Source organism: Macaca nemestrina, chromosome X (assembly GCF_043159975.1).
Source record: "Macaca nemestrina isolate mMacNem1 chromosome X, mMacNem.hap1, whole genome shotgun sequence".
Lineage (NCBI taxonomy): Eukaryota > Metazoa > Chordata > Mammalia > Primates > Cercopithecidae > Macaca > Macaca nemestrina.
In genome coordinates this window covers 53299786-53443964 of record NC_092145.1, presented here as the reverse complement: position 1 = coordinate 53443964, position 144179 = coordinate 53299786, and the positions used below count along the sequence as shown (strand labels likewise).

The following is a 144179-nucleotide window of genomic DNA, read 5'->3' as shown; positions in this document are numbered from 1 at the left end:
ATCCCTTGTCAGATGGGTAACTTGCACATATTTTCTCCCATTCTGTGGGTTGTTTCTTCACTTTGCTGATTGTTGCTGTGCAGAAGCTTTTTAACTTGATGTGATCCCATTTGTCCATTTTGCTTTAGTTGCCTGTGCTTGTAGGGTATTGCTCAAGAAAGTTTTGCCCAGAACAATGTCCTGAAGACTTTCCCCATTTTTTGTAGTAGTTTGATAGTTTGACTAAAGACTTAGATTTAAGTTTTTAATCCATTTTGATTTGTTTTTTTATATATGGCAAGAGAGAAAGGTCTAGTTTCATTTTTCTGCATATGGATATCCAGTTTTCCCAGCACTATTTATTGAAGAGATGTTCTTTTCCCCAGTGTAAGTTCTTGGCACTTTGTGTCGAAAATGAATTCACTGTAGGTGTATGGGTTTGTTTCTGGGTTCTCTCTTCTGGTTCCTTGGTCTATCTGTCTGTTTTTATGCCAGTACTATGCTGTTTGGTTACTATAGCTCTGTAGTATAATTTGAAGTTAGGTAATGTGATTCCCCCAGATTTGTTCTTTTTGCTTAGGATAGTTTTGGCTATTCTGTTTTTTTTTTTTTGTTCTATATAGATTTTAGGATTTTTTTTTTTCAGTTTCTGAGAAGAATGTCATTGGTATTTTGATAGAGATTGCATTGAATCTGTAGGTTGCTTTGAGTAGTGACATGGTTTGAATCTTTATCCCCATCCAAATATCATGTTAAATTGTGATCGCTAATGTTGGAGGTGGTGCCTGGTGGGAGGTGATCGGATCATAGGGTGGTGTCTCATGAATGGTTTAGCACTATCCTCTTGGTACTGTTCTCCTGATGTTCTCATGAGATCTGGTCATTTAAAAGTGTTTGGCACCTCCCTATTCTCTCTCTTTCTCCTTCTTTGGCCAAGTGAAGTGCCTGCTCCCACTTCACCTTCTGCAATAATCGTACATTTCCTGAGGCCTCACTAGAAGTTGAGCAGATGCCAGCATCATGCTTCCTGTACAGCCCGTGGATCCATGAACCAATTAAGACTCTTTTCTTTATAAATTACCCTGTCTCAGGTATTTCTTTACAGTAAGGTGAGAACTGACTAATGCAGGTAGTATGGGCATTTTAACCATATGAATTCTTTCAGTCCATAAATGTGAAATATATTCCCATTTTGGGGGATCCTTTTCAGTTTCTTTCATTAGTGTTTTAGAGTTCATTGTAGAGATCTTTCACTTCTTTGTTTAATTCCTAGTTATTTAATTTTATGGGTGGCTACTGTAGGTAGGATTACTTTTAAAATTTCTTTTTCAGATTTGTCACTGTTGGTATATAGGAATGCTAGTGATTTTTGTATGTTGATTTTGTATCCTGCAACTTTAGTGAGTTTGTTTATCAGTTTTAATAGTTTTCTTGTGTAATCTTTAGGTTTTACCAAATATAATATCATTTCAGCAAACAAGCATAATTTGTTTTCTTCCTTTCCAGTTTGGATGCCCTTTATATCTTTCACTTGTCTGATTGCTCTAGGTAGGACTTCCAGCACTATGTTGAATAACAGTGGTGTCAGTGGGCATCCTTGTCATGTTCCAGATCTTAGAGGAAAGGCTGTCATATTTTCCCCATTCGGTATGATACCAGCAGTAAGTCTGTCACATATGGTTTTTATTATGTTGAGGTATGTTCCTTCTATCCCCAATTTTTGAGTTTTTTTTTCTATTATGAAGGGATGATGAATTTTGTCAAATGCTTTTTCAGCATCAATTGAAATGATCATATGGCTTTTATCCTTCATTCTCTTAATAGGATGTCTCACATTGATTGATTTGTGTATCTTGAACCATCCCTGCATCCCAGGGATAAATGATACTTGGTCGTGATGAATGATCTTTCTAATGTATTATTGAATTCGGTTTGCTAGTATTTTGTTGAGCATTTTTCCACCCATATCCATCAGAGTTATTGGCCTGTAGTTTTCTTTTTTTGTGTGTCTTTGTCCGGCTTTGGTATCATAGAATGAATTTCAAAGCATTCCTTCCTCCTCTATTTCTCGGAATAGTTTGAGTCAGATTGGTATTAGTTGTTCTTTAAATGTTTGTAAAAATTCAGCAGTGAAGCCATCAGATTCCACATTTTTCTTCACTGGGAGACTTTTTATTACAGCTTTGATCTTGTTACTTGCTATTGGTATGTTCAGGGTTTGGATTTCTTCCTGTTTCAATTTTGGTAGATTGTATACATCCAGGAATTGGTTCATTTCTTCTAGATTTTCCAATTTATTGGTATATTGTTGCTCATAGTAGCCACTAATGATCCTTTAAATTTCTGTGGTATCACTTGTAATGTCTCCTTTTTCATCTCTGATTTTATTATGTGGATCTTCTCTCTTTTTTGTTAGTTAATCTGGCTAATGGTTTGTCAATTTTAACTTTTCAAATAACCGACTTTTTGTTTCATTGATGTTTTGTGTGTTTTTTTTTTCATTTCAAATTCATTTATTTTTGCTCTGATCTTTATTATTTCTTTTTTCTACTAATTTTGGGTTTGGTTTGCTCTTGCTCTTTTATTTGTTTAAGATGCATCATAAGATTGTTTATTTGAAGTTTTTTTTCTCTTTTTTGATGTAGGCACTTATAGCTATAAATTTCCATCTTAGTACTGCTTTTGCTCTATCCATAGGATATGGTATGTTGTATTTCCATTATCATTTGTTTCAAGAAGTTTTTCAATTTCCTTCTTTATTTCTTCCCTGACCCAATTACTGTCATTCAGGAGAATATTGTTTAATTTCCATGTATTTGTATAGTTTTCCAAATTCCTTGTTATGAATTTCTAGTTTTATTCTATTGTGGTCAGAGAAGATGCTTCCAGGTTTTTGGAATGTTTTAAGACTTGTGTTGTGACTCAACATATGGTCTGTCCTTGAGAATGATCCATGTGCTGAGTAAAAGAATGTGTATTCTGTAGCCATTGGATGAAATGTTCTGTAAATATCTATTACATCTATTGGTCCATAGTGCAGATTAAGTCTGATGTTTCTTTGTTGATTTTCTGTCTGGAAGATCTGTCCAATGCTGAAAGTGGGGCATTGAAGACTCCAGCTATTATTGTATCAGGGCCTTTCTCTCTCTTTAGCTCTAATAATATTTGCTTTATATATCTGGGTGCCCAGTGTTGGGTGCATATACATTTAAAATTGTTATATCCTCTTGCTGAATTGAACATTTTTATCATTATATAGTGACCTTCTTTGTCTCTTCTTATAGTTATTTTTCTGGAAATCTATTTTGTCTGATGTAAGTATAGTGACTCCTGCTCTTTTTTTCTTTCCATTGGCATAGAATATATTTTTCCATCTCTTTATTTTCAGTCTATGTGTGTCTTTGTAAGTGAAGTGTGTTTCTTATATGCAACAGATCAATGAATCTTGCATTTTCACCCTTTCAGCCAGACTATGTCTTTTGATTGGAGAGTTTAGGCCATTTACATTCAATGTTATTATTGATAAGTAAGGACTTACTCCTGCCATTTTGTTACTGGTTTTCTGGCTTATTATGATCTTCTCTTCCTACTTTCTTTCCTTCATGTCTTCCTCTAGTGAAGGTAATTTTCTCTGGTGATGTGATTTTGTTTCTTGCTTTTTATTTTTTTGTGTATTCATTGTGTGATTTTTGATTTGAGGTTCCCATGAGGCTTGCAATTACTTTCTTATAGCCCATTGTTTTAACCTGGTAACAACTTAACACTATTTGCATAAACAAACAAGCAAAAAGAAAACTAATAAAAATCCCACACTTTAACTTTCTCCCCCTGCTTTTAATCTTTTTGTTGTATCTATTTATATCTTATTTTACTGACTATGTATTGAAAAGTTATTGTAGTCATTATTTTTGATTGGTTCATCATTTACTCTTTCTTCTTAGGATAAAAGTAGTTTACACACCATAGTTACAGTATTATAATATTCTGTGTTTTTCTGTGTACTTACTATTACCAGTGAGTTTTGTACCTTCAGGTGGTTATTACTCATTAATGTCTTTTTCTTTCTGATTGAAGTACTCTCTTTAGTATTTCTTGTAGGACAAGTCTGGTGTTAATGAAATTCTTCAGCTTTAGTTTGCCTGGAGAAGTCTTTATTTCTCTTTCATGTTTAAAGGATATTTTTGTTGGACTATTCTAGATACCATTCTAGAGTAAAAGTTTTTTTTCCTTCAGCACTATAAATACATCATGCCACTCTCTTGTCCTGTAAGGTTTCCACTGAAAAGTCTGTTGCTACATGTATTGGAGCTCCATTGTATGTTATTTGTTTCTTTTCTCTTGTTGCTTTTAGGATCCTTTCCTTATCATTGACCTTTGGGAGTTTGATTATTAAATGCCTTGAGGTAGTCTTCTTTGGGTTAAATCTGCTTGGTGTTCTACAACCTTCTTGTACTTGAATGTTGATATTTTTATCTAGGTTTGTGAAGTGCTCTGCTATTACTCCTTTTGAATAAATTTTCTACCTCTATCTCTTTCTCTGCCTCCTCTTTAAGACCACTAACTCTGATATTTACCCTTTTGGGTATATTTTCTAAATCGTGTAGGTGTGCTTTATTGTTTTTTATTCTTTTCTTTTTTGTCTCCTCTGACTTTGTATTTTCAAATAGATTGCCTTCGAGCTCGCTAGTTCTTACTTCTGTTTGATCCATTCTGCTATTAAAGGATTCTGATGCATTCTTCAGTATGCCAATTGCATTTTTCAGCTTCAGAATTTCTGTTTGATTCCTTTTAATTATTTCAATCTCTTTGTTAAATTTATCTGATAGAATTTTGATTCATTCTCTGTGTTATCTTGAATTTCTTTAAGTTTCTTCAACATAGCTATTTTGAATTTTCTGAAAGGTCACATATCTGTGTTTCTCCAGGTTTGGTTCCTGGGCCTCATTTAGTTTACTTGATGAGGTCATGTTTTCCTGGATGGTGCTGATGCTAGTAGATGTTCTTCAGTGTCTAGGCATTGAGGAGTTAGGCATTCATTGTAGTCTACACTGTCTGGGCTTATTCGTAGCTGTCTTTCTTGGGAAATATTTCCAGATATTTGAAAAGACTTGAGTGTTGTTACCTAAGCTGTATCTGCTTTAGGGGGCACCCCAAACCCAGTAACGCAGTGTTCTTGCAGACTCTTCATGGTACCACTGTGATGGTCTTGGACAAGATCCAGGAGAATTCTCTGGATTACCAGGCAGAGAGTCTTGTTTTCTTCCCTTATTTTTCTCAAACCTATAAAGTCGCTCTTTCTCTCTCTCTCTCTCTATTTTGAGCCACCTAAAGCTGGGAGTGGAGTGACACAAACACCCCTGCGGCCACCACTGCTATGACTGTGCTCAGTCAGACCTGAAACCAGCATACTGCTGGATTTCACCCAATGCCTACTGTAACCCCTCCCTGACTACCGCTTATGCTCACTCAAGGCCCTGGGGCTCCACAATTAGCAGGTGGCAAGGCCAGCCAAGCCAATGTTCTTCCCTTCAGGGTAGCAAAGGCCCCCAGGCCCTGGGTGTGTCTGCAGGTGCCATCAGGGAGTCAGAGACTAGGGTGAAAAACTTTGGAAGTCTATCTGGTGTTCTATTTTATTGTGGCTGAGCTGGCACTCAAACCACAAGATGCAGTCCTTGTCACTCTTCTCTTCCTTTTCCAAAGGCAGAGAAACCTCACCGCATAGCCGCCGTCTCTTCTGGCCATGAGGAGTACTGCCAGACTACCAGTGATATTCCCTTAAGACCCCAAAGATCTTAAGTCCGCTTGTGGAGAATGCTGCCTGGCCTGGAACTCACCCTTCAGGGCAGTGGGTTCCCCTCTCTCCCCGGAAAGGTCCAAAATACCTTCCCAGAGTAAATTCTTAGAACTGGGTACACCAAGAGCCCTCTTGGTGCTTCACTCTCCTATGGCCATGCTGGTACCTAAGGTACAAGACAAGGCTCCCTTTACTTTTCCCCCTGCTTTTCTCAAGCAGAAAGAGTTTGCCCCACAGCCACCACAGCTGGTAATGTGCCAAGTCTCACCTGAAGCCAGCTAGTCTCAGAAGCTCACCCAAGGTCCTCAATTTAGTACCTGGGTATCACTGCTGGTTCTTCAGGGCCCAAGGGCTCTTCAGTTAGCAGGTGATGAATGCTGCGAGGACTTGGTCCTTTCCTTCAAGGAAGTGTGTTCTCTTCTGGCCCAGTGTGTGTCTAGAAATGACATCCAGCACCTAGGGCTTGGAATGGGGGCCTCTTAACCCTGAGCGGTGCCCTATCCTGCTGTGACTGAGCTGGTATCTTAGATGAAAGACAGAGTCCTCACCACTCTTCCCTCTCCTCTCCTCAAGCAGAAGGAAGGAGTCTCTTTTGAAGCCATGAACTGTGAAGTCTGGGGTTGGGGGAGAGGCGATACCAGCACTCCCTTGGCTGACCCAGCTGGTTTCTCAGTTGGTTGCATGCCCCCGCCCCCCTCCTCGCCCCCCGAGTCCACTGTCTCTGGGCCTAGTTCAGCACTAGGACCTAGGTCTAAGAGTTGCAGTCATAACCTAGACTGACTTTCAAGTTTACTTGGAGACAGCGCTGTAGCCCTCAGTGGTGAGGGCTCTCCAATTCAGACTGCTGCGATGGTCGATTCTCACTCTAGCTAGTGTTGATTTAAATGCTCTCTCTGTCAGCTAAGTTTGTCCTGGTTTTCGTTTCTGCTCTAATAAGACAGCACTGAGTTGAATGCCTCATAATTGCACATAACTGTGTTCTCCCTCCCCCAGTGCCAAGAGATGCTCTCTGCACCACACCACTACTGACCAGGGTTGAGGAAGGGTGGAGTTGGTGATTTTCTATGTCTTCAGTGCCTCTTTCAGTAATATAAATTTAAAACTGCATATTACGAGTGCTCATCTGATTTTTGGTTCTTATGAAGGTGTTTTTCTGTGTAGATTTTAACTTGATTCCTTGCTCTTGGAATGGTCAATGGAGCCTTGTATTCTGCCATCTTGTTCTGTCTCCTTTCTGTTCAGTTTTTGAATTGTTGTTGCAGAATAATAGATCCATTAGATCAAGCTTGTTAATTTTGTTTTCAAGTTTTCCATATCTTTACTTACTTTTTTTTGCCTGCTTGATCTATCAATTACTGAGAGAGGAATGTTAAGAACTCTCACAAATAGTAGATATGTCAATTTCTCTTTGTAATTCGTTGATTTTTTCTCTGTAGGTTTGAAGCTATATTAATAGGAGGCATAAAAGCATATAACTGTGATACTTTCCTGGAGAATTATACCTTTCATCATTCTGTACTGACCTTCGTTACCCTTAATAATACTTTTTGCCTTAAAGACTGTTTTTTTCCTGATAATATAGCTACGCTAAGTTTCTTTTGTTCAGTATTTTGCTGATACGTCTTTTGCTGTCCCTTTACTTTCAAAATTTCTATGCTGTCATATTTTAGCTATAAATCTTGTTAACTCAGCGTATCTAGAATTGTTTTCTCCTTCTGTGTCATTTCATTTTAGCTGTGTCTCTTGTAAATTGCATATAACTGGACTTAAAAAAATCAATCAGATATTGTGTTTTTAAAAACTGGCTGAGTTAGTTTATACTTGATATGATTTCCTATACGTTTGGATTTACTTTTATCATTTTATTTTGTGCTTTCTATTTTTCTGCCTTTTCTATGCCCTACTTTTTTCTGTTTTTCTGGCAGTTTTCAAATTCTTTCAGGCTTTTTTCTCCTCTCAAATCCTTGGTTTAATTCTACTCTTCAGTAAATTATACATTAAGTTACTATTCTTTTAGTCATTATCATTAAGATTTTTTTTTCAATATACTTATTTTATTTTAAAACTAGAAAGTTTGCACAGAGGAGAAGGGAAATAACCAAATGTGAACAGTTGCTGTCTCAGCTATTTTTAAGTGTTTCCTGTTGTTTCTGACAAGTATTCTTCTCTCAGTGTTTCACCAGCCTCTTCAACTCAGAACTGGTCTTAAATGTGGTCAATTTCTGCCCCCCTGCCAACTTGGGTTACTGGGATATACTTTACCTACTGTCAGTCTGACTGTTTTTAGGTGTTCAGTTCTATAACTCTGAAAAATGAATACAATTGGCAACCATCACCATCACAGAGGCATAAACATTTCTATCACTGGTAGAGCCCAGTTGTACTCTTGTAGTCAATCCTCTTCTCCCTCCCTCCAGTCTCTGGCAACCTCTAATCTGATTTTTTATCTCTATAGTTTTATATTTTCCACAATGTTATAAAAGTGGAATTATATAGTAAATTCCTTTGTTTTTGTCTGGTTTCTTTCACTTAGCATAATGTTTTTTAGGTTCATCTGCATTATATCATACATCAGTCACTTAATTCCTTCTTAAGGCTGAATAACATTAATATTTCATTGTATGGATTACAGTACCATATATTTATCCATTCATCAATTGATAGACATTTGGGCTTTTTCTACTTTTGTCTATTATGAATAATGATACTATGAACATTCTTGTACATATTTTTGTGCAAACTTACAATGTCTTCAAATCTCTTGGGTAAAATACCTAGGAGTGGGATTGTGGGTTAAGTGCTATCTTTATGTTAAGTTTGTAAAAACTGCCAAATTGTTTTCCAAGGTCTTTTTACCATTTGAATTCCTGCCAGGGCAATGTACGACAGTTAAGTTGCTCTGAGTCTTTGTCAGCCTTTGTATTGTCTTAAAAAAAAATGAATTTAGTCTGTTTCCAAATGCACCTTCCATCAAAACAAAACTGGACAAAAATTTATTCTGTCCCATAATTTTCACTTCAGGGAATTTATCTTATCACTTATTTTTTTCAGCTATATTTCCTTTATTAAAAGAACTAGATGAAACAATAGACTTTGAGAAATTATTTTTTCATCTCAATTTTACAAATACTATATCACAAATGTTTTACAATACAAATTTAAATACAGCACCTTTCCACTTTCTTAAAGGATTCTTCACCTCCTAAATAGAAATAGAAGGGAAGCAATGCTATTAAGTATTGTATATGCTAGTAGTGGCAGCAGAATAATCTATCAACATTCTGATAGCACTAGTCTAGTGACGATATTATTATTGTGAGAATTTAATAAGAATAGAAGGAAGGGGCCTAGAAGAGAGTATACACTGATTAAAATATCACTAATTGGTCGGGCGCGGTGGCTCACACCTGTAATCCCAGGACTTTGAGATGCCGAGGCAGGTGGATCACCTGAGGTCACGAGTTCGAGACCAGCCTGGCCAACATGATAAAACCGCGTCTCTATTAAAAATACAAAAATTAACTGGGCGTGGTGGCAGGCGCCTGTAATCCCAGCTACTCAGGAGGCTGAGACAGGAGAATTGCTTGAACCCAGGAGGCAGAGGTTGCAGTGAGCTTGTTATTTGCATTTTCCCCTACATTTATGAATGTGGTTTCTCTTTTGTTTAAATTGAGGGTGAATTTCTGTTACATTCAGAAACAAAGCCCATAAAAGTATATACCATAATCAAGATGTTCTTCAGTGTCTGGGCATTGAAGAGTTAAGTATTCATTGTAGTCTTCACTATCTGGGCTTTTCTGACTTATATTACTCATCTGACCTATGTCCCAGGCATCCCACTCAAAAGTGGAAGAAGCAAATCATTGGGCCAATCATTAGATAAGACATTTGAAAGCTCCAGAGTCATCAGTCCATTGTGTGAAGCCACAGCCATGAGAAATTTTGAGTGCACACTCATTGGACCCTTTTCAAACGAAAAAGGGTATCTGGAAATGGTGAAGCTGGTGGAGTTACCAGGTAGGTAAAGTTAATAAACCGTTAGGATGTTTTGGGGAAGCTTCCCACAGGAAGTGATGTTTAAACTGAGACTCGAGAGGCAAAGAGGCGTTATTCAGGGAAAGAGTAGAAGGAGGAGATAATCTGACATTCTAGCCAGATATAAGAGATGGGAAATGCTTTATAACGTGGTTCATCCCTGGAGAAATCCATTGTGGAAATCCACTATTCAGCAGTTGGGCATGTCCAGAAAACTGTGTGAAACTTAATGAAACAATTATAGAAAGTAGCTGAACCCATTCTCCTCTCTTTGCTCTGACCCCAGACCTCACAGCAGAGTGTTACCACTATTGCTACATGCTGTATGGGACTGAGGGATATTGTCAGGAGAGTGTGTGAAATGGTGGATTTTAGAATCAAGTTTGGAAAGTAAAGATATTTGTGAGAGTGGTAAGAAGAAGAAATATTTATATTTGTGGAACCATAGAAAGGAAAACTAAGTAAAGGGATTTGATCATTATTTTGACTTACACATTCTTGCACCACTCACAAGGCAAAATGACTTTTAATAGATTATTGTTTCATTTTCCCAAATTATTATTGATTTTCATTGGAAAAATCAGAAATTAGAGATCAGTACCATCTAGTGACCAGTTCCAAAATGACTACTTGTACATCATTCAGCAGGAAGCCTGGGAAGGAGAGGCCCCATCAGAAGGAACTTTCTAGAACTTTAAGTGACAAATAAAGTGGCCTAGACAGAGCCTACTGTAATTAAATTATATTAAATCATGTGCCAGGAAGTTTTCTTCAGCCTCCATGATAAAAAGAAAGCTCTCTGTGTATGTGTGTTTGTGTGTGTGTGAGACAGATGATGTTTTTATGTATACACACACACACACACACACACACACACACACACACACACACACATAAATGCCTGCATACAGGTGTATATTGCAAAATGTTTTGTAACTTATTTTTAAAAATTATCTGCATTTGTGTATGTATATTTGATATATATGTTTTTTCATGTACAGAACTACATTTTGACAGAATTATTTTTGTGATCAAATTTCTAATGAGAAATATATAATATTATAAAATTTTATCTCATTTTAATTTTTGCTGACTTCAAAATTAATGTATTTGTTCCAAAAATAAATGCAGTGGAGAAATAAGTATTCACTAGAGAAAATTTTTTAATCTTTTGTCCTGTTATGTAACAAGATGTCTATCCTTGGTAATGTAGTTACTATTCCCCAGATATATTTCTATGTTCATAGTACTATATAGGTAGGTTCAGATGACATTATATATTGTTTTAGAAAATTTTAATCACTATATGTATAGTATGGTTAATAAATTCTGTTGTTTAATATGTATTTTTGTTTACATATATTATAATTTTGTTCTTCCTTAGTCTTTATATGTTTGTGATGCAGAATTATTATTTGAATTATTTCACAGCAGACTTGGAACAAAACATTTTATGTACTCAGACTTATTTATATATTAAGAATACTAAATATCTGCCTGTAAAATATGCTGGAATTATTTCCCATAATTTATATTTCTTTAACATTATTTTTCTGGTTTTGGATAGGCAAAATCTTTTTTTAACTTTCCCTTACTTTTTATAATTAAATTAGTAATATGATTCACTGTAAAGAATTTGGAACCAGTTAATGTGTATTTATGACTTTATGATCATTGTTAAAAAGAAAGTTTGTGACCCTACTGATACTGTATGAGATTTGGGGATATTGTCTGGAGAGTGTGTGAAATGGTGAATTTTAGAATCAAGTTTGGAAAGTAAAAATGTTTGTGAGAGTGGTAAGGAGAAGAAAGAAGTTAATGTGAGAAAAAGCATTTCGTAGTAAGAATGAAATGTTAAAAACTTCTGAAGGGCCAAGTCCAATGACTCATGCCTGTAATCCCAACACTTTGGGAGGCTGAGGAGGGAGGATCGCTTGAGTCCAGCAGTTCGAGACTTGCTTGGGCAAAATAATGAAACTCTGTCTCCACACACACACAAAAAAAAAAAAAAAAAAAATTTATCTGGTATAGTGGCATGCACCTGCCTAGTTACAGCTACTTGGGAGGCTGAGGTGGGAAGATCGCTTGAGTCAGGGAGGTTGAGGCTGCAGTGAGCCATGATTGCACCACTGCACTCCAGTCTGGGTGACAGAGCAAGATCCTGTCCCCCCTCCAAAACAATCCCAAACAAAACAAAACAAAACAAAAACAAAACCTAGAGGAACAGAATTTATCATTGAAACCTTTTTATTCTCTGTGTTTTAATGTCTTTGTCATTTCACCTTTTAGTTGAATGTTAAAGAAGCAATTTTCCATTAAGTCTGAGAAAGAAATGACATTCATAAGTTCACTGGAGAACCAGTATCTGATACCTAGGCCTCAGATACCAGGTCCATCGCGGATCATAGGACTTTCAGTGAGTCACTTCCCCTGTGCTGGCCTCTGCTGTAACACACAATAATCCTTTATATAGAAATAGGTCTTTGCTCAAGTGTCATTTCCATCAGTGAGAACTTCAGTGATTATACTGCTTTTAAAAGTTCACACCCCTTCTGCACTCCCCATCTCCTTTCCCTGCATTAATTGTTCCACAATAAAAATGACAGCATAAACTTTGGTAGTTCTCTCTTAGCCATGCACTGTTTTCAGTGCTTCATATGTACTAACACATTTATTTCTCACATCAAGTTTAATAGGGAGATACTATTATTATTAGCCCTAAGGTCACACAGTTTTTAAGTGGGCAGACCTGTGACTGAAATCCACCATCATGGCTCCTAACTCCCTTCTCTTAACTGTCAATCATGTTGTGCCTGTCCAAATTAGCTAGGCCATATCACATACTCCGTATTTTACTTATTTGTTTATTATCTTTTACCAACCCCACTAAAACATTAACTTTGAAAAGGCAAGAACTTTGTTCGTTTTGTTCATGGTTATATCCTGAGGCAGACGCATAAAATGTCCTGTAGCCACCAAGTACAAAATCTGATATTAATATCACCACTATAGCTTTCTTATGCTTACTCTTGGTGTGGTACATCTTTTTCTTTCCCTTTACTTTCAGCTTATTTTTCTGTTATAGTTAAACTGCATTTCCTTTAGACAACATATATTTAGATCTTGTTTTTGTACATAGTCTCATAATCTTTGCCTTTTACTTGGGGGTGTTTAGTCTATTAGCATTTAAAGTACTATCAATAAAATTTGATTTAATTATAATATTTTGCTATTTTAGTGCATCTTCTTTAAAAACTTCCTCTATCCTTTGTTTGCTTTCTTTTTTGCCCCTTCCAACTTTGGGTTCAGAGGGTACATATATATGCCAGTTTGTTACATGGATAAATTACATGTCGCTGGGGTTTGTTGTACAAATTATTTCATCAACCAGATAGTGTATTAATCAGGGTTCTCTAGAGGGGCAAAACTAATAGGATATATATATAGATATGAAAAGGAGTTTATTAAGGAGAATTGACTCACATGATCACAAGATGAAGTCCCACGATAGGCCATCTGCAAGTTGAGGAGCAAGGAAGCCAGTAGTGGCTAAGTCCAAGTCCCAAAACCTCAAAAGTAGCGAAGCCAACAGTGCAGCCTTCAGTCTGTGGCTGAAAGTCCAAGAGCCCATGGAAAACCACTGGTGTAAGTCCAAGAGTCCAAAAGCTGAAGAACTTGGAGTCTGATGTTCGGGAGCAGGAAGCATCCAGCATGGGAGAAAGATGAAGACTGAAAGGCTCAGCAAGTCAGCTTCTTCCCCCTTCTTCTGTCTGCTTTTTCTAGCCAGATTGGAAGCTGATTGGATGGCGCCCACCCAGATTGCAAGTGGGTTTTCCTCCGGGAGGGTCTTCTTCTCCCAGTCCACTGACTCCAATGTTAATCTCTTCTGGAAACACCCAGAAATACCCAGATATGATACACCCAGAAACAATATTTTGTATCCTTTGATCCAATCAAGTTAACACTTAATATTAATCATCACAAGTCCACCCCTTGTCAACTTGAACCCATACACATTTCCTGAAATGATACTTAATCTCCAAGTAAAGATAATCATAAGATCATAATTAAGCCTAACATAATATAGCTATCCTTCGTTCAATTGGAAGTGCCCTAATCCTTAACCGTACTACCTGACAGGTAGATTTTTCAATCCTAATCCTTCTTCCTTGTTCTCCCCTCAAGTAGGCCCCAGTGTCCATTGTTCCCGTCTTTGTGTCCATGTGTACTCAATGTTTAGCTCCCACTTATAAGTGAGAACATGCAGTATTTGGTTTTCTGATTTTGCATTATTTTGCATAAGATAATTGCCTCCAGCTGCATCCATGTTGTGCAAAGGACATGATTTCATTTTTTTTCTATGGTGGCATAGTATTCCATGGTGTATACATACGACTTTTTTTTATCCAATCCACCTTGATGAGCACCTAGGTTGATTCCATGTCTTTGCTATCATGAATAGTGCTGTGATAAACATACGGGTTGGCACCCATTTAAAAGTGGGAAGTTGAGTGAGGGGCTGACTCCTTCTTAATGGCATCCCAGCAACCCCAGGACTTCTGAGTTTATGACTTTTTTTTTTCCACAAAAAGAGTTATCCTCAGCACACTCTAGGATACTCATCTTTCTTTCCATATAAGCCCTCTACTCCTTCGCAATCACCCCCTCTGATTTCCAATTGGGACCGAATAAGAATTACATTTCTGGGAAATTTTTGCTCAAAGTCAACAACCCATTATCTGTGAGTGTATAACCTCCTGACTTTTAAATCCACTGTGCAGATCTCTGTTAATCAGTTTATGTATCCAAAAAATAGGAATAATAGTTCATGCTCTGCATACATTTTAGGATTAGTTTGTTAAAAAACCAGTGAAATTGCATTTTAAACTGTAAGGCATCATTTAATGTAAGTTGCTATAGGGTAGTGGATGTATTTCAGGATTGTAGGTATTTGGGGTGACTAAAAAGTGTGAACTAAGGAATCTTGCTGTCTCTTGGCACAAAAAGGTGAGAGGAAAGCAAAGCAATGTATATATCTAATTTGAGCCCATTTTTCTAAATAAAGGAAAGATTGATTTCACCATTAGCATCTCTGAAGCTCTCTGACTCTGAGAATGATAAAGCGCCTCCCATATCACCGTTTTTTGAACTAAACTCTAAGTCCCTTGAAAGCAGGGGTTATTGTATGTTAGGTTTTTCTTGGTCATCTTTTACTTTCTTAACAAGCGTCAGTTGCTTGGCCTGGTGTACCCCCTGCATTTGAGAAGGGTAACAATCTATCTATTCAGTGGCAATTATCACTGCATCTGCTGGCTTTACCATATCTGAATAATGAAAATAAAAACCTACATTTTATTTTACTTTTTATTTTACAATTTCAACTTTTATTTTAGGTTCAGGGGGTACATGTGCAGGTTTCTTTTTTTTAATTATTTTTTATTATTATACTTTAAGTTCTAGGGTACATGTGCATAACATGCAGGTTTGTTACATATGTATACTTGTGCCATGTTGGTGTGCTGCACCCATTAACTCGTCAGCACCCATCAACTCGTCATTTACATCAGGTATAACTCCCAATGCAATCCCTCCCCCCTCCCCCCTCCCCCCTCCCCATGATAGGCCCCGGTGTGTGATGTTCCCCTTCCAGAGTCCAAGTGATCTCATTGTTCAGTTCCCACCTATGAGTGAGAACATGCGGTGTTTGGTTTTCTGTTCTTGTGATAGTTTGCTAAGAATGATGGTTTCCAGCTGCATCCATGTCCCTACAAAGGACACAAACTCATCCTTTTTGATGGCTGCATAGTATTCCATGGTGTATATGTGCCACATTTTCTTAATCCAGTCTGTCACTGATGGACATTTGGGTTGATTCCAAGTCTTTGCTATTGTGAATAGTGCTGCAATAAACATACGTGTGCATGTGTCTTTATAGCAGCATGATTTATAATCCTTTGGGTATATACCCAGTAATGGGATGGCTGGGTCATATGGTACATCTAGTTCTAGATCCTTGAGGAATCGCCATACTGTTTTCCATAATGGTTGAACTAGTTTACAATCCCACCAACAGTGTAAAAGTGTTCCTATTTCCCCACATCCTCTCCAGCACCTGTTGTTTCCTGACTTTTTAATGATCGCCATTCTAACTGGTGTGAGATGGTATCTCATTGTGGTTTTGATTTGCATTTCTCTGATGGCCAGTGATGATGAGCATTTTTTCATGTGTCTGTTGGCTGTATGAATGTCTTCTTTTGAGAAATGTCTGTTGATATCCTTTGCCCACTTTTTGATGGGGTTGTTTGTTTTTTTCTTGTAAATTTGATTGAGTTCTTTGTAGGTTCTGGATATTAGCCCTTTGATGTAAAGGACCTCTTCAAGGAGAACTACAAACCACTGCTCAGTGAAATAAAAGAGGACACAAACAAATGGAAGAACATACCATGCTCATGGATAGGGAGAATCAATATCGTGAAAATGGCCATACTGCCCAAGGTTATTTATAGATTCAATGCCATCCCCATCAAGCTACCAACGAGTTTCTTCACAGAATTGGAAAAAACTGCTTTAAAGTTCATATGGAACCAAAAAAGAGCCCGCATCTCCAAGACAATCCTAAGTCAAAAGAACAAAGCTGGAGGCATCACGCTACCTGACTTCAAACTATACTACAAGGCTACAGTAACCAAAACAGCATGGTACTGGTACCAAAACAGAGATATAGACCAATGGAACAGAACAGAGCCCTCAGAAATCATACCACAGATCTACAGCCATCTGATCTTTGACAAATCTGAGAGAAACAAGAAATGGGGAAAGGATTCCCTATTTAATAAATGGTGCTGGGAAAATTGGCTAGCCATAAGTAGAAAGCTGAAACTGGATCCTTTCCTTACTCCTTATACGAAAATTAATTCAAGATGGATTAGAGACTTAAATATTAGACCTAATACCATAAAAACCCTAGAGGAAAACCTATGTGCAGGTTTCTTACATGGATGTATTATGTGATGCTGAGGTTTGGGGTACGATTGATCCCATCACCCAGAAAGTGAGCATAGTATGTAATAGTTTTTCATCCCTTCCCTCCCAACTACCCTTCCCCCTAGTTGTCCCTGATGTCTGTTGTTGCAATTGTTATGTTCATGTGTACTCAGTGTTTAGCTACCACTTATAAGGGAGAACATGAGGTATTTGGTTTTCTGTGACTGTGCTAGTTTGCTAGGGATAGTGGCCTCCAGCTCCATCCACACCCCTGCAAAAGACATAATCTCATTCTTTTATATGACTGCATAATATTCCATGGTATGTATGTAACACATTTTCTCTATTCAATCCATCATTGATGGGCATCTAGGTTGACTCCATGACTTTCCTATTGTGAATAGTGCTGTAGAGAAAATACATGTGCATGTGTCTTTATGGGAGAACGATTTACATTCCTTTGGTTATGTACCCAGTAATGGGATTGCTGGGTATAATAGTAGTTCTGTTTTAGTTCTTTAAGAAATTGCCAAACTGCTTTTCTATTTCTTTTTTTTAAAATTTTTTTTATTATTATACTTTAAGTTCTAGGGTACATGTGCACAACGTGCAGGTTTGTTACATATGTATACTTGTGCCATGTTGGTGTGCTGCACCCATTAACTCGTCAGCACCCATCAACTCGTCATTTACATCAGCTATAACCCCCAATACCACCCCTACCCACTCCCCCCTCCCCATAATAGGCCCCGGTGTGTGATGTTCCCCTTCCTGAGTCCAAGTGATCTCATTGTTCAATTCCCACCTATGAGTGAGAACATGCAGTGATTTGTTTTCTGTTCTTGTGATAGTTTGCTGAGAATGAAGGTTTCCAGCTGCATCCATGTCCCTACAAAGGACACAAACTCATCCTTTTTTATGGCTGCACGGTATTCCATGGTGTATTTGTGCCACATTTTCTTAATCCAGTCTGTCACTGATGGACATTTGGGTTGATTCCAAGTCTTTGCTATTGTGAATAGTGCTGCAATAAACATATGTGTGCATGTGTCTTTATAGCAGCATGATTTATAATCCTTTGGGTATATACCCAGTAATGGGATGGCTGGGTCATATGGTATTTCTAGTTCTAGATCCTTGAGGAATTGCCACACTGTTTTCCACAATGGTTGAACCAGTTTACAATCCCACCAACAGAGTAAAAGTGTTCCTATTTCTCCCCATCCTCTCCAGCACCTGTTGTTTCCTGACTTTTTAATGATTGCCATTCTAACTGGTGTGAGATGGTATTTCATTGTGATTTTGATTTGCATTTCTCTGATGGCCAGTGATGATGAGCATTATTTCATGTGTCTGTTGGCTGCATGCATGTCTTCTTTTGAGAAAGTCTATTCATATCCTTTGCCCACTTTTTGATGGGGTTGTTTGTTTTTTTCTCATAAATTTGTTTGAGTTCTTTGTAGGTTCTGGATATTAGCCCTTTGTCAGATGAGCAGATTGCAAAAATTTTCTCCCATTCTGTAGGTTGCCTGTTCACTCTGATGGTAGTTTCTTTTGCTGTGCAGAAGCTCTTTAGTTTAATTAGATCCCATTTGTCAATTTTGGCTTTTGTTGCCGTTGCTTTTGGTGTTTTAGACATGAAGTCCTTGCCCATGCCTATGTCCTGAATGGTATTACCTAGGTTTTCTTCTAGGGTTTTTATGGTATTAGGTCTAACATTTAAGTCTCTAATCCATCTTGAATTAATTTTTGTATAAGGAGTAAGGAAAGGATCCAGTTTCAGCTTTCTACTTATGGCTAGCCAATTTTCCCAGCACCATTTATTAAATAGGGAATCCTTTCCCCATTTCTTGTTTCTCTCAGGTTTGTCAAAGATCAGATGGCTGTAGATCTGTGGTATGATTTCTGAGGGCTCTGTTCTGTTCCATTGGTCTATATCTCTGTTTTGGTACCAGTACCATGCTGTTTTGGTTACTGTAGCCTTGTAGTATAGTTTGAAGTCAGGTAGCGTGATGCCTCCAGCTTTGTTCTTTTGACTTAGGATTGTCTTGGCAATGTGGGCTCTTTTTTGGTTCCATATGAACTTTAAAGCAGTTTTTTCCAATTCTGTGAAGAAAGTCATTGATAGCTTGATGGGGATGGCATTGAATCTATAGATTACCTTGGGCAGTATGGCCATTTTCACGATATTGATTCTTCCTATCCATGAGCATGAAATGTTCTTCCATTTGTTTGTGTTCTCTTTTATTTCACTGAGCAGTGGTTTGTAGTTCTCCTTGAAGAGGTCCTTCATATCCCTTGTCAGTTGGATTCCTAGGTATTTTATTCTCTTTGAAGCAATTGTGAATGGAAGTTCTGTTTGTTACTGGTGAATAAGAATGCTTGTGATTTTTGCACATTGATTTTGTATCGTGAGACTTTGCTGAAGTTGCTCATCAGCTTAAGGAGATTTTGGGCTGAGACAATAGGGTTTTCTAAATATACAATCATGTCATCTGCAAACAGGGACAATTTGTCTTCTTTTCCTAACTGAATACCCTTGATTTCTTTCTCTTGCCTGATTGCCCTAGCCAGAACTTCCAACACTATGTTGAATAGGAGTGGTGAGAGAGGCCATCCCTGTCTTGTGCCAGTTTTCAAAGGGAATTTTTCCAGTTTTTGCCCATTCAGTATGATATTGGCTGTGGGTTTGTCATAAATAGCTCTTATTATTTTGAGATATGTTCCATCAATACCAAATTTATTGAGAGCTTTTAGCATGAAGGGCTGTTGAATTTTGTCAAGGGCCTTTTCTGCATCTATTGAGATAAGCATGTGGTTTTTGTCTTTGGTTCTGTTTATATGCTGGATTACGTTTATTGATTTGTGAATGTTGAACCAGCCTTGCATCCCAGGGATGAAGCCCACTTGATCATGGTGGATAAGCTTTTTGATGTGCTGCTGGATTCGGTTTGCCAGTATTTTATTGAGGATTTTTGCATTGATGTTCATCAGGGATATTGGTCTAAAATTCTCTTTTTTTGTTGTGTCTCTGCCAGGCTTTGGTATCAGGATGATGTTGGCCTCATAAAATGAGTTAGGGAGGATTCCCTCTTTTTCTATTGATTGGAATAGTTTCAGAAGGAATGGTACCAGCTCCCCCTTGTACCTCTGGTAGAATTCGGCTGTGAATCCATCTGGTCCTGGACTTTTTTTGGTTGGTAGGCTATGAATTATTGCCTCAATTTCAGAGCCTGCTATTGGTCTATTCAGGGATTCAACTTCTTCCTGGTTTAGTCTTGGGAGAGTGTAAGTGTCCAGGAAATTATCCATTTCTTCTAGGTTTTCTAGTTTATTTGCGTAGAGGTGTTTATAGTATTCTCTGGTGGTAGTTTGTATTTCTGTGTGGTCGGTGGTGATATCCATCAAATAGATCAAATAGATCCCAATCAAATCTATTTGATTCTTCTCTCTTTTCTTCTTTATTAGTCTTGCTAGCAGTCTATCAATTTTGTTGATCTTTTCAAAAACCCAGCTCCTGGATTCATTGATTTTTTGGAGGTTTTTTTGTGTCTCTATCTCCTTCAGTTCTGCTCTGATCTTAGTTATTTCTTACCTTCTGCTAGCTTCTGAATGTGTTTGCTCTTGCTTCTGTAGTTCTTTTAATTGTGATGTTAGGGTATCAATTTTAGATCTTTCCGGCTTTCTCTTGTGAGCATTTAGTGCTATAAATTTCCCTCTACACAGTGCTTTAAATTTGTCCCAGAGATTCTGGTATGTTATATCTTTTTTCTCATTGGTTTCAAAGAACATCTTTATTTCTGCCTTCATTTTGCCAAACTGCTTTTCATAGTGGCTGGACTAATTTACATTACCACTAGCAGTGTATGTAACTTACATTCCCACTAGCAGTGTATTGTTAACTTTTCTCCACAACCTTGCCAGCATCTGTTATTTTTTCTTTTTAGTTATAGCCATTCTGACTGGTGTGAGATGCTATCTCATTGTAGTTTTGATTTGCATTTCTCTAATGATTGGTGATGTTGGGCATTCTTTCATATGCCTGTTGGCTGCATGTATGTATTTTTTTGAAAACTGTTCTTGTCCTTTGCCCATTTTTTAATCAGGCTGTTTGTTTTTGCTTGTTGATTTATTTAAGTTTATTATAGATTCTGGATGTTAGACTTTTGTCAGATGCATAGTTTACAAATATTTTCTCCCTTTCTGTAGGTTGTCTGTTTATTCTGTTGATAGTTTATTTTGCTGTGCAGAAGCTTTTTAGTTTAATTAGGTCCTACTTGTCAATTTTTGTTTTTGCTGCAATTGCTTTTGGAGTCTTCATCATAAAATCTTTGTCAGAGCCTGTGTCCATAATGATATTTCCTAGATTTTCTACTAGCGTTTTTATAGTTTTAGGTTTTACATTTACGTCTTTAATCAATCTGGAGTTGATTTTTGTATACAGTGAAAGGAAGGGATCCAATCACAATCTTATGCATATGTGTTTGCCTTCTTTTAGGTTAAATAAATATGTTTTAGAATTTCATTCTGCTTTCTCTATTTACTTTATAGCTATACCTTATTGTATTTTAAAGTGATTGCTTTAGGGATTACAATGTAAACCACTAATCTTTCTGTGTTCTCAGAGTTCATATTGTACCACTTCACATAAAATGAAAGAACATTGGTGTTACGCATTTCCTCTTACCACTGCTCTCTTTTATACTATAGCTGCCATATGTATTATACCCACATACATTAACTCTCATAATACATTATAATTTTTGCTTTAAAGCAACTTTTATTTAAAAGAAATTAAAAGGAAAATAAAAGATAGTGGTTTATATTTACCCACATATTGGCCATTTTTTAATGCTTTTCATTCCTCTATTTAGATTTCATTTTACATCTGGTATCATTTCTCTTCAGCCTGAAAAACTTCCTTTAGCATATCTTGTATTGCAGATATACTAACATTGTACTTTCTTAGTTTTTGTTTATGTAATGCTGTCTTTGTTTATATAACACTATCTTTGTGAATGATACCTTGTACGTTCCAAATTTTGTTCCTCTACAGCAGGGGTCTCTAACCCCCAGGTCACGGACCAGTACTGGTCCCTGGCCTGTTAGGAACCAGGCCGCACAGCAAGAGGTGAGCCGTGGGCCAGCAAGCATTACCACCTGAGCTCTGCTTCCTGTCAGATCAGTGGCGTCATTAGATTCTCATAGGAGCGTGAACCCTATTGTGAACTGCACATACGAGGGATCTAGGTTGCATGCTCCTTATGAGAATTTAATGCCTGATGATCTGAGGTAGAACAGTTTCATCCTGAAATCTACCCCAACACCCCATCGGTGGAAAAATTGCCTTCCTGAAAACCGGTCTTGGTCCCCTGGTGCCAAAAAGGTTGGGGACAACTGCTGTACAGAGTATTAACTTGTTTGTTGGTTGAAGCAACAAATTGATTTAATCTCTGTATCTTCTGCAGTTAGCATCAGATGAAATATTTTAGCTAAGGCTAAAATAACTGAAGCTTACTGTTTTTCCCACCATGTATAGTTCAGGGGTCAGCCAGATGTTTGAGCCAAAGTTATATACAGAATTTGTGGCACTCTCTTTGTGACTTTCACCTTTCAGTGTATTATTTACTTGTTTTTCTGCTGCTGTGATTGCCCCAAAATGTGGCCATTGATTCCTAAACTGGTAACACTACAGATTCATCTGAGTTTTAGCCACTCCACATGTAACCAGACAAAAAGCCATAATAGCCACTCCACACATAACTGGGCAAAAAGCCATAAAAGCAGGCATCCAGAAACATTTCCTCTTCCAAATTCTACTTCTCTCCAATCTCTGCTTGCTCTCAGTCTTACTCAAGTGCTTTAAAATAATGAACAATAAATGTTAATTTTTCTGTGACACAGTTACAGAATATAAGCACTACTAAATCTTAGCATGAAGCAACAAGAATGCAGAAATGTCGTTATTAAGATACTGAAATGTATACATCATACAGTCCTCTAAGAAAAGAAAAACATGATATGAAAATATGTACTGTGATAATCTCATAAATATTCTAAGGAGACAAATAGGTACTAAAGGGAAAGTTTTTAAAAAATGTTTTATTGACACATAATGATTATATACATTTATGGGGTACATGTGATATTTTGGTACTTACATAAAATTTGTAATGATCTAATTAGGGTATTTAAAATATCCATTGCCTTGAAAATTTATAATTTATTTGTGTTGGGAATATTTCAAATATTCTCTTCTAGCTATTTTGAAATATACAATAAATAGTTAACTATAGTCAGCCTACTATGCTATCAAAATGGAGTGGAGGTTTCTCAAAAAGCAAAACATAGAACTGCCATATGATACAGCAATCACACTACTGGGCATTTATCCAAAGGAAAGGAAATTGGTATATCAAAAGGATACCTGCAGTCATATATTTATCTCCGTGCTATTAACAATAGCCAAGATAAGGAAACAAGTGCCCATCAACGGATGAACGGATAAAGAAAATGTGGTATATATACACAATGGAATACCATTCAGCCATACAAAATAACAAAATCTTGTCATTTTCAGCAACATGGATGGAACTGGAAGTCATATTAAGTGAAATAAGACAGACACAGAAAGATGAATACCACATGTTCTCACTTATTTGTGGGAGTTATAAACTTTGATCTCATGGAGGTAGACAGTAGAATGGTAGTTAGCCAAGGCTGGGGAGAGTTGGGGGAATGAAGAGAGATGGTTAATGGGTGCAAACATATGGTTAGATAGAAGGAATAAGTTCTAGTGTCCTCAAGTGCTTTTATATAGTTATTTAAGTTGTTTCTCACAGTTTATAACTGCTAGCTATAGGAGGTTTGGTTCAATGTGACTTATTTTGCCATTACTGGAAGTAAAACATGTACTCTGCCTTTAATTATGAAAAGAATGAGCCATTGACTTTCTTGCCTGAAGAGGTTGAATGCAATTTAATTGTGAAAGAGAGCGCTGTCTATTTCAGTTGACATAGAGAATACAAATAGGGATGAATTCTTTAGTTACCACAGGCAAAAAAGGTTTCATATGTAGATCTATGTATTTAGAAAAGTGAAACATTAATTTAAATAAATCATATTCTTACCAGAATGCCTTGATTCGAAATATGTGAGCTCTTATAACAAATTATTGGAATTGACTTTCCTCCATAGCATACAGTGTCTTAAACCATAGCATGTTCCCTTCAGCTACACTCTCAGTTGAAGTAACTTTGCGTGTGTGTGTATACACACATCCATATGTGTGAGGTATGAACATATAATAAATATATAGAGATATATATTCAAAGGAAAACGTAATCTTATCATAACATCTCTTTGCAACATGCCTTTTTCATATAACAGCATATTTTCCAAGTAATATAACACATTTCTAACATGTGATTATTTTCTCTTTTTGCTTCACAAACAGGCTTATCCTGTGTTTTCAAAAATATTATTTTGTTTACTTTCCCTGATTGTAAAATTAACGTAAATTTTTTGCTAAAAACAAGTAACTGTTTTGTATTTTCCTTTTCCTCTATGTTATGGTATTAATTCAGTTATATAAATTATAAATCAACATATACTTCTTCTTGTGTGTGTGTATGTGTGTGTGTGTGTGTGTATAAGGAAAGAAAATGTTTCTAAATTTTAACTTTGTTTATCAGTAGATGTCATCAACCCTAAACAACAGCTAATCTCCTTTCTTTCTTTATGGCTATGCTTATTCTGGACATGTCATATAAATGGAATCATACAGTATGTGACTTTTTGCATCTGACTTATTTCAGTTAGCATAATGTTTTTAAGGTTTATCCATGTTGTAGCATCTGCCAGTACTTTTTTATGGCTGAATAATATTCCATTGTATAGACGTACTGCATTTCACTTGTACATTTACTAGTTGATGGGCATTGGACTCTTTCCATCTTTTGGCTACTATTAATAATGTTGCTATAAACATTAATGTACAAGTTTTTGCTTGAACACCTGTTTTTAATTCTCTTATGTATATACCTAGGAGTGGAACTGGAGGCCATGTGTTCATTTTTAAATAAAGCTGATATTACCTGTGCAAAATGGATCAAAACAAATAGACAAATAAACCTGTTTTTATGGTATTACCAAATGGCTGCATATGAGCAAGGACCATCAGAGAATATGGACAAATGAAATACTTGAACCTTTCAGAGAGGGTATTTACCGGTTAATGGTTTTCTATGGTTACAAATAAATATTGCAAATGCAGAAAGCAGCAGGTGTTGCTTCTGTTGCCAGAAATCCAAATCCATTAAATTCATTCTCTAGGCTTTTAGGCACTTAGAGTTATGTTGACTATTTGTGATACAACTCTTATAAAGGCATAAAGCATACCATTCTGAAAATAAGCAAAGACTGTTCAGACAATTATCTACGTCTAATGTGAAACGGTTCAATTGAAATGCTGTCCCCACATCACTTATTGGTCAGAGGAAAATATCATGGCCAGAGATAACTTGGCACAGAACTGAATTTATCCAAGATGTATTATCTTTGAATACCCATTGCGACCTGCCAGCTGGAGGTCACTTAAGAAAATATGACAGCACTAAATATGGCAAACAGAAGTTCATTATGTCCCATCAAACATTTTTCTAATGTGGTATTTAAAAGTTTCTTCAAATATGCATTTCCTTTATTTGTCCAAAAATGGGAAAATGTGCATATTTATCATATTCACCTCAGAAAGGCTATGTGGAACATCAGTGATGTGACGTGGAAAACTTTTAATTCCAGGAAAGCCAAATTCATAGGCCTATGGGGTCAAGTTGATGATGTAGATAATATAAGCAGGAGTAAATAAAAATAACAAGAAATTTTGCTACCACAAGTTAATACTCTCCACTTTTACTGAAATGAACAGCATTCTTAGTTTCTTTTTTCCACCCACATTTCACAATTTTTATTTTTTAGCGGGGCATGATGGCATGCGCCTGTAGTCCCATCTTACTTCAGGAGGCTGAAGTGGGAGAATTCTTTGAGCTCAGGAGTTTGAGACTACCCTAGGCAACATAGTGAGACCCTGTCTCTAAAACAATAAATACATAAAATTTTATGTTTAATAGAGAAGTAATAATTGCATTATTTATAAGGTACAGTGTGATATTTTGATATATATGTATGTGTATATATATGTGTATGTATATATGTACCTACACACAGATTGTGGAATGATGAAGTCAAGTGAATTAACATATCCATCACCTCACCTACTTATCATTTATTTGTGGTTAGAATGTTTAAAATCTCTTTTAACAAGAAATATTTCACTTTTCTCTTTACTGTAAGAAAAGTACCAGCAATAGTAGTACAATAAAAACTAACATTCTGTGTATGTGTGGGGATAGGAAGTGACAGGAACCACAGTGACTGGGGATAAAAAAACTGCTACTCATCTCTAGCCAGTTATTTCCTTAAGGTCATGTAGGAATGTAGGCCCTGTGTGGCAGAAACTTCTCATTTTTCAAGATAAGCCAAGAAGCTTTATTTATATGTAAAATCTTCCAATTTTTAGATGTCGGCAACTGTTTAAAAATGAAATGTTATGTGGATGACATTGTGTTCCCCAAATCATCAATTTTTACCCTCTGTTGTAAATTAATGTTTTTTTTGCAGTTGCAAGATTTGATAGCGTGAAAGTAAATTAATATTAATTGAAGGAATATGACATCTAAAACCAGATAAGCTAAAATCAAAAGATTAAAGACAGACATGATTAATATTTTACAATTATCTTTATATAAACAAAAAGTCCAATTAAAGAATTAAAAAAAGAAAGGGAATAAAATTAGGAGCAGATACACAAAGAAGCTTACATCACGTGCTTTGTCCAGATATAAGGAGTTGAGAAGAGTTTTCTTTATTGCCGGGGTTATTATGGAGGTTAATGAAAATGTTTACCCAAAAGTTGGAACTATCAAGGATGAATATAATATTCATAAGAAAAACGAGGACACTATGATCAGTTCCCAAGAGCTTTTCTAAAATAGAACAGCTCTCATTTTTGGCCTGCCATTCCAATATCACTGCCTTGTTTTCACAGGGATTTTCGGTTTATATGGACTCTTGCTTGGATGGCCACACTCCCCCTTTTAGCAGAGTAATGATCTGCATTTCATAGATCAGGAAATCAAGGGCATAAAACATGTTGCTGAGAAAAGACTAGGAATAAATAACCTTTTATTCATGCAAATCTCAGTTGCAAGTTCACATAGTGGAGGCGGAAATGTCAACCGGATGTCTAGAATACAGAAAGAACTAGTCTTTGCGGAGCCTTGAATACTATTTTTAAAATCCTATTAATGTGAAAGACTGAGGACTCCTTGTAACCTCATTTAAAAAGTTTTATTTGCTAATACATAGACAGTGTTTACAGACAGAAACGTATTTGTCATTTGACTCTAAAAAATTCACCTATGCAAAAATCTCATTTCAAAAGTAGGCAGATAGCATAAAGAAAACACAATTTTCCACTGAATAATTTTTCTTGAAATTAAACATTTTTATTTGAATGCGATCATCAACATGACTGAATGACAATATATTTGCTTATGAGTAATATAAAGTGAAACCATACAAATTGAGAACAAAATTAAGTTGTCTTGATAACTATTCAAAAAGTGTTTGACCAAAACAAACCCCTGTCCCAGTATAAATATTCTCTGTTAAATTCTCAAAATAAATATGGCTGAATACAAAGAAATCCTTATGCTATTGAGATGACCCATTTTCATGCTCTGGGAAAAGAAATGATTTGGCAGAAGACATGAGAATGGTGTGTTATTTTAAAGTGAAGATGTGAATGTCTGTATGGAAAGGCAAGATGAACTTAAACATTGAACAGTAAACTGAGAATTCTGATATGGTTCCCTTTTAGCACAGTGCTGCCGAAGCACTGCCAAGTGTACCAGGCACTCAGGTGTGCAAATGTTTCTCTGTATAACTGGTCTGATCATCCTCATGGCTCCATATACACCTGCACTTTCTGTCTGTCCTTTTGAGAATATGCACAATCTCTCAGGTTGGCCTTGCCCTATGCCCAGCCATTTTCCATCATTAGGTTTTGGGCACACGGGTGGTTGTGGAATGGGGAGGCAAGGGGTAGTGGTAGCTTGCTTGTCCTTGTGGCACTAAGTTGTTCCCTGCACTGGTGACTGTTAAGATGTGATGAAACTTGGCCATGACCTTTTTGCTTTGTTCTCAGCCCTTTCATTAGCACTGTGTTTTTATAGTCAATAAATTAGTCTTTATTATCATATATGCATGTATATTATCATACATACAAATAGATGGAAAATAATAAAGAAATAGATTATTGTGAAGTAGAAAAAATCATGCCTAACAGGATTTTTAAAAGGAGACTATTAGATGAACTGTAGACAATGTCTGGTGATACTGCCATAGTATCTGCCCAAAAGCTCCTTGATCTGATATACAACTTCAGCAAAGTTTCAGGATACAAAATCAATGCAAAAATCAGTAGCATTTCTATATACTAATAACATCCAAGCTGAGAGCCAAATCAAGGACACAATCCCATTCAGAATAGCCAAAAAAAAAAAAAAAAAAAAGAAAAGGAAAAAAGAAAAAAAAAGAATAAAATACGTAGGGATACAGCTAACCAGGGAGGTGAAAGATCTCTACAATGAGAGATTACAAAACACTGCTCAAAGAATTCACAGATGACACAAACAAATGGAAAAACATTCCATGCTCATGGCTAGGAAGATTCAATATTGTTAAAATGTCCATACTGCCCAAAGCAATTTACAGATTCAATGCTATTCCTTTCAAACTACTAATGACATCCATCACAGAATTAGAAAAACCTATTTTAAAATTCATATGGAATCATAAAAGAAGCCAAATAGCCAAGCAATCATAAGCAAAAAGAATAAAGCTGGAGACATCACATTACCTGACTTCAAACTATACTACGAGGCTACTGTAACCAAAACAGCATGGTGCACATACAAAAATAAGCACATAGACCAAGAGAACAGAATCTAGAGCCCAGAAATAATGCCACACACTTACAGCCATCTGATCTTCAACAAAATCAACAAAAACAAGCAATGGGGAAAGAACTCCCTATTGAATAAATGGTGCTAAGATAACTAGCTAGCCATACACAGAAGACTGAAACTGGACCCCCTTCTTACACCATATAGAAAAATCAACTCAAAATGCATTAAAGACTTAAATGTAAAACTTAAAATTGTAAAGACCCTGAAAGATTGCCTAGGAAATACCATTGTGGACATAGGTCCTGGAAAATATTTCATGATGAAGATGCTAAAGCAATTTCAATGAAAACAAAAATTGACAAATGGGATCTGATTAAAGAGCTACTGCACAGCAAAAAAAAAAAAAAAAAAAAAAAAAAAAAAAAAAAAAAAAAAAAACTATCAACAGAATAAACAGACAGCTCACAGAATATGAGAAAATATTTGCAAACTATGCATCTCATAAAGATCTAATGTCCAGAATCTGTAAAGAACTTAAAACAATAAGCAAAAAACAAATAACCCCATTAGAAAATGGGCAAAGGACATACAGTAAAATGAACAAACACTTTTCCAAAGAAGACATACACACAGCCAACAAGTATATGCAAAAAAGCTCAACATCATGAATCATTAGAAAAATGCAAATCAAAACCACAATGAGATACCATTTCACACCAGTCAGAATGGCTATTATTAAAAAGTCAAAAAATAAAAGGTGCTGGCAAAGTTGTAGAGAAAAATGAACTTACACACTTCTAGTGGTAATGTAAATTAATTCAGCCACTGTAGACATCTTGTAGATTTCTCAGAGAACTTAAAGCAGAATTAGCATTTGACCCAGCAATTCCATTATTGGGTATATACCCAAAGGAATATAAATCGTTTTACCATAAAGACACATTCACAATAGCAAAGCACTATTCAAAGGAGCAAAGACATTGAATCAACTTAAATGCCCATCAATGGTAGATTGGATAAAGAAAATGTGGTACATATACACCATGGAATACTACACAATCATAAAGAAGAATGAAATCATGTCCTTTGCAGCAACATGGGTGGAGCTGGAGGTCATTATCCTAAGCAAACTAATGCAGGAACAGAAAACTGGATACCACACATGTTCTCACTTGTAAGTGGGAGCTATACATGGAGTACATATGGTTATAAAGAAGGGAACAACAGACACCAGGGCCTACTGGAGGGTGGAGGGTGTGAAGAGAGTGAGGATAAAAAAACTACCTGTCAGTTATGATATGGTTTGGCTTTGTGTCCCCAACCAAATCTCATCTTGAATTGTAATCCCCAGGTGTTGAGGGAGGAACTGGTCAGAGGTGATTGGATCATGGGGGTGGTTTCTCCCATGCTGTTCTCATGGTAATGAGTGAGTTCTTACAAGATCTGATGGTTTTGTAAGTGTTTGGAAGTTTCTCCTTCACATACTCTCTCTCTTTTCCTGCCGCCTGGTGAAGGTACTTGCGTCTCCTTCAACTTCCACCATGACTGTAAGTTTCCTGAGGCCCCCATCGCCAGCCATGTGTAACTGTGAGTCAATTAAACTTCGTTCCTTTGTAAATTACAGTCTCAGGGAAGTTCTTTATAGCAGTGTGAAAACGGACTAATATAGGGTACTGTGTTTATTACTTGGATGATGAAATAATCTGTACACCAAACCACAGCAACATGCATGCAATTTTCCTATATAAGAAGCCGAAACATGTACCCCTGAACTGAAAATAAAAGGTAAAAACAATAAAAAGAAAGCATCTGGAACATACCACTTCTTTAAGTGATATTAGAAATGTTAGCTCCAGAATTCTTCATTCCATCAATGGGGGGATTTTGATGTAAAATGAATGGAATAACTATATTAAGAATTATTTGAAAATATACACACAAAGCATGCAATGTACACGTATTTATGTAACTTGTGAGCTTTGGTGTTATTTTTTATAGCGTATGCTTTCCTTTGGAGTTTGGAAGAGGAAAAGACATTTGCGCCATTTCTTTTTATTATTTAATGAGTTATCTTGCCTATTGTTTACGCTTCAGTTTAACATTAGAGAAACACACACTCACTCCACACATGTAGAAACAAATTGTAGTCGTCTTTCTCCAAATGAGTATGTCCTGCAGACAGTTGAAAATGAGAGTCTGGGCTTCAGAGAAGAGTGGGATGAACAAATGGACTCGAGTTGGCAGTGCGCCCCCAAATATGCACTGAATGAAAGAATAATTGTGAGAGACCCAGCTTTGGAAGTCATTATCAAAAACTAAAACAGCAATACACATTCAATTTTTTTCTCTCCACATGAATTTTTCAAATATATTTAGTATTATTCATTTCATACTGTCTTTGTCTCTCTTTGCAAAAATTGTTCCATCGCAGCAGATGTGGAATCTTGAGATAATTGCCACCTGCTGGTCAAAGCCAGAACTACATCTTTGAATGTCTGGGAGGAGGCTCTGTAAGGATCTGGAGAGGGAGGGGCCTCTGACCTGACCCGCCAAACAGGGCTTGCTGGAGGCTTGAATGGCACAGGCAGCCCTTCCTGCTTAATCTATTGCTGCCTGGCTCTCTGAGCTCCTGGCAGGCAGTTCCACCCCTGTCTCAAATAAAGAGAAAGCCACCAGTGTGAGTGTCTCTGATAAACTATATCAGCGCATGTGTGTGCATGTGTCGACATTTTGTATTTTGCGTTATATCCTTTTAAATACATTTGATTTATAACATGTACTTTATAGATACGGGAGTATTATCAACAATAAGGGGGGACCAATCATATTGTAAATACAATGTGTAATTTGCTCTTTTAAAAAATCTCAACATTGACTATGAATTCCTTTTTAAATAATTTCATTGTAAATTGTAAGGTGTACAACAGGATGTTATAAGATACATACATATAGTAAAATGGTTACTATAGGGGAACAGATGAACATATCCATCATCTCACGCAGTTTCCTATTTTCCTCCTTTTGGCAAGAACAACTGCAATCTACTCATTTAGCAAAAATCCGAATGCAATACACTATTATTTACTATATTCCTCTTATTGGACTTTAGATCTTTTGATTTGTTCGTCCTACATGTTTGCTGCTTTGTATCTATGACCTACATCTCCCCATTTCCTTCTCCCACCCTAACTCTTGTAACCACTATTTTCTTGTCTCTCTCTATATTTGACCTTTAAAAAACATTTGACACATAAGTGGGACTGTGCAATATTTGTCTTTCTGTGTCTGGCTTATTTCATTTAGTATAATGACCTCCAGGTCCATCCATGTTGTAGCAAATGGCAGGATCTCCTTGGTTTTTATACTACATTATTTATGTTACTAAGTGCAAATTGCTTTCCAGGTCAGTAGACATACAAAATAAATTACTGAGATTAGATTATAACAAGTTTTTATTTTTTTCCACAAACTTTTAACAATTACTTTCCTAAATCACAAAACTAATATATGTTTGTAATGGAAAGAAACTGAGCAAAAGACATGCTTATGTGGAAAATGAAATGATCCTGTATCTACCTCCTTCACTCTGCTGAGGTATCCTTTGTTAATGGTGTGGAGCATATTCAACAGATGATTTTTTTTTTCTACGTAGAAATAAAATGTTCATGAGAATATATATGGAAATATATATGTGCAAAATACATAAAGATGTACAATGTGTATGAACATGTGTTATGAGATGAATGTTTTTATCTTCCCAAATTTACACATTGAAGCCCTGGCTTCCAAGGTGATAGTATTTGGAGGTGGGGCGTTTGTGGTATAATTAAGTTTAGATTAGACCATGAGAGTGGGACCCTCATGATGGGATTGATGCACGTATAAGCAGAGGAAGAGAGAGAGAGAGAGAGATCTCTTTCTTTCTTCACGAGTATGCACCAAGGGTTATGTGAGCAAACAATAAGAAAGTGGCTGTCTACAAGCCATGAAGAGAGCCGTCACCAGACGCTGAATCTACTGACACTTGGTCTTGGACTTCCCAGCCTCTAGAACTATCAGAAATAAATGTCTGTCATTTAAGTCACCCAGACTGTAGCATTTTGTTATAGCAGCCTGAACAGACAGCAAGTATATACACATATTCTTCATGAAAATGGGATGACTGCAAACTATCTTGCAATTTACCTGTCTTAGCTGAGAATAAAGATACCTGGACTTTTATTTGTGTGTTCATTGCTGTTGGATATCTTCTCATAAGTTTAATTGCATTCCTCCAATTTTCTATGAGATTTTAATTTTTCATTTGTTTCTCTTCTGGTTAAAGAGAGTTCCTGGCATGTAAAGTGGATAATTTCTCCTCCAATTTTTAATGCAACTTTAAATGTTAAAATCTCATTGATTATAATGATGAAGAAATCAATACAGTTTATTGTAAAAGTTTTTAAGAATCACAGGAGTGTAAAGATTACCACTTTATGAGACGATTTTAGATAGAAATCATTCAAAGCCCAGGAAGACATCATAGTGAGAAAGGCTTTGGTTTTAGAGCCCCTGGCCTGTGTTTTACAGACTTGGCACTAAGGGTAACTTGCTTAGCCTCTAGAGTCTTGGGTTTTCTCATTTCTTGTAAGAGATCCTTATTACCTACCTTGAATTTATTATCATATTTAGAAGAGATACAATATAAAATTCCTTAGACATAACCCAAGCTTTGATAAACAAGAATTTCCTTCCTCCATGTCACTTTCCCAATGTCGAAAACCTGTACTTTCATCTGATTTATTCATCACTTCAGGAACTGCCAATCAACATGCCTCCTAGCCTAGGACAGGATTTCCTCTCCACAAACATCATCACTAAGGGGAGTTGTCTAGTATTTTTCCATGTGGGCATGACAAAGTTCAGGCACAATACCAGAAAAGTTTACAACTATCATTTCTTAAGCCACATTGTATTGTAGAAGCCCACATCTACAATAGAAGCTGCTGGGTATCCTCTGGTCAGGTCCGGTGGCTGAATTTCATTGTTGCCATTTACCTGGATATGTGATTTATCTTTGGCAAGCCTGGAACTGATCATCAGTAAAATGAAAATAATGATGCTTTCTTCTCAGAGTTGTTTTAGGGAAATGAGAGGCTTTAGTGCTTACTATCTTAGCCTCACCCTGCCTTCTCTGCAGAATAGGTGTCTGTGATAGAAACTAAATGCATAACTCTAAGAGAGAACAGTTGGGACCCTAAGTGTATGGAGGGAAATGTGTGCGGACTTTCTTGATGTATTAGCCATGGTGCCTGTCCAGTATTGTAGGATGAGTTACCTAAGGGGCTTTGGAAGGGAACAGAAAAATCCTCATGCCATTTCCTACCATTATATGTGCTTTCCTGTCCTTAGTACTTTGTCTTTTATGTTGTAAAGGAACAAAGACTCTAAGAGGTGCAAGATGAAGAGATTTCCTATGAGTCTTGGAACGAAGAGACAGTGCAGAGGAACCAATCCTAATAACAGATGTGCCGTACAGAAGGCTGCAGTCAAAGGAACTGTGTCCTGACAGCAATCCTGTCACTTCCCCAGAAACAGAAATCTCTTCTCCAGAAATGCTAATATCTGTCTTTGTGGGCATATATTAGAGAAAAAAATACTATAACAAAATACACTAAGATGTTAATTGTGCTTACCACGAAGGGGCAGGAGTGCTGGATATATTTTCTTGTCTGTATTTGACACTATTTTCCACATGGTCCAAAATGAGTGTGGATTACCTTCATAATAATAAGCAGAGCCTAAAAAATGTACTTTATTTTTAACTAATAAAGAGCACCAGGTTTGGAGATGCAGTGGAAGGAACAGGGCGTGGCTAGGTGAGATCTGGGCAGTTACTTTAGATCCCTGAGCCTCCGGGAGCCTGGAGCTTGATTCTTCACCCACAGTGCTCCCCGGGGTGGAAGATGTGATGAAATCACCACATTCTCCACATACGGGCTCTATGCTGTTGTATTGATTAGTGACTGGTCCCTTCATGCTTTAGAGAGAGTGACATTGTGGCATCCACTGCGTGAGTCTGTGGTCCCACTGCACACTATGACCCCATTTCCTTGATGCCAGTATTCTCAGCATGGTGTGATTCTCCAGGTATTATATAAAGGATAAGGCACTGCTTTGTTTTGTTTGTGTTTGTTTTTATGATCTGCATTGGTGGTTCTCAATGTTTGGTCCTCAGACCAGCAGTGTCAGTATCACCTGGGAACTTGCTAGAAAGTGCTAATTCATAGGCTCCATCCTAGACCTACTGAATCAGAAACTCTTGGGGTTGGTTCTAGCAATCTTTTCTTTCTTTGTTGTTTGTACAAATTTATGGGGTACCTGTACTCCCCAGTTTGTGACACGGTCCCAAGTGATTCTGATGCAAGCTGAGGTTTGAGAACCATATTCTACAAAATTTAAAGTAGTAAATGAAATGTGTTAATTGCTGAGTTAAGGAATGAATCTTGATTTTATTTCCATACTTTTTCATAATCTCCATTCAAAGTACAATTTGTTCATTTTGTGAAATGAGTATTTTTTCATTGAAAAATAAAACTGAAATTGAAGGTCAGTCAGTGCCATCTGTTGACCCAATCTAGAACTGCAGCTTGGATATCATATCACTCTAGCAAGAGATCTACGAAGGAGGGAAGGAGGGAAAGGAGGGCTGTGTAAGCCCACCAGAATAAACTTTCTGGAAGTTATATGGCAGAGAAAGCACTAAGCAGAGATGGAGACAGAGCCCACGGGTATTAATTCATGTGACAGGATGTTTCCTTTGACCCCTCTCTCAAATTAAACACAGTTGAGTGAATGGGTATGTGTCATTATAAAGATAATGTGGTATATAACCTCCTTTTTATGTTATCTGATATTTAATATCTTTTAATGTCCAGAACTATATATTTTTTCAGCATTAGTTTTGTAAATCAAACTACAACTAGGTTTATTCTATGCTGTCATAATTGTATCTTGGTTATTCTGCAAATTAAAAATCAGTGAGCTGTATGTGTTCCCCCCCCTCTTGAAAACACTGGATAAATATACAATTATAAGAGGCATTATCTTATGTTTCCCCTATTACTATGACCTTTCTCAAGATAATAGTTCAATCAATTTGTAATTTTTCTCTAGATTTGTTTCTGTGGGCTCATTTATATTTTAAAATATGACATATGTGGAAGGGCGCGGTGGCTCACGCCTGAAATCCCAGCACTTTGGGAGGACAAGGCAGGAAGAACAACTGAGGTCAGGAGTTCGAGACCAGCTTGACCAACATGGAGAAGCCCCTTCTCTACTAAAAATACAAAATTAGACGGATGTGGTGGCGTGCACCTGTAATCCCAGCTACTCGGGAGGCTGAGGCAGAATTGTTTGAACCTGGGAGACAGAGGTTGCAGTGAGCCGAGATTGCACCATTGCACTCCAGCCTGGGCAAAAAGAGCTAAACTTTGTCTCAAAATAAAAAAAAAAAAAGAAATATATATATCCTTATGGAAATATATACCCTTCAAAAATCATGTCGTGTTGTATGTTATGTTCTGTATCTTGCTTATATATTTATGTATCTCAGTGCTTTTTATTAGATTTCTTTAATTTTTGGTGTGTTTAAGCAATTTTACATATGTTGATTGCCATTGCCTTCATTTTTTTCTTTAAATTACCTGTTGGTAGACATGTACATAACTCTTTTAGATAGTTATTTTTCCTTATATGTCAGGTGTGTTAATTATGTCTGTAAATTATAGTGCAAATGTGTCCAATGCAGAGCCCTCCCTCTGGTGTCCTAATAATGAGCAGACACTTTATGGATGCTCTCCTGGGAAGGGGAGGTCTGGCATCCATGTTGGACTTATCACTGCCAAACTGAATGGTCTCTTCTGCCTTCAGGGAGGTGACAATACTGGCACCCACGGTTTATTTGTGAAGTCCTGGTTCACTGCCCTAGGAGCATTACATCTGTGCACATTGTGACCTCTTTTCTCTGACCCTAGGCAGTTTTGTCCATCAGCTCTCTCAGCACAAAGTTTAGCCACTTAAATAGAGTAATTCTTAATATGAATTATATATTTTTAAAATAAGAAAGAAGTAAATGGCTATTTCAAGATAAGAGTAATTATTATTTATTGAAAAGAAGGTTTCATAACCAGCATTGAAAGTAGCATTTTGAGGTTTATTCATTTTGCCAAATTAATACATCGGTAAATTAACTGTCCAGTCTGCACTCCCACCCCAACTAGAAGATATTCATTATTAATAATTTGATGTATATTCTGTTGATTTTTGTATGTGTCTTAATAAAATGCACAGATATTTATCCAAATGTAAAAGTATACTCTTTAATAAACTTGTGATTGTTCTCTACATACTGTGTTGATATTTATCTGTTTCATATAGTATGAGGGCTTGTTTCACATTTCGTCACTTATATCGTTGGGAATATTTCAAATGTTCACTGGGTATTTATGTTACTTTCATGTACATTCTCTATTGTAATCTTCGGCCCATTTCTCTGTTGGTTAATGTATCAAGGATGTTAACCGCATATCTGCAATACAGATTGCAACTATTTTCTTCCAGCTTTTTATATACTTTGTACTCTTAAATTTTGCAATACAGATGGTGTTTAAATATATACAATCGTGTCACTTAACAATGGTGATACCTTCTGAGAAAGGCATGGTTAGGTGATTTTTGTTGTTGTATTGATGGCAGCGGCATGTTGTCTGGAGTGGCCGCTGCCATCATGCTGGTTGCATCCTCCAAGGAGCCAGTGGGAGCGAGGACAAGTGGAAGCCCAGCCCCTTCAAAGTTGAGATGGGAACTCCCTGTGTGCCCCAGCAGCCACCCAAGCCATGACTGTGGACCTAGATGTCCCTGTGCTCTTAGGCATGGGAGCAGGCGGGAGCCCAGCCCTCCAGGGCACAGCTGCAGCCACCCAAACCACAGCTGCAGACCTGGGCCTCCCACTCCAGGGAGCAGGCAAGATCCCCACCCACCCCCCAAGCAGCTGTGGACCCAGGCATCTGCACTCTTGGGGGCCCAGGAAGGTCTTCCATGCCATTGCAGGTTCGGAAGTGCCTGCTCCCTCTGCCTGGCTTCTCCCTGCTGTTGGAACCCACTCCAATCTCAGAGCAAGTTGGGGCCAAGCCCAGGCACTGTTGCAGCCTGGCCGGGTGTGCATGTGCTTGGTGCAGTGCTGACATGAAAGCCCTTTGCCACCCTGGTCCTTTCCATTCTTTGGGCACTGACAGGAAGCTGAGGGGAGGCTGAGGGCAGCTGAGGCTGGCCTGCAGGCTCCCCTTGGCACCTACAGCCTGGGCACTATGAACGGCAGCAGGAGGCAGACAGGTTCCTGGGCAGAAGAGGGTAGGTCCCTGGTGAGGCTTCACCTTCAGGCCAGGGAGGGCCTGAAGGCTGGGGGTTGAGCTGCCAGCCCTGTGGACCAGAGTGGGAACTTGTGGTGCCTTTTCTGGGCTGCTCATGGCTGCCCATGGACCAATCAGCTCACACTTCCTCCCCTCTGAGTCCCATAAAAGCCTCGGGCTCAGCCAGAGCTGAGCAGTCATCAGGACAATGAGCTGCAGAGAGAAGCACCCCATTCTAAGTCCTCCTCTCTGTTGAGAGCTGCAGAGACAATGGGATGACCTGTCTGCAGAGATGAGTCACCTACTCTAGGGCCTCCTGTCTGCTGAAAGCTGCACAGACAATGGGACAACCAGCTGCAGAGAGGAGCTACACTCTCTGTTGATAGCTAAACACTTGTCAGGACAGCTTGCCTGGCAGAGAGGAGCTAGCCTCTATGCTAGGAGATGAACACTCATTGGAACACCCTGGCTGTGGAAAGGAGCTGTCCCCTGTAGATTTCATCTGAGATGTTCTATTGCTCAATAAAGCTCCACTTTGTCTTGTTTACCCTCCATTTGTCTGCATACCTCATTCTTCCTGGGCTCAGGACAGGAAGTCAGGACCTGCTGAATGAGGTTAAAAGAGCTGTAACACAAACGTGGCTCAGACATGCTCTGTATTAGTCCGTTTTCATGCTGCTGATAAAGACGTGCCCGAGACTGGGAAGAAAAAGAGGTTTTACAATTCCAGATGGCTGGGGAGGCCTCACAATCATGGCAGAAGGCAAGGGGGAGCAAGTCATGTCTTACATGGGTGGTGGCACACAGAGAGCTTGTGTAGGGAAACTCCCATTTTGTAAAACCATCAGATCTTGTGATACTTATTCAGTATCACGAGAACAACATGGGATAGACTTGCCCCCATGATTTAATTACCGCACACCAGGTCCCTCCGGCAACATATGGGAATTGATGATGAGATTTGGATGGGGACACAGCCAAACCATGTCATTCCTCCCCTGGCGCCTACTAAATTTCATGTCGGCATATTACAAAACCAATCATGCCTTCCTAGCAGTCCCCCAAAGTCTTAACTCATTTCAGCACTAACTCAAAAGTCCATAGTCCAAAGTCTCATCTGAGACAACGCAAATCCCTTCTGCCTAAGAGCTTGTAAAATCAAAAGCAAGTTAGTTACTTCCTAGATACAATGGGGGTACAGGCATTGGGGAAATACAGCCATTCCAAATGGGAGAAATTGGCCAAAACAAAGGGACTACAGGCCCAATGCAAGTCCAAGATCCAGCAGAGCAGTAAAATCTTAAAGCTCCAGAATGAACTTATTTGACTCCATGTCTCACATCCAGGTCAGGCTGATGCAAGAGGTGGGCTCCCACAGCCTTGGGCAGCTCTGTCCCTTTGGCTTTGCAGGGTATAGCCCCTCTCCTGGCTGCTTTCATGGGCTGGCATTGAGTGTCTGCGGCTTTTCCAGGTGCATGGTGCGAGCTGTAGGTGGATCTACCATTCTGAGGTCTGGAGGACAGTGGCCCTCTTCTCATGGCTCCACTAGGTGGTGTCCCAGTAGGGACTCTGTGGGGGTGCTCCACTCCCACATTTCCCTTCCACACTGCCTTAGCAGAGGTTCTCCATGAGGGCCTTGACCCTGCAGCAAACTTCTGCCTGGGCATCCAGGTGTTTTCATACCTCCTCTGAAATCTAGGCAGAGGTTCCCAAACCTCAGTTCTTGACTTCTGTGCACCTGCAGGCTCAACACCACATGCAAGCTGCCAAGGCGTGGGGATTCCACCCTCTGAAGCAATGGCCCGAGCTGTAACTTGGCCCCTTTAGCAATGACTGGAGTGGCTGGAATGCAATGTACCAAGTCTCTAGGTTACACAGAGTAGGGGACCTGTGGGCCTCCCCCACAAAATCATCTTTTCCTCCTAGACCTCCAGGCCTGTGATGGGAGGGGCTGCCATGAAGACCTCTGACATGACCTGGAGGCATTTTTCCCATTGTTTTGGGGATGATCATTCAACTCCTTGTTACTTATGCAAATTTCTGCAGCTGGCTTGAATTTCTCCTCAGAAAATGGGATTTTCTTTTCTACTGCATCATCAGGCTGCAAATTTTCTGAACTTTTATGGTCTGTTTCCCTTTTAAAACTGAATGCTTTTTAACAGCACCCAAGTCCCCTATTAAATGCTTTGCTGCTTAGAAATTTCTTCCACCAGGTACCCTAAATCATCTCTCTCAAGTTCAAAGTTCCACAGATCTCTAGGGCACAGGCAAAATGCCACCAGTTTCTTCACTAAAACATAACAAGAGTCACCTTTATTCCAGTTCCCAACAAGTTTCTCATCTCCATCTGAGACCACCTCAGCCTGGACCTTATTGTTCATATGATTATCAGCATTTTTGTCAAAGCCATTCTACAAGTCCCTAGGAAGTTCCAAATGTTCCCACATGTTTCTGTCTTCTTCTGAGCTCTCCAAACAGTTCCAATCTCTGCTTGTTACCCAGTTCTAAAGTTGCTTCCACATTTCTGGGTATCTTTTCAGCAATGCCACACTCTACTGGTACCAATTTACTGTGTTAGTCCATTTTCATGCTGCTGATAAAGACATATCCAAGACTGGGAAGAAAAAGGAGTTTAATGGACTTACAGTCCCACATGACTGGGGAGGCCTCACAATCATGGCAGAAGGCAAGGAGGAGCAAGTCACATCTTACATGGATGGCAGCAAGCAAAGAGAGTTTGTTCAGGGAAACTCTCATTTTTTAAAAAAAATTTACTTTAAGTTCTGGGATACATGTACAGAACCTGCAGGCTTTTTACATAGGTACACAGGAGTACATGTGCCATGGTAGTTTGCTGCATCTATCAACTCGTCATCTAGGTTCAAAGCCCAACGTGCATTAGCTATTTGTCCTAATGCTCTCCCTCCGCTTGTCCCCAATCCCCCAACAGGCCCCAGTATATAATGTTCCCCTCCCTGTGTCCATGTATTCTCATTGTTCAACTCCCACTTATGAGTGAGAACATGCAGTGTTTGCTTTTCTGTTCCTGTGTTAGTTTGCTGAAAATGATGGCTTCCAGATTCATCCATGTCCCTGCAAAGGACATGAACTCATTTTTTAAATGGCTGCATAGTATTCCATGGTGCCTATCTGCCACATTTTCTTTATCTAGTCTATCATTGATAGGCATTCAGGTTGGTTCCAAGTCTTTGCTATTGTGAACAGTGCTGCAATAAACATACGTGTGCACGTGTCTTTATAGTAGAATGATTTATAATCCTTTGGGTATATACCCAGTAATGGGATTGCTGAGTCAAATAGTATTTCTGGTTCTAGATCCTTGAGGAATTGCCACACTGTCTTCCACAATGGTTGAACTAGTTTACAGTCCCACCAACAGTGTAAAAGTGTTCCTATTTCTCCACATCCTCTCCAGCACCTGTTGTTTCCTGACTTTTTAATGATTGCCATTCTAACTGGCGTGAGATGGTATCTCATTGCGGTTTTGATTTGCATTTCTCCAATGACCAGTGATGGTAAGCTTTTTCATGTTTATTGGCTGCATAAATGTCTTCTTTTGAGAAGTGTCTGTTCATATCCCTCACCCGCTTTTTGAAGGGGTTGTTGTTTTCTTGTAAATTTGTTTAAGTTCCTTGTAGATTCTGGATATTAGACCTTTGTCAGATGGGAAGATTGCAAAAATTTTCTCCCATTCTTTTGGTTGCCTGTTCACTCTGATGATAGTTTCATTTTTTGTGCAGAAGCTCTTTAGTTTGATTAGATCCCATTTGTCAATTTTGGCTTTTATTGCAATTGCTTTTGGTGTTGTAGTCATGAAGTCTTTGCTCATGCCTGTGTCCTGAATGGTACTGCCTAGGTTTTCTTCTAGGATTTTTATTGTTTTGGGGCTTTACATTTAAGTATTTAATCCATCTTGAGTTAACTTTTGTATAAGGTGTAAAGAAGGGTTCCACTTTCTGTTTTCTGCATATGGCTAGTCAGGTTTCCTGGCACCATTTATTATATAGGGAATTCTTTCCCTGTTGCTTGTTTTTGTCAGGGTTGTTGAAGATAAGATGATTGTAGATGTGTGGTGTTATTTCTCAAGTCTCTGTTCTGTTGCTTTGGTCTATATATCGGTTTTGCTACCTGTACCAAGCTGTTTTGGTTACTGTGGCATTGTAGTATAGTTTGAAGTCAGGTGGTGTGATGTCTCCAGGTTTTTTTTTTTTTTTTTGGCTTAGGATTGTCTTGGCTATACGGGCTCATTTTTGGTTCCATATGAAGTTTAATGTGTTTTTTTTTCTAATTCTGCAAAGTCACTGGTAGCTTGATAGGAACAGCATAGAATCTATAAATTACTTTTGGCAGTATGGCCATTTTCACAATATTGATTCTTCCTATCCATGAGCACGGAATGTTCTTCCATTTGTTTGTGTCCTGTTTTATTTCCTTGAGCAGTGGTTTTTAGTTCTCCTTGAAGAGGTCCTTCACGTCCCTTGCAAGTTGTATTCCTAGGTATTTTATTCTCTTTGTAGCAATTGTGAATGGGAGTTCACTCATGATTTGGTTCCCTGCTTGTCTATTGTAGGTGTATAGGAATGGTTGTGATTTTTGCACATTGATTTTGCATCTAAAGACTTTGTTGAAGTTGCTTATCAGCTTAAGGAGTATTTGGACTGAGACAATGGGGTTTTCTAAATATACAATCAAGTCGTACACAAACAGAGACAATTTGATTTTCTCTCCTGCTATTTGAATACCCTTTATTTCTTTTTTTAAATTATACTTTATGTTCTAGGGTACATGTGCACAACGTGCAGGTTTGTTACATACGTATACATGTGCCATATTGGTGTGCTGTACCTATTAACTTGTCATTTACATTAGGTATATCTCCTAATGCTATCCCTCCACACTTCCCCCACCCCATGACAGGCCCCGGTGTGTGATGTTCCCTTTCCTGTGTCCAAGTGTTCTCATTGTTCAATTCCCACCTATGAGTGAGAACATGTGGTGTTTGGTTTTCGGTTCTTGTGATAGTTTGCTGAGAATGATGGTTTCCAGCTGCATCCATGTCCCTACAAAGGACACAAACTCATCCTTTTTGATGGCTGCATAGTATTCCATGGTGTATATGTGCCACATTTTCTTAATCCGGTCTGTCATTGATGGACATTTGGGTTGGTTCCAAGTCTTTGCTGTTGTGAGTAGTGCCACAATAAACATACCTGTGCACGTGTCTTTATAGCAGCATGATTTATAATCCTTTCAGTATATGCTCAGTAATGGGATGGCTGGGTCAAATGGTATTTCTAGTTCTAGATCCTTGAGGAATCACCACATTGTCTACCACAATGGCTGAACTAGTTTACAGTCCCACCAACAGTGTAAAAGTGTTCCTATTTCTCCACATCCTTTCCAGCCCTGTTGTTTCCTGACTTTTTAATGATCACCATTCTAACTGGTGTGAGATGGTATCTCATTGTGGTTTTGATTTGCATTTCTCTGATGGCTAGTGATGATGAGCACTTTTTCGTGTGTCTGTTGGCTGCATAAAGGTCTTCTTTTGAGAAGTGTCTGTTCATATCTTTTGCCCAATTTTTGATGGGGTTGTTTGGTTTTTGTCTTGTAAATTTGTTTGAGTTCTTTGTAGGTTCTGGATATTAGCCCTTTGTCAGATGGGTAGATTGCAAAAATGTTCTCCCATTCTGTAGGTTGCCTGTTCACTCTGCTGGTAGTTTCTTTTGTTGTGCAGAAGCTTTTTAGTTTAGTTAGATCTCATTTGTCAACTTTGGCTTTTGTTGTCATTGCTTTTGGTGTTTTAGACATGAAGTCCTTGCCCATGCCTATGTCCTGAATGGTATTGCCTAGGTTTTCTTCTAGGGTTTTTATGGTTTTAGGTCTAACATTTAAGTCTCTAATCCATCTTGAATTAATTTTTGTATAAGGTGTAAGGAAGGGATTCAGTTTCAGCTTTCTACTTATGGCTAGCCAGTTTTCCCAGCACCACTTATTAAATAGGGAATCCTTTCCCCATTTTTTTTGTTTTTGCCAGGTTTGTCAAAGATAAGATGGTTGTAGATGTGTGGTATTATTTCTGAGGGCTCTGTTCTTTTCCATTGGTCTATATCTCTGTTTTGGTACCAGTACCATGTTGTTTTGGTTACTGTGGCCTTATAGTATAATTTGAAGTCAGGTAGCATGATGCCTCCAGCTTTGTTCTTTTGGCTTAGGATTGTCTTGGCAATGCAGGTTCTTTTTTGGTTCCATATGAACTTTAAAGTAGTTTTTTCCAATTCTGTGAGGAAAGTCATTGGTAGCTTAATGGGGATGGCATTGAATCTATAAATTACTTTTGGCAGTATGGCCATTTTCATGATATTGATTCTTCCTATCCATGAGCATGGTATGTTCTTCCATTTGTTTGTGTCCTCTTTTATTTCATTGAGCAGTGGTTTGTAGTTCTCCTTAAGGAGGTCCTTCACAACCCTTGTAAGTTGCATTCCTAGGTATTTTATTCTCTTTGAAGCAATTGTGAATGGGAGTTCATTCATGATTTGGCTCTCTGTCTGTTATTGGTGTATAAGAATGTTTGTGATTTTCGCACATTGATTTTGTATCATGAGACTTTGCTGAAGTTGCTTATCAGATTAAGGAGATTTTGGGCTGAGATGATGGGGTTTTCTAAATATACAATCATGTCATCTGCAAACAGGGACAATTTGACTTCCTCTATTCCTAATTGAATACCCTTTATTTCTTTCTCTTGCCTGATTGCCCTAGCCAGAACTTCCAACAGTATGTTGAATAGGAGTGGTGAGAGAGGGCATCCCTGTCTTGTGCCAGTTTTCAAGGGGAATGCTTCTAGTTTTTGCCCATTCAGTATGATATTGGCTGTGGGTTTGTCATAAATAGCTCTTATTATTTTGAGATATGTTCCATCAATACCGAATTTATTGAGAGTTTTTAGCATGAAGGGCTGTTGAATTTTGTCAAAGGTCTTTTCTGCAACTATTGAGATAATCATGTGGCGTTTGTCTTTGGCTCTGTTTATATGCTGGATTAGATTTATTGATTTGTGTATATATCAACCAGTCTTGCATCTCAGGGATGAAGCCCACTTGATTATGGTGGATAAGTTTTGGATGTGCTGCTGGATTTCGTTTGCCAGTATTTTATTGAGGATTTTTGCATCGATGTTCATCAGGGATATTGGTCTAAAATTCTCTTTTTTTGTTGTGTCTCTGCCAGGCTTTGGTATCAGGATGATGTTGGCCTCATAAAATGAGTTAGGGAGGACTCTCTCTTTTTCTATTGATTGGAATAGTTTCAGAAGGAATGGTACCAGCTCCTCCTTGTACCTCTGGTAGAATTCGGCTGTGAATCCTTCTGGTCCTGGACTTTTTTCTGTTGGTAGGCTATGAATTATTGCCTCAATTTCAGAGCCTGCTATTGGTCTATTCAGGGATTCAACTTCTTCCTGGTTTAGTCTTGGGAGAGTGTATGTGTCCAGGAATTTATCAATATCTTCTAGGTTTTCTAGTTTATTTGCGTAGAGGTGTTTGTAGTATTCTCTGATGGTAGTTTGTATTTCTCTGGGGTCGGTGGTAGTATCCCATTTATCATTTTTTATTGCATCTATTTGATTCTTCTCTCTTTTCTTCTTCACTAGTTTTTCTAGTGGTCTACCAATTTTGTTGATCTTTTCAAAAAACGAGCTCCTGGATTCACTGATTTTTTGAAGGTTTTTTGTGTCTGTATCTCCTTCAGTTCTGCTCTGATCTTAGTTATTTCTTGCCTTTTGCTAGCTTTTGAATGTGTTTGTTGTTGCTTCTGTAGTTCTTTTAATTGTGATGTTAGGGTGTCAATTTTAGATCTTTCTTGCTTTCTCTTGTGGGCATTTAGTGGTATACATTTCCCTCTACACACTGCTTTAAATGTGTCCCAGAGATTTTTGTATGTTGTGGCTTTGTTCTCATTGGTTTCAAAGAACATCTTTATTTCTACCTTCATTTCATTATCTACCCAGTAGTCATTCAGGAGCAGGTTGTTCAGTTTCCATGTAGTTGAGTGGTTTTGAATGAGTTTCTTAATCCTGAGTTCTAGTTTGATTGCACTGTGGTCTGAGAGACAGTTTGCTGTAAGTTCTGTTCTTTTACATTTGCTGAGGAGTGCTTTACTTCCAACTATGTGGTCAATTTTGGAATAAGTGCGATGTGGTGCTGAGAAGAATGTATATTCTGTTGACTTGGGGTGGAGAGTTCTGTAGATGTCTATTAGGTCTGCTTGGTGCAGAGTTGAGTTCAATTCCTGGATTTCCTTGTTAATTTTCGGTCTCATTGATCTGTCTAATGTTGACAGTGGGGTGTTACAGTCTCCCATTATTACTGTGTGGGAGTCTAAGTCTCTTTGTAAGTCTCTAAGGACTTGCTTTATGAATCTGGGTCCTCCTGTATTGGGTGCATATATATTTAGGATAGTTAGCTCTTGTTGAATTGATCCCTTTACCATATGTAAGGGCCTTCTTTGTCTCTTTTGATCTTCGATGGTTTAAAGTTTGTTTTATCAGAGACTAGGATTGCAACCCCTGCCTTTTTTTGTTTTCCATTTGCTTGGTAGATCTTCCTCCATCCCTTTATTTTGAGCCTATGTGTGTCTCTGCACATGAGATGGGTCTCCTGAATACAGCAAACTGATGGGTCTTGACTCTTTATCCAATTTGCCAGTTTGTGTCTTTTAATTGGAGCATTTAGCCCATTTACATTTAAGGTTAATATTGTTATGTGTGAACTTGGTCCTGTCATTATGATGTTAGCTGGTTATTTTGTTCGTTAGCTGATGCAGTTTCTTCCTAGCATCGATGGTCTTTACATTTTGGCATGTTTTTGCAGTGGCTGGTACTGGTTGTTCCTTTCCGTGTTTAGTGCTTCCTTCGGGAGCTCCTGTAGGGCAGGCCTGGTGGTGACAGAATTTCTCAGCATTTGCTTGTCTGTAAAGGATTTTATTTCTCCTTCACTTATGAAACTTAGTTTGGGTGGATATGAAATTCTGGGTTGAAAATCCTTTTCTTTGAGAAGTTGAATATTGGCCCCCACTCTTTTCTGGCTTGTAGAGATTCTGCTGAGAGATCTGCTGTTAGTCTGATAGGCTTCCCTTTGTGGGTAACCCGACCTTTCTCTCTGGCTGCCCTTAACAGTTTTTCCTTCATTTCAACTTTGGTGAATCTGACAATTATATGTCTTGGAGTTGCTCTTTTCGAGGAGTATCTTTGTGGCATTCTCTGTATTTCCTGAATTTGAATGTTGGCCTGCCTTCCTGGGTTGGGGAAGTTCTCCTGGATGATATCCTGCAGAGTGTTTTCCAACTTGATTCAATTCTCCCCATCACTTTCAGGTACATCAATCAGATGTAGATTTGGTCTTTTCACATAGTCCCATACTTCTTGAAGGCTTTGTTCATTTCTTTTTCCTCTTTTTTCTTTAGACTTCTCTTCTCGCTTCATTTCATTCATTTGATCCTCAATCGCTGATACTCTTTCTTCCAGTTGATCGAGTCGGTTACTGAAGCTTGTGCATTTGTCACATATTTCTCGTGTCATGGTTTTTATCTCTGTCAGTTCATTTATGGCCTTCTGTGCATTGATTATTCTAGTTATCCATTCTTCCATTCTTTTTCCAAGATTTTTAGTTTCTTTGCACTAGGTACGTTGTTCCTCCTTTAGCTCTGAGAAGTTTGATGGACTGAAGCCATCTTCTCTCAACTCGTCAAAGTCATTCTCCATCCAACTTTGGTCCGTTGCTGGGGATGAGCTGCATTTCTTTGGAGGGGGAGATCTGCTCTTATTTTTTGAATTTCCAGCTTTTCTGCCCTGCTTTTCCCCCAACTTTGTGGTTTTATCTGCCTTTGGTCTTTGATGATGGTGATGTACTGATGGGGTTTTGTTGTGGGTGTCCTTTCTGTTTGTTAGTTTTCCTTCTAACAGTCAGGACCCTCAGCTGTAAGTCTGTTGGAGATTGCTCGAGGTCCACTCCAGACCCTGTTTGCCTGGGTATCAGCAGCGGAGGCTGCAGAAGATAGAATATTGCTGAACAGCGAGTGTTCCTGTCTGATTCTTGCTCTGGAAGCTTCGTCTCAGGGGTGTACCCTGCTGTGTGAGGTGTGAGATGTCATTCTGCACCTAGTGGGGGATGTCTCCCAGTTAGGCTACTCAGCAGTCAGGGACCCACTTGAGCAGGCAGTCTGTCCGTTCTCAGATCTCAACCTCCATGCTGGGAGATCCACTGCTCTCTTCAAAGCTGTCACACGGGGACATTTTCCTCTGCCGAGGTTTCTGCTGCTTTTTGTTTAGCTATGCCCTGTCCCCAGAGGTGGAGTCTATGGAGACAGGCAGGCCTCCTTGAGCTGCTGGGGGCTCCACCCAGTTCGAGCTTCCTAGCAACTTTGTTTACCTACTTAAGCCTCAGCAATCGTGGGCGCCCCTCCCCCAGCCTCGCTGCTGCCTTGCAATTAGATCTCAGACTGCTGTGCTAGCAATGAGGGAGGTTCCGTGGGCGTGGGACCCTCCCAGCCTGGTGTGGGATATAATCTCCTGATGTGCCCTTTGCTAAGACCCTTGGTAAAGCACAGTATTAGGGTGGGAGTTACCCAATTTTCCAGGTGTTGTGTGTCTCAGTTCCCCTGGCTAGGAAAAGGGGTTCCCTTCCCCCTTGTGCTTCCCAGGTGAGGCAATGCCTCGCCCTGCTTCAGCTCTCGCTGGTTGGGCTGCACCAGCTGACCAGCACTGATTGTCTGGCACTCCCCAGTGAGGTGAACCCAGTACCTCAGTTGAAAATCCAGAAATCACCCATCTTCTGTGTTGCTCATGCTGGGAGCTAGAGACTGGAGCTCCTCCTATTCGGCCATCTTGCTCCGGGGACAAAATAATTTTTAAGACAAAAAGTACAAGGAGAGATGAAGAAGGTTACTATATAATGATAAAGGGGTCAATTCGGTAAGAAGACATAACAATTTTAAATATATATGCACCCAACACTAGAGCACCCAGATATATAAAGTAAATATTAGAGCTAAAGAAAAAGATAAGCTTCAATACAATAATAACTAAAGACTTCAACATTCCACTTTCAGCATTGGATAGATCTTCCAGACAGAGAGTCAACAAAGAAAGAGCAGACTTAATATGCATTAGAGATAAAATGGACCTAAGAGATATTTACTGAACTTTTTATCCAATGGCTGCAGAATACACAATGTTTTCCTCAGCACATGGATCATTCTTAAGGATAAACCATATGTTAGGTCACAAAAAAACTCTTAAAACTGAGAAAAATGAAATAATATCAAGAATCTTCTCTGACCACAATGGAATAAAACTAGAAATCAATAACAAGAGGAATTTTGGAAAGTATACAAATACATGGAAATTAAATAATATGCTCCTGAATAACCCGTAGTTCAATGAAGAAATTAAGAAGGATATTGAAAAATTTCTCAAAACAAATGATAATGCAAACATAACATGCCAAAGCCTATGGAATACAGCAAAAGCAGTATTCAAGGGAAGTATATAGCTTCATCAAAAAAAGAGGAAATACTTCAAAAAAGAGGAAAAACCTCAAATAAACAATCTAGTGATACATCTTAAAGAGCTAGAAAAGAAAGAGCAAAGCAAACCCCAAATTAGTAGAACAAAAGAAAAATAAATATTAGAGAAGAAATAAATAAAATTGAAATAAAAAATAAAAATAAATGAGACAAAAGTTGGTGTTTTGAAAAGTTAAACCAAAATGACACACCTTTAGCAAGACTAACAGAAAAAAGAGAGAATATCCAAATATATAAAATCAGGAATAAAAAAAGGAGACATTACAACTGATACTGCAGAAATTCAAAGGATCAGTAGTGGCTACTATGGGCAACTATATGCTAATAAATTGGAAAATCTAGAAGAAACTGACAAACTTCTAGACACATACAACCTACAAAGATTGAATCAGGAAGAAATAAAAAACCTGAACAGAACAATAATAATAAGTAATGAGATTGAGGACGTAATAATATGTCTCCCAAAAAAGAAAAGGCTGAGACCCGATGACTTTACTGCTGAGTTCTACCAAACGTTTAAAGAATGAATAACAATCCTACACAAGCTATTCTGAAAAATAAAGAAGGTAATACTTCCAAACACATTCTACAAGGCCATATCACCCTGATACCAAACTCAGACAAAGACACAACAAAAAAAGAAAACTATAGACCAATATCTCTGATGAATATTGATGCCAAAATCCTCAACGAAATACTAGCAAACTCAATTCAACGACACTTTAGAAGATCATTCATAATGACCAAGTGGGATTTATCCCTGGTTTGCAAAGATTTAGCATATGCAAATCAATCAATGTGATACATCATATTAACAGAATGAAGGATAAAAATCATGTAATTATTTCAATTGATGTTGAAAAGCCATTTTGATAAAATTCAGCATCCGTTTATGATAAAAATCTTCAAAATACTGGGTACAGAGGGAACGTACCTCAACATAATAAAAACCTTATATGACAGACCCACCACAAGTATCATACTGAAAGACCTTTCCTCTAAGATGTGGAACAAGCAAGGATTCCCAGCGTCAATGCTGTTATTCAACATAGTACCTGAAGTCCTAGCTAGAGCAACCAGACAATTATAAAGGGTATCCAAATTGGAAAGGAAGAAGTCAGATTATCTTTTTTTTGGGGGGGGGGTTGGGGGCTATATTATTTATTTATTTATTTGTTTATTTATTTTTTCTTCATTTCTTCTAAACACAAAAAAGGGATACATGTGCAGAGCGTGCAGGTTTGTTACATAGGTATACGTGTGCCATGGTGGTTTGCTGATGCTATTGACTTATCCTCTAACTTCCCTCCCCTCAACCCCCAACCCCAAAAAGGTCCTGGTGTGTATTGTTCTCCTGTCTGTGTCCACGTGTTCTCAACGTTCAACTCCCACTTATGATTGAGAACATTTGGTGTTTGGTTTTCTTTCCCTGTGTTAGTTTGCTGAGGATAATGGCTTCCAGCTTCATCCATGTCCCTGCAAAGGACATGATCTCCTTCCTTTTTATGGCTGCATAGAATTCCATAGTGTACATGTACCACATATTCTTTATTCAGTCTATCAGTGATGGGCATTTGGGTTGGTTCCATGTCTTTGCTATTGTAAATAGTGCTGCAGTAAACATACATGTGCATGTGTCTTTACAGTTCCTTGGGTATATTCCCAGTAATCGGATTTCTGGGTCAAATGGTATTTCTGGTTCTAGATCCTTGAGGAATCGCCACACTGTCTTCCACAATGGTTGAACCAGTTTATACTCCCACCAACAGTGTAAAAGCATTCCTATTTCTCTCCAGCCTCGCCAGCATCTATTGCTTCCTGACTTTTTAATAATCGCCATTCTGACTGGCATGAGATGGTATCTCATTGTGGTTTTGATTTGCATTACTCTGATGGTCAGTGATATTGAGCCCTTTTTCATATGTTTCTTGGCCGTGTAAATGTCTTCTTTTGAGAAGTGTCTGTTCATATACTTTACCCACTTTTTGACGTCTTTTTTTTTTTCTTGTAAATTATGGATATTAGACTTTTGTCAGATGGGTAAATTGCAAAAATTTTCTCCGATTCTGTAGGTTGCCTGTTCACTCCGATGATAGTTTCTTTTGCTATGCAGAGGCTCTTTAGTTTAATTAGATTCCATTTGCCAATTTTGGCTTTTGTTGCAATTGCTTTTGGAGTTTTTGTCATGAAGTTTTTGCCCATGCCTATGGCCTGAATGGCACTGCGTAGGTTTTAGGAAGAAGTCAAATTATCTTTGTTTGCAGATGATATGGTCTTATATTTGGAAAAACTGAAAGATTCCACAACAAAACTATTAGAACTGATAAACAAATCTGGTAAAGTTGCAAGATACAAAATCAACATACAAAAATCAGTATCATGTCTATATGCCAACAGTGAATGATCTGAAAAAGAAATTTAAAAAGTAATCCATCCCATCAAGCTACCAATGACTTTCTTCACAGAATTGGAAAAACTACTTTAAAGTTCATATGGGACCAAAAAAGAGCCTGCATTGCCAAGACAATCCTAAGCCAAAACAACAAAGCTGGAGGCATCACGTTAGCGGACTTCAAACTATACCACAAGGCTACAAACCAAAACAGCATGGCACTGATACCAAAACAGAGATATAGACCAATGGAACAGAACAGAGTCCTCAGAAATAATACCACACATCTACAACTATCTGATCTTTGACAAACCTGACAAAAACAAGATATGGGGAAAGGATTCCCTATTTAATAAATGGTGCTGGGAAAAATGGCTAGCTGTATGTAGAAAGCTGAAACTGGATGCCTTCCTTACACCTTATACAAAAATTAATTCAAGATGGATTAAAGACTTAAATGTCAGACCTAAAACCATAAAAACCCTAGGCAATGTCATTCAGGACATAGGCATGGGCAAAGACTTCATGTCTAAAACACCAAAAACAATGGCAACAAAAGTCAAAATTGACAAATGGGATCTAATTAAACTAAAGAGCTTCTGCACAGCAAAAGAAACTACCAGCACAGTGAATAGGCAACCTACAGAATGGGAGAAAATTTTTGCAATCTACTCATCTGCAAAGGGCTAATATCCAGAATCTACAAAGAACTTAAACAAATTTACAAGAAAAAAATCAAACAACCCCATCAAAAAGTGGGCAAAAGATATGAACAGACACTTCTCAAAAGAAGACATTTATGCAGCCAACAGACACATGAAAAAATGCTTGCCATCACTGGCCACCAGAGAAATGCAAATCAAAACCACAATGAGATACCATCTCACACCAGTTAGAATGGTGATCATTAAAAAGTCAGGAAACATCAGGTGCTGGAGAGGATGTGGAGAAATAGGAACACTTTTACACTGTTGGTGGGACTGTAAACTAGTTCAACCATTGTGGAAGACAATGTGGTAATTCCTCAAGGTTCTAGAACTAGAAATACCATTTGACCCAGCCATCCCATTACTGGGTATACACCCAAAGGATTATAAATCATGCTGCTATAAAGACACATACACACGTATGTTTATTGTGGCACTATTCACAATAGCAAAGACTTGGGACCAACCCAAATGTCCATCAATGATAGACTAGATTAAGAAAATGTGGCACATATGCACCATGGAATACTGTGCAGCCATAAAAAAGGATGAGTTCATGTCCTTTGTAGGGACATGGATGTAGCTGGAAACCATCATTCTGAGCAAACTATCGCAAGGACAGAAAACCAAACACCTCATGTTCTCACTAATAGGTGGGAGTTGAACAATGAGAACACTTGGACACAGGATGGGGAACATCACACACTGGGGCCTGTCATGGGGTGGGGGAAGGGGGAAGGGATAGCATTAGGAGATATACCTAATGTAAATGACGAGTTAATGGGTGCAGCACACCAACATGGCACATGTATACATATGCAACAAACCTGCACATTGTGCACATGTACCCTAGAACTCAAAGTATAATAATAAAAAAAAGAAAAAAAGTAATCTCATTTACAACAGCCACACATAAAATTAAATACCTGGAAATTAACTTAACCAAAGAAGAAAAAGATCTCTATAATGAAAACTATAAAACACTGATGGAAGACATTGAAGAGGACACCACAAAATGAAACAAAATTTCCATGTTCATGAATTGGAGGAATCAATATTGTAAAAATGTCCATACCACCCAAAGAAATCTAGAGATTCAATGCAATCCCTATCAAAACACCGATGACATTCTTCACAGAAATAGAAAATCCTAAAATTCATGTGAACCCACGAAGTATATAGAGTATCTGAAACTATTCTAAGCAAAAGAATAAAACTGGAAGAATCACATTACCTAACTTCAAATTATCCGACAGAGCTGTAGTAACCCAAACAGCATGGTACCGGCATAAAACCAGACACACGGATCAATGGAACGGAATAGAGAACCCATAAATAAATCCACACACCTATGGTGAACTCATTTTTGACAAAGGTGACCAGGACATACTCTGAGGATAAGACTGTCTCTTCAATAAACAGTGCTGGGAAAACAGGATATCCATATACAGAAGAAAAAACTAGACCCCCATACACATATCTTTCCATATACAAAAATCAAATCAAAATGGATTAAAAACATAAATGTAAGACCTCAAACTCTGAAACTACTACAAGAAAACATTGGGGAAAATCTCCAGGACATTGGTCTTGGCAAAAATTTCTTGAGTAATACCCCAAAAACATAGGCAACCAGAGCATAAATGGACAAATGGGATCAAATCAAGTTAAAAAGCTTCTATACAGCAAAGGAAATAGTCCACAAAGTGAGGAAACAATACACAGAATGGGAGAAAATATTTGCAAACTACCCATCTGACAAGGGATCAATCACCAGAAGATATAAGAAGCTCAAACAACTCTGTAGGAAAAAACTAATAATCCAATTAAAAATGGGCACAAGATTTGAATAGACATTTTTCTAAAGACATATAAGTGGCAAACATGCATACGAAAAGGTGCTGAACAGCACTGATCATCAGATAATTCAAATAAAAACTGCAATGAGGTATCATCTTACCTCAGTTAAAATGGCTTATATCCAAAAGACAAGCAATAACAAATGCTGGTGAAGATGTGGAGAAAAGGAAACCCTGTACAATGCTTGTGGGAATTTAAATTAGTACAGCCACTATCGAGGACAATTTAGAGGTTCCTCAAAAACCTTAAAATTGAGTTTCCATATGACCCAGCAATCTCACTGCTGGGTATGTACCACAAAGAAAGGAAATCAGTATATCGAAGATATATTCCTGTCTGTCCGCAGCACTGTTTACAACAGCTAAGATTTGGAAGCAACCTAACTGTCCATCAACAGATGAATGGATAAATAAAATGTAGTACATATACACAATGGAATACTATTAAGCCATAAAAAGTATGAAAATCCGTCATTTGCAACAACATAGGTGGAAGTGGACATTGTTATGTTAAGTGAAATAAGCCAAACATCACATGTTCTCACTGATCTAAAAGTTAACACAATTGAACTCATGAACATAGAAAGTAGAAGGATGGTTACCAGTGGCTGGGAAGGGTAATGGGGGGTGCTGAGGAGGGGCAGGAATTGTTAGTAAGTTAAAAAAAAAGTAGTTAGAAAGAATGAATATAAGACCTAGTATTCAATAGCACAACAGGGTGACTACAGTAAATAATAACTTAATTGTACATTTGTAAATAACTTAAAGAGTATAATTTCACTGTCTGTAACTCAAAGGATAAATGCTTTCACTTTTGTGAAAGTTCCCTCCTAAATATTGCAAGTCTATACCTAAGAATTGTATCAATATACTCATAAAAATAGAGATTGAAATATAAATGGGCCAAACCTTTAGTGAGTCTGTGCTAATGATTTTGTTTATAGAATAGCAGATCTGTGGGGCATCATTTTTGACCTTTCCAGAGTATGATTAGTCATTCCTACTCCCAAACATGTTTTTCAAGTGCCTAACTTAAATTGAAGCTCAGAGTGAAACTTTATTGTCCCCAGGTTCTATAGGTCAATTATTAAATACTTACAGTTCTCTGATGGCCAGTGATGATGAGCATTTTTTCATGTGTCTGTTGGCTGTATGAATGTCTTCTTTTGAGAAATGTCTGTTCATATCCTTTGCCCACTTTTTGATGGGGTTGTTTGTCTTTTTCTCATAAATTTGTTTGAGTTCTTTGTAGGTTCTGGATATTAGCCCTTTGTCAGATGAGTAGATTGCAAAAATTTTCTCCCATTCTGTAGGTTGCCTGTTCACTCTGATGGTAGTTTCTTTTGCTGTGCAGAAGCTCTTTAGTTTAATGAGATCCTATTTGTCAATTTTGGCTTTTGTTGCCGTTGCTTTTGGTGTTTTAGACATGAAGTCCTTGCCCATGCCTATGTCCTGAATGGTATTACCTAGGTTTTCTTCTAGGGTTTTTATGGTATTAGGTCTAACATTTAAGTCCCTAATCCATCTTGAATTAATTTTTGTATAAGGAGTAAGGAAAGGATCCAGTTTCAGCTTTCTACTTATGGCTAGCCAATTTTCCCAGCACCATTTATTAAATAGGGAATCCTTTCCCCATTTCTTGTTTTTCTGAGGTTTGTCAAAGATCAGATGGCTGTAGATGTGTGGTTATGATTTCTGAGGACTCTGTTCTGTTCCATTGGTCTATATCTCTGTTTTGGTACCAGTACCATGCTGTTTTGGTTACTGTAGCCTTGTAGTATAGTTTGAAGTCAGGTAGCGTGATCAACAGAGAAATGCAAATCAAAACCACAATGAGATACCATCTCACACCAGTTAGAATGGCAATCATTAAAGTCAGGAAACAACAGATGCTGGAGAGGATGTGGAGAAATAGGAACACTTTTACACTGTTGGTGGGATTGTAAACTAGTTCAACCATTATGGAAAGCAGTATGGTGATTCCTCAAGGATCTAGAACTAGAAGTACCATATGACCCAGCCATCCCATTACTGGGTATATACCCAAAGGATTATAAATCATGCTGCTATAAAGACACATGCACACATATGTTTATTGCGGCACTATTCGCAATAGCAAAGACTTGGAATCAACCCAAATGTCCATCAGTGACAGACTGGATTAAGAAAATGTGGCACATATACACCATGGAATACTATGCAGCCATCAAAAAGGATGAGTTTATGTCCTTTGTAGGGACATGGATGCAGCTGGAAACCATCATTCTCAGCAAACTATTGCAAGAACAGAAAACCAAACACCTCATGTTCTCACTCATAGGTGGGAACTGAACAATGAGACCATTTGGACTTGGGAAGGGGAACATCACACACCGGGGCCTATCACGGGGAGGGGGGAGGGGGAAGGGGGGAGGGATTGCATTGGGAGTTATACCTGATGTAAATGACGAGTTGATGGGTGCTGACGAGTTGATGGGTGCAGCACGCCAACATGGCACAGGTATACATATGTAACAAACCTGCACGTTATCCACATGTACCCTAGAACTTAAAGTATAATAAAAAAAAATAAGTAAATAAATACAGTTTTTTAAATCCTCTTTGGTCTCAATTAAAAGTAACAGGAAACTTGGGTTTGTAATGAAATTATTAGGTTTCTTTTCATCTGAAGACTATCTCTTTCCTTTAATGACAGCATGATCTTAGTTTGCCTTTCTTAATTTTGGACATTGTGGAAATGAAACAGGGCTTTGCTTTTCCCAGATCCTGCCTCTCAGTTTGAATTTTTCCAGGCATCCATGACCAAGCCTAGCATTTCAGAGTCTGGTCAAGAGAACTTCATAGTCTCTCCCATCTGTCTGTTACTTCCAGTTCTCTCTGACACCCTCTTAGTTCCTAGTGTCACATTTGGATTCCAATACAGATCCTGTGTTTGGTCTCCTTTTCTGCCCACCCTTCCATCTTCACACTAACTTTTTAAATGAACACATTACAGTCATTAAGACTACCAGAGACAATTCAGTTCAACTTTCTCTCATTTTTTTCTGCTCATAAATTCTCAGTGATTCCAGTCTTATCCTGGTTTGTGCTGCTATAGCAGAATACCTTAGACTGGGTAATTTATAAAGAGCAGAAATTTATTTCTTACAGTTATAGAGTCTAGGAAGTCCAAGAGTAAGGCACTGGAAGATTTGGTGTTTGGTAAGGGCTCAATCTCTGCTTCCAAGAGGGTGCTTGAATGCTGCATCCTCCAAAGGAGATGAACAATACTCTTCTCATGGTAGAAGAGCAGAATAGAGCAAACCCATTCCCATAAGCCCTTTTTATTGTGAACATAATCCATTCCTGAGGGCAGAGCCCTCATAACCTAAACACCTCCTATTAGGCCCCACCTCCCAACTCTATTGCATTGGGGATTCAGTTTCAACATGAGTTTTGGAAGGGAAAAAAATATTCAAACCATAGCAACCCCTGTTTCCAAACAGATCAAGACTATAATCCTCTTTGTCGGTCTTCCAGGTCTACCTTATCTTCCCTTTGCATATTCTGTTATACACTCAGATTGGCTGTTCCCTCTACAGAAAGTCCATTTTTGCTCCGTTTCCGCTCTCCCTCAACACACACACACACACACACACACACACACACACACACACACGCACACAAATGGAGCTCCTCCTGGAAAGTCTTACTGCTCTTAAGAGTTTGGCCACAAATTATCTAAGCTTTGAGGCCAATCGCACCAAGCCTCTTCCTACCTTTTTCCTTCCGTTAGAATGGACATAGTCCTTCCCTTTTCCCTTATGATACTAGTACTTCTCAGGTCAGGTTAAGTTGTGATTTGATCATAGTGGTTTAGTGGCCAGCAGGAGAGATGAGGACAGAAGCTAAGCGAGGAAACTTGTCTTGTAAGGCAGATGGCAAAATACTAGCCTCATGTAAGAAGTGGATGCTAGTCCTTAATTGGGAGAAATGGGTTGGGTTGCCAGTTTAGCAAAAAGAAAAAATAAATACAAAGATAGTTAAATTTAATTTCAAATAATGAATTTTAAAGTATAAGTTTGACTAAAGTATTACATGTAACATATTTATTACAATTAGCTCTTTATCTGAAATGCACGTTTAACTGGGCATTCTGTATCTTATTTGACAATCCTAGAGCTCAGAGGGTTCAGGTGAATGTGGGATGAAGATGAAGAGATAAGTCTCTTTATATGTCACCAAGGATGCCTTCTGACTTTCATATTTTGCCCTAAATTGTCATTCATTTTCTCAGCTTTTTTCTACAATGCATCAATGGCATCTAAAAAGTCAGCAAATTGTATATAATTGCCATTTCCCCTAATCATCTCAATTACTTATTACACTTGCATGTACATTCATTTCTACTAGTATTACTTGAAAGTTTTAACAACTGTACTGCCATAGCATGCCAGGGACGACCTACTATCAGTATTTTATTTATTACCAATGACAGAATCCTTATTGCCTGCTCTGAAAATCCCATTTTGGGGTCTGTTCCTTAGGATCACTTCTGTTATCCCGTTTTAGGTAAGGTTCTAGGGGAAAATGACTATGAGATAAAAATTCGATTGCAGACAATTTATAGGGGCATGCTCAAAAGAACCCTTGTGAATTGGTGAGGGAGGAAAGAACAGCAGAGAAAGAATCGAACTGATATAATCACAACGAAGGCCTCAGCTGATCCTATGGGGAGTTTGGGAACTGAGATGACCTTTCAAAGTTGCCCAAAATTGAACCAAGAGGTCTGGCTTTTGTCTATCTACATCATTCCATCAGTGGATGCGGGCTGCATAACCTTAGAAGAGGCAGTTACCTTCAGATAAGGGCAGTTCTCCAGAATTTGGATAAGAGAGTGCCCCTGACCCGAGAAGGTATGGCAAGGGGTGAGGAGTGGTTCTGGGCAGCATAACACAGCCTCCATTTCAACAAATTTAATTGTATCTCTGTTGGCTTTTTTATCTATTACTTTTATCGATCTTTAGTGTTTTTTTGTGTATGTGTGTTTATCTTCATTTTCCTCTTCATTTCTCTCATTACCAGTTTCTACTGTCATGTATTCCCTCCAAGTTAATCTTCACTTTTTTTTTTGTTTTTATTATTATTTCCTTAGTCCTGTCGGTTTTTGTTTCATAGCCTTCTGTTCTTTATCTCTGGGTTCTTTTTCTGATTTATACTGTTTCAAAGGTTTAAATGTTTACTTTCTTTCAGCTCATTTAGAAATACTATGTCAGTTTTTATCTGCTTTGTGTGTGCATGTTTCTGTGTGTTCATATCCTATGGGTCTTGTCTCTTAAGGTGTTACACTCACCTTTTGATGTTTATTTTGCTGTCATCATACTTTCTGGGATTTGATTTCTCTGGATTCTTCCTCCATCTGCTACTATCTGAACTTTCCTTTTCCTTTACCCACAATCTCTCTTCTCTGTTCAATTTGATTTCTGAAATAAGCAGTTCTCTTTCTGTATGTGGATTTTTTTCTTCTGGAAGAAAACAAATGCTGGCTAGTTGTGAAATCCTTAAGGGACTAGTTCACCACAGCTCTCTCTGATCTCTTGATGATTCTGTGCAGTTTTCTTACCTGTCATTCAGAACCTGTGATCACTTCTTTCAGTGTTTCAATTGCTCTCAAATCTATTTTCCCACTTTGGTGAAGAAATATTTTGGTGATATAATCAAGGGGAATTGCTTATGGTCTAATTTAGGAGAGAAGAGATTCTCAGAAATGGTTTTTAGCTTAGGCAATTAGATGGTTTTACAGAAATAAGGGAAACTAGATGAACAATTGGGAATGACAGAAGGCGGCATTCTATTTGGCTACATTGTTTGCAGCGCCTGTTAGATAATCATGTAGATAAATCAAATAAATAAATCTTTGAACTGAGAGAAAATGGTTTGCTTAGATGTCCTTTGGGAAGCCTTTTCTGAATGCCCTCTTCCCATCACATTAGGCTCATTACCTTCGCTACCCACAGCATCATTCATCACTTTGATTGAAGCCTTTATAACTTATTTTGTAATTGCCTGTTTATTGGTCCATTTCCTCTGTTGGACTGTGAGCTTTTTGAAAAACAATCTGTATTCATTCTTTTTTCAGGTTCCTTCCTGGCACAATGCTGACAGTCAGCTCTTATTTGTTCAATGCATGCACACAAGACAGTCAATTCTATTTTTTTCTACAGCTCCAATTTTTGAAAACTGTTTTCCAAATTTGCCCAGTACTTTTCCCTGTATCTTCTACCCAGTTCAGGATTTATCTCTGTAGTTAGATACTTTTAACTTGTTCCAAATATTCTCTTATATATTTGACTTAGACCATATGTGATTTTTATGTCTGGGTGAGCATATTAGTCTTTCAAATCAAACATGTAATAAAATCCTCAACATTGTTTTCACATGTATCTTAAATTATCTCCTCAAATATGTTTTTGTATTAAAATACCCAAATGTAGGATTTACTATTTATATCATTAAATTTCATCTTAGTGAATTCAACACTTAATTCCAGAAGTGGAGATCATTTGGGATCCTACACATAAACATCTTGACTTACATATACTCTCACCTCTAAGTGCTCAAAGGCAGAAAGAAGTTGGGAGCATAACAAATGTGCCAAAGTTGGGCTCCAGACCCTTTCCCCACCTTCAACCAGAAAATTATGTATTTAGGTTAATGTAAAATTTGTTTTATAGTGAGGTTAATGTCACATTTATTTTTGGCAAAAAATTGTTTTAAAACTTTTGAAAACCACTTTTCTAGAGCAAGTCACTGGTGCATGTCCCTAAACTGTAATCAATACCACATCCTTTTCTGTCTACTCAACCCATCAATAATTTAAATGGTTTTGATTTTTAAAGTTTGCATGACTTATCTACTATAGATAACAAATGGGTGGATAATTTTTATGAATCATTGTATCTATTTTTAAAAGATCAGAGTAATTTTTTATCTTAGTGAATATTCTTATATCGTTTTGAATCCTCTCCAACTTTAAACACAAACTTCTATGAAAGAATTCGTCAATTTAACAGATGTTGGCAATTCAATTTATCTTATCTTGCACTTTGTGAAAAGGTGCTGCAGTTCTTGGTGTGCTCAAAAATGGTAACTGGCCAATTTGTGCTTGGTGATTCGCAGTCTATGTATTCTACTCTAGTTCTTATTTCCCCTCTCCTTTCACCAATACAACAAATGTGTTTAAAATGGGGGATGATATTGTAGCATAAAATAATCTTACAAGTCTCATGGAAGAAAATTTGATTTGGGAACCATCTAATTCCACTTAGGACTATTTTTTCAACTAAGTATACACCCAATTAATCATATTATGCTTCAGCTCACACTTACTATTTTACTTAAATTGCGAAGAACAAAAACAGTTATTAAATGCCTTGCCCAAATGCAGACATGTCACCTATTAAATGCCTTGCCTAAATGTAGATATGTCACCATTTAGATTTATTTTGTTATCTTTAAAAAATAGAGACAGGATCTCACTATGCTGCCCAGGCAGTTCTTGAACTCCTGGACTCAAGTGATTCTTCTGCCCCAGCCACCCAAAGTGCTGGGATTATAGGCATGAGTCACTGTGTGGAGCATAAATTTATTTTTTGTTAGGATTAACACAAAGAGAATACAAAGCCTATTTTTTCATATTCCTGGTGATTCCGAGTTGGATTCTGGAATCACAGTGCAACTGAGACCAGAATCCTGGAATTTGCATTCACAGGCCATTGCACTTTCTACTATCCCATTGTGATCCTCAAATACTTAGTGGTACTGCTCACAAATAAAGGGAGCACCAGTGTAAAAAATCTGTCAAAATCAAAAAATTCAAAGGTAACACCCTCTGGTCCTCTACCACTTACAAATTCTTCCTCCTTCGGTTTCAAGTATCTAACTGGTCACATTTTCCTAACCTTAAACTGAGTTTGAGACTCAATATCAGCTTCTATGAGATAAGATGTAGAAAATATAAAATTATTACAATTTCACAGTGTGATCTCCCCAGAGGTATTAAGTGCCAAGTGTTTAATTATTGCCCCTCCAACTCCCAAAATAATAATTTTGGATGGGAAATGATCATTTACATAAAACAATATGTAGAAATTAAAACACTTTAATATAAACATTTCCAGAATATAGACTGACTTTTTATATCAGTACTTTTTGAGAGCTTTTTAAAACTATATATCATCTAAGTTTATTATAGACTGTTTCATTTTTCCACTTTCAGAACTAGAAAATGCAAAAATACACTGCAAATTAGATTTAACAAAGAAAAAATCACTTTAAGTTATTTCATACATATTCCTTGGAGAAAGCTGAGACACATAAACACAGAAAAACAACAATAAAATACCACCAACACTAACACAAAACCAAGCAAAGAATTGATTTTGTAATGCTTGGTAATTCTGTCCTTTAAAATAAATTATCTCTCATGAGTAAATAATTCACTATCACAGCAATTTGATGAGCAGAAGTAGAGACAACTTCATTTAGGGAAATTACATTATATGTGAGATATGTGAGAAACATTTAATAATGTTTTTTCTAAGAAAATGAAGGAAAGTAACTTGAGGAAAAGGCATATTGAATACTTTTACTTCACTTGGCTTTTTTAGAGATTTAAAGTAGCCATCCACCTAGAAAAATTCCAATAACATGAATTTTATAAAACCAAACTTTTTTTTTCTTCAACTTTGAAGGAACAAAACTAAAAAGTTGAAAATCCTACAGTAGATTCATCCCAAATCACTGTCTCTTCTGTCTTAAGTAGGTTTCTTTTTCTCTTAAGTTCTTGTGTTCTCATGTTAGTGTTGTTCAGAGGCTAGGTTTAGGCTTTTTGTTGTTGTTGTTGTTTCTTCAATTAAATTTCAAGTTTTCTTAAATAGCTTTCCTGAAGTGACACTGACGTGTCCACCTCTCCTTTTCTTCATCTGATCTTCTTGCTTTTGTCTAAGTCCAGTTTCTTGAGACTGATTTCCTCAATTAATCCTTGGGCAAACAAAACTAAAAGTTCAATACCCAAGAGTAGACTCATTCCAAAACATAGATTCTTGTCTTTTCTTTAACAGGTTACCTTTTCTCTTATGTTGTCCTTGAGTTCTTATGTTCTTTCTCAGAGGTTAAGTTTAGGCTTTTTTTTCCTCCTTTTAATTCAATTTAAAATTTTATACAAAAACTAAGTGTCCTGAAGTGACACTGACTGTATCTACCTCTCCTTTCCTTCATCGGATGTTCCTGTCTTTTTCTAAATCCATATTGTTTTTTTTTTTTTTTTTTTTCAATTCAACCTTGGGTAAACAAAACTAAATATTCAAAATCCAAGAATAGACTCATCCCAAAGCATTTCCTCTTCTGTCCTTTCTTCAACAGATTTCTTTTTCTCTTTCCTGTGCTTACGTTCTTCTTTCTCAGAGGGTACATTATGGCTTTTTTTCTTTTTTCGATGCTTAAGCTTTCCTGAACTGACCCTGACTCTATCCCCCTCTCTTTTCCTTTGTCTGATGCTCTTGTCTTTGTCTAAATCTGTATCTTCATAACTCTTTTTCCTTTTATGTTTGGACATCTCTTTCTCTGGCCTTTCTTTGCCTTCTTCCAGGTGTCGTTTTCTCTTCTGATGTTTCCGTTTATGACCTGCTTGATGGTCAGTAGTATTGTTTTCTGAGGAGAGGTGCTTGTAAACTTCAGATTCTACACTGTATGAGCCAGAGTTATTTTCTTGCTGATTAAGGCTCAAGGGTACTGGTTTTTCTGGGAAACAGTCTCTGGTGAGTTGCCAGTAGCTAACAGAATCTAGTCTCTGTTTGCTGTCATGAGCTGGTAAGCAATGAGGTAACTGGTTTTCCACTACTTGTGAAATACTGTATGGTCCTGAATAGGTCTGGAAAGTCTCATATGGGAGCTTTTGCTCCAACATTCTGTGTCTGGGTCTGACATCAACCATTTCTCTGTTCTTATGTATTTCTACAGAGCTATCTCCTATCTTTCTGAAACAAGTTTTTGGCTCTAGTCCTCTGGCTTTCTGCACTTTTATGTAATCTTCAAGTTCATCTTGGAAAGAATCATATGTCCTTTTTGAATGGGTTGGTAACCACTGAGGTAATTGGCTTTCCACTGGTAAAATATGGTATGGTCGTTGGTAGGTCTGGGAAGCCTCATGTGAAAATCTTTGCTCGCACATTCTGGATCTGGGTCCAGAATCAACCATTTCTCTGTACCCACGAGTATCCACAGAGTTCTCTCTCACCTTTCTGAAACAAGTCTTTGGATCTAGTCCTCTGGCTTTCTGTACTTTGATGTAATCTTCAAGTTCATCTTGGAAAGAGTCATATGTCTTCTTTGAATGAGGTAACTGCTTTTCCACTGCTTGTGAAATATTGTATGGTGCTGGGTATGTTCGGAAAGTCTCAAATGGGAGTCTTTGTTCAAATATTCTATGTCTGGGTCTGGAATCGACCACTTCTCTGTATCTGTGGGTTTCCAAAGAACTCTCTTCCATCTTTCTGAAACAAGTCTTGGGCTCTAGTCCTCTGGCTTTCTGCATATTGATGTAATCTGCACACTCATTTTGGTAAGAGTCTTGTGTCTTCCTTGAATTCTTCACTAGATTGATAACAATGGATTCTCTGTAAAGAAGACAGTAGAAAATTCTTATTAGATTGTTTTATTCTAAGTATTTTCTTTGCTCTTAAAAGTATTAGTCTGAAAAAAGAAAAACAACAAATACCCAAATTTTAAAAACCTACTTCATTATAAAAGCTATAAATTGTGAATTTTTATGCCAAAAAAGCAGCATGGACAGTGAGAACCTACCTCATTATAAAGCCATAAATCATGACTTTTTATGCCCCCAAAAAGGAGCATGGACAATGATATATCTCCCAGGTACCTCACAATTTTTATGCAAAAAAAAAAAAAAAAAAGGAAATTTCCTCAGGCCCAGGATGAAAGGGAAGAAGGGTATAAAGTAGCAGATATATCTGATGTTGTCGTAGCACTAAAAATATTAAGGCAAGTTGCAATGTATGGGTAGGGAATAATAATATTTAATGTCCTGAGAGATGCTCTGATTTGAATGTTATATCATTTTTAAAGTTTTCATTAATTCCTTATATATATATCTTATAAATGTGATAGGTGTTTATTCTGTAATATTGAGATTTTTAAAAATCTAAATTATAAATCTAGCCAGGTGTGGTGTGTGTGCCTGTATTCCCAGCTACTGAGGCTGAAGCAGGAGGATCTCTTGAGCCCAGGAGTTTGAGGCTGTACTGCACTATGATGGAACCTGTGAATAGCCACTGGACTCCATCCTGGGCAAGATAGCAGGAACCCATCTATGAAAAAAAGGAATGTAAATTTAGGTTAATTGGGTAAGTCAGACAATTTAGCTTCTAAATATTCAGATACAAATAATAGAAATATTTTCTACTACAATAAAACAATGTAACAGAAAGAATATGTCTTGATTTTATTTTATTCATTTTATTTTATTTATTTTCTTGAGACAGGGTCTCACTCTGTTGCCCAGGTTAGAGTGCAGTGGTGTGATCATGGTTCACTGCAGCCTCAACATCCTGGACTCAAGTAGTCCTCCTACCTTAGCTACCCAAGTAGCTGTGATGATGGGTACATGCCACGAAACCTGGCTAATTTTTCTTTTTTCTTGGGTACAGGTAAGGTCTCACTATGTTGCCCAGACTTGACCTCAAACTCCTTGGCTCTTCCTCCCACAGTGCTGGGATTATAGGCACGAGTCACCAGACCTGACTCTATGTCTTGACTTTAAAAGCATCAATACAAAGATAAATAGTCAAATACCCTCTGCTACCTGAACTACCCAATCTCCAACTGTCCATTCAATTCTCCTCTCCTTGAAATAACAGAACAAAATGGACTAAATATTTATTGAACTCCTACTATGTGCCAGGGCAGGCACCTTACACATATTATATTTCCTCATAACAATCTTATATAAGAACTGACCAAAGTTACACACTTGGTAGAAAAATGGATCTGGTATTCTAATCCAGGTCCATCTGATAGCAAGACCTTTGTTCTTAACCACTATACAGCACTGGAAAAATGGTGACTGGATCACTGAATCCCTGGAACCAAGCTAACCTTCCAGAAATTCTCTGAATTTGTGTGATTAGTGTGAGAGTGATCCTTTAGCATCTCTCCAAAGAACACTGCTCTCTAGTCAGGAGGGTTGCCAGTTAGCCAGCTTTGCCAGTACACTATCATTACTAGAACTAAAACTAGAACTCCCTGAGGGACACTAGTATGCAACATGTTGCGAATATTACCAACCACATCCAGGTTTAACTCATAGGGACATGAATGCCTAAGAAGTTTGTAAAATACATTGAAGAGTGCTTGACTAGAAGCTCTGGTCTTTAGCATCATAGGAAAATTTTAGCAAAAATACTTACTTAATTTGATGTTCACTTCCTTGCATATGGGACCGGAACATATCTAAAGATGTAAAAGCAATACTACAAATATGGCAAACATAGGTTCTCATACTAAATGCTGAAAAAACAAAGAGTTCAAGTTAAGAAGGTCAGTATACATTTAAAATCACATAATGTTAGAACTGGACAAGAATTTATTAGAGACCATCTACTTGACATTTTCCAATAAAGATGGGGCCCAGAGAGGTCAAATGACTTTGTCAAAGTCACAGAGCAAGTTAGTAGTAGTGTTAGCCTCTCAGAGCCACGCCTCTTAATTGAATGCCCACAATTCTTTTCACTACACCACACTGCTTCTCTAGCTTAACTTCTTCCCTAAGAATCTGCTATCTGTCTACTGACTGTTGCTACATGGAGGTGCAACAGACACCTGAAATTTAGCATGGCCAACCAACCTTTGCCTCTGAATCTCTTAACCAACCTCTTTTTGTTTGCCCCAACTCTGTTTCCACCCAACCAAAACCTGAAACGTCCCAAAACATTAAAAACAAATAAAGGCAAATTTTTTACTCTCTTACCTGAGATCACTGCAGTGCCTTAGTTACCAAAAGTAATTTCCACAGATTTTAGAAAGGAGAGAGGTTCAGTGAGCCCCACTCTCAGGATAAAAGCTGAAAGCAAAATTCTAAAACAAAACTACTAGTTACCACTTCAAAAGAGTCAAAAACTATACACTAGCAACTATATAGTAACTAGCACACTATTCTGCTTCATAGGTAGAATTAGAAGCAAGGGATACATTAATTTTTTAAAAATCTCATCATCTTCCACTTTATCTTTGATCAGAAAAAGCAAATTAATACATTTCATAAGCCAAATATAAAATCATTCTGACCCTAGGGAGGAGGAAATAAATTGGTACCTGCAAAGACTTTAGGGACAACAATGGTAATCTTCTTTTAAACCAAAAGGTCACCTAATCATTTAAAAGAAGCTAAATTAATTATTATCAAGTATACTGGCCTTGTCTGAGCAAAGACTATTCATAGAAACAGAAGACTGCTTGCAAGGGGAAAGAAAGATGCTGACTTTGAAGAACGTGAGGTTGCACACTACTGACTATTGCGGGCCTAGGAAAACTCAGCAGGTTATGTCAAAATCTGAATGAAATGATCCCTCAAAACTATCCTTTTCTATGCTCTAATTTCATGTGTACTAAGTCACTTTCTGATTATAATTGGTTTTTCATATTCTTTGATACCAACAAAAGGATACCCTGGATGACAGACATCAAGAAAAACTAGGAAATGGAAATATGTATCTCCTCTTACCATAAATCAATAACAGAATGACAATATAATAACTTAAAGTACAATGTTTCCCAGACTTCTGGGAAACCACCTAGGGTGTCAGTTAAAAATATAGATTCCCAGGCTCTCCCCTGGAGAACATGATTCAATGCTTCTGGGGCAGGGACAAGAAATTTCTATGATCACAAATATGGCAAATGATTATCATAGGCTTTGTGAGAAACATATTAAAGTAGTATCTTTCCAGTTAGTTTTTTATCAGCCACTTTCAAGTTTGTGGTTACTGAGTCCCTGATTTGAGGCTGATCAACTTGAAGATATTAGACTTCTTGCAAAGCTAAGGACTAAACCCAGGAGAGGACATATTCACAACAACCTCTTTCAGGAAATTCTTACCATCTTTTACAGGTGCTGGAACTTAGGCTCAGATTAACTTTGCCAATACCATATATTTTGAGGGCACCCAAGTTGTGCAAGATAAGCAGGAGTCCTGGTTTCCTCTGGATTAGTGTTTCTCAATGCTGGTTACACATTAGAATCATATGGAAAAATTTAAAAATATTGATGTTACAGCTCCATATCAGACCAATTAAATCAGAATCTCTAGGAGTGGAATCAGGCATCCTTACTTTTTGAAAGCTTTACTTATGATTTAACTGTGCAGCCACTGTTGAGCACTTGCCCTAGATCAAGCTTGTCCAACCTGTAGCCCACAGGCCACATGTGGCCCAGGGTGGCTGTGAATGTGACTCAACACAAATTCACAAACATTCTTAAAACATTATGAGATTTTTATGTGATTTTTTAAACTCATCAGTTATTGTTAGCATTAGTGTATTTTATGTGTGGCCCAAGATAATTCTTCCAGTGTGGCCCATGGAAGCCAAAAGATTGGACAACTCTACCCTAGATTATTGGGCCAATAATCTTCATTATGACTATAAACTCAGATTATATTTCAGAGTTTTTACATATTTATTTAATGCTTATAAAGTATACTGTATATAGTGTTCTCCTCAGTTCCTGCTTTCTCTACAAGTTACATCAGAAATAATATTCTAATAGAGGTAATACAGAGGTTTAGAAGAGCTGCCAGTCATGTATTAAAGATCCAGAGGGGCATTTCTAGAACTGTAGTCTGATTACCATTACCTTAGCCCCTGGCTTTTTCACATATTGATGTTCTTTATCTTTTTATAGGATTCAGATATTTCAGAAAATGATATATAAAAGTTGCGTAAACCCTTTCTGTGAAGATATGAAACCTATTCATGGCCCCAAGGTCAGAATTCCTGATTGAATCCTCCTGGGGCCTGCCTCCATTCTGTTTCTTATACTCTTCACTCTTTTATTCCAGAGACTACTCCACAGTTCTGTTCTGTTCTTGGCTGTTCTGCTCTCAGCCCTTCTAGGATTCGTTGTTTCTGAGTTCACCCAGAAACTCAGGCTCCTTTACAGCTTGTACCTTTCAGAATCTTCACTAACCTAAAACTTGTGGGGCCTCCTCTTCCCCTAATCATACCCCTATCTCATAAGTCTCTGAACTAAGGTCTTTGTTTTCAAAGTATAAATTGGGAAAATGCATGTCTAATACTATTTTCAATCTTGACTCCATATAAAAATCACTTAGGGAGTTAAAAAAGAGAAAACAAAACACGAATGTTAAATTCCCAGAGACAGTAATTTAATTGATTGGAGGGATGGCCTGAGCAATGGGAGGTCTAAAAGCTCCTCACATGATTCTAATTAGTCAAGGTTGAGAACCACTGGTCTAACATCTTAAATGGGGAAAAGCCAATTGAGAGCTGCACATAATCAAAACTGCAGCTATCAGAAAGAATAGCTAATGGATGCTGGGCTTCATATCTAGGTGATGGGATGATCTGTGCAGCAAAACCACCATGGCAAACATTTACTTATATAACAAACCTGCACATCTGCACATGTACCCATGAACTTAATATAAAAGTTGGAAAAAAACTGCATGTGAATATGGAATTTATGTTATAAAGAAAAATAGAAAACGTCCAATTTACCTATTTTAAAATTATGACAGGACAAAATATTTTTACAAACCTAACATTTGTTACAAACCTATTGTGTGATGGGTACTATATATACTACTTCAGTTAATTATTATTCAATCCTGTAGAGTTACATTATTTTCATTTTATACCAGAGGAATCTGTAGTGCAACTTGGCAAGTGACTATATCTCCAAATCTATGTTTATCCCTCTATACAACACTGCCTCTCAATAAACAATTTGCAAATATGAATTGAGAAAAAATTATGTCCTCATTACCATATAAAGCACTAAGAAGGATACTGCAGAATAAAATATAATCCTTTGTCTCAGGGAAGCTAATTCCCTTGAGGGGCTATAACTGATGCAATTGTCAATGAACAGTAAAGCCTATGAGAAATCAGAGAAAGGAGAGAATACAAAGAACCAGAACAGTAAGGGAAGTTGTGATGGATCTTTGAGGACAGAAAGGATTTGAATTTGTAAGAAAGCAGGTAAGGGCATTTCTGGGGATGAAAATAATTTCCTGTATGGCAGAGATAGAAATGAGCACAATATGTTGAATCCAAATAATCGGTTTAACAAACACTGAATACCTTTGTGGCACCAAGCATCAGGTTAGATGCCAGGGATACAAGATAAATAAAACAGCCAAGTTGTTCACAAATCCAGTGTGAGAAAGATACATGAACAAAATATTTCAGTCTCACTTGGTAAAAGTAAGAGAGGTATGTTTAAGAGGTATGCAAGCACAAAGAAGCAGGAGCACTTAGCATACTATGGGGGTCTGAAAAAGGCTACTGGAAGAGATAATGTCTTAGCTAAACTTGGAGGGATGATGAATAGTTAACCTGAAAAGAGTTGAGAAGAGTGTTTTAGGGACAAAAATTCATGAAAATAGCATAGAAGTGCTTACACGAACTTCTTAAACTTTGGAATTGTTGTAGAGTAAAACATAAGGGAAAGAGATGGGAAGAGGCAAAATGGGTCAAAGAAAGACTTATATGTTATGCTAAGGAGCCCGAATTTTTTATTCTGTGCTTTGGGAAACCTCAAAGTGTATTAAGTGACGTGGTTGGTCAATTGTGTGTTTTAGATGAGTCTCTTCTGTGGCTGCAATACAAAGGATTAATTTAAGAAGAGTAAGCCTAGAAGTAAGGAGATCAGGCAAGACATAATGAAAACATGGACTAGATAGGTCTCAGTAGGGGTAGAGAGAAGCAGGGAGATTGGCATAACATTTAACTTTAAAACTGGCAAAAGTTAGTGACGGAATGAATGTTAGGGATAGTGGAGAGGAGAGAATCTAGAGAAGTCTAAAATAATTCCCAGAAACCTAATTTGGTAAGTGGGTGGGTGGTGATCCCATTAACTGAAATTGGAACTTCAGATGTATGTGTTGTTTTAATGGGTGGGAGAGTAGGCAATGGTGAATAGTGTAAGTTTGAACACAGGATCTAAGATATCTACAAAACTTTCATGTAAAGGTGTCCAACAGGTAGTTATATACAGGAGTATGAAAGGCAGAAGATAGGTCAGAGAGATTTTGGAGATGTCAGAACATGCGGGTGGATAGTCAAAATAATCAGACTGGATGAAATCTCCTGAAGATAATGTATAGGTGGGCACAGGAATAGCAACATACTGATAAAACCCTGGAGAATGCCATTCTTTAAAGAAAGATGGTGGAAAAAGATGAGCCTATGAAAAGTCCACCAAAGCAAAGGACAGCAAATTATAAGAATGAACAGGAGAGAGTGATGTCAAAGGAGCTAAATAAAGATGCTCATTGGACTTACAAATTTAGAAGTCACTTTGGCACTGTGAGCAGTAGTCACAGTGAGGTGGTAGACTGGTGGTGTGAAGGCTGAGGGAAGAAGTGCCAACAAATGGCAGTGAGTTGAGTAAATAATAAGTGAAGACAGTAAGAGTGGACTACATTTAAAAAAAAAAACTTGGTTAAGAAGGGAAGGGGAGAATGTAGTAGTTAAAGGAAAACTCAGGGTTACAGGAGGGTTTGGTTAAACCAAGATACTTGGTAGTAATCCACATCTGAGGGCCAAATTTTTCTCGATGAAATCACAAAGGAGCTTGTCTGAGAAGTGTGAGGAGAAGGAATGTAGAGCAGGGGAAGAGAGTCTTGAAGAATGATACAGGTTTAAAATTGTCGCTAAGGGGAAAGTGAAGGAAAAAGAAACAGATTAAGTAGGACTAAAGGCCCAAAGAGGTTAGCTACCAAGACTCTGAAAACATACCCAATCTCTAGGTACCAAGACTCTGAAAACATACCCAATCTCTATACTTTATAATTTTCCATAGCATCACTCAGTAGGCTTTATGCAGAAGTAGAAAATGTAGAGGGTGGAACTGATCCAGGGATGAAATCCTGCTACTAGGGAGTGAAAGAATAACAATGAGGTACAAGTAAAGCTTTCCAGAAGGTTGTTACAGCATTAAGGTGTGAGGTGATGGTAGTAGAAATGTAATGAAGGGCTACAGAAAGGAGAAATAGTTCTAAGATTTGCTAATGGATAGAATATAGATAATCAGGTAGTCAAAGATACCCTCAAAGAGTCAAGTGTAGGTGAATAATAAACATTGGAACTACTAGCAAAGACAGAAAATTTGGGAAATTCAAGTTGATTGTAGAGATTATTAATTCCGTTTCAGGTATGTTGAGTTACAGGTGAAGGTGAGGCATCTAAGTGCAATAATGGGGCCAAAAATTAGTAAGATAAACAAAACGAATACAATAAATAAAAAATACATACATACTTTAGTTCCATATCGTTATGGTAGCCATTCCTGTGCTAATAAGATCTGAGCTGGATGAGGGATATGAAGAAAGCAGTGAGAATGATGAAGAAAAAGAGAAAGATTAGATATGGGAGAAACATATATAAACAACAGCAGATGGAGAGGAAGGCAGACAGTAGAAAATGGGTGATGAGTGAAACAGTTAAGGTGGCATATGTTAAATTATTACCACTTGCTCACTTGTAATGAGGGCATCTGCTGTTACTGTTCTTTGAAATTCTCATTAGCTAATTAAAATTCTCCAGGTATTTTTAAATGTTCAAATGTTTACTACTCTCAAAATGAAAGAGCCAAGGCAGGGTTGAAAATATGCTGAGCTCTTGCTTCAGAGGCTAATGTAAAGTGATTCCAATGACTGGATAAAATTATGCTGATGATCATCCCCTCTCCTCCACCATCAGATGAGAATTTCACCAAAATCCTTCTTTCCTCATTCTAATAACATTAAAACTTCAGAGTGCCAAAACGGCCCTCCCCATTTAGAAGTGACAGGAGTGCACACACTTCTCATAGTTAAAACTCAGTTCAAATTTACCTAATGCTACAAAATTAGAAGCCACTTATTTCAGATACACTCAACCTAGCAACGGGAAAAATACCTTAGCAAGTGAAAGTTGTCATTTCTCTGAACATATACTCCTATTTTCAGAAACCCTATCACTTGCATTTCTACACTTGCCTAAATCAACATTCTTCATAATACTAGATAAAAACACGTATCTCTATGTAACTTGCTGGGATATGCTGAATCACACTAAGTAGAAACCTGAAAGAGTAGAAAACAGGATAAACACTCAACAAATAAAGAAAATTAATAGTTCTCTGATACATATATTAAGCTAATCTCTATTGAAGTGGGCCTATTTCTGTGCCAGTTTCTATCTATAGCACTGGAAATACAGATGAATTAGATGAAGTCCCTTGCCTCAAACACCATACATTCTCATTGGAGACAGACACAGGAAGAGATAATTAGAAATGCAGGTTAAGGAAGCACATAAGATTAACCTTGAAGTAAGTGAATGAGTGTGAGTTAGCCAGGAGAAGTGTTATGGGGATATTCCAGACAAAGTGGCAGCATGAAAGAGGACATAGACACAAAAAACAGGGTAATAGTTTCTGGAAACCATATGTGGTTTGCAGGTACTGACCCACATAGATCATGCCAGGAAGTAGCAGGGGATAAGCCTGGAGAAGGCAGGCAGAAACAAGATGGTGGAGAGCTATGAAGCTTAGATTTTATATTTAGAAGATGAAGGAACAATGAAGGGTTTTAAAGAAGGGGAATGACATGGAAATACTTACACTTTAAATGAAACACTCTAGTGGTTAAATTGGGGGTGGGTTTGGGGAAACAAAACTGGAGACAGAAAGAGTAGTTAGGAGGTTGTGGCAATCGCTTCTCAAAACTTATTCAGTACAAATCACCTACAGATCTTGTTACAATGCAGATTCTGATTCCGTAGGTCTGCAGTGGGGCCTGAGAGTCTTTGTTCTAACAAGTTCCCAGGTGATGCCAATGGTGTTGATCCACAACCCACACTCTGAGTAGTAAACCTCTAGGAAAGATCTTGAGGACCTGAACTAATGTGGGAAGTGTAGGGCTGGAGAGAAGGGGAGAGTAGTATTCAGGAGGTAAAAGAGTCACAGCTTGGTGCTTCATTAGATACACGAAGTGAAGAAGGTGGTGTTTGGGGGTTCATAGTTACTTGCCGGTTTCTACTTTGAATGACTAGGTGGATGTGAAATGGCTATGAGGCATCCAGGTGAAGCAGTAGCTGCCTTTTGGATATGTGAATCTAGTGCTTGACAGAAAGGTCATAAGTATACAGATGAGAAATGAAACCAGGGAAATAGAAATTGTGTTTGCAGAGTAAGGTCAAGAATGAAACCATGGGAATACCTACATCTAGGTAATGAATAAAACAAGAGTCCATAGAGAAAAAAGAAACAGCAATAGAGAAGAACCAGAGCATAAAGAGTTACATATGACAAAGAATAGAGTTTCAAGGAGGAGAGAAGAATGAACATTTTCATATGAAGGAGAAAGGCTGGGTAAAGAAAGAACTGAAAAATAATAGTAAGTGGAGGAAAAGAAGTGGGTGGAAGAGAGAATATGAAAGGGGAATAAAATACACTAGTAGTGAGAAGGTGCCTGTGGGGGGAAAAATGAAAAAAAAAATATGGTTAGAAGAGCAAGTGGATCACTCCAGTCAGGATCAGTCTCTTTACTGTGCCTGAATTCTTGCCACTCTTTCTTAGCTCCAAGCCCTTTGGTTCACCCTTTCTTCTTCCCACTTCTATCCACTGAAAATCATCTAAATATATGAAGATTTTTCTGGACCATTATGCTTCACTCATCTAGTTAACAAAAAAATGTACACAAAAAGGCTTCTGTTGGCTCTTTCAGTGAAGTATTATTAACCTAACTAGTTTACACGCTCGCTCCTTTAGGGAAATGTATTCCCAAGACTGACTAGCCTAGCACCAAAGAGACACTTAAAACATACTTAGTAAAAAATGATATAACCACATGATATTAATTTAAAATGCTTCCTTATGTATGTACCTAAAGATCCTTATTTACCTAAAATAACATGAAACCATGAGAATTCCTATATTTGATACTAAAATCGACAGGGGTCATCTAAACCATTCAGGTTCTCATTTCCTAGGAAATGAACAGATCAAGTTAGATGGACTTGAAAGTCCTTATAAAACGCTATGATTCCATGAATACTATCAACCTCTCACTCAATAAGAGTAAAATGGTATGCAAATAAGCTAGTATGCTTTATAAAATACAAACTTCCTATAAAAAAGTTTTGGGATAATTTTATGTTTACCATTTGCATTTGATTTTGCTGGAAGAGATTTCTCTCTTATTTTGTCTACAAATGTCTCCCTGGCTTCATTTTTTTTGTTTTTTTTTTTCCCCAACATAATGTTGTTAGGTCATTAATGGACTATTAAAGGAAGCAGGATAGAGCTTGCAAAATTTGTTTGGATTACTCAAACCCAAATCACTGCTGGGAGAGGAAGGCATAGTCTTGTCTTTAATCCCACCTGGAGGAGGCTTGACAGGAAGGGGCTTCAGGAAGGTTGACTCTGCAGAAGTAGTAAGAGGCACTCCTGCTGAAATAGTTGTAATAAGAAGGGATAAACACATTTTCAGATATTAGAACTGCATTTATTGTAAAGTACTAGGGAAATTTAGAATTCTCTAAAAACCCACTCCCTGGACTCTTTTTTTCAACAGATAGCTGCTGGATAAAGCTTCTAAAGTAAAAAAAAAAAAACAACTTCCTTCTGTGAGAATGGAAATGTGAATATGAATTTGTCACCAAGTTTGATATGAGAAGGAAGAAGTATTCTGTATTAGGCATTGCCTAACTATATTCATATAAAAAATCAGTGAAAGTATGATAGCCATCTTACGATTCTTTGAAAATAGTGAGGATAAAACATATACTAACTTCTAAGTTAGTCTTTCTTGAGTAACAAAGTAAGGCATCTATTCACTCTACATTTGTGATGTTTGCATCAGAATAAAATCGATGCAGTTGTTTAAGGCTATAAAACTATACATGTTCCTACAATTCCAGTATTTCATAGCTCTTTTATTTATCCTCCTCTCTGAGCCCAAGTTGATAAATCTTGGGACTGAAGATAAAAGTTTTATAAGATGTTTTTTCTTTTAGGGCACACTGATGCTATCTTATCTTTTGAATGACAGGCCGAAAAAATGTATAAAAATTAGAGACTAAATTAAAAAAAAACAATTCTGGCTTCATTTATTAAGAAAATAAAAGTTTTAATAACATATCTCGTGGCATTGACTTTGCTGGGTGACTATGAGTTCAAAATTGATGTATCATGGTGAATTTTCCATGCCAGGCATGCCTTAGTCCTAAAGTGCTGAAGCTACAAAGAATGTGGTAAATTATTTATTACAGAGGGTTAATCATCATTTTTTGTTCTAGCACATGCATTTATAAAAATACAGGTTGGGTTTTCCAGGGTATACTCTGACATCTTGGGTAACTTTGAGTCAGTTTTCTCATATGTGCTGGTGACCCAACATCACTGGAAGAAGGAAAGACGCAATGTTTTATAATTCCCTGTTTCTTTAGGATTTAACATAAAATAAGTACTCAGTAACTAACTGATGATGCTAGTAGTACTTTATATTCATAGGAAGAAAGAAATAGGCTGTCATAACAGAAAGAGTCAGTAACTTTTTTTGCCTACTGTTAGTAGGAAACACATAATTATATTATGGTGAAGACATTGATTTGAACACTCATATGAGATGTTTTGGAAAATACGCAAAAAAGATACCAAGGGGAAGAAGTAAAAAGTGAAGATTTTATTATTTGATTAGAAATGGACAGAGCTCCAGCTGCTTACTGTTGTTTCTTTATAGCAGTATAGCAAATCACTTGCTTTTGTTTCAATTTGGTGAACTGAAAAGGAGAGGTCATAACATTTCTTAAAAATCAACTAGCAATTAAAATCTCCATACTAAATAACAAAGACAGAAACAGAGATTAACTGGGAAGAAGAATAATAATCAAGTTATTTCAACTGGGGTGAAAGTCTCCCCCAATAAAAAGGATATGGCAGAGTTAGACAAAACATGATAGGTAGATCCTTCATTGAATATCAGGAGGTGAATGGAACCTTACCCATCTCTGGTTGAAATCCTGATGGAGATGTCTGATCATGTTCCTCCATTAATTGCTTCAGTTTTTTAGCATGGACCTGTCCCACATAGTGAGACTGAGCAATAAATGGAGAGCTAAACATCATGTTGCAGAGATCACAAAATTTATTTTTGTCGACTCCTTCATACCCATGCACCTGAAATAGGCACAATCTTGTTAGAAAGATTCAATAACTCAAAGTTTAGAATTACACAATACCGACACACATCACTCACCTGAAAATTCTCAACATGCATCTTCATTTTCTTACCAAGCACTTCATTTTGTTCCCCATGCATTTGAAAATAAAAACTAACATTTTGAGCATGTTTTTCACCCTGAAAAAAGATATAATATGACTTTGTTTATTCAATAAAAGAGTCATTCAAAATTTACACCTTTCTGAATTTGAGGATGGCACTCATGTGTGTTAATATATTTAGTCAAACTTGGAGCAGACTCACATGATTTCAAATCTCTGTCAGTTAAAATGAAAATAATGCTAAATTTACAAGCTAACAACTTTTAGATTCTTGTTTTTGAAATGGATTCCTAGTTGCTGCCCAATATCAAATACCTTCTTTTTACTTAGTTACAGATCTTGAGCAATGTACCCAGCTAAAAGACTATGTTTTTCAGCCTTCCTTTCAGCAAGATGTATCCACGTAACTAGATTCTGGTCAATAAGATATAATTTGAAGTGTTATGTGGAACTTCTGGGAAGCCTCCTTAAATGACTGGGCCATAATCCCTTATTCTACCCTTCTTCCTTGCTGCTTTTGGAATTAAGATACAAAGGATGGAGTTCCAATAGTCATCTTTGGACCATGTTGGACATTGAGGAGGAAAACCAGTTCATCAGAGCAGAAAGACAGAAAATGCCTGCTGAGCGTGGTGGCTCATGCCTGTAATCCCAGCACTTTGGGAGGCCGAGGTGGGTGGATCACAAGGTCAGGAGTTCAAGACCAGCCTGACCAACATGGTGAAACTCCGTCTCTACTAAAAATACAAAAATTAGCCGGGCATGGTGGTATGCATCTGTAATCCCAGCTACTCAGGAAGCTGAGGCAGGAGAATCACTTGAACCCAGGAGGCAGAGGTTGCAGCGAGTCGAGATTGCACCACTGCACTCCAGTCTAGGCAACAGAGTGAGACTTTGTCTCAAAAAAAAAAAAAAAAAAAAAAAAAAAAAAAAAGGCCTAGGTCCCTAATAATGTTATAAAGCTGTCATATCAGCCCTCTACTACCTACCTTACAAATTCTTCTATGTGAGAAAAGAAATCCTCCTGGGTTTAAGAGACATTAGAAACAATCTCTAACAAATATATAACCAAATATGTAAGAATAACTAAGATGTTGGTGTAGGGGGAAGGGAAACTAACATTTCTTGAGCACATAATGTGAGATAATCACTCTCTCTACAGAATTTTATTTATTTTTAAAATTATATTTTTCCATAAGTTATTAGGGTGCAGGTGGCATTTGGTTACATGAGTGAGTTCTTTAGTGGTGATTTGTGAGATTTTAGTGCACCCAGCACCCAAGCAGTATACACTGCACCATATTTGTAGTCTTTTATCCCTCTTCCCCCCAAGTCCCCAAAGTCCATTGTATCATTCTTATGCCTTGCATCCTCGTAGCTTAGCTCCCACATATCAGAGAGAACATACGATATTTGATTTTCCATTCCTGAGTTACTTCACTTAGAATAATAGTCTCCAATCTCATCCAGATAACTGCAAATGCTGTTCATTTATTCATTTTTATGGCTGAGTAGTATTCCAGTGTATATATACCACAGTTTCTTTATCCACTCATTGATTGATGGGCATTTGGGTTGGTTCCACGCTTTTGCAATTGTGAATTGTGCTGCTATAAACATGCGTATGCAAGTATCTTTTTCAAATACTGACTTATTTTCCTCTGGGTAGACAGCCAGTAGTGGGATTGCTGGATGAAATGATAGTTCTACTTTTAGTTCTTTAAGGAATCTCCACAATGCTTTCCACAGTGGCCGTACTAGTTTACATTCCCCCCAGCAGCGTTAGAAGTGTTCCCTGTTCACCACATCCACACCAACACTACTGTTTTTTGATTTTTTGATTATGGCCATTCTTGCAGGAGTAAGGTGGTATCCATGTCCTTAGCCCACTTTTTGATGGGATTGTTTATTTGCTTCTTACTGATTTGAGTTTGTTGTAGATTCTGAATATTAGTCCTTTGTCAGATGTACAGATTGTGAAGATCTTCTCCAACTCTGTAGGTTGTCTGTTTACTCTGCTGACTGTTCCTTTTGGTGTGCAAAAGCTCTTTAGTTTAATTAGGTCCCAGCTATTTATCTTTGTTTTTATTGCATTTGCTTTTGGGTTCTTGGTCATGAAATCCTTGCCTAAGCCATTACGTAGAAGGGTTTTTCCAATGTTATCGTCCAGAATTTTTACAATTTCAGGTCTTAGGTTTAAGTCTTTAATCCATCTTGAGTTGATTTTTGTATAAGGTAAGAGATGAGAATCCGGTTTCATTCTCCTACATGTGGCTAGCCAATTATCCCAGCACCCTTTGAATAGGGTGTCCTTTCCCCACTTGATGTTTTTGTTTGCTTTGTTGAAGATCAGCTGGCTTTAAGTATTAGGGTTTATTTCTGAGTTCTCTATTATGTTCCACTGGTCTATGTGCCTATTTTTATACCAGTACCATGCTGTTTTGGTGACTATGGCCTTATAGCATAGTTAGAAATCAGGTAGTGTGATGCCTCTAGATTTGTTCTTTTTGCTTAGTCTTGCTTTGGCTATGTGGGCTCTTTTTTGATTCCATATGAATTTTAGAATTGTTTTTTATAATTCTGTGAAGAATGATGGTGGTATTTTGATGGGGATTGCACTGAATTTGTAGATTGCTTTTGGCACAGAATTTACTGTAGACTGCATTTACACAATATTGATTCTAGCCATCCATGAGCATGGGATGTGTTTCCATTTGTTTGTGTCATCTATAATTTCTTTCAGCAGTGTTTTGTAGTTTTCCTTATAGAGATCTTTTGACTCCTTGGTTAGGTATATTCCTAAATTATTTTTTCTTTGCAGCTATTGTAAAAGGGGTTGAGCTCTCTTGATTTGATTCTCTGCTTAGTTGCTGTTGGTGTATAGAAGAGCTACTGATTTGTGTACATTAATCTTGTATCTGGAAACTTTGCTGAATTCTTTTATTAGTTCTAGGGGCTTTCTGGAGGAGTCTTTAGGGTTTTCAACGTTAACGATCATATCATCAGCAAACAGTGACAGTTTGACTTCCTCTTTACTGATTTGGATGCCCTTTATTTCTCTCTTTGTCTGATTGCTCTGGCTAGGACTTCCAATACTATGTTGAAGAGGAGTGGTGAGAGTGGGCATTCTTGTCTTGTTCCATTCCTCAGAGGGAATGCCTTTCAGCTTTTCCCCATTCAGTATTATATTAGCTGTGGGTTTGTCACAGATGGTCTACATAATTTTAAAATGTGAAATATACCCATTGTATGGGAAATAACAGGAAACAATATAATCAAAACCCATACCCACTACTCAGTTTTAACACTTTGTTGCATTTCTCTCAAATTTCCTTTTTAAAAGAGGTAAAATTTTACAGATACAATCCTATACCCTCATGGTCACAATCCTTTCTTCCTCTCTCTCTCTCTTAAAGTTGGTGTACCTGATTTCCTTTCATGCTTTTATTCTTTTACTACACACACGTATCCATAGTTTTATTTATTACTATCTTGTAAAATTTTTTTATAAAAATGGAATCATTTGATACATATCCTTTTCAAATTGCTTTTTAAAACTCAGCATTTTATTTATAAGATCTATTGATATTGATACATACAACTCTAGTTCATTCATGCTATAATATTCTACTCCATATGCTACCTATCCAGTTCCCTGTTTAGGACAATTATCTTTCAGTTTATTTTGCTAATACAAGCATTGCTATAATTAACATATATAAATAGATCTCCCAATATACATGTTCAAAAGCTCCTTTAGAATAGATACCTAGAAGTGGAATTCTTGGCCTATAAGGAGTGTGGATTTTCAACTTTACCAGGTATTATAAAATTTTGAAGCAGTTTACATCTCCAAATGCAGCGATGAGAGTGTCTGTTTCCCCATATTATCTTGAAGTGTTAAGTGTTATTAAATTTTAATTTTTCTCAGTATTATGGTTCTTATATGATAGTTTATTATCATTTTAACTTGCATGTCCTGGATGATCACTAGTGAAGTTGAGTATCTATTCCATGGACTGCTGACATCACTTTCCCATTTTTCTATTTGCTTCTTGTTCTAATTGATTTGTAGTCCTTTCTATATTCTAGACACTAATCCTTTGTTAGTTATACAGGTTATAAATATCAACTAATGTGAGGCATATATTTTTAACTTAGTTTATGATTCAAAATTTTTTAATGTCATATAAATTTCTTCTACAGATATTGTGACTTATTTGAAAGCCGTGACTTATTTTAAAGGTGAAATTGTTGTAGATATAGGAAACCAGGCCAATACAATAAAACAGGATAAAAGCCTCAAAAGAAACCAATATGTATGTGGAAATTAGCATACAATAGAGGTGCCACTACAAATCAGTAAAGTAAGGATCGACTATACAATAAATAGTGCTGGAACAACTGGCTATCCATATGAAAAACCTGTTGTCACCCTCTATACACAAAAATCAATACCAGATGGATTATAACATAAGAGGTAAATCTTCAAAGTTTTAGAAGAAAATAGAGGGAAGTATATGACAAAAGTGTATAGAATGGTTTATTAAACACATAAGCACAGACACAAAAGAAATATTAATATTAAAATTAAAATTCAAAACTTCTGCAATACTGTTATATTTTACAGTACTATACTGAGAGAGTCTGTGCATCTTTTTTTGCAAAACTGCATGTGTATATGTATGTGTGTGTTCAAAAATCATATTGGAATCACAGAAGCAAAAGAGAAATTCAATAATGGTTAACTACAAGTGATAGAATTATAATTTATATTTATTTTCCTGTATTTTTGCCTATTTTCTAAACTGAATAGTACTTTATGATTCCATAAAAAGCTGTTTTTCCAATGTAAATTAAAATGGTTCAAATGGATAAACTGTAGTTATCACAGAGCCCCCTGACTGTCTGTCTCTGTTACTAATTCTAAATCTTTGATCTATGGAGTCTAAAGATGTGCTAGGCACTCTCATACATTTGATTTCACTTAATTCTCACAAGTATAGTAAGAGATTTTTACCACTCTCATTTTACAGGTCCAAGAAACATGCTCAGAAAGGTAAAGTGACTTGCCAAAGCTTATGTAACTAGTCAGTGGTGGAGTTAAGACTTAACCCCACCTCCTCTCAATGCACAGTCAACACAATTTCCCTATCTGTAATTATAGGAAATTAATTTCAACCAACATTAGGACTAAAACATAATTACCAATAAGATTAGCAATAGGAAGAACAAGATGAGGTGTTTAAAAAAGTAGAACTGGCATTACATTAGTTTTAATTGAATGCGTCTAGTATTTTTGGTAACCTAGATACCAGATATGAAAGAAATCCAACAGCTCATCAGATGATGTAGAAACATGAAGCAACACCAAATGAAGGGAAAGAACAATGGATATGAAATCAGAAGAAATCATGTTTAGGCTTAGTCATACCAGTGACTAGCCATGGAGAAGTGTTAACCCTCTGGGTCTCAGTGTTCTAATCTATAAACTAAGAGAGTAAGGACATTAAACACTCTCTCTTTTAGCTCTAGGATTCTACATTCCTGTGTCTAAAAACATGTGGCTCAATCAAGTGCAAGACTGGTTTGTTTTGTTTTTATAGTCTTCATTTGCTATAAAGGAAGACTCTGGGAGTTCTACATAATATCCCTTGATTCACATTAATAGTTTCCTATGCAAGCTTCATAATGCCTCCCTTATATTTAATACAAGGGTGGATGGCTTGATGGATACAAAGTGAGGCAGAGTGGTGTGAAGAAAAGAAAACAAGCTTTGGAGTAAAAAGACTGAGTTTAAGTCTGAATTCCCCAAACTTAAAGTAGTATATTACCATCCCTGTCTGAGCCAGTCTCCTCATCCATCAGAGGAAAATAACACTACCTTTTTCACAGGATTCTCATAGCAATCAAGTAAGATGACTTATGGGAAATTTACTTGCTACATTTAAAAATCTGCTTTAGACCCTATTCCCATTATTTTTAACCTACCTCATAATGTGAAATTCTTTGTGATTCAAACTGTAGCATCACTCCACATACTTGACAAAACTTATCTGTAAAAAGTTCAGCCTTTTCCTCCTGTTCATTCCACATGGCATCTGTGAATAAAAAAGGGAAGACAAATATATCACGTTAATAAATATTTAGAGGTATCATTTTTCATTCCTTAACTATGTATGATTTCATATGCCACTTCAAATTTGAGTGCTTGTGAGGCTAGAGTAACAGCTCTTTGTTTGAGTATGCAATTTAACACACACATACTAAGTATCCCTCTAATGACAGATATGGCAAGAGTTATTTATTTAGTATGATAAGTCTAGGCAATGGCATTCTAAAAGAATCATTATGGGGGCACCAGTAACTTCATGAGCTTCATGGAATGACTTGGGACACCAGTAATTAAAGGCTGGGTTTAAAAACCCAGCCTTGGCCAGGTGCAGTGGCTCATGCCTGTAATCCCAGCACTTTGGGAGGTTGAGGTAGGAGGACCGCTTGAGGTGAGGAGTTTGAGACCAGCCTGGGCAACAGAGCAAGACACAATCTCTAAAAAAATAGAAATAAAAATTAGCTGGGCATGGTGGTAAGCGCCTGCGGTCCTAGCTACTCCAGAGGCTGAGATGATCACTTGAGCCCAGGAGGTCCAGGCTGCAGTGAGCTATGGCTGTGCCTTCCAGCCTGGGCGACAGCAAGACACTGTTTCAAACAAACAAACAAAAAACCTGAAAACCAACCAAACAAACAAAAAACAGCGTTGATATTTTGCGTTTAACAGCAGACAATCCTAAGAAACACTTTGTTTTAGGACTGTCACTTGTCACAGGATTCTCATTAAGAATCAAGAGATTTTTACCACTCTCACTTTACAGGTCCAAGAAACATGAAGCTATGCCTTCAATGTTATCTAGAAATCACAAGGAACCACAAAGTATCTTTGCCCATAGTGGGCAAACATCCTTCATCATTGTACAAACACTAGCATACTAATGTGGCCAAACAAGTCTCACACAAGCCCCTCAAAGCTATAATGTAATGTTCGTATACATATCTAGAAATGTATACTATAGTGTTTCTCACTGTAATAAATAACACATGCCAAAACTTTCTGCATTTACACTTGAGGTCTATACTGTCATCTAAACTTCTTAAGAACTACTCTGTATTCTTCCAAAGTTTATCCATTTTTCTATACAGTATGAGTCACAAACATCAAAATTCTCATTGTTATTTGGCTATCAAGTGAATAAGTTGGTACCACATGCTTTCACAGAGACGCCAATTGCTTATTAAATGAATAAAAAGTTGTAGAACAAATACAATACATCAAATTCCCAATACTAACAAAAATTAAATGTATACACAGAAGAATCTGGAATAAAATAAACCAAATTTAAAAATGGTTAACTCTGGTAAGTGGGCCTAGAAAAGGAACAAGGAGAGACAACTTAATGTTTAACTCTCTGTATAACTGTCTTAATTTTTGCAGAAAAGCAAGCATGCAGGACTTTCTAATTAAAAGACCATTAAGACAGACATCATCAAGATGGTGGAATAAGACTCTTCAGCACTCATCTCTCTACAGAAACATCAATTAAAATAACTATCCACAAATGAAAATACCTTCACAAGAGCCAAAAAACTAAAACACAAAACAAATATGCAGGAGATTATAGCAGCACCTGGGTGTAGCACAGAAATAAGGTGCAAGAAGGTAGGAAAGAAAGTTTTACACTATCAGCATCAGCCCTCTACCAACCCCAGCATACAGTGGAAACAGATACCCTCTGTGTGAGAGGAGAGGGAAGTGAGCACTGAACTTTGATTCCAATTCCAAAACTGGACCCACCCCAGTAATATCCAGTGCTAGGAAGACCTCCACAGCCCTAGACTCCAGGACAGTACCAGTGGACTCAGCCTCCAGGCTTGCTCCAGTGCCAAGCTGAATCATTCAACCCCAAGCTCCAGGACTGCACAGTGGACTTGGTCTCCAGGTTACCCCAACATCAGGCCAACCTCAGCAGCACCATGCCCTCGACCATCTCCAGCATTGGACTAGATCCCAAGGCTCCTGGCTTCAGGCCAGGGCCAGCCCCAGCACCCGGCCAACTCCCACAGCCCTAGTCATAAGGCTGGCACCTGCAGACTCAGCCTCCAGGCCAGCCCCCGGAGGGAGCTAATATAGGCCCCAACAGGCTGGTACCCACAGACTGAGCCTCCAGGCCCACCCCAGAACCAGGCAGGATCCCACAGTCCTACCCTCCAGGCTGGCTCCTGTAGCCCTTGCTGGAGCTCCTATATCTCAGTGTTCCAGCAGACCCAGAGCCCAGGCCAGTTCCAGTAGACCACAGTGCTGGACTTGCCCCCATGAACACAGGTGCCAGGACCATCCCTGTGTGCCCAGGTCCCAGGCTGGCCTGGTGGCTCCAAGATCCACATTAGCCCCCAGGGACCTAGCCTCTAAGCTAGCCCTTGCACACGCAGCCTTCAGGCTTGCTTCTGCAGACTCAGGCTCCAGGCCAGCCACTGGAGCTGAGTCTGCTTCAGGTTCCACACTGGTCCCAGCACCAGGCCCCAGGCCCCAGGCTCCAGAGGACCCAGGCTCCAGGTTTATTCTAGAAGACCCAGGGTCCATGCCCACTCCTGTAGACCCCAGTACCAGGCAGGACCCCTTGGACTGAGGCTCCAAGACCACCCCTGCAGACTCAGGCTCCAGGTCTATCTCAGTGATCCCAGGAACCAGGCACCTCAGTGATCATTTCAATAATCCAAGATACCCCAGTACTAGGCTAGCCTCCATGGACTCAGGCTCCAGGCCCATGCTAGCGGACCTAGGTGTCAGACCCATCCAGTGTTCAGCCATCCCCTATAGACTCAGGTTCAAGGCTTACCTCAGCACCAGGTAAGCCCCTGTGGACCAGGCTTCAGGCTGGCTCCTGTGGATACAGGCTCCAGGCCTGCCCTTGTGGACACAGGCTCCAGGCCCATTCCCCAAGACCCAATCAACAGATCCACCCCAGTGGATTCAGGCTTCAGGGCCAACCCTGAAGACCTAGATACCAGGCCCACTCATCTGCTGACCCAGTTAGCAGGCCAGGCTGCCCAAGGACTCCAGCAACAAGCGCATCAGGGATCATACCAGATGGCCTGCCTGGGAATCTCTGGATGGGCTAACTGGTAAAGGGCTTTCCCAGAAAAATTAAGTCTGAAAAAAATTGGAATAAGTCCTTACATTTCTTTAAATGTGCAGACATTAATGTAAGACAATGAGAAACATGAAAAACCAAGAGACATAACACGACCACAAGAACACTATTTCTTAGTAGCTGACCTCTATACAAACTGTCTGACAAAGATTCAAAATAACTGTTTTCAGGAATCTCAAGAAACTTAAAAAAAAAAAAAATAGAGAAACAATTTAATGAAATCAAGAAAACAATAAATGACCAAAATTAGACATTTAACAGAGGGACTGAAATTATATTTTAAAAATATCAAATAAATTCTGGAGCTTAAAAATGCAATGAATGAAATGAAAAATGTAATAGCCTCAACCTCAGAATTGACCAGGCAAAAGAAATAATCTATGAACTCAAAGATAAGCTATTTGAAAATATACAGTAAGAGAAGAAAAAAAAGAATGAAAAGGAAAAACTAAACTAGAGCAGGAGTACTTATATTAAATAGAAACCACTGAAGATACTTATTTTTAAAGTTATGTTAGATATCTTCACCAAAGCTTAATTTTCAATACCATTACATGGACTAAAAAGGCTTACTTTTAGAAGTGCATACTCAAGATAAGAATAAATGTAATTAGAAACATGTAAAACATAACATAATTAATAGTTACAAATTTATCTCTATTACATATAGTATCACCTCTGAATTATTTTTGAGATTGTTTTAGAATATAGGATTTATCTAACTCCGACTCTAACATCAGCACTGTAAAGAAGTTAATTAAAATGCATTTCAGGACTTCCCTTTTTCAGGATTAACTACTATGTGCAAATTGAGCTTAGTGGTATAATCTTGAACTTCCCATCCATTAAAATCTTTAATAAGAATAAGTAAATATAGGAGGCAGAGCAAGATGGCACAACAGAAAGCTCTACCGATTGTCCCCCCACCCCACAAGGACACCAAGTTAACAACTATCTACACAGAAAAAAACACCTTCACAAGAACCAAAAATCAGGTGAAAGCTCAAAGTACCCAATTTTAACTTCAGATCACTGATAGATGCACGTAAGAGATAGAAAAAAAAAAAAAAGGTCCTGAATAGCTGATGCCACCCCTCCCCCATCCTGCAGCTGCAGCCTGGTGCAGAGAGCATTTCTGGATGCTGGAAGGGAGAACACAGCAATTGTTAGGCAGTGAACTTGGTGCTGTCCTGTTAGAGCAGAAAGGAAAACCAGACCAAACTCAGCTGGTACCCAACCAGGGAAGGAGCACTTAAACCAGCCCTAGCCAGAGAGAAGTTGCTGATCCCAGTGGTTCAAAGTTGAGTGCCCGCAAACCTTACCTCTGAGGGCCAAAGTGCTCTCAGTCTCTAAGTAAACTTGAAAGGCAGTCTAGGCTATAAGTACTGCAACTCGTAGGCGAGTCCTAGGACTGAACTAGGCCCAGAGACAGTGGACTGGGGTGAGTGGGGGGCACATAACATACTGAGACATCAGCTGGGGCAGCCAAGGAAGGACTGAAATCACCCCTCCCTTAATTCCAGGCTGCATGGTTTGAGGCTCCGAAAGAGACCTCTTCCTTCTGCTTGAGGAGAGGAGAGGGAAGAGAAGAGAGGACTTTGCCTTGCATCTTGGTTACCAGCTCAGTCACACAAGGATAGGGCACCAGTCAGAGCTGTGAGGACCCTGTTCCAGGCCATATCTCCCAGATGACATTTCAAGACACACCCTGAGCCAGAAGGGTATTCCCTGACTTGAAGGAAAGGACTCAATCCTTACAGCGTTCATCATCTGCTAACTGAAGAGCCCTTGGGACCTGAATAAACCAGCAGTGATACCCAGGAACTACCTTGAGGGTCTTGTTGAGCCTCTGAGACTTGCTGGCTTCAGGTGAGGCTCAGGAAATTACCAGCTGTGGTGCTATAGGGCAAAACTCCTTCTGCTTTAGAAAAGCAGAGGGAAAAGTAAAGAGGACTTTGTCTTGCCCCTTAGGTACCAATACCACCACAGTGGGATAGAGCATCAAGCAGGCTCCTGGGGTCCCTGATTCTAGAGTTGACTGTTGCACAGCATTTCTGGGACCGCCCTGGGCCAGAGGGGAGCTCACAGAGCTGAAACGAGAGTCCCAAGCCAGGCAGAATTCACCCCAAGTGCACTTAAGAGCCCCTGTGCCTTAAGGGAACACCAGTGGTAATCTGGCAGTACACCTTGCCTTGTGGCCAGGGGTGGCTGTGGCTGTGGGGTGAGGCTACTCTGCTTTTGGAAAGTGAAGGAAGGATAAGAAAGATGGAGTGTAGTGGTTTGAGTACCAGCTCAGCTGCAATACAATAGAATACCAGGTAGACTTCTAAGGTTTTTTAACTCTAGTCTCTGACTCCCAGACAACACTTCTAGACTCACCCAGAGATTAGGGGACCTCACTGCCCTGAAAGGAAGGACACAGGCCTGGCTGGCTTTGCTACCTGTGGATTGTAGAGCCCCAGGCCCTTGAGAAAACATAGGCATTAGTGAGGGAGTGGTTACAATGGGCCTTAGGCAAGACCCAGCTCTGTGCTTCAGTTGTGACCCAGCACAGTCACAGTGGTGGTGGCCACAGGGACGCTTGTGTCAATCCATCCCGATTTAAGTGGCTCAGAACAGACAGAGACTCTGTAAGTTTGGAAGAAAGTAAAGGAAGAGAAAAAGAGTCTCTGCCTGGTCATATAGAGAATTCTCCCAGATCAGGTTCAAGACCATCAGGGCAGCACCTCTACAAGTCTGCAAAACCCCACAGTGTTACAGGGTCTGGGGTGCCCCAGAAAGAAGACACAGCTTAGATCACAACACTCACATCCTTTCAAATATCTGGTCTTTCCAAGAAGGACAGCTACAAATAAGCCCAGACAGTGAAGACTACATTAAACGCCTAACTCTTTGATGCCCAGACACCGAAGAACATCTACTAGCATCAACGTCATTCTGAAAAACATGACCTCACCAAATACACTTAAAAAGGCACCAGGGACCAATCCTTGAGAAACAGAGACATGTGGACTTTCATAGAGAGAATTCAAAGTAGCTGTGTTGAGGAAACTCAAAGAAATTCAAGATAACAGAGAGAACGAATTCAGAATTGTATCAGATAAATTTAACAAAGAGATTGAAATAATTGAAAAGAATCAGGCAGAAATACTGGAGCTGAAAAATGTAAATGGCATACTGAAGAATGAATTAGAGTCCTTTAACAGCAGAATGGATAAAGCAGAAGAAAGAATTAGTGAGCTTGAAGATAGTCTACTTGAAAATACACAGAGGAGACAAAAGAAAAAAGAATAAAATACAATGACACACACCTACAGGATCTAGAAAATATATTGAAAAAGGCAAATCTATGAGTTGTTGGCCTGAAAGAGGAGGTAGAGAAAGAAATAAGGTAGAAAGTTTATTCAAAGGGATAATAATGACAACTTCTGAAACCTAGATAAAGATATCAACATCTAAGTACAAGAACATTATAGAATACCAAGCAGATTTAATTCAAAGAAGACTACCCCAAGGCATTTAATAATCAAGTACCCAAAGGTCAAGAATAAAGAAAGGATCCTAAAACCAGCAAGAGAAAAGAAACAAATAGCATACAATGGAGCTCCAATATGTCAGGCAGCAGACTTTTCAATGGAAACCTTACAGGATAGAAGAGAGTGGCATCATATATTTAAATGCTAAAGAAAAAAGAAACCCCTTTTACCCTAGAATAGTATATTCAGTGAAAATATCCCTTAAACATGAAGGAGAAGTACTTTCCAAGACAAACAAAAACTGAGGGATTTCATCAATACCAGACCTGTGCTAAAAGAAATGCTAAAGGGAGTACTTCAACCAGAAAGAAAGGGACATTAATGAGCAATAAATAATCACCTGAAGGTACAAAACTCACTAGTAAGTACACAGAAAACCACAGAATATTATAACACTGTAACAGAGGTGTATAAACTACTCTTACCCTAAGTAGAAAGACTGAAAAATGAACCAATCAAAAATAATAACTACAACTTTTCAAGACATAGTACAGTAAGATGTAAGTAAAAACAACAAAAAGTTAAAAAGTGGAGGAATGAAGTTAGGGTGAGTTTGTATTAGTTTTCTTTTTGCTTGTTTGTTTATGTAAATAGTGTATTAAGTTGTTATCAGGTTAAAATAATGGGTTATAAGTTACAAGAAGGGATCTGCAAGCCTCATGGGAACCTCAAACCAAAAAACATACAATAGATACACTAAAAATAAAAAGCAAGAAATTAAATCATATTATCAGAGAAAATCATCTTCACTAGGGGAAGACAGAAATGAAAGAAAGAAGGAAGAGAAGACCACAAACAACCAGGAAACAAAAATCAAAAGGGAAGAACTAAGTCCTTACTTATCAATAATAATACTGAAGGTAAACGGACTAAACTTCCCAATCAAAAGACACTAACTAACTGAATGGATGAAAAAACAAGACCCACCGATCTTTTGCTTAGAGGAAACATACTTCATCTATACAGACACACAGACTGAAAATGAAAGGATAGAAATAGACATTCCATGCCAATGAAACTAAAACAGAACAGGAGTCACTATACTTAGATCAGACAAAATAGATTTCAAGACCAAAACTGTAAGAAGAGACGAAGAAGGACACTATATGATGATAAAGGGGTCAGTTCAGCCAGAGGGAGGACATAACGATTTTAAATAGATATGCACCCAACACTGCAGCACCCAGATATATAAAGGAAATATTACTCAAGTGAAAGAGAGAGATAGGCCCCAATCCAATGATAGCTGGAGACTTCAACACCCCACTTTCAGCATTAGAAAGATCTATCAGACAGAAAGTCAACAAAGAAAGAGCAGATGTAATCTGCACCACAGATGAATGGATCTAACAGATATTTACAGAACATGTCATGCAACAACTGCAGAATACACATTCTTTTCCTCAGGACATAGGTATTTCTCAAGAATAGACCATATGTTAGGTCACAAAACAACTCCTGAAACATTCAAAAAAACTGAAATAATATCAAGCATCTTCTTGAACCACAATGGAATAAAACTAGAAATCAATAATAATAGGAATTTTGAAAACTATGCAAACACATGGAAATTAAACAATATGCTCCTGAATAACCAGTGGTTCAATGAAGAAATTAAGAAGGATATTGAAAAATTTCTTGAAACAAGTAACAATAGAAACACAACATGCCAAAACCTATGGAATACAGCAAAAGCAGTACTCAGAGGGAAGTTTATAGCTGTATGTCTTTACATTAAAAGAGAGTTTAGAAAAACTTCAAATAATCAAATGATGCATCTTAAAGAACTAGAGAAAAAACAGCAAACCAAACCCCAAATTAGTAGAACAAAAGACATAATAAATATCAAGCAGAAATAAATGAAATTGAAATAAAAAGTACAATACGAAAGATCAATGAAACAAAAAGTTTTTTTTGAAAAGTTAAACAAAATTGACAAACCATTAGCCAGACTACTAAGAAAAAAAGCAAGAAGATCCAAATATATCAAATCAGAAATGAAAAAGGAGACATTACAACCGATACTGCAGAAATTCAAAGGATCATTAGTGACTACTATGAGCAACTATATGCCAGTAATTTGGAAAATCTAGAAGAAATGGTCAAATTCCTAGATAGAAACAGTTTACTGACATTGAACCAGGAAGAAATCCAAAACCGTTTAGGCAAATAACAAGTAATGAGATAGAAGCCATAATAATAATAATAATAATAATAATAATAATAATAAATCTCAGTAAAGAAAAGCCTGGGACCTAATTGCTGAATTCCAGCAAACATTTAAAGAACTAAGACCAATCGTACTAAAACTATTCTGAAAAATACAGGAGGAAGCAATACTTCCAAACTCATTCTATGATGCCAGTATTACGCTGATATGAAAATCAGACAAAGACACATCCAAAAAAGAAAACTACAGGCCAAGATCTCTGATGAATATTGATGCAAAAATCCTCAACAAAATACTAGCAAACAGAATTCAACACTATATTAGAATGATCATTCATCATGAGCTAGTAGGATGTTTTTCCTGGGATGCAAGGATGATTCAACATATACAAATCAATCAATGAGATATTAATAGATCATATTAATAGAATAAAGGATTAAAAACTATATGATCATTTCAATTGATGCTGACAAAGCATTTGATATAATTCAACATTCTTTCATGATAAAAACCCTCACAAAACTGGGGATAGAAGGAACATACTTCAACATAATAAAAGTCATATACAACAGACCCACAGTTAGTATCACAATGAATGGGGAAAAACTGAAAGCTTTTCCTCTAAGATCTGGAACTTGACAAGGATACCCAGTGCCAAAACTGTTATTCAACATAGTACTAGAAGTCCTAGCTAGAGCAATCAGACAAAAAATATATATAAAGGGCATCCAAATGGGAAAGGAAGAAGTCAAATTATCCTTGTTTGCCAATGATGATATGATCTTATATTTGGGAAAACCTATAGACTCCACAAGAAAACTATTAGAACTGATTAACAAAATCAGTAAAGTTTCAGGAAACAAAAACAACACACAAAAAGGACTAGCATTTCTATATGCCAACAGTGAACAATCCGAAAAAGAAATTAAAAAATAATTCAAATGCTTGCTTTGGCAGCACATATACTAAAACTGGAATGATACAGAGAAGATTAGCATGGCCCCTGCACACAGATGACATGCAAATTCATGAAGCATTCCGTAGTTTTCATCTCATGCCAGTCATAATGGTGATTATTAAAAAGTCAAGAAACAATAGATGGTGGTGAGACTGTGGAGAAATAGGAACACTATTAAATTGTTGGTGGGAATGCAAGTTATTCCAACCATTGTGGAAGACAGTGTAGTGATTCCTCAAGGATCTAGAATGAGAAATACCATTTGACCCAGAAATCCCATTACTGGGTATATACCCAAAGGATTATAAATCATTCTACTATAAAGACACATGCACATGAATGTTTATCACAGCACTATTTACAATATCAAAGACATGGAACCAACCCAAATGCCCATCAATGATAGACTGGAAAAAGAAAATGTGGTACATATACACCATGGAATACTATGCAGCCATAAAAAGGAATGAGATCATGTTCTTTGCAGGGACATGGATGAAGCTGGAAGCCATCATCCTCAGCAAACTAACACATGATCAGAAAACCAAACACTGCATGTTCTCACTCATAAGTGGGAGTTGAATAATGAGAACACATGGACATAGGGAGGGGAAAAACACATACTGGGACCAGTTGGAGGGTGGGGGCAAAAGGAGGGAGAGCATTAGGGCAAATAGCTAATACATGCAGGGCTTAAAACCTAGATGATGGGTTGATAGGTCCAGCAAACCATGGCACATATATACCTATGTAACAAACCAACATGTTCTGCACTTATATTCTGGAATTTAAAGTAAAATTCAAAAAATTTAAAAAAGTAATCCAATTTACAATAGTCACACATAAAATTAAATACCTAGGCATTAACTTAAGCAAAGAAATGCAAGACCTCTATAACGAAAACAGTAAAACACTGGTGAACGATATTGAAGAGGGCACCAAAAAATAGAAAAATATTCCATGTTCATGGATTGGAAGAATCAATATTGTTAAAATCTCCATAGGACCCAAAGCAATCTACAGATTCAAAGCAATCCCTATCAAAACACCAATGACATTCTTCACAGAAATAGAAAAAAATTCTCAAAATTTATAGGGAACCACAAAAGACCCAGAATAGCCAAAGTTATCCTAACTAAAAAGAACAAAACTGGAGGAATTGTTCTTCTGTTACCTGACTTCAAATTATACTACAGAGCTAAAGTAACCAAAACAGCATGGTACTGACATAAAAGCAGACACATAGACCAATGGAACAGAATACAGAACCCAGAAACAAATCCACACACCTACAGTGACCTCATTTTTGAGAAAGGTGCCAAGAACATAATCTGGGGAAAAGACAGTTTCATCAATAAATGGTGCTGGGAAAACAGGATATCCATATGCAGAAAAATGCAGCTAGACCCCTGTCTCCTCTATATACAAAACTCAAATCAAAATGCATTAAAGACTTAAATGTAAGACCTCAAACCATAAAATTACTGCAAGAAAACATTGAGGAAAATCTCCAGGACGCTGGTCTTGGCAAAAATTTCTTGAGCAATACCCCACAAGCACAGGCAACAACATAAAAACGGACAAATGGGATCATATCAAGTTAAAAAGTTTCTGCACAGCAAAGGATATAATCAACAAAGTGAAGAGACAATTCACAGAACGGGAGAAAATATTTTCAAACCACCCATCTGACAAAAGGTTAATAGCCAGAATATATAAAGAACTCAAAGAACTCCAATGGAAAAAGTATCTAATAATCCAATCAAAACATGGGCAAATGATGTGCATGGACAGTACTCAAAACAAGACATACAAATGGCAAACATGCATATGAAAAGGTGTTCAACATAACTGATCATCAGCAAAATGTAAATCAAAGCTACAATGAAATAACATCTCACCCCTGTTAAAATGGCTTATATCTAAGACAGGCAATAGCAAATGCTGGCGAGGATGCAGAGAAAAGGGAATCCTCATACATTGTTGGTGGGAATGTAAATTAGTACAACCACTAAGGAGACCAGTTTGGAGGTTCCTCAAAAAACTAAAAATTGAGCTACCACATGATTCAGCAATCCCACCGCTGGATATTTACCCCAAAGAAAGGAAATCAGTATATCAAAGAGATATCTGCACTGCTATATTTGTTGCAGCACTGTTTACAATAACAAAGATGTGCAAGCAACCGAAGTGTCCACCAAAAGATGAATGGATAAAGAAAATGTGGTACATATACACAATGGAGTACTATTCAGCCATAAAATGAATGAGATTCAGTCATTTGCAACATCATGATGGAACTGGAGATTATGTTAAGTGAAATAAACCAGGCACAGAAAGACAAACATTGCATATTCTCACTTATTTGTGGGATCTAAAAATCAAAACAACTGAATTCATGGACATAGGGATTAGAAGAATGGTTACCGGAGGCTGGGAGGGGTAGTGGGGGGGTTGGCGGCGGGGAGGTAGAGATGGTTAACGGGCACAAAATAAACAGAATGAATAAGCCTAGTATTTGATAGCACAACAAGGTGTCTACTGTCAGTAATAACCATATAGTTTTAAATAACGTAAACAGTAATTGGGTTGTTTGAAACTCAATGGATAAATGAGGGGATGGATATCCCATTCTTCATGTGCTTATTTCACACTGCATGCCTATATCAAAACATCTCATGTATTCTACAAACATATACACCTATATGTATCCATGAAAAGTAAAGGCTGGGCGTGGTGGCTCATGCCTGTAATCCCAGCACTTTGGGAAGCCAAGGTGGGTGGATCACAAGGTCAAGAGATCGAGGCCATCTTGGCCAACATGGTGAAACCCCATCTCTACTAAAATACAAAAAATAAAAAATAAAAAAATTAGCTGGGCGTGGTGGCACACGCCTGTAGTCCCAGCTATTTGGGAGGCTGAGGCAGGAATCGCTTGAACCCAGGAGGTGGAGGCTGCAGTGAGCTTAGATTGCACCACAGTACTCCAGCCTGGTGACAGAGCAAGACTCCATCTCAAAAAAAAAAAAAAAAAAAAAAAAAAAAAAAAGAAAAGCAAAAATTAAAGAAAGTAAATATTATTCTTTGATTACAATATAACTTATTACAGAAGAACCATTTCTTTTGAGGAAACAAAAGGAAACTATTAAAGGTTCAAGAATTCCTAAAATTTAACACTTATCTCCTAGATCAACTCTTAATTCCAGACTTCTCCACTATTAACAGTCAAAGTTTGAAACTGACATTCAAGTTCATAAATATCAATGCAGTTTTTTGTTTAAACACACTCTTTCATGACTGGCCCTCCAGATCATTTCCATGAAGCCTATGAAAATACTAGTGCTCCTATAACTTTTCCTTTAGAATGGCATTGCCTACACTTACTTCCTTTGACTCATTTCCTCAAACAAGTTCTTGGTCGGTCTCTCTGTTTTTTTTTTTTTTTTTTTTTTGAGACAGAGTCTCGTTCTGTCGCCCAGGCTGGAGTGCAGTGGCGTGATCTTGGCTCACTGCAAGCTCCACCTCCTGGGTTCACGCCATTCTCCTGCCTCAGCCTCCCAAGTAGCTGGGACTACAGGCGCCCACCACCATGCCCGGCTAATTTTTTGTATTTTTAGTAGAGACAGGGTTTCACCATGTTAGCCAGGATGGTCTCAATCTCCTGACCTCCTGATCCACCCTCCTCGGCCTCCCAAAGTGCTGGGATTACAGGTGTGAGCCACCACGCCCGCCCCTCTTTTTTTAATCGAATGGCATAATATTCCCAGGATTAAAATCTCAGTCATTTTTCTCCCCAGAAAATTATTGACTCATATCAATTCTAGCTTATAACATTTTTCAACATCTACCTTTTCCTTTTAATTCATAACACTACCTAGTTCAGGCCCTCAGTGTCTTAGATATCATATAGCTTTATTGTTATGTATTGAGCTTAGTTTCAAAGTATTACGGTAGATATTTTTGAGAGATAAGAAAGAACGAATATTTAATGAGAGCCTCTGTATGTCAAAAATGATAGATTATCCCTTTAGACCTTAAGACAAACACGCAAGGTAAGTGGCACATTTGCCTGAATGTTCAAAAATTTTGAAGAATAGAAAATTAGGATTCAGTGAAATCAAAATAACCTATCACATGTCATTTGGCTTAGCTGGAACTTAACTTTGCATTATCTTGACTCTTTTCATTATGCATACATAACTGTTCCACATGTTGGAAATGACAAACTACGTGATGCAATTCCTAATTTCATGAAATTGACAATTTAGTAAGGAAGATGAGATGTGTATTGAAAGAACTATGATCCCAAGACCAACATGGTCTAAGTGTTATAAGACACAAGAAGGTAGAGTGTGCTACTGCTGAGGAATTTGGGGGGCGGGGGGGAAGGTTTCTGGAGTGGAACAGATTTTGAGCTAAACTTTAAAAGATGTGTAAAATTCAAATAAAAAGAGTGGAATAAAAGTTATTTCAGGGGAGGCAAGGGTATGAAGGACAATAATGGAAAGCTTAGAATAAGGCCAAGTCATGATGGGCATCACAAGGGCATATGGACTTAATTCTGCATTCAACAGGAGCAAAGGAGTGACTTAAAATAGGTATATCAGGGGTCAGTTTCAGGCTTCAGGCTTGAACCAGAAGGGCAGTGGGCACAGAATGGAATGAAAAAATAGAAAAGGTATATCAAAACTAGAGAGTACTGAAGCTTGAGTTTAGAACTTGCTATGAATACAATAATCCTTTAGACCTATTACTTTTTTTTTTTTTTTTGAGACAAGGTCTTACTCTTTACTTGGGCTGGAGTGTAGTGGCGCAATCATGGCTCATTGCAGCCTCCACCTCCTGGGTTAAGCGTTTCTCCCACCTCAGCCTCCCAAGTAGCTGGACTACAGGCACACACCACCATGCTCAGCTAATTTTTGTCTTTTTTGTAGAGACGGGGTTTCAATATGTTGCCTAGGCTGGTCTCAAATTCCTGGGCTGAAGTGATCTGCTCGCCTCTGCCTCTGCATCCCAATGTACTGGGACTACAGGTGTGAGCCCCTGTGCCCGGCCTAGATCTATTACATTTAAGCTTAGTAATGTTGTTCCTGATGCAAGAGATGGAGCTTTGACTTCACATCCAATAAATTTGTCCACAATTGTCAGTAACAAATTCCCTTTGTGGGTGTAATAAAATGTGTTGATGCTCTGATTTCAGTAATTGAAAATTAAAATACATGAAAATATGAAATTATAAAAGATACTGGAGTGATGATTGGCATTTACAATGTACTTTAAAGGTAGACTGTAAGTTCCACAAGGAGAAAATAAAGGAAAAACAAAAGAAAAATTAAAATGTACTTAAAAGGATTTATCCAATTTTTTTCTAAGTCGCATGCTTTCCTCATTCAGTCAAACAGTTTATATCTACTTAAATATTCAGGAACAAATCCTAATGTAAAAATAATTATTAATCAGGGTTTTCTATCACATTCACACACATAGCTTTTCAAAATCATACATACTGAATTAAAATAAAAGTATCTGTGGGTGGTTCAATTCATCCATAAATGATTTTTATGATCAGTTGCCCTACAGGACAGGCTTAGAATCTTACACATAATAGCTGTCCAATATCTATTTGGTGACTAAGTTGATTGATATAAAAGTCTTGTCATCTAGAATGGTACTTATCAAGCTAAATTACGCTTTAGTCTAACTTGAAGAGATTTTTGGGAAAAAAAAGATATATAAACGTGCATCTTTTTTGCACTACTTCAAATCTACTTAATTCTCCGAAGTTGAGGCTAAATAATCTCTGCTTTTAGCCTATATTCAGACGTAATCTCTTAGCCAAACTAGTCATTTTGTTCAACCTTCTACCATGGTTGTTTTCAAGCCTAGTTACACACCAGAATCACCAATTAAAACATAACAGTGCCCAGGATCCACTCCAGACTAATGAATCAGAATCTCTGAGAGTGGTTCCTAGTCATATTTTACTATTTGTTTTGTTTCTTAAAGCTTCCCAGGTGATACAACAAGGGTAAGTGTAAACCTTCTTCTAAAATGACAATCCTTCAATATTTTAAAACACCTTTATTTATTTAGGACATATTTATTCTTCCTTCTCGCTCCACCTTATTTTTGAATTAATCCTAGTATGTCATAATTTCTAATCCTTTTATTAGTTTGCTTAAATCCCTGCCACTCACAAGGTATAACCTAAACACAATCACTTTAATACTGTAATAACAACAAATAAGTACAATGGGACCACCTTTTTCACCCTGCTGTTAACTAGCTGTGTGACTAAGAACATATCACAGCCTTTCAGATTTCTGTTTCTACCTGACTTTATATGGGTTGATAGCGATCAATGACAAAATATATTTTAGATGGGAATACATATGTAAGCAAAATTTTGGTGGGGGTACTTTTTTTAAAATTGTGGTAAAATCCATGTAAAATTTACTATCTCAACCATTTTAAGTGTAGAGTTCAGTAGTATTAAGTATATTTAACTCCTTATTTTGAATATTTATCTTCTATTAATGTAGTCTACAATAGTGTCACCATTTTTTGGTGGTTATATCATACTGCTGACTCACGCTCAGCTAACTTTAAATACATGGTTCTTTTTGATCTGGAACTGGTTAAACTATGTCCCTCTAGAACATAGTTATATAGATAGAAATTCTTCCGGATCCCAAAACAGATCCAATATATACTTATATTTTTGAATTTAAGTTTTACCTTGTTAGAGTCAACCAATCATTTCCAGCCTTTCAAGATATTTTTGGATCTTCTAGAATCTGCCACCAGGAGGCTCATGGAAGGGGGGTTTCCACTGAGAACAAATTTATAAAATGGTTGTTGTTTATCAGAGGCTACTGTATACTGCCAAATTCTCCTCAGGTTGCATTTCCCCTAAATTTGACATGAACTTGATGATGTCTACTTTCTGAAAGTCATGCCTAAGGCTTGGAGAGGTTAAGCAGTTTGCCCAAAGTCACACAGTTGATAAGTGTCAAAGCCAGGATTCAAATCTAAGTCTGCCCAAGATTTCCCTGAGAACTCGCTCTTAAAAAGGCTAGTCTCTGTTGTCCAGGCTGAAGTGCAGTGGTGTGATCTTGGCTCACTGCAACCTCTGCCTCCTGGGTTCAAGTGATTCTTCTGCCTCAGCCTCCCTAGTAGCTGGGACTACAGGCATGCACCACCATGCCCGACTAATTTTTGTATTTTTAGTAGAGACACGGTTTCATTATGTTGGCCAGGCTGGTCTTTAACTCCTGACCTCAGGTGATCCGCTTGCCTTGGCCTCCCAACGTGCTGGGATTACAGGCAAGGCTAATCTTAAAAAGAGACTTCATCTCCAGGCTTGACATATGTAAGAAACTTATGTCTGATTCACAAGAGATGCTAAATATTTCTTTTGATCCACCCGACCCCCAACCCCCACTATTTGAGACATGATTGTTGGACTCCCAGAAAAAAAATGACCAATAGCCAATTCTGGAAGTCAAGAGGAAACTGGTGACAATACAGATGTTTTTCAGCCTGTTTCAGGGTGACAGCTTAGAGGAAAGGTCAGCCTCAGGGAACAGATGTTAAATTAGAGGATAGGTGAGCAGATAATGTTGACTGTGAGGAAGATGACTGGGACAGGAACTAATGTTTACTGAGAACTCACTACCTGTCAGGAATAAAGGTGTTCTGGCGAAGAACTGGGACTTAGGAGCTGACTCTAGTAGACATGGGAACCAAGGGATAGCTGAAAAAACTTGGGGGCATCTTCCTCTCTTTTTGTTTCTTTTTTATACTCTCACCATGTCTTTTCTCTTCCTTAACTGATTAGAATATGAAATAAGTCTATTTTTATTGGTTGGTTGTTGTGTGGGTTTATACTGATTCTTAATTCCAAAAGTAGCAAGAGTTGTAAAAAGCATTAGGATGAGAGAGACTGCATTAGTTTTCACCCTGCTATTAACTAGCTGTGTGACTAAGAACATATCACGGCCTTTCAGATTTCTGTTTCTACCTGCCTTTATATGGATTGATGGTGATCAATGAAAAAATGTATTTTAGATAGGAATATATACGGAAGGAAAATTTTGGTGGGGTACTTACAGAGGACCCAAATACCTTAGCTGCTTCCAAATACGAAGCACAGAAGATGATTTAAAGTTTTAAGCAGGTATACAGTTAATACAAACCTTTAAGGGCCTAAAAAATCAAAGGGTCCCAATATTTCTTCTCCTATTCCTCCATTATCTTTATTTTCTTGTCTATGTCCTAACCCTAAAGCTGGTTCTCTCCAAAATATCTCTTTGTAAAAATCCATGAGGCATTTCTACTACCAAGTGTAATATTTTAATAATTGCAACTAGAGTTTAAAAGAAATTTTTTTGCAAAATTAATATTTTGGTTATGATTTAGGTATAATAGTGAGTTTTCCCCAATGATAAATGTACAAACTTCATGGCAGATGGTCTTTTATCTTTCAGTCTAATTAAGTAAGAAATTAGGAGAGCTAGGGTTAAAAATATAAACAGATTACACATTAGAATATCAAATGACAATATACTGAATGTTGTGAAGTATGATTTCAAGTCACATCTGGAAAAAATACACTTCGTTGAACATGGTACAGTAAATACTTTCTGGTTAATTTTAGGCGTATTTTTTCAATATTTCTAGCCTAGAATTTTTCAACTGTTCTTCATTTCCTGGTACATTTGAATTTTTTTATGCTACTATAAACTTGGAAAAGAGATATGGATAGAGGAGCAAGTTTTTTTTGTTTGTGTTTTGAGACAAAGTCTCACTTTGCCACCTAGGCTGGAGTGCAGTGGTGCAATCTTGGCTCACTGCAACCTCTGCCTCCCAAGTTCAAGTGATTCTCCTGCCTCAGCCTCCTGAGTAGCCGGGATCAAGGCACGCGCCACTGTGCCCGGCTAATTTTTGTAATCTTAGTAGAGATGGGGTTTCACCATGTTGGCCACGCTGGTCTCAAACTCCTGACCTCAGGTGATCCACTCACCTCGACCTCCCAAAGTGCTGGGATTACAGGCGTGAGCCACTGTGCCCAGCAGAGGAGCAAGATTTTATAATCAGAATCAAAGCCTACTTATTGAAACTTGGCATTGAGATCTTAATGACACAAAGGCATGCTCTCAAATATGAACTGGAATATACCATCTTTAAAATATACAAGAATTTCTGATGCTGATATGATTTATTTCTATTTTAACATGAAACAAAAGCAATGGGGAATAAGGAAATACTATCAGAAACTAGGTTCAAAATGGGAAGATAACCTATATCTGATGATGAAGTAAGGGTTTAAAAATAATAGGATGTGGAAAAGATAAGATAAAACCAATGTTTACTAGATGGTCCCATTTATACTCAGGGTATAAGAGGGTAAAATTGCTTTGCAATGCTGTGCTTTGTGGTAATAAGAAACTATTCAAGTTGCCAACCGTTAACCAATGAAGCATAACTTTTAAATATATATTACTTTCCAGAAACTAAATACATCAGGAAGTTCTTCAGAGTGGAGAAATACGGTCATATAACAAAACTATGACCTATATGTACAGAGTTTCAATTTGGGATGATGAAAAAGTTCTGGAGATGGGCAGTGGTGAAGCTTGCTTGACAATGTAAATGTACTTAATGCCACTGAATTTCACACTTAAAATGGCAAAGTTTATGGTGTGCATATTTTACCACAATAAAACATAAAATAAAATATTGAAAAAAATAAAAGATAAAAGCATCTGAATCGCTGCATGAAGTACAGCTGCCCTGTAGAGTCAACCTGCTGCTCAGAGGAAACTGCATGAGCAAGTGACGGTTGTTTTGCTACCATGACATAAGCAATCCACTTCTGAATAACATTTATGATGGTTATTTGAAATGAAATGGTAGTTTTGTGACAAATTATAAATGGGATCTGATCAGAGAGCTCATATATTCCATGTAATGTATTTGATTACATTTAAGTGTGCCTTCAGCAATTGGTGGGAGAATGAGTAAACTCCAATTTTCTATAAATAAGAGTGTTTTTCCTCTTCATTTCCCTCTTACAAGAAATGTTTTCATGACCTAAGAAAATAAATATTTCATAATAATTTATAATGGGGAGAAAAACTATGACCTACAGCACTGGGATGTAGGAAAAAATAAGTAAGATTCTGAGCTGGTCAAATAGATTCAAATCCCATCTTTACCCACAACTATATAGCCTTGAGCAAATTATGTAACCACTATGCACCGTTTTATATTTCACCCAAAAAGTACAGAAATACAATGTGTAATTTTTAATTCTAGGATTTGGTGAATGTTAAATGAAATAATTTTTAAAATGTTCAACACATGTAGGCACTTGATAAAGTATGCTTGTTCACTAATCCAGAAGCTTTGAACGTTTTACTTAATATTATACATAATCATTTTATTTCGACCCGAGTTATTTTAGAGGTCATCTAGTTCATGGTTTTTCAAACTCGGCACTATTGTCACTTTGGGCCGGATAATTCACTGTTGTGAGGAGCCTGTCCTATACATTGCAGGATATTTGGCAGCATCTTTGGCAGAGCATTCCATAGTTGTGACAACCAAAAATATCTCCAGACAATGTCAAATATCCCCTGTGAGGCAAAACTGCCTCCAGTTTAGAACCAATCTAATGTCCTCATTTCATAAACAAGGAAGCTAAGGCCCAGAGAGGTAATAGGAATTAAAGAACTGAGGGAGGTAAAATGTAAAACATATGATTCGAGACTCAGGTGGATTTGGTCTATTAAAAAAAATTCTAGTAGTCTGGGAAGAGACAATAGTAATAGCAGAGGGATGTTCTTAAGTCAGTAAAATGCAATTAGGAGTACTAACAGCTCACGTTCTACGGACTTGGGCATTACTAAAATCCCTTATGTTGATATAAAATACTCAATTCACTTTGTACCAGCCTATCTGCCTTCAATGATATAAAAAGCAAAGAGGTTGACTTGACAGAAACTTACTTTTTGGCTACTTTTGTTGGGTTGGGCCTACTCCAAATAACAGCACTATTATGTGAAAGTAAAGTAACATTAACTTCTGCATTCAAAAGTGCAGCTGAGTGTGAAATCCAAATGATCATATTTGAAACTTTCTCCTAATTAATGCTACTACATAACAACAGGCAATTTAAGATGAAATGCATTTTTATGACAAAAATAAAACATTTATGGCTTGAGTCAGAATAATGAATTTGGTCCACCCGTGCTTACGGAATTATAAACCATGTAGAATCTCTGAGGAAAGGAGCCAGAAAATTACCATATTTCTTCAGTTCCGGGCAACAGAACTCTCTGTTCATTCCAATTAAATGTTCTTTGTTAACCCCCAAGTTTAAGCTATTCAAATTAGGTGACTCTATTTTAGATATAACTGGCTATATTTAATAAAATGAATCTCACTTGCATTTGTTAAATGACAATTAGGTTGAGTTGCATAAAACCCCAAATTTCCTCTTCAGGATAACCTGTCAGATGTTTATGGGAAAAACTTGCTATTAGATGTTTTAATGCTTTGCTGAAGTGGAAAGTTCACAGGCCAATTGATCTTGATGCAAAAACATCTAGCATTGTAAAGGATTCGTTGTATATCCTATTTTAATAAAGTAACAAAAATGGAACAAACTTCTGGACTGGCTGCAATATCATAAACAAATCTCATTCTCAGTCACAGATTTAAAGTCAGGCATTAAAAAATCTGAGAAATAATCATTTTAATTGTGCAAAGGGCACATGTGCTATATTCTCCATGATTACACTTTTAGAGATAAACTCCCTCAAGCATTCTTGATTAAATATAATTTTTTAAAAAAACTGACTTGCCCTTTGCAATCTTTTAATACCATCAGAATCTTAGAAAAGAATGAGCAGAGCACAGCACTAAGTTATAGGAGACTGGGGGAGCTGAGTTAACCTACACAAAATGTTTTAACTCTTTTTCCCCTAAAGGTCACACTCTGTTTAAGGAGTTTTCATGAATAATAGCTGTGGTAGAAATGCAGATCTGTACCTATCAGCATGATGGCCACTCACAGCTATAATGCTATCTAGTGTCCTTAGTTTTTCAGTTTGTAAGATTAACACCTGACTTATGAGTTTGCCAAGTTTTAGCTACTTTACACAGTTATCACAATCAAACAAATAATGAAGGGTTTCCCATGGCATCTTAACAATTACAAATTACAACAGAAGTAACAAAATAATTGGGAGTACTAGTTATATGTTTAACATTTACATTGTCTTTATTTAAACCAAGTCCTCTGCCTTCATAATCGTAAGCACTTTGTGGCTAGCCAGCTCAGGGTTCATGCTTGTGAAGTCAGAAACTGAATTAAGGTACTGTGTAAATCCATTAATACACTTGATCACATGACAGCTACTTTGCATCAGAAAGCCACCAAATACACGGCATTCATTCCAACAGGTTAGTAAATGTGAATGAATCTGCAAGGCTGCTTTCAGATGGGAAAGAATCAAAGTTTTTATCCTAACCGATATGTAATAAATATAGTAGGGGGTATGCTTAGGTTAGTCTTTAAAACAAGCTTAGTTAGTATTTTCACACACTGAAATCTAACAAGAGGGCCAGAAACAAACAAATAATAATTTACCTCTCCCCAGACATCTCAACCTGCCAAATGCAGAGAATTAAAAACTAATTCTGTAACAGTTTACTATTCTTCCCTCACATCAACATTAGATTTACAGTATAATTTGCTTTACTGTGCCTGTAGTACATATTATGAGCTACAGAGTACAGATTTATAATAAACAATGGAATGGTCTTGTGGCTCAGGATTCTGACTAGTAACATTTAATACTGCATTCCTTCGCTTATTTAAATATCTTATAATTTTACTATCAAGCACTATTACTGAGTTGTTTAGTATAGCTGTGTTTGTCCGTATATCCTTAACACTAAGCATAGTGACTGGCACACACACATAGACGTGTTCAATAAATGATTCCTGAATACATGAAAGGTTACCCACTAGATTTTCTTTTTCTTTCTTTCTTTCTTTTTTTTTTTTTTTTTTGAGATGGAGCCTCGCTCTGTTGCCCAGGCTGGAGTTCAGCGGCGCGATCGCGGCTCACTGCAACCTCCGCCTCCCGGCTTCAAGTGATTCTTCTGCCTCAGTCTCCCGAGTAGCTGTGACTATACGTATGTGCCACCATGCCCGGCTAATTTTTTGTATTTTTAGTAGAGACGGGGTTCCACCGTGTTAGCCAGGATGGCCTCCATCTCCTGACCTCGTGATCTGCCCGCCTCGGCCTCCCAAAGTGCTGGGATTACAGGTGTGAGCCTCCACGCCCAGCCTACCCACTGGATTTTCTTATGGTGGACTTACTATCATTCGACTTGAAACTTTACTGAATAGTATGGAGACAAATGATAGTCTTGTTAGGTAATTGCTACACAAATGGATTAACAGCTAAATAAAAAGCCAGAAGGTCTTCCAATCTAAAACAGGATGCATTTGATATATTTTTTCTTAAAAGGAAGAGGTAAATAAGCAAGAATTTTTTTTTACTATGAATATACCAGAATGTTATTGTTGTGTGAAAATTTTTGAGCCATTAAACATTTTTGAAAAATGAAAGATGAAGTGTCCCACAAAATCTCATAATTCCCTTTACTGTGAATTCTGAGTGTATATGTGTCTTTTCATATGGCATTTCTTTTCTTTCTTTGTTCTATTTCTAGTTTTACTGCTCAATGTCCCATTTGTAATCTTTGAAAGCTTCTAATATTCCATTTGCTAGTTTCTAATGTCCACTGACATTTGTTCATTATTCACCCCAAGACAGATGAAATCCTCAAGAATAACAGCTACAGTTCAAAATGGATCAGCAAATGCTTTTCCAAACCACTTTTAATCATCCTATAAGGAGTGGACTTGCAATAATTGAATCTTGACAATTCTTTGACATCTTTTAGAGCAATCTCTTAACTAGGATTTAAGCAAAAGATACTGGTACACCATCAAGTAACATTTTCCTTTCTTCTCCTTTATCCACCATCATAATTGACAACCATTTATGGCCTTTATATACATATAAACAAAAATATTTTGAGGCCTAATAGTGTTTGGAACAGTGCAATATATGAAATGTTTGCCATTTGTTAAGTGAAAAGGTGAGAGAATTGTAGTTTGGACTGAATAGTGAATGAAGGACATTTAGCTAAAATGAAATGGTAAGAGATAATTTTTAGGTTAACAATTATATTTGGTTTTTCATATGCCAGTAAATTTTCTCAACACTAACTCAACATAGATCTCATTATTCACTGAATGTCAGGTGGTAACTATCAGAACAGGTTTCTTACGATTTATGAGTTATTGTTCTAGTGCACAGCCATGGAAATGTCATTGAAAGAATATCAATTCAGAAATGCAAAATCATGGTTGATACTTTCAGATCTGAAACCAACCCTCGGAGTGTGGGTAGTTTTATTCCCTTATTTCAAAAATGTCAAAACCCAAATCGAGGGGGCATGGGGCCTATTCAGGGTCACAAAGTCCAGTGAATTAATTAGCAGCTGAACCTATGTCAACTGCATCACACTCCTATGCCAGGGTGCTCCTCATTTTACTGCCTCGCAATAATATAGGCAAGGTATTGCTCATACTTTATGAAATTAGCTCTCTGAAAGCCTTTACTATTTGCATATATTCAAAGATACTGCAAACAAACCAGTTACACCACCAGGCAAAAAGCCATTTTTTTTTTTTTCCATGAGATACTGGTCTTAAACCTTACTGTGAGCAGACGATGAGAGCCAAACTGAATTGTGATCTTGAGGCCTATAAAACTGCTCTTGCCTACTAGCTGGTTATGGACATAAAGGTTGATATAAAAATTTAAAATCCAGATTTCGTGTTTCCATCCACTGAGGATGAATGAAGACACTAAATGGAGTCTTTCAAAGGTTGACTTTAGTAAGAGAGTTGATAAATAAAACATTACAGTGTACTTCTAACTTCCATATTTAATAAGTGGCATTTATGTAATGTGCCTATACAAATATTGTAAGGGATTTTTTTTTCCTACTTTGCCATTCCTCCAAAGCGAAAGGTGTAAAAGGTTATGGAATAGCACACAGGGACATATCATTGAAGAATGTGAAGAAGAGATTTTTATGGGATAATTTTAATGGGGTATCTTCCTAAGAAAAAGGAATTTATTTTCCTCTATTTTGGTGTCCACAATCTTTCACTCTGAAGGCAAGTCAGCAACATAAGGTAACACAGCAAATTCTGGAAATTACGAAATTTACGATGGCAAAATGCTTTACTGGGGTGCTCTGCAGTGGAACGGTCTCCATCAGCTAAGAACATTTCCCAAACTGCTTTAAAACACATTTCAATGGCAAATTTTACAGTTTGCTATTAGTAGGCTGTTTACAAGTATACAGAATTTTGTGTGAATACCGCTTATACTGATACAGTCAAGAAATATCTTTTTATGTTAGGAGTAATATGTGTTGGTAGGTACAACAGAACTTATTAAAAGTCAAACCACCTTAAAGATGGACCTGTAAACCTTGCTTTACCAGGTCACATTCTCAAATAGCCAAAGAAAACTCTCCAAAGTGATTCCTGAAATCTGTACTTCTGTCACACTCTTCCTCTTTCCCTAGTAGAGTCCCCTCCACCAGACCTTACCTTCCTAAAATCCGACAGATCTTTTAAACCTATACACTTCTAACCTGCCCAAATTTCTACCGCCATCTCTCTGTAAATATTCTGCCTCAAGTTTCTACACTACAGGACGTTGAACACCAAAAGGGGGTTTACTCGCCCTTATTTCTTTGGCATTTCCTCTTTTATCTCCGCCCGTTTCTCCATCGGTCCCCCTTCCCTTATCCTTGACCCTCTTGGCCCACAGCACTTCTACCTTGCCTTCTCTTCCAAATCACACCTCAGCTTCCTACAGCACACTAAGGTGTCCTGGCTGGGAGATAAATTATGTGGTATTTTTTTTCCCTTCAAACTCCTGCTTCGTGAGTACCTGCAATTCTTTTGCCTGGGGTCCCCCATCCTTTACAGGTGGGAGAGGTAGGGAAGGCCCTCTCTGCTTCAGTCCATCTTGCACACTCGGGGCTAATACGGCAGGGCGGGGCGGGGCGAGCTTGGCCTTTACTGCGCCACGGCAGGTGGGGGGTGGGGCAGTGGCGAACCGCGCCCAGCCCGATCTCGCACGGGCTGAAGAGAGGCAGCGAAGGAGATGGGGCCGCCCCCGCACCCCGGGACGGGAACTCACCTTCTCTGAGGCAAGGGCGGGTGTCTACTTTAAAACTACTGCCCCCCCTCCCCGCCGCCGCCATAGTGGAGCAGCCAAAGCCGCCGCCGCCGCCGTCGCCACAGCCACCGGCAGGCGGGCAGGCAGGGGCGGAGGTGGCGGAGGAGGCAGGAACAATTACTGCCGCCGCCGCCGCCGCCGCCGCCTCGCAGGCGGTGTAGGAGGAGGAGGAGGCGGCAGAGACGGTAGCTTCCTGAGGGGAAGACTCCGCCGCCAGCGGGGTGACTGTGCTCGGCACCGCGGCCATCGCAGCGAGGCGCGCGGACAATTGCACTTGCGTCTCGATTCCGTTAAGCTCCTTTAGCCCCGCCTTCCGTTAGCCCCACCCCCTTTGTCCCTCTTTTCAACGCTTCAGCTGTAGCCTCGTTCTCGCTCCTCAGTCCACCAATCGGAGAGCTTTAGAGCCGCCGGCCGTTTCCCCCGCCCCGACTGCCTTGCGTCACCCCACCTCCCTTTGGAGGGGAAGCAATGACGGCCAAGGGCAAAGGGCAAAAAGCGCGGGATGTAAAAGCACGTGGGCTTCACACAGTGAGGCTTCTTTGGAGAGCTAATGTAAAACCAATTTAAGAGTAAAAAATGTCTGGAAACCTATTGATTCTACGTCCAAAATATCTCTGCAATATATCTTCACCTGGCTTTTTTTTCTTTTTATTTTCTTTCTTTTTTCTTTTTCTTTTCTTTTTTTTTTTTTTTCTTTTTTTTTGAGGCAGAGTCTTGCTCTGTAGCCCAGGCTGTAGTGCAGTGGTGCGACCTCACTCACTGCTACCTCTGCCTCCCGGGTCCCGGTTCAAGCAATTTTGCCTCAGTCTCCCGAGTAGCTGGGATTACGGGCATGTGCCACCATGCCCAGCTAATTTTTGTATTTTTAGTAGAGATGGGGTTTCACTATGTTGGCCAAGCTAGTTTTGAATTCCTGACCTCGTGATCCACCTGCCTTGGCCTCCCAAAGTGCTGGGGATTACAGGCATGAGCCACCACGCCCAGCCCCTGGCTTTCTTAAAGAGAATAGAACAGAATCTTTTGTCCTGACATTGTTTTTGTGGCCTCTAAAAGGACTGCTTATCTATCGATCTGCCCATCTTAATTACAATAAATTCCTGTGAATTCAGCACCCAATAGAAGAACTGGAATATTACTGATATTTTAAATTACATCTTGTCCCCCAACCTCCCCTCTCAAAGAAACCAATATCCTGATTTATATTTCTTATTTCTTTGCATTTTAATATGTATTCTTGTCACATAGATATGTGCCTAAATAGTGTTGTTTAGTTTTGATTATTTCCACAAACATTTATATGTTTTTCTAGGTAGCATTCAGGGACTTGTTTCTGTTTTTTTTTCCCTCAACCAATACTCCCACCTCAGCCTCTGGAGTAGCTGGGATTACAGGAAGGAGCCACCATGCTTGGCCTGGAACTTGTTTCTTTCACGCGCAACATTCTGTTTCTAAGATTTGTCTGTGTTGTTGCTTGTAGCTGTAGTTATTCACTGTCGATGCTGTAGAATGTTTCACCCTTTTCCTTATTGATGGGCACACCTCCTGGTGCATTTGTGCAAGTCTCCCTTAAGTATTTTCTCCTTTCCAGTCTTAATCCATTGCTGCATTTCAAGTACTCATGATGTATGGTCAGCAGTATGGCATCTACCCCACTGGTCTTCTTTCCTCTGATCTCAATCCCTCCAATCTATTACCATATTGTCAGTCATCACTGGCTGTCCAGTGCTTATTGAACAAAGTCAAAAGACACAATTTTGCACTATTAGTATCCCCATTCACCTCTTTGACCTCATCTCTTTCCACTGTCCCCATCTCTCCCCTCTGCTTTTACTCTGATTTAGCAATCCCTAAGTCTTCTTAGATTCCTGAGAAGACCATGTTATTTCATGAAGTAATGTTATTGTATATGTTCTCTCTTCCTGAAACACCTTTTTCCCCACATTAAGCACTTGCCTAATGAAATCCTATACACCCTTAGAAACCCAGACAACACCTCACCTCACCAGGTAACCTGTTCTGTCCTTCCTTAGAGTTAATTTCACCTTCTGTGCTACACCTATATCTGGTGCATTTTTTTATTGTAATGAATTATATACTTTGTACTTCTCAATAACCTGGGACCATTTGAGACAAAAGACAGTGTCTTGTTTTCGGTGACTCATGCTCCAGGCCAGTAAAGTCCTAGGACAGAAGTTGAAAGGTAGGGATCCCTAGGCCCAGGTCTCTAAGTCCCTACATCTGGCTTATGATATGTTTTCTTCTACATACACAATTGTTTATTCATGTCCTCATCAACATTTGAAAGGGATATTTCATGCAAAATAAAAGTCTCTTAATAACATGAAGATTTGGCAGTACTGGTTGTGCATTCCTGAATGGCTACAGTTGGCTAGAACTGAGTAACCAATTAGAGAGACTTGGAGTGCTGGGCTCTTAAGCACTTATCTTTATGTTGTTTTTTGTGGTTCAATAATTTACCCAAGATTACCTGAGTCAATGAGTAGCTTCTCTAGTCTTCTATCTTGTCCTTATGTAAGTTAGATCAAATTTTACTTGTCAAGGAAATTACTGGATAGGCTAGACACAAGAAATAATCTGCTCAAATAGCTAGTAGGACAAGGCAAGCATACAAATGGGTGTGATTTTATTCCTTCTGATATGGAGGGATCTCTCAAAAACATTGTTTTTTGAAATATGAATCACTTATGTAAGAAATATTCAATCAGAATCTCTGGAGGAGTGGGCATCACTCAAGATTCAGTCAGCAAAAAAGAAACTACACTAGGTATTTCAAACAGAAAATATTTAATGTAGAATATCAGGTACTTGAAAGAGTCAGAAAGGTTAAAGAAGTAAAATCCAGAAGACTTACGCAGATAAGGTTATCTGGCAGTTGGAAGCTTTTTCATCCTCGTCTGTATTCTCTCTTTTGTTGCAGAGCTTTTTCATCCTCTTCTATGTTCTCTCCTTTGTTGCAGAAGCTGGATTCCTGTGAATTACATTTCCTAAACTTCTTGCCAGCAGGATATGGTTTAGATATCACCAATGCTATGTATTTGTATGATATTTTTTAAATAGAAAGGAAATAAAAACCGTTCTTTATGTGGAATCTGGCAGATATAAAACAAAATTTTTTCATGGTCCTAGCATTCTCTTGTAAGTCTGTACTCAAAGACTTTGGAGGATCTGTGAGATTAGCAGTGGTTTTCTGCAGTTCCCTGTCTGACAGTAACAACTATCTCAGTCAACAAATATATATTAAATCATGGAACTATTTTGTTCTTAGGATCCATGGAAAATTCTGTCTCTGCCATTTTAACAGTAAAAAGAAGTGGTAGGACAATACACAAAATAAAATAAAATTATTAATTTTCTCCCCATCCTTCAACTGCATTTGGTGACATGCCATAACATGAAAATGCCACCAAACCTCAGTCATGCACTGTGACAATAAGCACACACTTCCTTTTCCTCCTCTCATACTTATCATTGCTCTCTATGACAGTAATGTTGTTAAGTGAATGCCAACGTAATTTATCTCACAGGAAAGAGGAGGTGGAATATAGCAGAGAGTAGCAATTGAGGAAAGCCTGCTATGGGCCAGACATTTCCTAGAATTACCCAGTCTTCTCACAACAGTGATGTTATATTGGACTCATTAATTCCATTTAAAAGTGCAAAACTCAGTCTCATGAGTGTAAATAACTTCTCTATGGTTCTTTACTTATTGATTAAAATGGTCTGTTTATATCATCGACCCACAGGGAGGAGACTGTATTAATTGAAATGAATTTCAACTGCCAATCCCCCGAATCATAGAAAGGAAACAAGGGCGGGATTAGGGGAGGGAAGTTGGGTGTAAGGTAGGGGTAGAGGTGCTAAAAAGAAATAAAAGAGAATATTTTTGCATATGTGAGAAATCAGCAAAAAACAAAAGTATACCAGTGGTCATTTCACTATATTTATAGTGAAATATAATATACCTCATTTGGAATAATATGGGGAAATTGAAAAGCCATTATCAACAAACACAATGCATTTAAAGGCATCAGAAAATGGGAGAAATAATCCAAACAGAATTTAATAGCATATAAGTAATGTGACTGACATAGGAATGAATCTGACCAGGTATAATAGTAATGTTTAATTTTATTAACAAATGATTCAAAAGAGAGAAGCAATGGCAAACATCCACAGTTGTTCAACAATACTAAAATTAAAGACAAATAAAAAGATACATTGAGATATACAAATAATCACCTCCCAAAGGCACTACCACTTAATACTATTACATTAACACTTAAGTTTCAACATATGAATTTTGGGGAACATTTGGACAATAGCAGTATGTATAATGTGACTCTATTTTGAACAAAAACATATTTGCACGTATGAACATATAGCTTTTGAATTATATATAAACACACATAAAATATATCTGGAAAGTATATATGAAAATACTATGAGTAGATAGCCTGTGGTAAGTCAGGCTTAAGATGAAACTATAAGCTAATTAATGCATGTATTTCCCCATTGTTTCAGGAGTAATAGTGATAGATAAAATTACAATAGTATAGGATGTACCTGGTTAGGAATGGAAGTTATAGAAATTTATCTTTATTGATATGAAATGTTGTCAAATATATATACATATATATTTAAATGAAAAGGAAGTTATACAGAACTTTTATAAAAATAGAGCTGTGTATGCCTAATGTATTTGTTTCATAGTATACACTTTCCTATATTCTCATTCTTGTTCTCTGCTCCCTACCCTCATCACAGACACACATACATCTTGTCAGCCTAGGGAGGGTCTGAAGGAAATGTCCTAGCATGTGATTTAGTATCTAGATCTATGCCAGAATCACTCTTAATGTTTCCTGTCCTATGTAAACATCTAGAAAGTTCCAGAACGTTCTCACTGTTTGACTTTAACCATAGGGAAGTGTTTTCCTTTAACCTAAGTTTCTCCTTTGTAATTGGTTAAAGGAAGAATGTAGTTAGGCATTGGTCACTTAATCACTCAGTGGAGTATGGAGTCAGTGAACAATTTCATCACTCCATTTTCTTTTGTTTCATGTGCCTTCCTGATCTCTGATTTTTATATTTTATGTTATTCATCCTCTTTACATCACCATGCAGGTCTTGCTTTAAAAGGCATCAACTTTCCTTCCAGGTAGTGTCTAGAGTTGTTCTTTTGAATAAAAACTGTTCTCTGCATTCAAGTGACAATGAAGATAATTAAAAGTAATTTGACATGTAATAGCGTGTATTAGATTTTTAAAATTTAAGACCAATCCTAAACCTAGCTAATAATCATCTTCTGGATGTAAAGAACACCAGAATAAATGTCATTGTAGCCATTTTTTTGTTATTGATAAAGGGTGTATTTCAGGAGGGCATTCTGAAAGTATTTAAGACAATTACAGAATGTGAAATTTTGTGCTAAGGGAAGAGGCTGAGAATTTAGCTTGATGATATATGGGGTGTGTGTGTGTGTGTGTGTGTGTGTGTGTGTGTGTGTGTGTGTGTGTACCTAAACCAAATCTAGGTCTTTCAACTCTTCTTCAACAGAACCACTCACCACAAGTCTTTTCTTCAGGAAAGAATGATTTTAAAATAACTCCATTCCAAGAGTGTTTGGGTGAGGGTCTGAACATTTTTGCTGGGCCTTGTATTCCAAAACTACTCAAAAGCACCACAGTATACTTAACTAATTATAATAATAACAGTTGGCATTTATTGAGTGCTGTACATGATAAGAGAGAGAGTGAGCTACTTTAGGTGCTGCAAAGACTAATGGCTCTGACTATGGGATACACAACTGCCAACTCTCACTTTAGTGCTCAATCCAATAGACCTACTCCCCTGAGTATTGTGTCTTTTCAGCCTCCAGGGATAGAACAGACATGAGGTTCCAAGAAGGGAAAACTTTGCAACTTTATAGCAAGTTTATATGATAATGGTTCTCATAGTCCTTCTTCAAAGGGACCTATGACCATTTACTTAGCTAACTGTACACCGGGAGAAATTACTTATACATTTTTAGGCCCTTGGACATAGGGTTATAGCTGACCCTGTGTCAACCAGATGTCTGAAGACCTGAAGCATCGTCATGGCCCTCTATTGGAGGCCCTCACTGTGTTTCTACTGAGTCTGCTCAGGTCTGGTTCACTGTCATTCTAATGAATCCACAAACTAATCTGTTTGTTATTTCCCTGATCCACAAATATATAATTAGAATGGATATACATGACACATGATAGAACCTCCACATTCGTTCCTTAGCCTATGAGGAGAAAGCTATCATTCTGGGGAAATTCAGTAGTAGCAGCTTCAGAGCTGCTACTATTCCAGCCAAAACAATAAAAAAAAAAAAAAAAAGAAAAGAAAAGAAAGAAAGAAACATACAAAATCCTTTGTGGGCCAGGTATGGTGGCTCACACCTGTAATCCCAACACTTTGGGAGGCTAAGGTGGGCAGATCACCTAAGCTCAGGAGTTCAAGACCAGCCTGGCCAACATGGTAAAACCCCGTCTCTACTAAAAATACCAAAAAATAAAAATAAAAAAAATTAGCCAAGTGTGGTGGCGCACGCCTGTAGCCCCAACTACTCAGGAGGCTGAAGCAGGAGAATCACTTGAACCAGGGAGCAGGAGGTTGCAGTGAGTGGAGTTGGCACCACTGCACTCCGGCCTGAGTGACAGAGTGAGACTCCATATCAAAAATAAATACGTAAATAAATAAGTACAAATCCTGTGGGGAGTGGCAGAAATTTGTGCCACTCTTAATGAATTAAATGATGTAAGGGTAGTGATGTCTATCATTTTCCCATTTAATTCACGAGTCCAGAAGGATTATAGAGAAGGAGAGTGAACTACCATAAACTCAAACAAGTATTAGCCCCGATGCAACTACTGTACTGGATGTGGTATTTTTGTCAGAATAGATGAACATGGTTTTAGGTACATGGTGTATGGCCACTAATCTAGCAATGAATTATTTCCCATCATTACCATGAAGAATGACCTAGTGCAGTTCATGTTCACATGCTTTGAACAACAGAATTAATTTAGGGCTTTGCCCCAGAGATATGTTAACAGTTCCACTGTTATAACGTAGTCCGAAGAGATATGGACTATGTGGACATTCTGCAGAACATTGCTTTGATCCCCTATATAGATAACACCACATCAATTGGATTGAATGAGAAATAATTGGCAGGTACATTTAAGTCATCAGTAAAACACATGTGCTCCATAGGGTGAGGAATAAAATCATTGCAGATTCATGTCAGTAGAGTTTCTAGGGGTCCAGTGGTTTTGGGCATATTGGCACAATCCTACAGAAACAGCACACACATTATAGTATTTTGTGTTGTCCACCACTAAATAGAAAACACCACACCTGATAGCCTGCTTCAGATTGTGGAGGCAATATATTCTAACTTGGGAATACTGCACTGATCCACTTACTGAGTGGCATGCAAGACTACCAACTTTGCCTGGGGCTGAAAGCAGGAAAAGACTCTAAAGCAGGTCCAAGTTGGAGTGCAAGTTGCCCTGCTTCTTGGGCCATATGACCCAACAGATCTTATACTATTAGAAGTGCAGTTGGAGGAAATAGATTCCATGTGGAATTTATGGCAAACTTCAACAGGAGACTTACAAATAATCTCTGATGTTCTGATTCAGGGCCATGCTATCTGCAGTGAATAATTAGCATTCAAAAAAGATTCCCTGTCATGTTATTAGGGCTTAGAAGACACAGAGCACCTGATTCTTCAACATCAAGTGAACATATAGCCAGAATTTCCCATCATAAACTGGATACTGTCAGACCCACAAGATCATAAACTTGAGTGGGTCCAGCAACACTTCTTTGTAAATTGGTAGTGGTACGGCTGCGATTGGGCATAGGCAGGTCCAGAAAGCACAGTGAAACGATTGGAGAGGGGATCCAGACTTCCAATTTATCAACACTGTTGCATCAGAGCCTCAGGTCTCAGCTCACATTTACGGCCATGGGAGATCCTTTATGACTAGCTGATGGAGAAGGAAAATGACTGAGCCTGATTCATGGAGGGATTGGCTCAATATGCGGGTACAAGCTGAAAATGGAACGCTGCTGCACTAAGCCTCACTCAAAGGTAACTGAAAGACGTCCATTTTAAGGGCAAAGCTTCCCAATGTGCATAGGGAATACCAGGGCAGAGCATCTGGTAATTTATCTTGGTTCAAGGAGAACTGGCTGGAGGTAGGAATATATACTTCTCAGGTTGGTCAGGGTCCTGGAAGGAGAAATATTTGAATATCAAATACCGTAAAGTCTGGGGAGGAGGCATGTGGATGTACTAACGGGAATATGAAGAAAGTGAAAATCTTTGTATTGCCCATTAATGCCCACTAGAGAGCATCTACCTCAGAAACGATACTAAACACTTAAGTAGACAGGATAACCCAGCCAGTTGTCATCAGTCAGTCTCTGTTAGCAGTCTATTATGGTGCTAGCAAAGTGAGTACCTGAAAGGAGTAACCCCTAATGACAATGATGAATACTATGCATAGGGCCAACAGCATGGGTTTCCTGAATTGATTTTTCTATCAAGTGATCCCACTATTATGCTGTGTCCCTCTGTACCATCTTTTGGAACTCAATGGGAAATTTTCTCCTAAATCACACTATATGATAAAATCAGTGATTAGGAAAATATATGAAAGAAAAGAAAATGATAAAATTATTCTTTTATTCTTTACTCATTCCATTAGGTAATTCATCCTATAACCTCTGAATATTGAAAATAATGTGATGTCTCTTTTCCATCCCTGCCCCTCAACACACACACACACACACACACACACACACACACACACACACACACACACACACACCTTTCCTTGAAAAATGAGATACTACTTATCAAGGAACAAATTCAGTGCTTTGGCTGCTGGAGGGGCCACTGGACTGAATTCAGGAAACCTCTGGGTTCCGGTGAGAGATCTAACCCAGTAACTCTGCAACAACCTTGTGTAAATCCCTTCACCTCTCTTTTTTACCTTACCTTTCAGCCTGAATTTTGTCTATCCTGCTTCTCAAATATCCAGAATTGTGCAGGAGAATAATGTGAAGATTAGATAAATTACTTTATTTAAACATCTTCTGGGTCATCACATTGAGGCATGATGGCATCAAGAGGCACACTGTGGCTAATTACTAGCAAGAGCAGAAGTCTTGGATTCAGTAGCCCTAGGTACTGGTACCAGCTTTATGGTAAGCATGTGGAAGTGGTTTAAAGCACCCTGAATTAAAGTTATTGGTTATCATTTTACTACAAAATAGAATCCAGTTTAACCTAGTATGCAATGAGAGTCCACCCAAGTACCCATCAAACCAAACTGTGTCCATTGCCTTAAAGGACCAGTTCCCCTCCTAGGTTATATATGATGCCTTTCTCATAACTGGAAGCCCCTTTTCTGTACTCAAGTAACAATTGGGTAATGAGGTGCATTTTTGTCCTTTCTCACCAACACCAGAATTTAAAATACAAACCAAGATTGTTCTTTCAAATAGAACTTCATTTCCATAATTCCACACACCTACACAACAAGGTTATCATTGATCAAGACATTGATCACAAGATACCCAATGTATGATTCTCACAAGAGTACCAGGATCACAAGAGCACAGTCAATACACTCAGCCTTTTTTTGATACATAAAATCAAACCACATTTTCCATTTCTTTTTGTTTGTTTGTTTGTTTTTGAGACAGAGTCTCACTCTGTCGCCCAGGCTGGAGTGCAGTGGCATGATCTCGGCTCACTGCAACCTCTGCCTCCCAGGTTCAAGCGATTCTCCTGCCTCAGCCTCCCAAGTAGCTAGGATTACAGGCACGTGACACTATACCCTGCTAATATTTTGGATTTTTAGGAGAGACGGGGTTTCACCGTGTTAGCCAGGATGGTCTCAACCGCCTGCCTCGGCATCCCAAAGTGTTGGCATTACAGGCGTGAGCCACTGCGCCCGGCCCACATTTTCCATTTCTAGAACCCATATGATTTATAGAACACTTACAATGTCTCTCAATAGCTCTTTTTCTATTAATATGTCTTCATATTAGACATTCAAGTATATAATACAAATGACTTATGAAGTCAATTCTCATATTTTTGTTGATCTTACCTTAGGTTCTTTTCAATAGTGGCTCTAATGCTAAAGGCAATAACATTAAATATAATGTCATAGAAACACGAGTTACAATATATTTTTTTCTCTACAGTGACTGTGTTACCCAAGATTTCATCTGGTGAATAGAAATGATAATACTCCGGATCATAGTTATGCTGAAGGAAATAATTGGGGTGATTTGTGTCAAGGAGCAAGCATAGTACCTGGCACACAGCAATCATGCAGAGTTCCTGGGGTTCCCAGAGTACAAAGACAGTGTAAACTTTCTTCAATCCTTCCCAAAACCAGTGAGCATGTATTTAGTGATAACAGCAACAAAAAACAGTTTTTAAGGTTTCTTCCTAATGTAGAAAAAAATGAAAAAACAGATTTAAAACAATATCAATTTTTGGTATTTGTTGTGAAAAGTAGGTAGGATAAAATGAAGGAAGTTAGTAGGATAAAAAGGAAGTGTGGGGTTGATAGGTGCAGCAAACTACCATGGCACATGTAAACCTATGTAACAAATCTTCACGTTCTGCACATGTATGCCAGAACTTAAAGTAAAATAAAAAAAATGGAAAGCATGGTGATTTTAAATCGTGTCCACAAAATTCTTGACAGTTGCTATGGTCTGAATGTTTGTGTCCCTCCCAAATTCATATGTTGAAATCAATTCCCCAATGTGTTAATATTAAGAGGTGAGGTCTTTGGGAAATGAGTAGGTCATAAGGGCAGAGGACTTGTGAATGGGATTAGTTTTCTTATAAAAGAAGCCTGCAGGAGCTTGTTTGCCCCTTTTGCCCTTCTGGCATGTGAGGGTACAGCTACATCTTTGTAGCAGGGAGCAAGCACTCACCAGACATCAAATCTGCTGGCAACTTGATCTTGGACTTCTCAGCCTCCAGAACTGTGAGCAATAAATTTCTCTTGTTTGTAGATTACCCGGTCTAGGGTATTTTGTTACAGCAACTCGAATGGACTAAGACAGAAACTGGTACCAAAAAGTGGAGTGCTGCTGTAACTAATATCTAAAAATATAAAAGTGGCTTTGGAACTAGGTAATGGGTAGAGGCTGAAAGAATTTGGAGGCACATGCTAGAAAAAGACTACATTGCAGCAAGTGGAGCATTAAGAGTGATTCTGGGCCAGGCGTGGTGGCTCACGCCTCTAATCCCAGCACTTTGGGAGACTGAGGCGGGCGGATCATGAGGTCAGGAGATCGAGATCATCCTGACTAACACGGTGAAACCCCGTCTCTACTAAAAAAAAGAAGAAATTAGCCGGGCCTGGTGCCGGGCACCTGTAGTCCCAGCTACTCAGGAGGCTGAGGCAGGAGAATGGCATGAACCTGGGAGGGGGAGCTTGCGGTGAGCTGAAATCTCACCACTGCACTCCAGCCTGGGCAACAGAGTGAGACTCCATCTCAAAAAAAAAAAAAAAGTGATTCTGGTGAAGGCTCAGAAGAAGAGGAGAGCTGTAGAGAAAGCTTCAGTCTTCTTAGAGATTACCTAAGTGGTCATAACAGATGCCAAGGTGTTAACTGCTTACACCCAGGGCCAACTAGTTGCACTTCAACAGTCCAAGGAATTGCCCGGACCACCCATTTCCCAGCCTAGGGTCTATATGGGTCTATTCAGATTACTGTACCAGAGGGAGGGTACTGGACTAAACAAAATGCATTAAACTTCCTCTGCCTCCACTAATCTTCATTTGCCTTCTGGTTGGCTGGGAGGAATACAAATTATGATATATTCAGCTAACATATATTGAGAATTTAAGTGCCAGGAACAATACCACTTAAGATATGTACACTCCTTCTTTTACTCTTTCCAACACTTTTATGTAGTATGTACTTTTATTTTTATTTCATAGATGAGGAAATAAGTTCTTAGGGAAAACACATAACTATGGTCAATTATCATGCAAACAACAATAAGTTAAACTCAGGCTTTCATTAAATGTATTTATATATTAGATCTCTTTATGAACTTGCCATTTTGTTCCTTAAACATTAATTATCATGTTTCTAGCCATAAAATGGGCACTTCTCACTTATGACTCTAGGTATACAATACCTAAATATAATATCACCTTCCACTTAATGACACCTTCCCATTTTACTACCTCTTTTCTATTTTGGCAAAAATTATGCCAGATTGATGCCTGGATTTAGGGAAGATAATAGAATGGGGATCAATAAAATCCAGAACCTCCTCCACCCCAAAAGTTTATTCCATATGCCACAAAAAGGCATTCTGCCAAAGTCTGCAGTCATTCTCCATTATAATGCTTTTAAAGTTTGGTTAACTAACTGTAGGTTCTTAACAGGGAATAGAGATCTCTGCAACTGATCCCACACTTACAACTGTGTAGATCTTCCAATGAAGAATAAAAGATCTGAAATTAGTTCTCAGAGCCAATATTATTAAGTAGGATACCAGCTCTGGCTCCAACCCATCACAGTGATGTTGAATGAAGAGCCACTACAGGATTCAAGATGACAATACCCATGAATCTCATCATAATGAACAAACACCCTGAGCATACTAGGGACTATATGCCAAAAGCCTGAAAATGTTGTAGAGCAGTTGTTCTGGTTATGCTTGTCCTGGCTAAGACTTAATTTAGTTCATGGTTTAGATGTGGATTTTACTACTTCTGCTCAATGCCAAAGTCCTTGGGCTTCTTTTCATCCTTCTTGTTTGGAGTATTCAATTAGTTCACAGTTTTTCTATAAGAAGTGACTCTATAACTACTAGGGCAAAAGACAAGTCTCTGGACACTTTTGTAATAATTTTTCAAAGGTAACACTTTCCCTCAAGGTCTTAAAGGTAATTCCAGACTCATATCAGGAGCCCCGACCTCCCACCACACTAGGTTCTTTACAGTTAACATTCACAAGCAGTAACGAACAACACAGGCCGACAATCATCATCTCAAGAATGACCTCAGACTGTCAATCCAACTTTTCCAAGATTATGACCTCTGCCAAAGAGACCAACTCCTTCCAAATGATGATCTCAGCACAACTGACAGTCCCAGCATTGACAATGATACCCTAGAATGTCCTGCCCCCAAAATTCCATGCTCAAACCCACCAAATAAATACTCTGATTTCCTCTTTGCTCCCAAAAACAACCCCTGGCTCTTCCACTCCACCTGTAAACCCACCTGGATCCCCTATAATTTCCCCAACTGCTGTTTCTTATTTCTCACTTCCTGCCTTATACCCCAAGTTTCAGTCTATGCAGATATTTGTTTCCTACCTAGCAGATGCCAATACCACCATCGTAACCATGAACTGCTTAACTAAAGATCCCACCCATCCTGCTTACATATGTCCTTGTGATTTCATAGCCTTCTTATTTATGCAGTGTTAAGGATACCTTACAAAGAAGTAAAGCTTATTGGCAGGTCCTTACTTGCCTAGACCATACCTAAACCCTGATGAATGACACCATGGAGATATCTGTCACTGATTATTACATATTCTGTGCATCAAGGAACTCCTGGTAGGTTATTTAGATTTGTTCTTGACACGCTTTTTTTCTATCTTCACTCATTGCAGTTTTGTTGCAAGCTAGTACCCTATAAATTAGCTGACTTATTTTACAGGTATCACACCACTTACTTTCTCTTTTGGGGTGCCTAAAATCTGAATTGAGATCTACACTTCCACTCTTCCTACACGAAGGGCTAAAGTTCCACCCTCTATAATGGACCAGGCCATAACTATCCTTATAACTATACCAACATCACTTCCCACTATGATTCCCACAACTGCACTAGCTATGATTTTGCCTTGTCCAACAATTCCCACTTTGTTCTCCACTATTCCCCAGTCACAATCCCCTACTTCTTTTTTTCCTCATTTTTCTATTATTATATTTTATGTTCTAGGGTACATGTGCACAATGTGCAGGTTTGTTACATATGAATACATGTGCCATGTTGGTGTGCTACCCCCATTAACTCGTCATTTACATTAGGTATATCTCCTAACACTATCTCTCCCCCCTCCCCCCTCCCCCCCACCCTCCACCCTCCACCCCCCAGTGTGTAATGTTCCCCTTTCTGGGTTCAGGTGTTCTCATTGTTCAATTCCCACCTATGAGTGAGAACATGCAGTATTTGATTTTTTGTCCTTGTGATAGTTTGCTCAGAATGATGGTTTCCAGCTTCATCCATGTCCCTACAAAGGGCATGAACTCATCCTTTTTTATGGCTGCATAGTATTCCATGGTGCATATGTGCCACATTTTCTTAATCCAGTCTATCATTGATGGACATTTGGGTTGGTTCCAAGTCTTTGCTGTTGTGAATAGTGCCGCAATAAACATACATGTGCATGTGTCTTTATAGCAGCATGATTTATAATCCTTTGGGTATATACCCAGTAATGAGATGGCTGGGTCAAATGGTATTTCTAGTTCTAGATCCTTGAGGAATTGCCACACTGTCTTCCACAATGGTTGAACTAGTTTACAGTCCCACCAACCGTGCAAAAGTGTTCCTATTTCTCCACATCCTCTCCAGCACCTGATGTTTCCTGACTTTTTAATGATCACCACTCTAACTGGTGTGAGACGGTATCTCATTGTGGTTTTGATTTGCATTTCTCTGGCGGCCAGTGATGGCAAGCATTTTTTCATGTGTCTGTTGGCTGCACAAATGTCTTCTTTTGAGAAGTGTCTGTTCATATCCTTCGTCCACTTTTTGGTGGGGTTGTTTGACTTTTTTCTTGTAAATTTGTTTGAGTTCTTTGTAGGTTCTGGATATTAGCCCTTTGTCAGATGGGTAGATTGCAAAAATTTTCTCCCATTCTGTAGGTTGCCTGTTCACTCTGCTGGTAGTTTCTTCTGCTGTGCAGAAGCTCTTTAGTTTAATTAGATCACATTTGTCAATTTTGGCTTTTGTTGCCATTGCTTTTGGTGTTTTAGACATGAAGTCCTTGCCCATGCGTATGTCCTGAATGGTATTACCTAGGTTTTCTTCTAGGGTTTTTATGGTTTTAGGTCTAACATTGAAATCTTTACTCCATCTTGAATTAATTTTTGTATAAGGTGTAAGGAAGGGATTCAGTTTCAGCTTTCTACATATGGCTAGCCAGTTTTCCCAGTACCTTTTATTAAATAGGGATTTCTTTCCCCAGTTCTTGTTTTTGTCAGGTTTGTCAAAGATCAGAAGGTTGTAGATGTGTGGTATTATTTCTGAGGGCTCTGTTCTGTTCCATTGGTCTATATCTCTGTTTTGGTACCAGTACCATGCTGTTTTGGTTACTGTAGCCTTGTAGTATAGTTTGAAGTCAGGTAGCGTGATGCCTCCAGCTTTGTTCTTTTGGTTTAGGAATATCTTGGCAATTTGGGCTCTTCTTTGGTCCCATATGAACTGTAAAGTAGTTTTTTCTTTGACCTGCTAGACAATATATATGTAATAACACTTCACTTAAGAGTTAAGCCTCCAATAATACTGGGCCTGTTACCCAGTGCCCCAGCATGGGCGACCACTTATACAACTAAGTTCTACCTCTTTGGAGGTGTTCAATATCCATATTGACCACTTGTCATCCTCCCCACTCACCCACCAGCCCTGCATTTCCTCCCAGAATTTCCTTGACCCTATTAGCTTTCCCTATGTAGACTTCACATTCTTTCTGACTTCCCCATCAACCAATATTGTATACAGCCATGTCCTTCCACTGAAACTATTTGGCCCTCACATATCCGCACTGAGATAAATCCACCAACCAGAAATCTCACCATCCAAGTCCCCCTGGGCTACTGATTCTTCTGTGGCACTGCTCCTGTTCAACAGGGTCACACATTCTACTCCTCCAGTTTTTCTCCTTCTGCCCCATGCAATCTGACCTTTATTTTATGCATATTTAGTGCTTAGGTTACCCTATATACAACTAGAAAATCCATCTTTGCTTAGTCCGTTCAGGCTGTTATAACAGAATACCATAGGCTGGGCAGCTTAAACAATAGAAATTTATTTCTCATACTTCCGAGCCTGTCAAAATCAGGGTTTCAGCATGGTCAGGTTCTTGTGAGGGCCTTCTTCCTGGTTTGCAGATGGCTATGTTTTTCCATGCCCTCACATTGCAGAGAGAAAAGAAAGGAAGCAAGATCTCTCATGTAGTTTCTTACAAGGGCACTAATCCTGTTGTGAGGGCTCCACCTTAATGGCCTGATTACTTCTCAAAGGCCCCATCTACAAGTACAATCCCATAGGGGATTATGGTTTAAACATATGAATTTTGAGGGGACACAAACATGCAGCCCACAGCAACCTCTCTCATTTAGCTTCCCCACAGAAAGAAACACCAACTTATCTTTTTCTCATATTGGACCTTATGACAATCTCTGGTATAACAGGCACACATTTAGTTATTTTCAATTCTGTAACAGACTGAATTCATAAGGCCACTCAGAGATTGTCACAGTCCTGGCAGACCATATACAGTAAGCATCTTAAGCCTTAGAAGCCCTTAATGCGGCACAAAGCCCTTTAGTTGCTGTGGTAGCTGACAAAAGATTAGCATTGGACTACCTACTGCCATGTCAAGGTGAAGTTTCTGCCTTAAAGAAGACCTCCTGCTGCATGTAGGTTAATAAGACAGAACAAGTCTCCAGAATATTTAAACAAATAGAACAAACCAAAATAATTAATAATACTACAAGAGTACTCTCAGAGATTCTCCAGACCCCAGTTGATATCTTCTCTTGGCTATCTCCTTCTGCATGCAGTGACTGGCTTTGCCCTATCTTTCAGGGAGTTATAATAGTTGCTGGTCAAATTATTGTGAATTGACTTTGCAAATTTGATTTCTCTCAGACAAAGTATATGTTTATTTACAGGAGACCTGAGCAGTTGCTGTGCTTACTCAGATTTAGGCATAATTGCGAAGACCACAGGAAAAAAAATCTTGTATCCCCACTGATATTTGATTGAGTGTCAGCAACCCCTAAGCCACATTCCGACTGTGTCTTTTGCCTCCTTTAGCATTAGTATTCTGATAACGGTCACTCTGCCCCCCCCACACACACATACCACAAGCTAATGCACCCTCTTGATTCCTCTTTTAAACTTTTTGCTGACAACTTCCTCTTTTATAAAATGCCTGTGTACTTGCTAGTCTCTCTCTCTCTCTCTCTCTCTCTCTCTCTCTCCCTCTCTCCCTCCTCTCTCTCTCTCTCCCTCTTCACCTGCCCCTAGGCTCTCTCCCAGAGGGCTAACCTTTCATCCTCTTGCCTTGAGATTTCTCTGCCTGTGTAAGTAATACATGTTTCTTCGATCATACCAAAGGATTATTGTCTCAAGTTTTAATATCAGAAACATATTTTCAGGCCGGGAGATTTCCAGTGTCCCAGTACAGTTGCTATACCAAGAGGGTTTATTCACCATCCATCACAACCAAAGGGATTGGGATAGGCCAGTCTTCTTCCAATTGGTCTGAGTCTGCTTAGGCGAGCCAGTGCATGTGCCCAGCGGAATCATTCCATAGGCTTCTGCTTCCATTTACAATAATCAGGCTCCTTTCTATGTGATTCAGTGTGACAATATTGAAAACAGAGACCACTATAATTCCATGTACACTCATTTAAGCAATAGAAGAAGAGGATGAATAAGGGGAGATAAGAACCCTAACACATAATGAATGTATATTATGGAAAATCTGTCTTTTTTGGAGGGAAAAAACAAATAAGGGGAAAATTCCATCTTTTTGGAGTGAAAAGCCAAAACAGGAAAAAGGCTTTGCTTTGATTTAAGCAAATTTATCCACTCATTCAATACGTATTTACTAAATACCTACTATGTTCCAGGAGTTATACTAGATATTGTAAATAAAAAGATGAATAAGAGGGCATAGTCCCTGACCTCTGAGAGCTTACAATTTGATGAAGTATGCAGACAAGTAATCGAGTTTACAGTACATGTAAGAAGTGTTACTGGAAGGATGGGGACTGTAGTCTGCTATAGGTTGAAGACGGAATTGAAGGTGAAAAACTGCAGAAATATAAGAGATAAGAAAGAATATAAGAAATAATTCTGGAGTTTGACTGGCAAGATGGCTGAATGGGAACAGCTCTGGTCTGCAGCTCCTAGCAAGACCAATGCAGAAGGCGGGTGATTTTTGCATTTCCAATTGAGGTACCCTGTTCATCTCATTGGGACTGGTTAGGCATTGGGTGCATCCCATGGAGGGCAAGCAGAAGCAGGGTGGGGCATCGCCGCACAAGGGAAGTGCAAGGGGCAGGGGAGCCTCCCTTTCCCAGCCAAGGGAAGCCATGAAAGACTGTGCTATCCGACCCAGATACTACACTTTTCCCACCGTTTTGGCAATCCACAGACCAGGAGATCCCATTGTGTGCCTACACCACCAGGATCCTGGGTTTCAAGTACAAAACTGGGTCATTGTTCAGGCAGATATTGAGCTAGCCTCAGGAGGTTTTTTTTTTTTTTTTTTTTTTTTTTTTCTGTACCGCAGTGGCACCTGGAACCCCAGCGAGAGAGAACCATTTACTCCCCTGGAAAAGGGGTTGAAGCCAGGGACCCAAGTGGTCTCACTCAGCGGGTTCCACTCCCACGGAGCCCAGCAAGCTAAGAACCACTGGCTTGAAATTCTCGCTGCCAGCACAGCAGTCTGAAGTTAACCTGGTGCAATCCAGCTTGGTGGTGAGAGGGGTGTCCACCGTTAGTGAGGCTTCAGTAGGAGGTCTTCCCCTGATCACGCTGAAAAGGCCTGGAAGTTCGGACTGGGTGGAACTTGCCACAGCATGGCAAAGTGGCTGTGGGCAGACTGCCTCTCTAGATTCCTCTTCACTGAGCAGGGCATCTCTGAAAGAAAAACAGCAGCCCCAGTCAGGGACTTATAGGTTAAACTCCCATCTCCCTGGGACAGAGCACCTGGGGGAAGGGGCAGCTGTGGGCATAGCTCCAGCAGACATAAACATTCCTACATGCCAGCAGTGAAGAGAGCAGTGGATCCTGAAAAGGAGGGTTCTTCCAACACAGTGCTTGAGCTCTGCTAAGGGACAGACTGCCTCCTCAAGTGGGTCCCTGATCCCTGTGCATCCTGACTAGGAGAAACCTCCCAACAGAGGTTGACAGATGCCTCATAGAGGATAGCTCTGGCTGACATCAGACCAGTGCCCCTCTGGGATGAAGCTTCCAGAGGAAGAAGCAGGCAGCAATCTTTACTGTTCTGCAGCTTCTGCTGGTGATACCCAGAAAAATAGGGTCTAGAGTGGACCTCCAGCAAACTGCAGCAGACCTGCAGAAGAGGGGACTGTTAGAAGAAAAACTAACAAGCAGAAAACAATAACTTAAACATCAACAAAAAGAACCCCCACACAGAAACCACATCCAAAAGACATCAACCTCAAAGATCAAAAGTAGATAAATACACAAAGATGAGGAAAAACCAGCACAAAGAGGCTCAAATCCAAAAACCAGAATACCTCTTCTCCTCCAAATGATTTAACTCCTCTCCAGCAAGGGCACAAAACTGGATAGAGAATGAGTTTGATGAATTGACAGAAGTATGTTTCAGAAGATGGGTAATAAACCTCTCTGAGCTAAAGGAGCATGTTCTAACCCAATGAAAGGAAGCTAAGAACATTGACACAAGGTTACAGTAACTGCTAACTAGAATATCCAGTTTAGAGAAGAACATAAATGACCTGATGGAGCTGAAAAACACAGCATGAGAACTTCGTGAAGCATACATAAGTATCAACAGCTGAATTGATCAAGTGGAAGAAATGATATCAGAAATAGAAGATCAAATTATTTAAATGAGGTGTGAAGACAAGATTGGAAAAAAAATGATTGAAAAAGGTCGAAAAAAGCCTCCAAGATATATGGGACTATGTGAAAAGACCAAACCTACGATTGATTGGGGTCCCTGAAAGTGACGGGGAGAATGGAACCAAGTTGGAAAATACACTTCAGGATATTATGCAGGAGAACTTCCCCAACCTAGCATGACAGGCCAACATTCAAATTCAGGAAATAGAACACCACTAAGATACTCCTCGAGAAGAGCAACCTCAAGACACATAATCATCAGATTCTCCAAGGTTGAAATGAAGGAAAAAAAGTTACGGGCACCCAGAGAGAAAGGTCAGGTTACCTACAAAGGGAAGCTCATCAGACTAACAGCAGATCTCCTACAGAAACCCTAAAAGCCAGAAGAGAGTGGGGGCCAATACTCAACATTCTTAAGGAAAAGAATTTTCAACCCAGAATTTCATATACAGCCAAACTAAGTTTCATAAATGAAGGAGAAATAAAATGCTTTCCAGACAAGCAAATGCTGAGGGATTTTGTCACCACCAGGCCTGCCTTAAAAGAGCTCCTGAAGGAAGCATTAAATATGGAAAGGAAAAGCTGGTACCAGCCACTGCAAAAACACACCAAAATATAAAGTCCAAAGAAAATATGAAGAAACTACATCAAGTGCAAAATAACCAGCAAGAATGATGATGACAGGTTCAAATTCACACAGAACAATATTAACCTTAAATGTAAATGGGCTAAATGCCCCAATTAAAAGACACAGACTGGCAAATTGGATAGAGTAAAGATCCATCAGTGTGCTGCATTAAGGAGTCCCATCTCATGGGCAAAGACACATAAGGGCTCAAAATAAAGAGATGGAGATATATTTACCAAGCAAATGGGAAACAAACAAACAAACAAACAAAAAAAAGCAGCAGGAGTTGCAATTTTAGTCTCTGATAAAACAGACATTAAACCAACAAAGATAAAAAAGGGCAAAGAAGGGCATTACATGATGGTAAAGGGATCAATGCACAAGAAGAGCTAACTATCCTAAATATATATGTACCCAATACAGGAGCACCCAGATTCATAAAACAAGTTCTTAGAGACCTGCAAAGAGACTTGGACTCACACAATAATAATGGGAGACTTTAACACCCCACTGTCAATATTAAACAGATCAACAAGACAGAAAATTAACAAGGATATTCAGGAATTGAACTCAACTCTGAATCAAGCAGACCTCGTACATATCTACAGAACTCTCCACCCCAAATCAACAGAATATACATTCTTCTCAGCACCACATAGCACTTATTCTAAAATCAACCACATAATTGGAAGTAAAACACTCCTCAGCAAATGCAAAAGAACTGAAATCTTAACAAACAGCTGCTCAGACCACAGTGCAATCAAATTAGAGCTCAGGATTAAAAAGCTCACTCAAAACTGCACAACTACATGGAAAATGAACTACCTGCTCATGAATGACTACTGGGTAAATAAAGAAATTAAGGCAGAAATAAGAAAGTTCTTTGAAACCAATAAAAACCAAGAGACTACGTAGCAGAATCACTGGGACACAGCTAAAGCTGTGTTTAGAGGGAAATTTATAGCACTAAATGCCCACACCAGAATGTGGGAAAGATCTAAAATCGACACCCTAACATCAAAATTAAAAGAACTAGAGAAGCAAGAGCAAACAAATTCAAAAGCCAGCAGAAGACAAGAAATAACTAGGATCAGAGAAGGACTGAAAGAGATAGAAAAACCCTTTAAAAAAATCAAAAGAGTCCAGGAGCTGGTTTCGTGAAAAGATTAATGAAGTAGACACACTGCTAGTCAGACTGAAAAAGAAGAGAGAGGAATCGAATAGACACAATAAAAAATGATAAAGGGGATATCACCACTGATCCCACAGAAATACAAACTACCATCAGAGAATACTATAAAAACCTCTACACAAATAAACTAGAAAATCTAGAAGAAATGGATAAATTCCTGGACACATATACCTTCCCAAGACTAAACCAGGAAGAAGTCAAATCCCTGAATAGACCAATGACAACTTCTGAAATTGAGGCAATAATTAGTAGCTTACCAACCAAAAAAAAAGCCCAAGACCAGATGGATTCACAGCCAAATTCTACCAGAGGTACAAAGAAGAGCTGGTGCCATTACTTCCGAAACTACTCCAAACAAAAAAAGGAGAAGGATTCCTCCCTAAGTCATTTTAAGAGGCCAGCATCATCCTGATTCCAAAACCTGGCAGAGACACAACAAAAAAAGAAAATTTCAGGCCAATATCCCTGATGAACATAGATGCGAAGATCCACAATAAAATACTGGCAAACTGAATCCAGCAGCACATCAAAAAGCTTATCCACCATGATCAAGTTGGCTTCATCCCTGGGATGCAAGGCTGGTTCAACATATGCAAATCAATAAACATAATCTATCACATGAACAGAGCCAATGACAAAAACCACATGATTATCTCAATAGAGGCAGAAAAGGCCTTCAATAAAATTCAACATCCTTTCATGCTAAAAACTCTCAATAAACTAGGTGTTAATGAAACATACCTCAAAATAATAAGGGCTATTTATGACAAACCCATAGCCAATATCATACAAAATGGGAAAAAGCTGGAAGCATTCCCTTTGAAAACTGGCACAAGACAAAGATGCCGTCTCTCACCACTCCTGTTCAACATAGTGTTTGAAGTTCTGGCCAGAGCAATCAGGGAAGAGAAAGAAATAAAGGATATTCAAATAGGAAGAGGAAGTCAAATTGTCTCTGTTTGCAGATGACAAGATTGTATATTTAGAAAACCCCATCATCTCAGACCCAAAATTCCTTAAGCTGATAAAAAACTTCTGCAAAGTCTCAGGATACAAAATCAATGTGCAAAAATCACAAGCATTCCTATGTATCAATAATAGAGAAGCAGAGAGCCAAATTATGAGTAAACTACAATTCATAATTGCTACAAAGAGAATAAAATACCTAGGAATAAAACTTACAAGGAATGTGAAGGACCTCTTCGAGGAGAACTACAAACCACTGCTCAAGGAAATAAGAGAGGACACAAACAAATGGAAAAACATTACATCTTCATGGATAGGATGAATCAATATTGTGAAAATGGCCATACTGCCAAAAGTAATTTATAGATTTAATGGTATTCCCATCAAGATACCATTCACTTTCTTCACAGAACTTGAAAAAACTACTTTATGTTTCATATGGAACCAAAATGTAACCCATATAGCCAAGACAATCCTAAGCAAAAAGAGCAAGGGTGAAGGCATCATGCTACCTGACTTCAAACTATACTACAGGGCTACAGTAACCAAAACAGCATGGTACTGGTACCAAAACAGATATATACACCAATGGAACAGAAGTCTCAGGAAAAAAACCACATGTTTACAACCATCTGATCTTTGACAAACCTGACAAAAACAAGCAATGGGGAAAGGATTTCCTGTTTAATAAATGGTACTGGGAAAACTGACTAACCATATGTGGAAAACAGAAACTGGACCCTTTCCTTACACCTTATACAAAAATTAACTCAAGATAGATTAAAGACTTAAACCTAAAACCTAAAACCATAAAAACCCTAGAAGGAAACCTAGGCAATACCATTCAGGACATAGGCATGGGCAAAGACTTCATGACTAAAACACCAAAAGCAGTTGCAACAAAAGCCAAACTTGACAAATGGGATCTCATTAAACTAAAGAGCTTCTGCTCAGCAAAAGAAACTATCATCAGAGTGAAAAGACAACCTACAGAATGGGAGAAAATTTTTGCAATCTACCCATCTGACAAAGGTCTGATATCCAGAATGTACAAGGAACTTAAACAAATTTACAAGAAAAAAAACAAACCCATCAGAAAGTGGTCAAAGGATGTGAACAGACACTTTTCAAAAGAAGACATTTATGTGGCCAACAAACATATGAAAAAAAACTCATCATCACTGGTCATCAGAGAAATGCAAATCAAAACCACAATGAGATGCCATCTCACACCAGACAGAATGACGATCATTAAAAAGTCTGGAAACAACAGATGCTGGTGAGGATATGGAGAAATAGGAACTCTTTTACACGGTTGGTGTGAGTATAAATTAGTTCAGCCACTATGGAAGACAGTGTTGCAATTCCTCAAGGATCTAGAACCAGAGATACCATTTGACCTAGCAATCCCATTACTGGGTATATACAGAAAGGATTCTAAATAATTCTACTACAAAGATGCATGCACACCTATTTTTATTGCGGCACTATTTACAATAGCAAAGACATGGAACCAACCCAAATGCCCATCAATGATAGACTGGGTAAAGAAAATGTGGCACATATACACCATGGAATACTATACAACCATAAGACAGAATGAGTTCATGTTCTTTGCAGGGACATGGATGAAGCTGGAAGCCATCATCCTCAGCAAACCCAGGAACAGAAAACCAAAAGCCACATGTTCTCACTCATAAATGGGAACTGAACAATGGGAGCATGTGGACACAGGGAGGGAAACATCACAAGCTTGGGTCTGTTGCAGGATGGGGGGCAGCAGGAGGGAGAGCATTAGGACAAATAACTAATGCATGTGGAGCTTAAAACCTAGATGATGAGTTGATAGGTGCAGCAAACCACCATGGCACATGTATACCTATGTAACAAACCTGCATGTTCAGCACATGTATCCCAGAACATAAAGTAAAATAAAAGAAAAAAGAAATAATTCTTTTAAAATATTTGATTATTGAAACAGTGACCAAAGACTCTCCATATTGTTTATTGACTGCAATGAAAAACCAGTAAATAGTGAAATTTCAGAGACCCAAGGAGGAGAGGGAGCAATTTATTCAGCAAAGTCCTGAAGTCATAGGAGGAGTGGGGAGTTCTAATGAGGTGGATATTACAGTGGAGTTTTCAGCCAATGGAGAGTTCAAAGGAAAGGAAGTATTATGGATATAGCAGTATAAGAGACTGGAAGAGCCAACATCATGTGCAGAGATGACAGATATGTAGAATTTTGTTTTGAACGGGGAAATCTCCCATTCCACTAGGCTTCTAGGGAAGATAGTAGAAATAAACGCAGATACAGATATGATTGTTTGGGTGGGAGGAGAAAGCTCAGGGAACCCCATCTTCTGGTCTCTGTTTTCTTTGTCAAGTAGGAGATGAGGTCATTTGATAACGGCCGAGGACTCAAGGACAACAGTGAATGTTTGAAATAACTTCTGGAATAAAGACGATGAAGGGAAGAGAGAACCATAGAAGCATTATATAATTATTACACAGCAATTTAATTAAAGTACCAAAATTATTCCCACTTGTTTTTAGATATGGAAACTGAGAAATCAATTTGCCTGTGGCTGCACAGCTAAGTGACACTATTAGGTGATGGATCCAGGAGTCCTAGGCAGCTATCTAAAGGCTGCAGCTCCAAAATCACTGTGCAACTGTGTTTTTTAAACCTGCCTTTAATGGAAACTGCAAAAAGACAGCATAATGTAGCACACATAGTGCTCATTCTATTTACAACTTTTTGTTAAGAAGATCCATTATTAATAAAAGCCTAAAATTTTAGTGCTAAAATAGATGGTAGCAATCCTTTTTGTCACTCATTTTATAGGACAAAGCAAGTGAGATTACTAGAGGAAAGGTGACTCGCTCAACAACAGATAGTTAATTACCGACAGATCTAAGAATCTAATCCGTGTCATTCCTGACTGCAAAATCTCACTACCACTCTCAAAGTACTTCTTCTTTTGGCTTACCGCAGGATATGAAAGTCAACCAATAGTAACTTCCTTTGAAATAAGGGTTTGTGTTAAGCCATCTGTCTTCATCACTCGCTTGCATAAAGAGAAGGCCTATTATAAAATTTATTAGCTAAGCCATTAGATAATGGGACACGGGACAAGTAATTTTTAATAAGAGGTAGTGATATGGCTTGGATCTGTCCCCACCCAAATTTCATGTTCAATTGTAATCCCTAACGTTGGAGTCGGAGCCCAGTGGGAGGTGATTGGATTATGCGATCAGAGTTTTCATGAATGGTTTAGCACCAACCCTCCTTGGTACTGTGTAATGAGTGAGCTCTCATGAGATCTAGTTGTTTAACAATGTGTGGCACCTGCCCCTCTCTCTCTTCCTCCTGCTCTGTCCATATAAGACATGCCTGCTTCCCTTTCACCTTCGTCCATGATTCTAAGTTTCTTGAGGCCTCTCCAGCCATGTTTCCTCTACAGTCTGTGGAATGTGAGCCAATTAAACCTCTTTTCTTTATAAATTACACAGTCTCAGGCATTTCTTTACAGCCAGGTGAAAACAGACTGATACAGGGAGGAAGGAAATATCTATACCTGGAGAAAGGCAGATCAGGGCAGACTACAGACTGTCTACTTCAAAAGTAAGAGGACAGAAGAAGGACACTGAACAACTGGAGAAATGAAATCTAAAGAGGTACTACAGGGGGTAGTAAGGAAGGAGGAGTGGTAACGTGTGCTATATATTTGCTGTCTGTGGGTTAGACACACTTATAAATGACTACCTGGGACTCATGATCACCACCTATACATCATCCTCTTGCTGAAATTTGAGACCTCTTCAAAGCTTGGAGGGAAGAGAAGACCTCAGGAACAGTACTTAGGATGTGTAGCATAGAAAAGCTTATGTAAACAAAGGCTGGCTCCTGCTTCTGCATGTACTTCTAGCACAATTTCACAACCTAGATGAGTCATACATCTTGTTTATTATAATTGCATTAGGACAAATCCTTCTTTGAACACATTTTAGGATTATGATGACATCAAGCACTCATTTTAAGTGTGGGAATGTCCTCAACGAGTTCGGAGAGCAGAAGATATATAATTTGAATAACAAAATGGTCCTATTTGGCTAAGACATAGGGTATGTGGGGAGTAAAAGGAGAGACGAAGCTGAACCACCAGGGTGAGGAGACTTCTTGTGATTCAGTATGTAGTAGGAAAGTAGAAAATGGCATCTGAGTGATATATGATCAGACTTATGGTTTAAAAAGTAAATTGTTATAACTGTAATAGCTAATTTGATTAAGCATGTTTTGTACTACTTTGTATAAGTGTTGGGAGAGGGTGTGTATGGAGAGGGAGTGCCCTCACAGAAACCCTGAGAGATAGATGTTACTAACATCCTCCTTTTTAATCACAGGTGAGAAAATGGAAGCACAGAAGTTTACATATTTTGCCTACTGTCACATGAGGAGCAAATGACAGAGCCAGAATTCAAACCTAGGTTGTCAATGTCTCTAGCCTATGTTCTTAACCTTTGCTGATTCTCAATTCTGAGTACACATTCGACTCACCTGGAGAGTTTTAAAACATATTCATATCTGAGACTTACCAAGACTAATTAAAACAAAACCTCTGTAGTTTTTAAAAGAATCTGGATAATTCTGATGCACTGTGTAATTTGAGAATCACTCCATTACGCTCTGCTGGAAATGGGCAAAATGGATTAGTATAATCGCCTGATGGGTTTTTCTTGCCTGCTGCACAGACAAAACCAATTCACTGAGACCATCACATTGCAGCAAAGAAAGAGTTTAATTGATGTGAGACCAGTCCACAAAGGAGAACTACAGTGATTACTCAAATCATTCACCCCCAAAGGCTCAGAGGTTAGGGTTTCTCAAGAATAGTTTGGTGGGGAGGGGACTAGGAAATCTAGAATATTGATTGTGGATAAAATCACAGGGGTGTGGAAATGGTCCTCATGTTCTGAGTTAGCCTCTGGGTGGGGGCCACAGGACTGATTGAGTCAGGAGTCACAAGTCTGGGTTAGATGAGTCTGAAAAATATCTTAAACAATATTAGGTCTGTAATAGTGATGTTATCTATAGGAGCATTGGGGAAGTCACAAATCTTGTGACCTCTGGCCACATGACACCTGAGCAGAAAAGGAATATAGAAACAATGCCTACATTTTAGAAGAGTTCAGGTCCCTCTCATAATCCTATTCTTGTGGCCTTTCATTAGTTTTACAAAGGTTGTTTTTGGTCCCTGAGCAAGGAGGAGGTTAGTTGTAGAGAGGGAACTACTATCATCTTTGCTTTTAAGTCAAACTATAAACTAAATTCCTCCCAATGTTAGCTTGCTCTATGCCCAGGAATGACCAAGGATAGCTTGGAGATCAGAAACAAGATGGGGTAAACCATGTCAGATTTCTTTTACTGTCAAAAGTTTGCAAAGTCAGTTTCATTACCACTTTTTTTTTTTTCTTAAAGGAGAGTAAAGTAGAATCTCTAGAATATACAGGGACCCATAAATGACCACAGTTAGACTTTTCATAAACATTCTAAGCATATATAGGTATATGATAGTTAAAATACTAACTGATACAAGAGAGGCAGCAAACAATCAGAATAGATATGCTGGTCATAAACAATGAGTATGGTGTTGCCTTACAGTTTGTTGAATTTTAAAAATTACATACACATATACACACAGTGGATATTTCCCTTGTCAACAAAGAGATTTATATTATCCTTTTAAATAGCTGCATCTTTTCTCACTGTACAGAGTTAGCATACTCTATTAAACAGTACCCTGGTTACGCCCAATTTTTTTCATTTTTTATGGTCTGTTGCACACATTGTTTTGTGAGGTGACTCTCCCTAAACTACCCAAAAGTAACAAAACAGTAAACATTAGTTCCAACAGAATAGAAATATTCTCACATTGTAGATAGAAATCAAGATTTTCTCTCACATTATTTGTAGCTGCTGTAGGCCAGCCCTGCAATTGACATTCATCTTGCAGAAAAATAGTTTAATCCTTTTGCCAGGAAATCTTGCCTCAGAGCCAGGTTTCCTAATGTAGAAAGTAATATATTTGTTCTTTAGCTCACTCCACCCACTTTGGCTTCTGTAGTGTTCCTAACTATACTTGAACTTCTATCTATCTTCTTTCCTTGTCTTTCTGTATCTTGGTCTTCCTTAAGTTTCTTAAGCACATATACCTGTGTTTCTCCCAGGTTTATTATATTGCATGCATCTAATAGCCATATGTCTTCTTCCTGCAGTCATGGTTTCTGACTTGATATTTGCCTTGACATTTGATTTGGGTGTGATTTCAGGTTTCTAGCTGCTTCCTAGCCTAAAATAACCATGCACTTGACACCCTGGACCCTTGACTTCTAATCCATTCTTTACACTGTCTCAAACCTGTGGATATCTGTAGTACTGTGGAACTAAAAATCCTACTAACACAGAGAGTACTCTTTACTAAGCGTAGAAAAAAAGAACAATGTTTTATTTTTGAATAAGCATAGCCAAGTTTTGTGTACATAAGCAATCTGAAAAAGGCTACAATGTCAGGGCATTTTCACACACATTTATATAAACAGTTTGTAGCCAGTACACAACTCATGTCCTTCAGGTTTAATGGTATCCTTATTTTTCCTATAAGAGGGCTTAACAGCACAATGTGTGTATATGTATTTTTTTCATATAATTCATCTTAAATTCATTGGCAAATTGAAATAGCTATTTGTTTACATTTTGGCATGTTTTTGCAATGGCTGGTACCGGTTGTTCCTTTCCATGTTTAGTGCATCCTTCAGGGTCTCTTGTAAGGCAGGCCTGGTGGTGACAAAATCTCTAAGCATTTGCTTATCTGTAAAGGATTTTATTTCTCCTTCACTTATGAAACTTAGCTTGGCTGGATATGAAATTCTGGGTTTAAAATTCTTTTCTTTAAGAATGTTGAATATTGGCCCCCACTCTCTTCTGGCTTGGAGAGTTTCTGCCGAGAGATCTGCTGTTAGTCTGATGGGCTTCCCTTTGTGGGTAACCTGACCTTTCTCTCTGGCTGCCCTTAAGATTTTTTCCTTCATTTCAACTTTGGTGAATCTAGCAATTATGTGTCTTGAGGTTGCTCTTCTCGAGGAGTATCTTTGTGGCATTCTCTGTATTTCCTGAATTTGAATGTTGGCCTGCCTTACTAGGTTGGGGAAGTTCTCCTGAATGATATCCTGAAGAGTGTTTTCCAACTTGTTTCCATTTTCCCCCTCACTTTCAGGTACCCCAATCAGACGTAGATTTGGTCTTTTTATATAATCCCATACTTCTTGCAGGCTTTGTTCATTTCTTTTTCTTCTTTTTTCTTTAGGTTTCTCTTCTCGCTTCATTTCATTCATTTGATCCTCAATCGCTGATACTTTTTATTCCAGTTGATTGAGTCGGTTACTGAAGCTTGTGCATTTGTCACGTGTTTCTCGTGTCATGGTTTTCATCTCTGTCCATTCGTTTATGGCCTTCTCTGCATTAATTATTCTAGTTATCAATTCTTCCACTTTTTTTTTCAAGATTTTTAGTTTCTTTGCGCTGGGTACGTAATTCCTCCTTTAGCTCTGAGAAGTTTGATGGACTGGAGCCTTCTTCTCTCATCTCGTCAAAGTCATTCTCTGTCCAGCTTTGATCCATTGCTGGCGATGAGCTGCGTTCCTTTGCAGGGGGCAATGCGCTCTTATTTTTTGAATTTCCAGCTTTTCTGCCCTGCTTTTCCCCCATCTTTGTGGTTTTATCTGCCTCTGGTCTTTGATGATGGTGACGTACTGATGGGGTTTTGGTGTGGGTGTCTTTCCTGTTTGTTAGTTTTCCTTCTAACAGTCAGGACCCTCAGCTGTAGGTCTGTTGGAGATTGCTTGAGGTCCACTCCAGACCCTGTTTGTCTGGGTGTCAGCAGCAGAGGCTGCAGAAGATAGAATACTGCTGAACAGCGAGTGTACTTGTCTGATTCTTGCTTTGGAAGCTTCCTCTCAGGGGTGTACTCCACCCTGTGAGGTGTGGGGTGTCAGTCTGCCCCTAGTGGGGGATGTCTCCCAGTTAGGCTACTCAGGGGTCAGGGACCCACATGAGCAGGTAGTCTGTCCCTTCTCAGATCTCAACCTCCGTGTTGGGAGATCCAGTGCTCACTTCAAAGCTGTCAGACAGAGTCATTTGCGTCTGCAGAGGTTTCAGCTGCTTTTTTGTTGTTGTTGTTGTTGTTGTTGTTGTTGTTGTTTAGCTGTGCCCTGTCCCCAGAGGTGGAGTCTCAGTTGAAAATGCAGAAATCACCTGTCTTCTGTGTCGCTCGCGCTGGGAGTTGGAGACTGGAGCTGTTCCTATTCGGCCATCTTGCTCCACCCGAAATAGCTATTTGTTTTAGTTAATTGCCTTCAGTCTAGGGAATAATAAAACCTCTTTTGTCTTCTCTTTGAGCAAATGATTACAGCCAGAGATAAACTCTTGGATTAAGCTTCCAAGGTGCCAGGGAGGCTTCCCTGGGTGTTTACATTTCAAAAGAGATTAAGTTCACACTCTTAGGGAGAGTTATTTACATTCCAAATAGTAAAGACTGTTGATTAATTGGGTTTTCCAAAGAAAGGCTCTTAGAAGGGGAAGTAAAATTGTATATTTGTCCCATGTAAACAGATACAATCATTACAGTAGCTCTGTCGTTGACCCCAGTGGGATTTTAGACCCCAAAAGCAGTTATGAGAACTGTCTAAAATGCAGCAGCAATATCACCCACAGAGCTGAAAAGACTCAGAAACCTTATTTATCTTTCTGGACAGATTTCTAGTAAGCTATAGGACTGTTCCTAAACTTCTCTACCAGCATCCTGGATCCCCAAAGAGAATCAGTTCATGCTTCTTGAGAAGAGAGGCTCAAAAGCTCACTCTAATTTACTCCAGGTTTTAACTAAATTAAGGGCTATAGTCTCTTCTGATGCACGGACATGATTTAAGGGCTCAGGTGAGTGATAAGTTGGACCCTTTCCAGAAGTCCCAAAACTAATAGAAGGAAAAAAGGGAGATGGGAAACAAGGATCAAAGGAAGGAGGAGAGGAGCCAGAGAAGCAGGAGGAAGGAAAGATAAAGGGAAATGTTGGCTTTTCACCTTTGAGGAGTTAGCAAATATCTCCATTATGGAATGTATGGGTGGAGGCTACAGAGAAAGAGAAAAAGAAACTTAAATGGTCTGAACAGGTAGAAGCCAAATGAAAACTATTTACCATATACATGTTTACATGTACATATACAAAAGTGTTCAGAAAGAAAGTGGATGCTAATTTAAAATTTAAGATGTGTCAGAAAGGTTGGCATTCTAATGAGATTACCAGACCAGGGTAAATCTAAAGACAAGAAAGAAAGGCAACCGATCACATCACAGACTGTCACTGTGTATACAGCACTCTTGATGTAAGTAACTCCATCTTAGAAAATGACTTGATCTTACATTTCAAACTACATCAAGCCAACAGGGGCCAAATATTGGTCTAATAAATAGAGACAACACCTAACTAGATAAGGGTATAGCCCTTTACTATCAGTTCTCACCAGAAGAATCAAGGGCCATAAAATGAGCTGGACATCACCAGCTAGACATGGTCATCTCCATAGAAGACATCTGGCTGTCACTTGTGATCAGCACCCAACACCTGCCAATGAAGGCTCTTCCCAAATCAAGAACACTTTCTTGCAAGACACTGATACTTGACAACCATCCAGATCAGCCCGGGACACTCTCCTTGTCTTTGCCACTCTCCTTAGACTAGTTTGTAAACCTCCTTTTCCTGTTCACTTTTCTCTTGATGTTAAATGTTACTTTGTTTGATGTGGAATGTTTAATCTATAACATATATATATATTGATTAATTATACTACTATGTATGGTTTGAAATATTGACTCACCTATGGAGTGGTTTGAGCCTGTGTACCCACAACTCTGACTACTGAGTGAACATGTAGTACTAAGGAGAATTGCCATGTTGGGAACTCCTTCATGGCTTTTATAATTGAAACAGCATCAATAAAAGACTGACCCTGTGAAAAGCCACAAATGTGTGTGGACCAGGTATGCCTTTAAGCTGCTCAAGACACACTGCTTGAAGGAACCAATAATAAGTTAGTTCAACTCTCTTATCTTATGAATGAGGAAGCTGAGGTCCCAAATGCAAAGATTTGGGAAAACTCAGATATTTAGAGACAAAACTTGGCCTTTAAAAATCTTAGAATGTGCATGCTTTTAAAAAGTTTTCAAAATATTTTTCTGCTGATTTTTTAGATTTGGCTATTTCAATAAAGATATCTATTTGATATTTTATAAAGACCATAAGTTCACAGTTCTGAATTTCGAAGAACTAAAGCAGAGATTAGCAATCTTTAATATCAGAGGAAATGTCCACTTTGTAGCTCAGACTAGGAAATTTGGTAAAACTGTCATTGTATTAGTTCATTCTCACACTGCTATAAAGAACTAACTGCGACTGGGTAATTTATAAAGAAAACAGGTTTAATTTACTCACAGTTCCACAGACTGTACAGGATGCATGGCTGAGGAGGCCTAAGGAAACTTACAATCATGGCAGAAGGGCAAAGGGGAAGCAAGCACATCTTCACATGGTGGCAGGAGAGAGTGAAGGGGAAGGTGCCACTCACTTTACAACAACCAGATCTCATGAGAACTCCCTATCTTAAGAAAAGAAAGAGAGAAATCTGCGCCCATGATCCAATCACCTCCCACCAGGTCCCTCCCCCAACATTGGCGATTACAATTCAATATGAGATTTGGGTGGAGACACAGAGCCAAACCCATATCAG

At 38.3% G+C, this 144179-nt stretch overlaps 1 protein-coding gene and 1 non-coding gene across 5 annotated transcripts; one reads left to right on the top strand and one right to left on the bottom strand.

Annotated features, from left to right (window-relative positions):
- Positions 1 to 62902: 62902 nt before the first annotated feature.
- Positions 62903 to 110836, bottom strand: LOC105499328 (zinc finger matrin-type 1). 4 transcript variants are annotated; one of them, XM_011771871.2, is made up of 7 exons: positions 110528 to 110836; positions 84336 to 84445; positions 78319 to 78420; positions 78065 to 78239; positions 76443 to 76511; positions 67243 to 67342; positions 62903 to 65433 (listed from the first exon to the last, which is right to left on the bottom strand). In XM_011771871.2, the coding sequence occupies exons 1-7, from the start codon at positions 110811 to 110813 to the stop codon at positions 64122 to 64124; spliced, it is 2154 nt and encodes a 717-aa protein (XP_011770173.1). In that variant the 5' UTR covers positions 110814 to 110836; the 3' UTR covers positions 62903 to 64121. The 4 variants fall into 4 exon arrangements, with proteins under 4 accessions (XP_011770173.1, XP_011770176.1, XP_070945043.1 ...); XM_011771874.2 differs by having other exon boundaries at positions 76443 to 76508; XM_071088942.1 differs by lacking the exon at positions 76443 to 76511 and having other exon boundaries at positions 110528 to 110835.
- LOC112423172 (U6 spliceosomal RNA) lies at positions 94202 to 94304 on the top strand. The gene has a single exon (XR_003013644.1). It is a non-coding gene; the product is annotated as a U6 spliceosomal RNA (small nuclear RNA).
- Positions 110837 to 144179: the final 33343 nt, after the last annotated feature.

Bases quoted from the DNA above. Each gene is read 5' to 3' on its own strand.
- LOC105499328 (XM_011771871.2), bottom strand. From the start codon at position 110,813: ATGGCCGCGGTGCCGAGCACAGTCACCCCGCTGGCGGCGGAGTCTTCC. The intron at 78,240-78,318 runs GTGAGTGATGTG...TGCCTATTTCAG, and splicing joins TGCATGTTGAGAATTTTCAG to GTGCATGGGTATGAAGGAGT. The intron at 67,343-76,442 runs GTGGGATTAAAG...TTGTTTTTTCAG, and splicing joins TCCTGTCAAGCCTCCTCCAG to CATTTAGTATGAGAACCTAT.